The sequence below is a fragment of the Hyaena hyaena genome, unplaced genomic scaffold (genome assembly GCF_003009895.1).
Source record: "Hyaena hyaena isolate Hyena2069 unplaced genomic scaffold, ASM300989v1 scaffold_167, whole genome shotgun sequence".
NCBI lineage: Eukaryota > Metazoa > Chordata > Mammalia > Carnivora > Hyaenidae > Hyaena > Hyaena hyaena.
Window position 1 is genome coordinate 938057 of NW_024080798.1, and position 144179 is coordinate 1082235.

Consider the following 144179-nt stretch of genomic DNA (forward strand, 5'->3'; position numbering starts at 1 on the left):
CCCTTCCTCTCTCTGCCCCCACTCCCCCAGGGACTTTCTGGACGCAGAACAATCATTGTCCAAATTCAACTCACAGTTGTCCACTAAGAAAACAGTCTCTTTTTCTGCCAACTGAACTGTTTTAGATTTGCAACAGCAGACTGAAGGCCTGTCCTAGGGACTCGAGGAAGAAGAGTATCCAAAGAACACAGTTTTATTTGCTAGAAAACAAGTACCTTGTTCACTTAATCATAACAAAGTCAGGGATCTGAATCTTTCTACTCTTGATCTGAATACATTCACTTTGCCCCCCGCCTCTCAAAATAACTATGGACTCATAGCAATGGCTTAAAGAATTTTTGTTGTTGCTCTGGTCTTAACAAATCAAAAAGCTTAAGGTGTAGCCTGTTTTTGAGAAGTCTTGTGTATGAACTTGACATTGATGAAAGCCAGCGTTGTTAAAATTTTCAGAAAAGGGGTGATCTACCTGGAGCCTTGGGGAAGGCCACCAATGTACAAAGATCTTCCCTCTTACTTGCTTGCATGGTCTGAAATTCAACCTTTAGAGTTTATTTCTTTGGATCTTTAATGGTCTTATTTTCTAGAAGACCCATATCCAAATGCAGATACCACTAAGAAAGATACTCTTGAAGTTGTTGAAACCCTTGACAATTTTGGGAAAGGTGCATTTCCTTTGGCTTGAAAAGAGGGCATTGAAAAGGTGCCCCAAAAAAAAGCATCTTCTTCAGAGCTGTTTTGAAGTTTTATCCATGTGGATAAATTTCTTTCAAAAGAAAGAGGCTTTAGGTTCAGAAGGTCCTACTTATTAGCAATGTGGCCTTTGACAAATCTCTTAAACTTTCAAAGCCTCAGTTTTGCCATCCGTGAAATGGGGCAATAACATTTTATTAAGTATTTTTGTGGGGCTCACATGAGATAACTCATATCAAGTTACTAACACAGTGCTTAGAACATAGTAGGTGTTCAGTAAGTGGAAGACGGTGATGATGATCCCATCTGCTCCCTACAAACAGATGAATCAGGAAAAACATTTAAATGTGTACAGAGTAGGGAAAAATAAGGAAGAAGCAGATGGTCGGAACATTTCAATGGCAGCTGGTTCTCTGTTTCACTCATGCACTGCCTCTGCCTCTTGCTGGGAATAGGGAGGTTTTATAAAGGAACTGCCACTGCTTTCTGTAGAGCTGATCTGACTCAGAGAGAAGGAGACACAGGGGAAACCATAAATAGATGCAGCTGTCTGATTCCTCAGGTCCATCCCTGGGAGAATATTTACTTAGCTCCAAGGAAACAGTTTTATTTGGCAGATTATAGTTTTAAAGTTTTTTGCATCCGAATGCTAACATTTCCTCTCTCTCCAGCTAACTGCTTTGTTAACTGTAATAATGTGGCCTTGTAAATAACCTTTTCTGGGGCTACCAGCCTGCTTGAAATTTAAGTAGTCAGATGTAAGCCTACCTCACCCTACGGTGCCTCCTCGAGTGATGCGACAATAGTCTAGGAAGACACTCGAAAACAAAACAGAACAGGACTTAATGGATTGGGGGTCAGATTGAAGCGTGCAGGTTTTAGTTTGATGATGATCCTAAATATGCTCAGTAACTGAGTTTGCAATGGAAGAAAAATGGTATGGATAAAGGTTTAGTCCTCACGGAGAGGTCTTGAAAACCATTCTGCTAATTTTAAGTCATAGAAATCATTTCAAGGACACATTTTCTTTGTCTATCAACCTGATGGCCTGATTTTCTGGTGGTATGTTTCACATCCTAAAACTGAAACCCGTTTCATTGAACAAGTAACGCATACTTCCATGGGTCTGTGAAAGCATCTAGGGAGAAACAGGTGTAGAACTGAGCTCTGATGTTCACCAGTCTACCAGCTCTGCAGTTCCCAATGGGGCACTGGGGCTTTCTGAATTTCCTACCATTTTCAGATTGTCAAGTTCCAGTGCATAGGGACAATGCCCTTCTTTCAAGCTAAACACAGCACTTTGTCAATTAGACCCTGACACAACACTCTGGGGTTGCTACATCTCAAAGATTGTCTGAAAAGGGCTCTAGCAGTTTCAGATATAGAATGTGAGGCTGCACCATGGGTATCTTCATATCCATTTCCTCCTAGCCATCTCTGTGTGAATTTTAAGATCCACCTATAGGTTCCTCTCTGCTCCAATGCAATGAAGACATTCTTGGCTCCTTAGAGTCATTAAATCTTCCCAGACATGTTAGAAATCCCTTTAGACTCACCTAAGATTCCAAAGTATATGGATCTGCAGGGCTTCTATTGCCACATCTGTAACCCCTGGCGATGGCAATTCTGTATGCGCTCTCTAGACAAAGACCAGCAACTTTCTAGACAATAACCCCCACTTGGTCAGATGCTACTAAAGTGATTGCCGGTCTCCACCTTTCCTCCCAATGCTAGTAATGAAATTCAAAAAAACAAGTAAATGTTACATCTTAGAAAAGGTTGGAAGTTACTTAAAAACAGGGAGACTATTTTACTCTTATTATCCCAAATCCTTATTAACAGCACCTCCTTTACTCTTAAAAGGGTCACAATTTCAGTGATAAAACGTGATGACCATGTGTTTAGAAAAGTGACCATCAGGGAGATGACTTGAGAAATCATAATAGTCCCCCATATTAGCTAAGGCAAGGGCTTGGTTGTTATGAAAAAAAAAAAAAAAAGAAGCCTCCAAAATACAGTGGTTCAAAGAACAGAGAGACTTTTCTGCCCTCTAACAGTCCCGAGATGAATTGTGAGGATGACAGAGACTCTTCTCCAGAAGGATCCCTGAGGAACCAAAGTTCCTTGCCTATTGTTCCGCCATATCTTAGCGGGTTGAATTTGAATTCAAATCCAACTCTATATATTTGAATCTGAATTGTAGTGGGGGTTGGAGCTAAGGGTGGGGGAGAGAGTGCAAAGGAGAAGCACACCCAAAGATCAAAGGCCTAGGAGTAAAGGCAGCACACCTTACTTCTGCTCCCCTTTCTGCTGGCGAGAACCTAGTTAGTTACACAGCTTAGGGTCCTAGCCCAAGTTTCTTTGAAAGCAAAGCCCGGGGGCAAAAGCTTTTGTGTTATTTTATTAGCAAGTGCAATGCCAAAAAGCAGAAGTGAGGGAAGAAATGGGATGCAGCAAGGAAGGAGTAAAAACAAATATAACTGCATTACTCAGTTGGCCAATTCTTGCTATCAGGTGTGACTAGTTGTTCTCGTGGGACTATCTTTCGGGAGGCCGTGTGAACTGCTGGAGAGGAATTTATTCGCCGGTTTCTATCTCTTGCTAAATGGTTCAGAGGCATTAAATCCTGTGAAGTTTGAAGTTGCACATCGTTTCTTCCCTTCCTCCCTCCCCCCTCCCTCCCTTCCTTCCGTCCTTCCTTCCGTCCTTCCTTCCGTCCTTCCTTCCTTCCTTTCTTCCTTCCTTGCTTCCGTCCTTCCTTCCTTCCATCCACCCAACACAGTTCTACAGTGTACAGTTCTGTGAGTTTAGACCAATGGATACAGTTGTGTAACCACAAGCATAAAGATAAGCCCTAATCTGTCACCTCCAAAAGTTCCTTTTTACCCATTTGTAGCCAAACCCTCCTCTCACTTAATCCCTTTACAGTCACTGGTCTTTGTTCTGTCCTGCATTTCGCCTTTTGTAGAATGTAACGTAAATGGAATTGTACTTTGGATCGCCTAGGATTCTGGCTTCCTTCACTTAAAATAATGTATTTGATGTTCATCTATCTTGTTTCCTGCATCAACTTATTCCTTTCTATTGTTGAATAGTATTCCACAGTATGAATGCAGCATAATTTTATGATCCATTCATCAGTTGAAAGACATTTTGGCTTGCCTCCAGGTTTGGATCCTTATGAATAAAGATCCTACAATATTTATATATGTGTTTTTGTATGCACAAAGTTTCACTTCTCATGTAAACCCCACAACAATCTTTTGGGTTACACATTAACATCTCTATAAAACTGGGTCTCACAGGAATTAAGTAACTGACCAGGGTCACACAGCTAGTTGAGTGGTGGAAACTGGATTTGAACTCAGGTATCTCAAGCTCATGGTCTTTGATAAAAAGACACAAATTATTACATTACACATAAACCCATGTATAATAAATTATACAATAGAAAATAGGTGCCGATAAAATAAAAGGGAATATGAGAAAAGTGTGCCTGATCCTTTTCCCCCAACGTGATCATGGAAATCATAGGCCCCCAGGGTGGGCCTAAAACTCTGTGTCTTAACACATGAGCAGGTGATCTCAAAACAACCAAGATGGTACAAGGGCTAGAATGTCAAGCATCACAGAGGCAGGGATTGTTTCTTCTGCCTCTGAAGCACCTGGAACAGCATCTTGTATACAGTAGACACTCAATAAATAGTTCTCCCATGAACGATGGAATTTCAGGCAAAGGGCACAGCATGTGTAAGGGCTAGGTACCTGGCTTGCAGTGAATCTCTTTGACTAGTACATGGCCAGTCTTTCGTGTTCAAAGAGACATTTTCCAGCTGCTTCTTATTTACAAAGGTTTTAAAAAAAATTTTTTTTAACATTTATTCATTGTTGAGAGAGAAACAGAATGTGAGTGGGGGAGAGGCAGAGAGGGAGACACAGAATCTGAAGCAGGCTCCAGGCTCTGAGCTGTCAGCACAGACCCAGACGTGGGGCTCAAAGCCATGAACCATGAGATCATGACCTGAGCCGAAGTCAAGACGCCTAAGTGACTGAGCTGCCAGGTGCCCCAAGAGACATTTTCCAACTGCTTCTCATGGAAACCCTTGCAGAAATCTTGATATGATTTTTAAATTTCAGCTGTCCAATGGCCACGCCCTCTATCCTGAGCCCTGGGGTTCAAGAGTCCTTCTCTCTAACAATCCCCTTTTGACAAGCCTGGCTTTGGCCCCTTGTGGGCTGCCCCAAGGTGCAAACAAAAGGGAGATGTGAAACTTTGGAGGCAGGCTTCCACTGCGGTGTTCTGCCAACTCCTTTCGATGTCCTGGATTCTGTTCTTGGTCTCTAAGGCACCAGCTGAAGTTGTGGCCAAAGAAGGCTAAAGCTCATGGAGTGGTAGGTCCTAGGGGGGAGAAATTATTCAAAAAGCTCCCAAAAGAGTGTTAGGCAGCTGCACTGCATGTCAGAAAGGCAGAGGGAGAGACTGCTCCCATTTTTCTACAGAAATTTTGAAAACACTATAAATCAAAAAAAAAAAGAGTATGAAATTATCTCGATGCCAACACTGAAAGAGTAGCAGTTAAAATATCAGAATACACACTTGTGCTTTCTAGAGTTACACAGAGGCACAGGAATGGAATGAGGCCGCGTCTGCGCTCTCACGTAACAGAAAAGCAGGAACATTTTGCATCAGCCTTAATTATCTGTCTACCAATTCATTTTAAATAGCTGCATTTTGGGGGCACCTGGCTGGCTCAGAAAGTTGAGCGTCTAACTCCTTGGTATAGGCTCAGGTCATGATCCCAGGGTCATGGGATCGAGCCCTACGTGGGTCTCTGTGTTGAGTGTGAAGATTGAGATTCTTGAGATTCTGTCTTGAGATTCTGACTCCCTCTTCCTCTGTCCATTCCCTGCTCATGTGCTCGCTCTCTCTCAAAACAATAAAAATAAAAATAAATAAATAGCTGCATTTTGCTCAAAATTTGATTTTACCAACTGTCAAGTTGCATTTTCGTTGAAAAATTTCTACTGATTTCATAAAATAAGGATTGTCAGGTGGTGCTAAAGAGAATGGGCGTGGATGGAGTGCGGTCTTCTGGGGCTTTCTGGCTGCATAATGTTAAAGGGGCTTATGTTGCCTCGTCAGTAAAATGAGGATGATAATGGTTCATACTTCACCAGTCTCTTTGCAAAGGAGCCAATGAAGTGATTGCTCTGAAAGCCTTGGGACGGAACCCCGAGGAAATGGCACCCCCGTGGGAAACCCTCCATACACATTAGCTATAATTATTAGTGTAAAAAACACAGACAATACAGAAAACCATAAAATTTAGAAATCGCCTGCAATCCTACCACCCAGAGAAAAATCAAAGTTAACTGTGTCATATTACACTTGTGCTTCTGTAACAGATATACCGCAGCCATCTTCTCCCGCCAAGTACTATTGCTCTGTAGTCTATATTATCCTTTCTAATCACTGCAGACCATTCCACTGATGCAAATGTACCCGGATGTATTCTTGATGGAGAAGAAAATAAAGTTCAGCCCAGCAGAACAGGAGCCCTCGCTTCTCTGCCTGGCCAAACCCTCACCGTACGCATTTCCTAATCACCGGCAAAGAAAAACCTCACCATAAACTCAACTCCGCAGTCAGGAAGGATCTGTGAACGGTGCCCCAATTTCCTAATCAGAGCTGACCTCTACTGTTCCAGGATATCACCCTTCGCTGGCACACTCTGCTACTGGTTTTCAAAAGAATGAAGAGAAGTGGTCAAATCCCACCCACCTCCGCTGCTTCAGAATTCCTGCTGACTCAGCAAGCACGGGACTCCCTGAAAGTGCTGGGGGTTTTGGCCACAGCAGGCACTCAGGTCCCCCTAAGATTCAGAGCCTCCTGGAGGCCTGCCCAGGGTGGGGGGAGCCACTTGTTCACATTGCATCCCAGACCAAACAGCTGGGGAAATGGTGACCCCTTTCTTTCCCCACTGCTGCCTTAAAAACAAATTTGACTACCTCACACAAGGAAGAGATTTCTTTTCTCACTTTGTTCTGCTCTCTCCTCCTTTGTATCTTCCCTTCTGCGTTTTCCCCTTTTCCCCTTCCCTCCCTTCCTTTTTTCTTCCCTGCTTACCCCTTCCTTCCTTCTTTTTACCTTCCAACTTCCATTTGTTGGGGAAAGTTTAACAAAGTGATACATTCTTTATTTTCAGAGCCAGAAGGATTTTTTTGTTTCTTTTTGGCCAGAGATTTATTTGCAACTGAAAGAACTAATGAAATAAATGGGCCAAAGTCCTCTTTGTTATTCAGGCAAAAAGTCCATGGAAAGTACAGAAAGGGCTGAACTTCATGGTGACCTCAGCAAATATAGTTTTGGGAAAAGAGGACTGGTGTTTGGTTTCTACTCATGTGCGCCTGTGTCTCTGGTACTCTGTCCCAGCCCCGCCAGGGGGAGTGTCCACTGCTAAATCAGAGGGAAGGAAAGAGTGGTGAAGACAGGGGAGGGGGTCCAAATCCCCAGCTGTATGTCATCTCCCAATCTGACAACTGTTAGTTCTGTGCTACCTTGCGAATCACTGATCGACATAGTGCAGGAGACAAAGACCTGCACAAACGCCTGCAATTAAAACCCTCATTTCAATCTCTGTTTAGTTTCTAGGAAGACAATATGAAATAAAAGGTAAAAGCACAATATGCAACTCTGCTATTTATATACTGTGTGTCTTCAAGCATATGACAGCCTTTCCAAGCCAATGGCACCCATGGACAAGGCTGTGTGTGTAAAGGCTTATTAGCACAGTGCTTTCCCTGCTAATTTGTAGCCATTGGTGATTAATATGACTGATTCAGTTAGCTGTGAATCCAACTCATCAAATTATCATGTAGTCCACACTTTACATAAGAAGCACACACCTGTTTATGAAATACTCTTGCTGGAACTGAAGTGCACAATGTCTGTAATTTTTCATTGGTCTACCAAAAAGAAAGTCTTAAAAGAGGAAATAAAGTTAGGCCAGCATGACCTGGACCTCGGCAAGCTCCCTGCTTCCTGCGGCTGAGCTCTCTTTCCGAACGTTCGTAAAGGGTGTGTTTAATAATCGAGTTCTGAATGCTTCAGCCATTGCCTTCTAGCTTTTAGAACCCACATTTTTCTCATTTTTGAAAACGGGAATAACATATTCCTGTCTCCAATTCCCTGGCCTTGCTCCCAGTCTCTGATTTCTCTAAGATTGCTGACAGTGGCTTTGTAATCACATCTGCAAACCCTTTCTATATTCTAGAATTTAATCCAACTTGAACTCATTAAGTGTCTAGTTCCCTTTTTATTATCTCTTGTGCTATCTCAGGCTTCAGTTTCTCTTTAAAAGCATGTTGCTTTAAATATTACGTATTATATGTGTTCATGGCTGAGGATTCCACAAATACGGTTAAGCAAAATGATGAGGCCAGAAATTGTCATTAATCCTAGCACTCAAAGATAATAATGGTGCTTCCAGATTTGCTATAATACCTTTTCTATGTTTCTTTGTAGAAATAGATACACATGCTGCTGGGCGAATAAAGCATGAAGGTTTCCCCAAACAATTCTCTTTTCTACAACCTTATTTTTAATGGTAGCATAGGGCTTCAGGGTAGTTAATATGAAATAATCATTTGAGCATCATTTCAGCTACTTTTTATGTTACCAATGCTACAGTCATGACCTTGGTAAAAGGAGGAGGTGCTCACTAAATAGTTGCTGATGTCCCTAAGTAAGGAGGCTCCAGAGACATAAGGATGCAGACTTTGGAGTCAGAGACACTGTGTCCTAAAGCTTACTGTCCCCATGCTATATGGCTGGCCTCAGGCCAATCCCCAGGTTCATCGGGGACTCAGTTTTCCTTCAGAGAACTCTCTCCTACTGGGGGGGGGGGGGGGGGGGGGGGGGGGTGTGACAGACAGTGGCTCCTGGAAGGAGACCTTGTGAAGGTTAAATATGACCTTGAATATAACACTTGTACCATAGTGCTTGGTTCTTAAGGAATATCCAGAAAGACTAGCTATTGTCGTTATTATTATTTTTGCTATATGATTCTGTATGGTTGAAGGTCTACATGCTTTGAAAGCAAAGATGTTGTTAGAAGTCAGTGATTGTCTTGATTTAAGAAATTTTACATTTTGAACTCCATGCAAAGTACATGGAATTCAATAGTGCCCTATAAATACTACCCACACAAGCATTCATGTTAAAACACTCATTTCATGTGGACAGTCACTTGATGGGATATATACGTTCCTAAAAAGTATCACGCGATGCGAGTAATCTGAAATATACCACAGGGTTCATGGGAAATGGGGTTATAGCAGTGGTTCTCTTCACTCACAAAATATCAAAACCTCCTACGATTTTACCCCTCTCCCGAGGGGACAATGCAAATGTCTACAAACATTTTTGGTTGTCACACTGGTGGGCGGTGGTAAAGAGAAGGTGGGAGGGAAAAGCCAGGGATGTTGTGAAACATCCTGCGGTGCACAGAACACTCCCCACGGTACAGAATTACCTAGGCCAAAATACCAATAGTGCCAAGGTTGAGAAACCCTGGATTAGAGACACAACACTCAAAAATTCACCCAGGACTCAATAAAGAAAAAAAGGCTAGCAATCTAATAAAAACAGTCACATCGCTTCCCCATATTCAGTGGTTAAGAAATGCATAAGTACTGCGGCACTTGGGTGGCTCAGTTGGTTAAGCATCCGACTCTGAGTCGGTTCAGGTCATGATCTCACAGTTTCGGGAATTAGAGCCCCACACCGGGCTCCCTTCTGACAGTGCAGAGCCAACTTGGGATTCTCTGTCTCAATCTCTCTCTGCCCCTCCCCCACTCATGCTGTCTCTGTCTCTCTCAAACTAAATAAATAATAAACTTTAAAAATGCATAAATACTGCAGTAAACATTGCATGTTGCCTTGAAAAAGACCTGGCATTTGCCTCTGGAAATCGGCATTGGAAGGGTTGCTCCCTGTGGGCTATTGTGAAGTGGGTGAAGCAAGGTTATGTACACTGGGACAGAAAGTTGTAGCACCAGATGTACACGTTGTGGCTCATAACACCCAGGATGACCTGAGGTGGATGCTGATGGGGGTGGGGGGGGAGGCGGGTATGTGTATTTCCCCACAGCCCAGTTCAACAAGAGGCAGTTTTCCGCCTCCGCCTACTCTTTCTTAGAGGATGAAATCAAGTATAAGCAAACATGAAATTCAGTTATGTCCAAATTGTTCCTTAATATATCCGTGGAATTGGAACAAATCCATGTTTTCGAAACAGATTTTAGAACAGAACTGACTATAAATACATAATTACACCGAATTGACGTAACTAAAACTACATCTCACAGCAAGAATGATCCTCGAAAGTGTGACAGACTTCATTATCAAAAAGACTTTTAACCTCTAGAAATTACCAAATAGAAGCATTCCAGAGAAGCAACTAAGACCTTGGTTAAATAAAATTCTTTCACACACTGTTGTATATAGCCAAAGACTTTTCCATGACTTGGCAGGTGGCCTGTGCTATTTATAACAAAGCCTACTTTAAATCCTGTACAATGCCAAAATATTTAAGGGTGAAATTATATAAGTGGGATTTCTTTGCTTCAAAATAATCCTGGTGGGAAGAGTGAGTAGTAGGGCTAAGAGGAGAAATTATTGGCCATGAGTTTACAAATGAGATTAGGAGATGGGACGTGGGGCTTGGTTATAATATTCTCCCTACTTTGAATAATAAAAAGAAAGAGAACAATAGTTAATTCAGAAAACTGTATGCAGTGCATTTGCAATCAGGTTCATCTAACTATTGACCGTAAAATGGTGTTACCGCTGTTTTTGGGGCCCCTATGTGTAGCTATTGAACTGAAACATCATGTTAAAAAATTGGACGTATGGAAGGTATTTAAAACATGCTTTGTCCTCACAGTTCCCAAAGGACTGGCTCTTCTAAGGAGAGCATGATGAGTAGTCAAATCAGGTGTCAAAAGGAGAAAATTAACACTCACGTCAAGGTCAGTGACCAGGGCCAGCTACTCAGAGTGTTGTTTCACAATCTGAGAATAGTAAAAGCATGAACAGTGGAAGTGAGATTGACCATGGGAATCCAGACTGAGCAAGGGAGGGTACCGTGGCAGTTAAGAGCTTGGGTGGGCCTCACAGCCTGACCTCACTGGCCCACATTAATCCAATCACTTTGAGAAGTTTTGTTGCCCTTCAAGTTTATGAAAGCTGGATTCTTGTTATAATGAAAAAAAAAAAAGATCAAGTTTTAAAGAAACAACAACAGAGATGGCCTGAGACCGTAAAGGCACAACAGAATCGACTTGCTAAAGCTCCTAAGCAATTTTGGGGTACTCTTTGGAGCATGTGATGAAAGCCAAAACTAATCTGCCCAGAAAAACGCCCATATGAACTCACAGCAACATTTGCATGCAGTGCTTGGAGAGTCACAGGCCCCTTAACATTCCTTCAGGGCGCTGGGTTAAGAACCTGGATTAGGGGCCGGTGCCAACCGTTGGTCTAGAAGCCAGAGGGTGAAGACAAGTTAAATATGTTCCTGTCACTGCAGCTGTTCCTCCTGACCTAGTTCTCTCGCCAGAACCATTTCCTCCACTCTCCCAGCTCTACCGCCTTCTTCAAAGTCCCTCACTTTCTGGACGCCTTCCTCAACCTGTGCTATCTACAGAATTTCTCCTCTGAACTCAGGACAGAACTTATCAGTTCTGCTGTTTTGGTCTTTCATCATATGCTCTCTTTGGATGTTTGTCTCTGATGTGTGTGTGTGTGTGTGTGTGTGTGTGTGACCTATATAAGCAGATTTCAAGCAACACCATGCATCACACTTCCTGGTATATCCTCCCAGAACCAATCATGTAGAAAACTAACAAATAACCAGATGCCGTATATGGCTTGGAAGTCGGCACTCACAAAATACTTGTTGGACAAATGAATATCTTACTCCTTTCCTCGCTCCTTTCTTAAATACTTTATACTTAGCACCATTTGCTTCTTCTGTCTAGAGCACCACTTCCTCACAAGTCTCTAGCAAACCCCCATTTATGATTTGAATCTCAGTTCAGAATCTTCAGGGAAGTCCTCTGCCCCTACTTACCCCCTTTCTGCCCAGCTCCATGGCATCATCTCTGGAAGATCTCTGTCATCTTCCTGCATGCAGCACCGCATATGGCAACAATTCCCCATGGGTGGTCTCCCTGCTGCGGGGAACATGTGAGGGGCACTGCCTATGTGGTACGTGGAGGGACACATTTACTTGCTTATGCATTTATTTTAATGTAACTAATACATCCGACCCACGATTTCACAGGGTATATTGATGAGAGTGAGGTAAGTAAAGAGGAGAGACAAAAAGAGATAGAGAGAGAGAGTTTTAATGAAATGTAGTGAGCAAGTGACAACCCTATAGCTATAGTTTTATGGCAAAATTTGAGAAGGTGAGGTGTGTTTATTCAATGTTTTTGAGCACCGGGCTGGCATGGAAAAAGCAGATATATCATAACATCCTGTCTCGGCATCCATCTCTCTTCCCAGGAGGTGGCCCCAGGAGGGCAGGGACGGAACCCAAGCCAGGTCTACACCGTCCAGAGCTGGGGCTCAGGGGTTTTTTGGCTGAATCAGGTCATAGAGAACTGAATTTAAAAACTCTGTCATAGCATCAGCTTTGCTCTCCTCTAAGCAGTATTTTGTCTGCTCCCTGGAACCGAGGGAAGTCACAATGATAGTACAAAACATCACAGCTCTTTCCTTCCGACACATCCCCAAGTAGTCCAGCCAGACCACTGTAGAAGCCCATCCTATTAACAGCCCACCAGATGCCTTCGTTTGCTTTGACCTTCTTCCTGGGTCTTCTAGGCAGCCTCAAGGCCTAGCTAGGCTTGTGCAAAGAGCTTTCTTTGACCTCACAATTAACCAAGGACTCTTGGAGTCTCTTCACCACGAGGACTGGTTTTACCCACCCAGGCATTTGCTAACTCCATGGAACAATTCTCATTTGCTCAGTCATCGTGAGTTACTGAAAGAGAGGAAATGCAAAACACAAACGCTGTACCAAGGGAAAACGTAGTCAAGTGGCACCTGCCAGAAAAGCCTGGGGGGTGGGAATGGAGTGGGGAGGCTTCCGCAAGCTCCTCCCCGGGGGGGGGGGGGCTGCTGCAACTTCCAAGCTGAAGGTCTTTGTGTAAGAGGTGAGGGGTGCGGTGGACCCAGAGACTTGTGGCTGGCTGGCGAACAAAGGAAGGAAAAGGGAAAGGCAAGGGTGCTTCCACTTTTCAAGGTAACATAGCTGAACGAATCCAAGATTGAATTGGCTGTAATCACTGGTGATTTATTTTCAGAGTATCACAAAGGGCTTCTTTCCCCCCCAGTTTCCGCTGTAGGGATTTCCCAGGCTAAGAGGGCAGCCCAGTTTGAGTCACCGGGTTGAAGAAACCTAGAAACGATAACGTGAAACAGATCAACTACACCCGTAAAGGACTGTTAACCCTGTGGCCACAAGAATTCTTTCAACACTAATTTCTCTGTAATCAAATCTGGATTTTTATAAGCCTATTTACTTCGGGATGCCAGCTCTCTTTCTTTGCTCTGTTTCTTCCCCCTCTGGGTGGTCAGAGGTCCACCTAGAAAAAACTGACAAGTTGAAATTATCACCAGTAATGTTGGCTACTCATTACCAGGTATCATAAGGAGCAGCTTTCCTTCTTTTGGGGGTGTGGTCGGGTGTCTATAATAGAGAGATTTCACAGGAGCTCAATATCAGCTCACGTCTGTTCGACTGAAAATAAGTTACCATTATTGAGTGCTTAGTGCATTCTAGACACTTAACATGCATTATATCCTTGATTTCTCACAAGAATCCCATCAGAAAGGTCATATTTCATTATTGAACTGTCAAGAAAAGCCAATATCTAGAAAAGCTAAATAAACAATTGGTCCACCATCACCTAGCGAGAAAGTGGCAGAGCCAAGATAGGAACCTCAGCTTTCACCTGTTCCAAATTTTATGTCTTCCCACTCCCCTGACTGCCCTTCTAGAAACTCTATAAAGACACAACTTAACAAAAGCAAAATAGAAAGTGATTTAGTACAGCAGTCAAATAAAATAATTCATCATGAATATATATATCTCTTGCTAGGAAATAATTCAACAACCTCACTCCGTGCATGGATACGTGCCAGTCAGCCCCCAGATCCCCTGGGGCATGTGCCTTAATGTGCCCTAAGCATCCCCCAGCCTGATACCTTCCAACCACACACTGCCATCACATATTTATTTTGTTAATGGGTGGGAAGAGGGGAAGTGGCCATTTATGGGGCATACATTTGTTTTTAAGCTACTCAATTCCTGGCATTTGCGAACACCACAAGGCCGGCGTTCAGCAACTGCTCATTTCCATGAGGATTCCAGGTTCCGAAAAGAATGTTTCAGCATGACTAGGGACTCTCGTCGTTTCTACTTCTAGGAGTATCTTCTCTCACTATGAACTCATTGAACAACCAGAGTCAGTATAGGTGGAGAGAGAGCAAAAGAGCAGACATCTCTGTAAGGAGCAGAAGATGAGAGAGACTAAGGGAAAGGCCAGTCTTCACGGCCAGCGGTCACAACTCCCTGCCACACCCAAACCTGGTCGCCATGACGTGCCATCTTAGGTATTCATGCCATGCCATTGCTTTTGTTTCTGAGCACGGTTTTCAGTGCTTAGTGGTAATCCATAGGGTATCGTCTGCCCACAAACAGCCTCCTTGTTCATGGACTGTCTGAAATCCATTGCTCACGCTAGCAGGGACCAAAAGCAAGTATCAGGGCTTCACAGTTCCTAACTGATGCAGAGTTCCAGGAGCCGAGGCAGGCCTGTGCTATCTCCTCACAAGTCCCAGTCACATCTGTCAGGGTTGCTCTATTGGAAAGATCTCTGCCTAGAAACGTTTAACTGTCCACTGTGCAATGTGCTACCATACAGGAACTTCCAGTCCACTTATCCCCAGGCCAAATATCGGGGTAACGACTGCCCTTTGGTGCTGCTGTCCAGCCCCTCTGAGGCCCGCTCTCACACTCGGCAGCATTCTTGTAGGCTGCTGGAAAAAAACTGGAGCTGGACAGGCTTATAAAAAATGAGGAATGTGCCTCCTCCTTAAAGAACCCATCACCTCAGCATACTCTCCCCGGGAGGTTTGCATTCTTTGGAGCCCCCAACTTTCCATGTATAATCCAGGCCCATAGCTTCCGCTGGAGTTGAACTGAATTGAGATAGGAAGGGCACACACTGTTATGATTCCCACTTGCAGATGGTGAAACCAAGATCAATAGGTTAAACTCATCTGCCTGGTGTTATAAACCTAATTGAATACATAAGCACCAGGTGAAATTCAAGCATTAAATAAGGAATGTTTTCATGGTCATCAGAGATATACTTTTGGGGGGTGGATAAAAGTGAATGCTTCATACCTAATGCATTAGAAGCAGCAAATGAAAAGGGGTGGGGTAAAAAAAGGGGGTGTGAAGGAGCTGTGGTAAGGCCCTTGGAGTCATGAACTGTTAATGGCCAAGGAAGTGAAAGCTGTTTTTGCCACAGGTGGTTGAATATGAGCTTTTAAGGGTGTGCGGTCACCCCGTCAACTGACTATGGGGAACTCAGAGGAAAAATACTTAAATTTCTCTTTGTCTCGGTTTCCTCACTTTTGTGTACCTCACAAAGTACAAATAATACCACCTACCTCACAAGGCTGTTGAGTGAATTAGGTAATCTAGATCAAGGTTTCTCAACAGTGGCATTATTGTCATTTGGGGCAGGAAAATCCTCTGCTGGGGATGGCAGTGAGGCTGTCCTGTGCAATGTGGCGCGTTTAGCGGCATCCCTGGACACCTACTAGATGCGAGTACTGTATCCCTCATCCTCAGCCATGACAATAAGAAACATCTCCAGACATTGCCAGATGTCCCCGGGGAGGCAAAACTGCCCCTAGTTAAGAACCACAGATCTAGTGGTGCCTGGGTGGCTTGGTCCATTGAGTATCAACTTCAGCTGAGGTCATGATCTCGAGGTTTATGAGTTGTAGCCCCACGTTGGGCTCTGTGCTGACAGCTCAAACCCGGGAGCACGCAATGGATTCTGTGTCTCCCTCTCTCTGCTTCTCCCCTGCTTGCACTCTGTCTCTCTCTCTATCAAAAATAAATAAACATTAAAAAAAAAAAAAAGAACCACTGATCTAGGTAAAGTGTAGGCAAACATTTAATAAATCTTATTATGAATGTCCACTCTCCTACCTACTTTTTCTTCCTGAGATGTCTTTTCTGTGACCCCTTCCAGACATCTCCAGGTCTTCTGTCCCAGTATTTGCATTTAAAACCATCTCTGGGGGAAGGGATGTGATAAATGCATTTACTTTGGGAGTGTTTTCATTCCAATCTGGGTATAGCAAACTGAGCCAAGGACACACGTCAGATGAGTTAAGTGTAAGCACCAGTGACCTGAGTGAGACCAGTATTTCAGGGAAGTTTCCTTCCTGACTTCCCAGAAGACAGTTTATGCAAATGGTTATATATGCTACCCACTATAAGATACGAATTAAAGGTTCCCACGTGGTTCTGTGGAACTCCAGTTCTAAGTGGATGGGAATAAACCTCATAATTAGAAAGTTCTGTAGTAAATGAATTTAAGAAATTCTGGGTAGATCAAAATTAAACAGATCTCTTTACTTCTCAGGCCTTCGTGGGGTCTTTAGCTTGCCACTAGGCATCATAATTACTCATGAAGAGGTATGTCTTGTAGGTTTTTATGAACTTATTTTTATACGGCACCGATTTTTGCAGGCCACGAGTAAGCCAACTCTAGTTTTGGGTCAAATCTGGCCTACTGGCTATTTTTATAAATAAAATTTTATTGGAATATAGCCAACCTCATTCATTTACATATCGTCTATGACTGCTTTCTTTTTTTAAAAAAAATTTTTTTTTGAGAGAGAGAGAGAGAGAGAGACAGCATGAGCAAGGGAGGGCCAGAGAGAGAGGGAGACACAGAATCTGAAACAGGCTCCAGGCTCTGAGCTGGCTGTCAGCACACAGCCCGATGTGGGGCCCAAACCCACAAACTTTGAGATCATTACCTGAGCTGAAGTCGGACGCTCAACTGACTGAGCCACACAGGTGCCCCATGACTATTTTCATACTACGATGGCAATTTAGTAGTGACAGGGACTGTGCAGCATACAAAGCCTGAATTCTTCACTATCCTGCTTTCAAATGAAGAAGTTAGTCGACCTCTATTACAGGCTGAATGGTCTGTGAAAAACACTGCTTTGAAGAACCTCAGTGTTAGAAAGGGCTTAAAAGGTTACCCCTGCTTGTGGCAGTGTGACTTCAGTGACCAGTTCCCTCAACATCATTTGGGGAGCTTGTTAAGAATCCAGATTCTGGGGATCCTGTGTCTAGGGACAAAGTCCAGGAACTGAATTTCAGTCAAATCACCCACCAACTCTTAGGCACAACTGAATGTCCTTGACCTAATCTGATTGCCAGTTGAGTAACAGAATCTCTCCTCAAGCGTCCTTGACCTTCTTCCTACCTGTAAGGGTGGGGAACTCACTACTTTCCCAAAAGCCCATTCTGTTCTTAGGTTGGGATAATGATCAGAAAGTTCTATATGCTGAACATAACTATGTCAGAAATTTTACCTACTGGCTTTCATTTCTCTCCATTCCCACTTTAACTGTGGAATGCATGTAAGCAGGAAGGCAAAGGGCAAAGTTACCCACAAAACCTACATTTATAACTCCCTAGATCTAGTATTCCCCAGGAAGCCTTCTCTGCTGCTCCACATCCTGCCCTGTTCAATGTGCTCAAAATGCATTGGGGGTTCCTCTGAGCAATTTCCACATGTCTGAGATTCAGTATTGTAGTGAAAGGTCCAGATATCTGACCAAGTCAAATAAACCTGAGGCCATAGCCCAGCCTATAGCTCCATAGTTATGGGTCCTTGGGCAACTGACTTTGCCTTAGGTCTTCATTTTCTTCTCTGTAAAAAGGATATGATTATAGCACCTACCTGGGGATGGTTTTGAGGCTTTCATATCACAGGTACAGGGCTTAGCTCATAACTGGTTTACAGTAAGTGCTCAATGTCAACAAGGAGGGGATGAGGCTGATAGATCCCTAAGTGGGCCCTGAACTTCTCTAGGGAAGGAACCATGTATAACTTATCATCCTCTGAATGGAAGAATCTATCATATAATAAAGAAGAAAAGACTGAGGAGGGCAGATAAAACAGTGGTCAAGAGCAATGGGAATGGAAGATGATCCGCCTAGTTTCAAATCTCTTTACCACCTGTTGCTTCATGTGTGGTCTGGAGAAAAGAACTTGCTTTCTCTATGTTCTAGTTCACTCCTGAGTAAAAGCGCTACCTACAGTGGTTGTGAATATTAAATAAGATAATGCAGGCAAAGGACTTAGCACAAAACAAAAGTTCAGTAGGGGCTATAATTATTATTGTTAACACTATTGTTATTAATAGTGTTCCCTTAGCATGCACCAGAGGTGGCTTAGATAAGAGGCTTGCCTAGAAAACATGTCTTTGCTCATGAAGAAGTTGTATCCCCTTTTTTTTTTTTTTCTTACTTCTTATCCTTAGATCCCTTGGGAAATACACAGCCAGGGAGACAGCTTAAATTTGGAAAGAGGCAAACAGAGGCCCAGGCAAATCTATCCTAGAATTATATACATAGTAAATCCTGTGGCCACACTAGACTGTGCATAGGTTAACATTTCCCTCAGTGCCATAAACCAGACTCCCTTCTCCTCCCCAAGTGTTTGTAACATGTTAGGTGCAGATTTAACTAAACTCCTAAACAAGGAAATGACAGTACCCAAAGGAGATGGAGGAATGTCTTGTGTCCAAACCAAATAAAAGAGAAACCATAAATACCAGGGCTCTGAGACATCAACATTTATACTCAGAAGGTTCTTCTTTCTGCTAAACCTGACTCTTTCATCCCCCAGAGCCTTGCCCTTGTGTACCTCCCTCTGAGTTGAGGCTAATGGCCAAACATGAGCACCTGGTGCTTTTATCACACCTGCTTTTAAAGAGGTCAACAAAGTTGAATATTGAATGTCCTACTGTCTACTTTACGAGCTGGACATTGTGTTAGGCTCTGGGGCAAAAGACAGACACACACAATTCTTGCCTTTCTGGAGCTCATAGTCCAGTCAAGGATATAGACGTTAACCAAAGAATTTATGGTTTGCACAGTGATGAAAGCAGAAGGAATAGGGAAAAGGCCCTGTGGTAGGTTGGAAGAAGGCATACCAGAGGAACGAAAAGGGGCCTGCTTGATTATAAGAGCAAACAGCATGGTAGAACAAATATGGTCTTTCTGTGCCAAAAAGAAGCCACTGAAATATCATAAGCAGTAGATTGATGGAATTTGCATTTCAGAAAGATCAGAAGAGTACTAGATTGAAGAGACCTGTTAGGAAGCTATTACAGGTAGCCTGGCAAGAGATGGGTGCTGACATGGATCAGTGCTGATAGGCAGCAAAGGGGAAGAGAGGTGGATGATGGACCCAAGAGATGGAACTGAAATGAGGAAACAACACTTTAGATCCCAAGCTAGGAAAAATAATCCCAAGCTCCATTCTCCTGAAAAAAAGTAATAATATGGGGATTTATAAGCCTTCAAAGATAGAAAAGGAAAGGTGATTCAGTCTTACTGGGCAATACTAATGATATTTACAAATCCATTCTGCTCCATTAAAAACTTAGCTTAAAAACTTTGTACATGCTTTTGATAAGGGTGCCAAGATCATTCAATGGGGAAACAACAGTCTTTACAATGAATGGTGCTAGGAAAACTGGATACCTACATGCAAGAGAAGGAAAATGCAGCCTTACATAATATCAAATACAAGCATTAACTCAAAATAGATCAAAGGCCCAAATAGAAGACCTCAAACTATAAACTCTTAGAAGAAAACACAAGGCAAAAATCTTCACAACACCAGATTTGGCAATGATTCCTTAGATATGGCACCAAAGAAACAGCCATAAAGACAGACAAATCTGACTTAGAGAAAATTAGGTAACTGTGTGTCAAAAGATACTATCAAGAGAATAAAAGAGCGATCCATAGAATCAGAGAAAATATTGCCAAATCATATACTTGATAGAAGATTAATATGCAAAATGTGTAGAGAACTCCTAAAAGTCAACAACAAAAGTGATTCAAAAACGGGCCAAGGACTTGAATAGACACTTCTCCAAAGATTTACAAATGGCCAACAAGTACATGAACAGATGTTCAATATCACTAATCGTTAGAGAAGTACAAATTGAGACCCCAGTGAGATGCCACCTCACACCCATCAGGAAGGCCGTCTACCAAAACATCAGAAAATAATGTGTAGGTGACAACAGAGGAGTTGGAACACTTGTGCCCTTTTGGTAGGAATGTAAATGCAGCTACTGTGAAGCCTCAAAAAATTAAAAGTGATCCTCCACATGATCCACCAATTCTACTTCTGGTTATATCTCCAAAAGAATCGAAAGCGGTGATTTGACGACGTATTTGTACCTCCATGTTCATAGCACCATTATTCATAAGAGCTGAAAATGTGGAATCAAGTCAGTGTCCACTGACAGATGAGTAGATAAACAAAATGTGGTTTATCTATACAACTGAATATTATTTAGCCCAAAGAATGAAGGAAATTCAGTACAGGTTACAACATGGAGACAAGTTGGGGACATTATTCTAAATGGAATATACTATTCACAAAAAGACAAATACTGTGTGATTCCACTTATAAGAGGTACTTCGAGTTGTCAAAGTCATAGAAACAAGAAAGTAGAAAGGTGGTTGCTAAGGGCTTGAGGAGAAAAGGAGATAGGGTGTTACTATTCAATGAGTACAGTTTCAGTTTCATAAAATGAGCAGAGTTCTAGAGATGGGTAGTGGTGATGGCAGCACAATATTGTGAATGTATTTAATACCAAGGAACTTTGTACTTCAACATAGACTAAATGGTAAATTTTATGTTAAACAAAAAATGGGGGGGTCAGGAACTGGCACAAACTCAAAGATTCACTGTGAAGGGCACAAAATGCAGCTTCACTCTGTATGCTCTGGTTAACTGGAATATGTATTTCCATAATCAAAATTCCAAGTTAGAAATAAAACTATTTGTAGCAATATAGATTGCTTTACACTAGCATCAGAGTTAGAAGAGAGTGGGTTCAAATCCCAGCTCAGTCACTTCCTGGCATTTGACTAGTAGTACCTTCATCCTGACCCTCAGTTTTCTTAGAAATGATGAACCCTGCCTTATAGGGCTATTAGGAGGCTGGAAGGATATGAGATAAGGATTAAATGTTGATCATGTGTACATACTGCCTGCTCCTGAGCCAGTTCTATATACATGTTAGCTCTTATCTCCATCAATGACACACTGCCCAGAAGGAACAGACACACAGGAAGAATGAAGGGTGATTTCTTTGAAGATGGGAAAGTCGTACCATGTCTCCAGCCCCAGCAGAAGAGACGATCACCTTCACCAGGGGGCTGGTGGATTTAGAATCACAGGAGTAGAGAAACCTCTTAGAAGTCAAAGGATAAGGCAGTGTTTGAAACTTTTTCAGATCACAAAGGAATACATTATAGGCTATGAACCAGTTACACACTCTGCTGTTTTCCATTTGATCTGATTGCATTTCATTAAACAAAAAAAAATCTGGTCACGACTCAACCAAAGTGATTATTTTTTTTGGACCCTGGGGTCATGACTCACAGTTTGAAAAACACCTGGTTAGGGAATTCACAATACGTGTCCTTCCAGGAAGGCTTCCTGGAACACCCTTGCCCTGTGGAGGCTTTCCCACACTTGAATTTCCTTGGCTTCAGTGATTCTGAGCTATGCCTCACCACTTATTCATAATGCTTCTCTTGCCTCCCTAGATAGATTCCCTGTTGGTGTGGCCTTCCAAATCTACCCTCCTAGTCTCCTTCATTACCTCATATCCAGGAGACCTAATTTAAAAAGCTGGGACAATTTAATATACATTGAAGGTAGTGGAGGTAGCGGCAGATGGCCAGGAAACTAGCATCTACTCCTGTTAACCTGCTCTGGCCAAGCACTGGCTCTGTGCCTTGCACTGTGAAAAATTTAGGAAGAGGATGGGTTTCTTCCAGATTCCCAAAGCCCTTGAGGCTGGGCACGGGCTCAGATTGTGGGAACGGAGCACACCAGCTTCAGTGTAAAGCCTCCAAAGTCTCCAGAACAGCGACACCTGGCACAATGAGACCTTTGCCCCGTGCAGAAGCAGCTTCCTTAGCGATAAACAGAGCGAGACTCCACCGCCTAAGGGCAGGGATGGTGCAGATGGCCTTGCCGGGCCTCAGCTTTGTGAAATAACCATTTGCACTGGAAGTTCACCCTCATGTGAGAAATGCAGAGAGAACAGCAACTCTGTGCAGGTGCTTAATTCCAGCAGGCTGGAAAAAGGAAATGTTCTTATTTCTGCTTGACTGTTTAGCCTTGGAATAGAAGTTCAAGACTGAAGGGCGGAGAAACCATCCCGGCACTGAGCTGAGAGCAGCCTCACTAGCTGGAGAACAGCGTGCTTGTCGAAGAGGCAGACAGCAGTGGGTTTCCAATTTGCCTCCCCCACTTCCAAACTGTTTGACAATGAAGATATATATATATATGTATATATATATATATATATATATTTTTTTTTTACCTCTCTGAGCTTATCTTTCCACACTGTAAAATGGACCAATAACCATATCTATAGATTAGTGTTGTCAGGAGCATTAAATGAGATTAATATACATAAAACCCACAATATAGTCCCAGGCACACTCTAAGTCTATACTAAATGTGACCCAGAGTTATTATTTTTAACACTCAATACAGCATAATTGAGGGGAAAAAGGCAGTCACCTGAAACAGCTCTTCCTCCTTTAAGCCAAAATGACATATTTTCCTAGTGAGAAAATGTGGATGTTGGGCCCTGAATGCTCCTGGAAAAGCAAGAGATTTTATCTCAGGAGCCTCTGTGTGATGCTAATGTACAAACATGACTTTGCTGATGATCACCTGTTAGCGCTGCAGAAATTGTCATTTGGCTCCTGGGCCTGCAGCTTTGTATAAGGATACCTCTGGCGTCAGCCACCTGTCCCGTGGGGGGACCTCCCAGGCTCAGAAGACTGGAGCCAGCCTCCAAACTTTCCAGGAGCAGGTTTTAGTAGATACTCTTTGGAGGCTTTGTGTCTGCCATCCCCACTCCTCTGGTTTTCCACACCTTCCCGAAGCCCTCCACTCCCCCAACCCCCCACTCTGGGATGCACAACTCTCGCCTGCTACCTCAACCCCCAAGGGTTTCGTCCTTCATGAAACGGTCCCTGAGGACTCCAGCCTCTATCAGCCTTTCTCTATAGCAATGCTGTCTCACAAAAAAAGAACGTGAGTCAGAAACATAAGTTTACATTTTTTAGGAGTAACATTAAAGACATTTTAAAAAAATAAGGTGCAACTGACTTTAAGAATATAGTTTGAAGTCTGCTGTGTGTTTGACATTTACTGCATATTTCAATTTGGACTAGCCACCTTTCCTGTGCTTAGTAGTCACGTGTAACTAGGAGATTCTGAAGACTTAATGGTCCCCTCAAAAACAAAAATAGTTCATTAATATTTTTTAATATGATTACATATTGAAATGATAATATTTTGGATATAATGGGCTAGATAAAATATATTGCTTCCATTGGACACCCTTGGCTCCTTTTTAAAAGATTTTTCTAAGTTTATGTAGTTTTGAGAGCGAGCACAAGTGGGATAGGGGCAGAGAGAGAGAGAGGGAGACACAGAATCAGAAGCAGGCTCGAGGCTCTGAGCTGTCAGCACAGAGCCCAACACAGGGCTTGAAGTCTCCAACTGTGAGACTGTCTAGCCCAAGCTGGATACTTAATGGACTGAGCCCCCCACATGCCCCCAACTCCCTGGCCTTTAAGGGCCACTTCCTGTTCCTTTTACTAGAAAGCAAAGGCTTTCCCCCACCTCCTTCTACCATGCACTTCCCATACCTGGGTCTGCCTCCACGCCCCACAAGCAGATGGAGAGAAAGAAAAAATGTACAGTAGTTCACCACCAACTCTTCAAACTGTAGTTCCTCTGGTCAGAGAGAAGTTTGGGGAGCCTGCCTAAACTGCTGCTGTCGCTACTGACCAGGATTACAGCTGACATGGCTGGAGGAGAAGAGGAAGGAAAAAACAAAAGACAAGACACAGATTGCCTCCACTCTCTCTGTTCCTTAGGGTCCCCTTTATGCTCCTAGGACTAGAAGCAGGGTCTCTTCTTGGGGGTTCTTTTTCCTTATAATCCTGCTGTTTCAGGATTCCTGTTGTCCTTGAGCCCAGACCAGAAGATGTGGGAGTAAAAACGTAGGAGATTCATGGTCTCAATTTTACTTAGAGTTCTGGCTTCTTTTTCCAATCCACCTGCTACCACTTACTTTTCAGAGTCCTCGGATAGAAGTTGTGTGCATTTTGTCTAGGGTTTTTGCCTGCATTCCGTGGGAAAAATAAGACAGAGTGTGTTTATGTCATTTTAACCAGAGCCAGAATCCTCAAGAAACATGTTTTTCAGTGTATTGTATTGCATTCAGTGTCTATGACACTTGATCATACACAAATGGTATCGATAGAAACTTAGATTGGATTAATTAGGATACCATATTCTAGACCATGCCAAGTATCCATTATATTCACACACTCAGAATGGAACAGAACTGAGCATTAAGAGCAAACACAAAGGGATTTCAACACTTGTCCCTGAGTCAGGAATGAATGAAGGATAATGGTTGACTTTTTCCTTTGTGAAAAGTTTAAACATCTTTTACTCCCCCCATTATTGACTGTGTCACATATGTGTTTAATTAGGGAATATATATTACCTCCATGTTTTCAAACCACATTTTTGTAAACATCTGACTTGATAAGGTAGCTGTTTTATTTATTTGGAATCTCTGATCATCACTCATAGTAACCTTAAACTTCCTTTTATGGTAGACAATAGAGTTTGAAACTAAGTAATTAAGCATGTATTGCCGAGAAGAACTACATCCATTTATATGGATCAACTAATTTCCAAACGTATTGTCCGCTTAACCAAAAAGGAAGTGATCCACACCTCTAAAAATCATTAGAGGGCCAGTGACTACTTTGGACACATTATGTACTCACATACACAGAGCTGATAATGCACTGATAAGTTGAACTAAATTCCAGAAAATGTTGTGAAATAATTGGGTGGTTAAGAACATCACAAACCGCCAGAGTTATTGGAAATGATATTGTGGATATTTGCATAGCAATATGTACTGCACAAAATGTTTTTATCAAGTTGGTTATTCATTCTTATAGCCATCATTTATTAAGTGCCTATGACGTGTCATCAGTTTACTGAACATTTTCATATTCATAATTTGTGAGTAACGCCAGGTGTGCTCTGGTTAAACCAAACCTTACACATAAAAGTCTGAATTGATAGAACAGGTATAGAAAGAAGTATACGAAGGTAAGTTATTGAGTTCTTAAAACAACAAACTTCAAATTCTTTCCATTTACAAGCATTAAAGTTACACACAGGGATGCTTGGGTGGTTCAGTCAGTTAAGTGTCCGACTTCGGCCCAGGTCATGATCTTGCAGTCTATGTGCTGACAGCTCAGAGCCTGGAGCCTGTTTCAGATTCTGTGTCTCCCTTTGCCCTGCTCCTCCTCCCGCTCATGCTCTCTCTCTCCCTCTCTCTCTTTCTCTCTTTCAAAAAATAAACATTAAAAAAATTTTTTAAAGCTACATATATTTTGGGGGACTAGAGATTTGCTAATAAGTACAAGGGTCAAAAGCTAGGGGCTTTGGAATCATAAGCACCTAGATCCAGGTCCTTAAAATTATTTTAAACCTTGACTGTGTCATCTGTGACTTTTGTTAGATAACAGTACTTACGTCAAAGGATTGTGGTCAAGAATGTATGATATAATGCGGCTCAAGTTCATAGTGCAAACACATGGTAAACTCCCAATAGCTGATTAACTACTATATAAACTATGAAGTTTATTTGCATGACATATAAAGTGAATTATCAATGGTTTATATATATATATATATATATACTTCAAATATATGAATTTGTCCTATTACCTATAATGCTTAAGAAGAATGATAATGTAGAATAAGCTTAATAGGGAATATGCTGGTATCAAATATTAGAATTTTCCTGTTTTCAAAACTCCTGTAACTAAATGATATAATTTTATTTATTTATTTATTTATTTATTTAAAAATTTTTTAAACTCTTTTATTTACTATTGAGAGACAGACGGAGCATGATCATGCGAGGGGCAGAGAGAGAGGGGGAGACACAGAATCTGAAACAGGCTCCAGGCTCTGAGCTGTTAGCACAGAGCCCAACGTGGGGCTTGAACTCATAAAATGCGAGATCATGACCTGACCAAAGTCGGATGCTTAACCGACTGAGCCACCCAGGCACCCCTAAATGATATCAATTTAATACTTACTTTATTTTCTTGGGCTATTTTACCTTTCTCACTTACTAAGCTACCATGATGCATGTTTGAGAATCTACAGAACCCATATGAGACATCATCCTCCCTCTCACAGAGTTTACCTGCTAAAAAGACAAGAGGTACTTGAAAAGGTGACCTTTTGGAATGAGGATTATTTGTGATGCTAAACTTTGTGCCAGAAAGAAGGCAAGTTCACTCACCCTTCTCTTTATGTTTCCCTCACTGGTTGGTGGCTTTAATAAGATAAGAATACTTAAATGGTTATTTTCTTGTGCTTTCAAGTGGGGGATGAGTCTTTCATTGGAGTGAGCAGAATGCAGAGCAGAGATGTCTTCCCACTGAGATAGTCTGGGAAGTCCAGAATCATTTTAACAGTAACATCATTTGTTAAGTACCTACTGAGGCCTAGGCTCTTCGCTAGATGATTTCACATTTAATCCACACAATAAGGATGTATTATTACCTCCGTTCCACTTCTATGATCAGTAAGGCTTAAAGATGCTTAGTAACATGCATAAAGTCAAGGAAGCAAAGCCCAGTGTAAACCCAGGAGTGTCTGGTGTGTGTGTGTGTGTGTGTGTGTGTGTGTGTGTGTGTGTTTGATATCAATCCTTAGCTCAACTCAAGAATGTTAATGCCATAAAATGCACATGTCTGTTCCTCTTGGATACCTTCCCTGTTATCCTTTCTTCAATGGGCATGATTCTAATGATTAATGTGTGGCACTCAGACCATAGTCGGCTCACTTCCATCTGTGTCAGACGTTGCTTAATTAATTGTAGTGCTTTTGTCCACAGAAACTGGACTTCGCTTCAGAATCCTTCTGAACACAGCATCCCAAAGCAGTCAGTCTCAACCAACTGACCATAATTAACACTAAAAATCTATTTGATGTGTCCCCTATGACACCCTGCTAATGACTTTACTAACAGCACATATAAGACAATTGCTTCCTTTTTAGTTTTACTCATAAGACCTTCAGTGACAGGGTCATTCATCTTCCCAAATCTACACAGTCACGTGTACAGTCTACCACATAACACAATAGGCATCAAGTAGAGGTTTTGTTGGATTTAATGTAAGTAAATACTTTCTGTTTAAATCTACAGGGCTACCAAAATGCTAAACATATGTTATTGGCTAATCATTAGAATCGCTAACATTTATCAAGAATTTACTATTTGCCAAAGATGGAAGTAGTTCACATATATTAATTTTTTTAAATGGTGTTTAAACAAGGATTCCATGAGATAATTAAATCAGCCCCGTTTTATAAATAGTGATACTGAAAGTCCGAGGGCTTAAATGATTTGTACAAGGTCACAGGACAAAATCCACGTGTTCTGACCCCCAAACCATTCTCTCAACCACTCCACTGGTTACAGCAAAAAGCCCATAGAAGATGTAATATTCCATCATATGGTGTATTTATATAACTGTATTACTGCCCATTACTGGCTTTCTAGAACTCTGCCAGGTAGTCCCTGAGCTTTATTTCAACACTTTGCCAGAAAATCAAGCATTTTCCACTGCTCCTCTTTGGGTTCCTCCTGGTTAAACAACAACAACAAACCCCTGAAACTTGAGAATTAACTGATAGGAAATAGATTAAGGTCCCGGAGAAGTCTCTCTCTCTCTCCTTTTCCAGTTCCTTATTCCCAAAACCATTTTTGGGTCTACTCTGTGCCGGCCACAGCGGCAAGTGCCCTAGGGTACAAAGATGAGTAACACTTGCTTCCTGACGTGAGCAGACTCACAGTCTAGTACAGAAGCAGATGCATAACGGCAATGGACTGTTATTGAGAAAGGCAGGGAGTGTTTTGGGTGCATGAGGAAGAGACATTCCGCGTTGCCTGAGAATCTTGAATGGTGGCGAACAATCACCCAGGACGGAAGGGAAGGAAGGGCACACCGCAGAAACAGCATAGGCAATGTTGTGTTTTAGAGTCTAAATCCAGGCATTCTAGGGACATACCTGTCGATTTCAAGTCCCTGATAGATAACTCCTATCCCTCTCAACATGATTTGGGATCTTGTAACTAGAACTCCAGAGTTCCGGGCATTGGGGCTGCCCCTGTACATATGTTTCCTAAACCAACACATGGAAATATTCTTGTATTTATTTATTGTTTTAATGCAGTGGTTGATCATGGTTGTTGAAGGGGATCACGAGTTTTTGAGGATTTTAGTGCACCTTTTACATACTCTGAGGGTCCACCTTCTGAAATCAATGAATGCCTCATGGGCATGGTCTTTCAGAACTGAGACCTTCAAAATGAGGCATGTAAGTTCCCCAATTTCCTATGAAAGACATTATTCAAGTGTCCTCAAGTGACAGATGGTCTCATAATTTGCAAATACGTGCCCCTCACACTCTGAGGTCAGCTCTGTTTCACTTAAGAGCTTTCACTCACGCAAGTACCATCTGGAGCCCACGTCCTCTATCTTAGGCTTCAGATAAATCCTGATTTACCTCAGAAATATCTGCCAAGAGTCTGCTTGCTAGAAAAATTACCAGTTTCTCCTCTTTGAGGCATGCCTTTGCAGTGTACGCCACCTAGTAAGCGCTTAATAAATGTCCATTGGATACTCTTTAAAATAAGACAGGAGATACCTATTGAGACAAAGATTTGTAGAACCGAAGCTAAATCTTATTATTATTAAGTTTTTTGGTGTGTGTGGCGGGGGCGGGGGGGGTGGTATTCTGGCAAGATTAAATAATTTTCTTGTAGCTGGAGCATCCTAATCCAAATTAAAGCTGCATGTGCTACATCAACATCCTGAAGGAATAGTGCTGACGTTTCTTTGCCAAGCATCTTCTGAGTGAGCAGAATGTGTAAATCTGGGGCACATTTTGATCCGATGATGTTATATACATAGAAGAATGGATGACTGCTTGAGGATGAACTTTAAATCATGAAGGAATCATGTGCTCTTGTGTTCTTTGAAAAGCCCGAGGAATGCTTTTGTGGGGTCTACCCCATAGTATGCTGGTGGCACGTGTGTGGCTAACACCTGGTAGAGGGGAACCTGGGGGCTGGTGCTCGTGTTTTTTCTCTGAGGCAAAAACCAAGGTGCATATAAGATTTCATCAATAGTTCCAAGGGGTTATCCAAGCCTAGGCCTGGGTCCACTGTACTCTGGAACATGACTTAAGCATTCGAGCTAAACCAATAGAAAGGCAAGGAAGCTAATCTAGCTACTTTTTTTTTTTTGGTGCCAGTCATTAAACCTACAGAAGCTCTGAGCTCTGGCCAGCTTGCCAGGACTGGAAATGGACCACTCCTGTCGTTTCACACTGACTTCCGCCCGAGAGCAGGAAGGCATCCCTTTCCTCTCTAAAGTGGACACGGATGCAGCAGATTCAACTAGTTTTAACTCTTTCTCAAACTTGATTAACAGTTATTTAAGTCAATTCCTGGTAGGAGGTGGGTCCTGCGCACATAATTTTTTTTCTTCATAAAGAGGGAAGTGAGTAATTCCTAAGTTTTAGGGCAGGAAGAAAATCTGGAACTTTACCAAGTTTATTACACTTTAGGGGAACAATCATAAAAGGTTTTTAAAAATAAATTTATTTAGGAGATTACCCACAATTCCATTATCTAAAAATAATGTTTTCACCATTGCTATTTTTAAAAATCTAGTCTTCTAAATAATAAAACTATAAAAATGGGATGATGGCATCTAAAATTCGGCAGAATACATTTCATTGTTAAAAATCTTTTGATCATTTTCTGATAGGCTTGGTTCCTAAATATTTTCAAAAAGTTACCTTAACCCAGAGAATCCTCTTTGAGAAATGCTATATAGAATTAAACCAGGGGTGCCAGGGTGGCTCAGTCAGTAAAGTATCCGACTTTGCTTCAGGTCATGATCTCACGGTTCATGGGTTCGAGCCCTGCATTGGGCTCTGTGCTGACAGCTAGCTCAGAGCCTGGAGCCTGTTTCAGATTCTCTGTCTCTGTCTCTGTCTCTCTCTCTCTCTCTCTCTCAGAAATAAATAAAACATAAAAAAATTTATAAATAAATAAATAAATAAATAAATAAAAATAAACCATAAACTATCTCAAGTAAGTTAACAGAGAAGGCTCTAGTAAGAAAAAAAAACTGGGTTTGAATCCGAGTTCCCCCACTAACTAACCAAATTAGCATGAACAACGCATAAATAATGAAAGTCATAACCATTTAGTGACCACCTGCTATGTGACAGGCACTTTGTGAAGGGTCTTGCATGTGTTAATTGTACTTGATCCTAGAGCTCCATATGGCTGGTGCTATTAGTATTCCTACTTTGCAGATGAGGATATAGAGGCAAAGGAATGTTTCCTGCATAAGCTCACAAAACAAATCAACATGAACTTGATCTGGCCTGTGTCCACTCCACCAGACTGAGTTGCTGGTCCTCCTCCTCTGACTACTGGAGACCTGGTTCCCCCACCCCCACCTCCATCCCCACCCTGTTAGTTCCCCTAACACTGGGCTATTTCTCACTCCCAGCCTTAACACAGACTCTAACACTCATCCCTCCGCTTCACTCTTTATGTTTCCCCCCTACATGCCACTTGCTCCGGGAAGCCTTCCTGATACTTCGTTATATATTCTCTTCATTCATATGCACATGTTCATTAAGAACACATAGGGGGATTAATTCCTTTTGTAACTATGAGTTTATTTTCCATCTCCCCTGCTAGACTGATGCTCCAGGGTGCCCTCACATCTGTACTATTTACCCCCACAATGTGAATAAGTGACTCATTAGGGACTCGTCATTCTCAAGTCTTTAAAGGGCAATATGGTCAGTTCCCATTGGCTCATTTCTAAACCTGTGGCTTCAGCCCGACAAAAGGGAAGTACAAAAGATGAAAGAAACTGCACCGTAACTTGCAGGACTTTGGATGAGTAACCTGGAGGAGCAGGAGGTTTTGAAAGCTGTGTTCATTCTCTGTTCCCTGCAGAACAGAAGCTTGAATCTGTACACACCATTTGTGCCAAGAGAGCACATGAATGGCTATGGAGGAAGTGCATTTACACTGCTTTTTCAGCGACATGAAGCTTTAAGCCCACAGAACTGTCACCAAACAAAAATTTGATCACAGCCACCGAGCTTCTCCTACTGTGCTGAAAGAGGTCCTATAGAGGGTGTTATTCTAAGGCTCACTTTCTCCTGTAAGGGGCACCCCGGCCTCAGTTTCCATGGCCAAATAAATAAAGGAAATGCTGCATCAAAACTTGTCTTGAAAATTCACAATGCGCATTAGCATATTAGTCAGGCTGGGAAGTCCTGTGGAGAGAAAAAAAAAAAAAAAAACAACTAACTTTGTTCAGTTCCTAAGTTTATTTGGTCATGTTTAGTCATAGAATTCTGCCTCGGATTAGACTGTGCCAGAAACAGACCCTGACATAAGGGTTTAAGTGCAAGAAGATTTATTTGGGAGGTGAATGTGTCAAAAGCACCAGATGGGGAGAAAGGAAGTGAGACTGGAAGAGAAAGGAGGCTGGGTGCCTTCACCCAGGGTGCGTTAATGAGCAAATTTACCTATGTAGGCAACTCAAAGTCAGCCTTGCTCGGCACCCATGGGAGGAGCTCATTCCTCCCATGGGAGGATTTTATTGACCCACACTGCTCAGTCATACACTGAGTGCTGCTTTGGGGGCCACTAGCTTCCTGGCACTGCCAGCCTGCCCTGCATGGTAGCTAGAGAATGATTTCAGGTGAAGAGTAGCGGGTGTTTACAATAGAGGCCCAGTTGTCATGCACAGGAACTGTGAGTGCCGAGGGGAGGTGGGTGGGAAAATGTCTGCTGCACCAGTGTCCCTCTCTACGGTTTCCTTTTTCACACAGGACACCCATACTACACCTGGTGAAAGTAGTACTTAAGGACCAAAGTCTGGAAAACAAAATTCCAAAATTTGAAATCCAAGCAGTTCAATGAGTTCCCAGAAGCTATCCTTTAGCTGAACACATGGAGTCAATGCTATGCTATAGTTTGTAAAACCCCAAGGGAAATTCTTGTGAATGCCACCAAATACCAAATATATAAATCTCAAGGCTCAGCAGAAATAGCCTTGGAAAATCATAACTTATGGGATGCTACATCAAACAGCCTTCTAGGGATCCAAACTTAGAATCAGGTTCTAACCCAGGCTGTCTGTGAAAGAGAAAAACCATCTTTCCCACAGCCAAGGGCACAGGGGATGGTAGACTAATAGTGTCCTACCAATGTATGGTGACAGCAGGCTATATGCACAACAAGCTAGAGGTTGTCAGAGGTTGTCATATAGAGATATAGACAAAGCCGGAGAGCTCCAGGGAACCCCACTCTTAAGGAATGTCTTACATTCTAGCAAAGTCAGATAATACAATATCAACAAACCAATAGAGAAAATAACCATAGATGGTGGTAAAGACTATGAAGACAATAAAAAGGATAATGGGAGAAAGAGCAGCTGGGGTGAGAATTACTTTAGGCTGAGTGACCTGGAATGGCATTTTTGAGGAGGTAAAATATGACCTGACACCTCCTTACTTCAATGGAAGAGAAAGAAGGGGATTTCAGGAGGATGAAACAGCAAGTTCTAAGGCTCTGAGATGGGAATATGATTGGAGTATCTAAGGACTCAAAACAGGAGCCTGGAGTATCCAGAGTGAAGGGTAGAGTGCTAACAGTAAGTTTGACAAGGAAGGCTATAGTTGTAGTGTCCTGGGTAGAAATTTGGTGTATTTTTTTTCCATCCTTTTCATTGTTTCTAAGGAAAGAAAAAACCTCCAAAAGCATCAGGGAACATTTGCTGTGTACCAAATGATGCTCTCATGTTCTGATCCAATTCTATCACCAGGCAGCCATTTTTTTTTTTTTTTTTTTTTTTAGAGAGAGAGACAGCACAAGCTGGGGAGAGGGGCAGAGAGAGAAAGAGACAGAGGGAGAGAGAGAGAGAGAGAGAGAGGGAGAGAGAGAGAGAGAGAAAGAATCCCAAGCAGTATCCACACTCAGTGCAGAGCCCAAAGCAGGGCACAATCCTATGAGAGAGAGAGGGAGAGAGAGAGAGAGAAAGAATCCCAAGCAGTATCCACACTCAGTACAGAGCCCAAAGCAGGGCACAATCCTATGACCCTGGGATCATGAGCTCAGCCAAAATCAAGAGTCGAAATCAAGAGTCGCTCAACTGACTGAGCCACCCAGGTGCCCCCAGAGAGCCATCTTAATAATCTCATCTCATTCTTCAGCATCTCTCACCAAGATCTCAAATGGCCTCAGAGATTAAAACCAGACCCTCAACGCTGAATGCTGACCTGCTCTTCAAAGGTGTTAGGTCCCAGTCCCCAGAAAGCAATAAAGTAAAAAAACATGGCACAGTATTGCTAGGACTTACTTCTTGCTGGAAAGATGTCTGCTGAGTGGACACCATCTGAACTCACCGATGGCTTCAACCCAACCCTTGAAACATACCCCAGGGGTGTCCCTTCCAGACTGCCATTCACTGACTCTACAGGAAGGATCCCCAGTGGCGAAGCTACAAGACTCCCTCGGGCTGTCCCCGGAGGATACTATTGGACAGTCTGTCTCAGGTGTGCACTTAACCTTGTATGGCAAGAGAAGTTTGATTCTTCACTCTCTGGCAAAGCCAAGGTCAGGAGATGAAGGGAAAGAAGAGGCTAGGTATTGGCATTTGGGGACAGGGATGTCACAACAGATGGCTCTGTCATCCTGCAGAAGCCTGAACAACCCCCAATTTTATTTCACTGCCAGTTACTGGGTATCTGAGGTACACAGAGCAAGGCGCTCCTGCAGAAGTGAGTAAAGCATGGACCCTGCCCCCAAGGTGTTATCCTGTAAGAGAAAGAAACACTGGCCACTCTTGGTAATACCAAGCAGAATGAAATCAGGGTCAAAAGGGACATTCACATGGAGAACTTCAGGAGAGGCAGGGGAAGGGAAATTAATAAGCTCACTGGCTTGCTTTGGCTTGATGGCAGTTAACCGGACTGAGCAGGTGTGTGTAGGAACTTATGGCTCCTTTGTCACACTGCTGAGTCAGGCTTTTTTGGACTGAGGATGAGGCAACGCTATGGCAGGCAATGGAGTGCTATTGTCAAGAGACCCAGGGAAGTGAGCAGGAAGAAACTAGCTCATGAAGAGCTAAGACAACATCCCCTGTTCCTCATAACAACAGTCATTCTGAGATGTCTTCTCAGAAGAGGGTTCTCTCTCCTACCCTCACTACCTTTTGCTTCTGCTGTTCCCCCTACAACTGGGTCCTCACAAGATCTTCTTTTTAACAGGCCCCTAGACAGACAGTCTGTTGGGTGTGAAGATCAACTTTTACACTTAACCTTGGGCAGGGTGCTTCATCTCTGTGTGCCTCGGTTTCCTCATCTGTAACAGGTGGATATTAATAGCACCTATTTCAAAAAGATTTGTAAGGATTAAATGAATTGATGCACAGAGAAAGAATGGTGCTATCTCTGTTGTGAGGCTAAGGTGCTTATCTCTGGGTCCTTAACTGTGGCCAGACCACTGTCTTCTCGTGGACAAAAACGGCTATTTACCAGTTCGATTTACTTGGAAGGCATCTAGGGATATTAGAAGTATAAGGTTTGCCAGATGCTTAGAATCTCTCAGATTCCTTTCTTCTCTATCACAGTATGTTTCAAAACAAATTTTAAAACTTAAATGCTACCAGAAAATAATACAGGATCATTAAAAGCCAGTTAGGAAAAAAAGAGTCTAACTAAAAGCAGATGAAAACCAGAGTAGAGGACACATGATTTGGAGGGAATCACTCTCCTGACTGTACAGTAATGCTGCTAATTCCATGTGGTTTGCATGGAGCCGGCCTGGCTGCAGGCGTGGGCCCATCTACCAGGCAGACTCTGGCTTGGGACTTCTATTGGACCTACTGAATGAAGCTCTTTCCTTCCGGGACCCTTAAGAAATAAGATTGAACATGTCTGAAGATTGCGATGGTAAAGAATAGAAAAGAAAGCACACTCCAGCTTTCTGGTTGAATAGAAAGAAGGGTGGGAAATGGAAGATTTCCAATGACAGTTTGAGGACCTGCATCCAGTGGTGCCCCAAACTATAACGTCTATTTATTGGCCAAAAAGTTATATGAGCCAATATGTTTCTTTTATAAATTTTTTCACCTCCACTAGTTTTGGCTGAGATTCTGTTACTTGTCATTGAAGTCATTTTGACCAACCATCCAGAAATAATACACATTTTCACTTGTGTATATTTCCATCCAGTCTTTTTTTTTCCTTGCTCAATTTTTCTGCATGTTTGTTTTTTTTTTAATGAAAGTGGGTCTTAATCTACAAATTTAAATAGTTTTTTCCCACTTCCTGATCCTGTTACAAAATGTAGTGCCTTTGATTAGAATCTAAGTCTTTGGGGGAGAGGGCAGAAGAATTTCTGCTGCCCCCGCCCTCTCCCCTGTCACCCTTCTGCTCCCTGGAAGGTATTTCAGAGGGCAAGGGGCTATCCTGTGACATCCACAGACTGGCAGTTCCTTCCATGCTCAGTTCTATACCACTTGGCTGGAGACCATCAGCTTTGATAGAGACTTTGGCCTTAGGTCAGCTTGGACTCCTGCCTGGTCTTTCAAGGCACTTTCCTTTCAAAGCCTCCAAACCCAGCATTTTCCATAAACATCTTGCCGCCTTTTTTTTTTTTTTTTAAGTGGAGAGAAAAATTCAAGGGTGAGCATATTGTATATTAATGGTGGCCCAGAGACATGCAACATGGACAAGAGTTTCAGGAATCCACAAAGGGATGCCCAGAATGCATTTGACTGCCAAGCAACCATTTGGAGTATCATTAAAGATTGAAAATGCTGTTATCACATGGTAGGAATTATACCTGTGATGCCTAAAGAAAATCTGAGGTGAAGTAGCCTTAGCTTTATAATTAGCAGGATGAAATAATACAGGCTACAGAACATTTGCTAGCAATTATGGTGCTTGCTTGCTCTGCTTATAGCTCAAAAGTAACAGCCACGTTTGTTTTGCTAATCTCTCCTCTGGATTTGTGAATTATTTGTTTTTATTATCTTAAAGATAAACTGGAAAGAAAAATCCAATGCAGGGGGAATTTTTATAAGACAGAACACTCGAGTTGTCTTTGGATGTGGACGCCACACTTAATTTAATACAAACCAAAGCAGACCATGTTGGAAGCTCTAACGGAGGAATGTATTTATAATGAGGGAAGTGCCACGGATCAGAAAACAAACATGGGCTTCGAAACGGAGGTTGATGGTCATAACCGTGATTCCTTATTCTACTGGGTGATTCTGAACAAGTCAATCACCTTCCTGGATTCAGCCTGCCCTCCTCTGCCTAGTGACAGCAATCATACCCACTCTGCCCATCTCAGAGGCTATGAAGAAGAACACGGGAGACAGCATGCTTTAGAATATTAAGAGTTCTTTTGTAAATCCAAAACTATAACACTATTATAGTTTTCAGATAGTGTTCTCTAGCACTTGCAGAGGGCTCACACATCTAACAGATGGTGCTGTTATAATTCCTAGCCATCTTCCCCACCTTGTAGATCACAGATGTCAGTTACTTCAGGGAGTCAGGGATTTTAAGCTCAGTGTGCGCTGTGTGACCTTAGGCAAGTTAGTGATCTCTCTGGTCTTAGAAACATCCTGTCTGCAGTGGGGATAAAGAAACACATGCCTAAGGGTGCCTGCGTGGCTCAGTCGGTTACGTGTCTGACTTCAGGTCAGGTCATGATCTCGTGATTCAGGAGTACGAGTCCTGTATCCAGCTGTGTGCTGACAGCTTGGAGCCTGGAGCCTGCTTCGGATTCTGTGTCCCCTCTTTCTCTGCCCCTCCCCCACTCACACTTTGTCTCTTTCTCTTTCCCTCTCTATCTCTCTCTCTCTCAAAAATAAATAAACATTAAAGAAAAATTTAAAAAAGAAAAAAACACCTGCTAGTTACCTGAAACCTTTCTGGTAGATAGCAGGTACACATACCTAATTACAGTAGGCAGTAACACTCAAGAATTAGGGTCAAATACGTTGATAAATGGGTACAGCAAAATTATAATAACTTCACAATAGCTATCATTTTTTGACCACTTTCTCTGCCTTGAGTGCCATGCTAAAACCTTCACATGTATTACCTAAATAATGCTCATAGTACTTTTATGATGAAAGGACTGTCATTCTCAATTTATGCATGAGTAAACTGAGGCACACAGGGATGAATTATCTTACCCAAAACAACCCAGCTAATAAGTGGCCCAGCTGTGATATGGCACAGGAAGTCTGGCCTCAGAGCCTGCCCCTGTAACTTATATACTGCACTTGCCTCTCTAATTGCTAACATTTCCTGAACTATGTGAACATTGTTCTACCCTTCTTCTAAGTGGGTTACAATGATTAACTCCTAAGATTCTGAGAAAGCCTTGATTAGAGTTATTGTTGAGTTTTCAAAAAAATGATGCCCAGTTAAATTTGATTGTCCGATAAATGACAAATGTTTTTTTATTATAGGTATGTCCCAGGCAATATTTGGGATGTACTTATACTAAGAAAATACTGTTTATCTGAAATTAAAATTAAAAAACTGGGCATTCCATATTTTATCCTACCCTGGTGACATAGGTGGGAACTAATCTAGTTCCTTGTATTGAGCAGACTTCAGAAAATAGTAATTTCTACCATTATAGGTATTTTCAGGTTATTCTGACATCTGTTTAAATTGTTCCTCTAGCCAACTAAAATGAGAAACTATATGCATACTTAGAATAATAAATATGGCATATTAATAAAACCTTAAAATAATAGTGCCTCTGTAGCTCGTAAAAACTTTCCAAATGGAGTCTCATGACAATCCTGTTAATATGATGCCCACTTAATAATGAGAAAACTGAGTCTCAAAGACATTAAATAATTTGCCCAAGGGCACCCAAATAAAAAGTTAAAAAGAACATTACATTGTGGTCCCTAGGATTTGAGAGCCACGCTATTGCATCTCAGGTTTTATAATGATGAAAGTTGGTGGGAGTTTGGATTCTCCCCAACTTCCATTAATGGCAGGATACATCTAAAAACTCCAGGCACAGTCAGCTCTGTAAAACCAGTCAGCAGCAAAGAAAAGGCAGATGGAAAAAAAAATCTTTAAAATTCCTATTAAATGGTCCAAAAGATCATCTCACATACTTTTTCCTTACCCCTAGTGAGATTTCTATGGTGCCATAACCCTCAGTGATATGTCTGGAGAGTATCTATTTATCAAGAAGTTTTAATGTTCCAGATACTTTGATAAGAACTTTACTATCCCCTCAAATAACCAGGAGGTAAAATTCTCATTGCATATATGGGAAAACCAAGGTTCTGGAAATTGTCAGTTGCACAAGGTTTAGCTTCTGGCTGAAAAGGACAGGACAAAGCTGAGCCCACAACCCACTCTTACATTACTTCACAACCTATTCTTCTGACAGATACATGACACACCTGCTGCCATGATCTATCCCATGTCCACTGCAGACATTACTAGTTGACCACAGTGTTCTTTCTCTTTGAGCCTGAAAATGACCACAGAATCCTTCTATAAGCATTACTCTGGGCAGCCACTACTGGTCAGTGGTAGCAGACATTCAATGTTATGCCTGTTAGCTACCTCTGCAACACCTCCTGATGAAGACCTTCAGCTTAATGGCTACAGTGAAACAATAGTCAATTCTGCATGCTATGTGATGAATGCTACCTTAAGGAGACTGTTTGGTAACTTCCAGAAATGGAATTCGTCTGAGATGTGATGGTTCAGAGGATGCAGTCCAACTGCTACTTATAAAGAGAGAGGGGATACCATGTGAAGAGCCTGGGGCTCTCTGCCACCAAGCCAGTTGTGAAGCCACCATTTGCAAAGTCTTGATGCTGCTGTGATGGTCTGTTGCTTCCATGGGGGGGAGGGGGGAGACTACACTCCACTTCTGCCAACAAGGAGGTTTAAAACCCCACCTCCTCTCTGAGGAGTTAGGTTTCATTCTCAGACAGCATGTTCTCACAGGCTAATGGCTGGTTTGAAGCTGAGAGTGCCCTCGGATTGTGACACGGTATAGATTTAGGAGGGAAACAGGCCATTCCTCTGGCTTCCGAGTCTGGAAACCAAGCCAGTTGGTTCACCTCTTTGTGCCCCCAGTTCCTCCCAATATTCTCCCCACCCCCAGCCCACATATAATGATGGTTTTCTGCTTTCCCTTTCTTGGGGAAGGATTTAAGAGCTGTATGGACACACCCAATTCATTGTTAGTGAAAGTTCAGGAAGAGACCATGAACCCAGTTAAGAATGAGCAGAATCAAAATGAGAGTAGGAGGAAGGAAAAAGGGAACGTTGCCCTTTTATGATGCCTATTGGTAAGATACTATAACCTACAGATCTCACAATTAGGACCCCAAATTGTATTTAGGCCCCATCCTCCTCACCACCATCATTGCCAAAACCGACACAGAACACGTTTATCAGGGTCAAAATACACCTTCAGCTGAGGGAAAGGCTATGCAGAGTCTACAAATAAAGCAAAGACATAACAAGCTTGGAAAGGTGGTCCACGGGTGTGGGAAGTTGCAGGAGCACACAGGAGGGTAAAGGGAAACGAGTGAGGGTTTAGAGCAGACGGCCAGCGCAGGGAGGCAACAAGTTTGAAGGGAATGAGTACCATGCACCACCATGAAAGAATGAGAGAGACGGAGATTTGTAAACCCTGACATGGGGAGTGGCTGAGAGCTTAGACTCCAAAGCCCAGCTCTGAAGACCAAACACAGGCTCACTTCCTGCCAGCTCTGTGGCCTCAGACAACTCACCTATAATTTCTAAGACTCAATTTCCCCGTCTGGAAACAGGAACATAAAGAGCACTTGTCCCATGGTGCTGTTCTAAGAATGATAGTGAGATAATTTGTATAAAGTGCTTAGCACAAGTCTGGTGCCTACATAACTCAGCACGTGTAAGTTATCCCTACTATCTAAATATGTCCACAATATATTATTCAGATTTTTTAAATTTATAGGATACTATTTATTAAATTATCCCATTTATATAAAGTATTTCCTTTATACATATAGATTTGCTCACAAAAGAAAAAATAAAGCTTTGAAAGGTATGTACCAAACACTGTTAACCATGGGGACACAATGATTTCTTTTTCTGCTTTATATATTTCTGTACCTTTTGGCATTTATCTGTACTAGAAGCGTGTATTATTTTTATAAGAAACTACAGAGAAAGCTGTTAAAAATACAAAGCAAATGACTTCTGATCCTGAAGCTTGGGGTTTAATGTGAATTCTAAAAGAGACCAAGGTAGCTACCACAACCTTAACAAAGGAACAGATGTCCTCTGTCAAGGTAAGCCTTAGTCACGAGAAAGGACAAGCACTTGGCCAGAGTGGAAATGAAAAGGATGAAAGTGCTTAGTGATGCAAAATGGAACAAAATGTGCAGGCTGTGAGGCTACAACACAACACCTAGTAGTTTCCATGCCAACAGTCGATGTGACCCACCTTCCACCATTTTTAACGGAGAAAGATGCTTTGTGTCGTCTTCCATGAAGGTAAAGTTTATTCCTTTGCCCCTGGCTGTGTCTGGACTGCACGTGAGGTGGATCAAGTTTGAAAAAAATGGCAATGTATCTTGAAGAGAAATTTTAGAGCCTATCTGCCAAGTGAAGAAGGGTTTGTATGGTCACCTTTGACTGAAGTACTCTGAGAGTTTAAAACTAATTGTGGGGCACCTGGGTGACTCAGTCAGTTAAGCCTCCAACTTTGGCTTATGTCACAATCCTACGATTTGTGGGTTCAAGTCCTGCACTGGGCTCTGTGCTAACAGCTCAGAGCCTGGAGCCTGCTTCAGATTCTGTGTCTCCCTCTCTCTCTGCCCCTCCCCTGTTCCTGCTCTCTCTCTTTCAAAAATAAACATTAAAAAAATTGGGGGGGGCACCTAAGGGGCTCAGTTGGTTAGGTGTCTGACTTTGGCTCAGGTCATGATCTCGCGGCTTGCGAGTTCAAGCCCCACGTCAGGCTCTGTGCTGACAGCCAGGAACCTGGAGCCTGCTTTGGATTCTGTGTCTTTCTCTCTCTCACTGCCCTCCCCTGCTTGCGCGCTCTCTCTCTTTCTCTCTCAAAAACAAACTTAAAAATTAAAAAAAAAAATCTTTTTTGAAAACAATTGTGAAAATATAAAAGACAGGCCTGCTGATCGGATTGAGGGTTTTGGAACTAGCAATTAATCCAAGAAGCCAATTTTAATAGAGAGGTAATAAACATTTTATTGTATTACTCTAACTGCAATCTATATTCAAAGTGTGATTTTCTAACCAATATATCATGAGTAAAAATAACTTTCTTGCCTTTCTTTCTATCTTTTGGAGAAGATGTTGACAAGGCATGAGGCATCAGAAAACACCTCCAATGCACTTCAGATTCTGTCTGGGTCAGTGAAACCATAGGCTTTGGGTTCATAAGTAACTCTGGGATAGGAAGATCCTCTTCCCACGTGGCTCGTCCACACAGCTACAAGCTAGTACTGGCAGAGGCCTCAGTTCCTTTCCACACATGCCTTTTCACAGGGCTGCTCATGTGTCTTCTATGATGGTGGCCGGATTTGGCCAAATCAAGTTATCCGAGAGACTAAGGAAGGATCTGCAATGCCTTTTATGACCAACCCTCAATGTCATTAGCTACTAGCCTTGGAAGTTAGCTCAGGCCAGTCCTGATTCGATATGGGAGGCTAGTACGAAAAGGGGTAAATAGAAGGAGATGAGGAGTTTGGCAAGGGGGCATCCTTAAGAATGGCTTCCACAGACACCAATACATACTGAGAGTTTTTAGACCCTATCGGAAGCAATACTGAACAGAGATTGCAGAGGTTATCAAAGCCTGGATTAGGGGGTTGGAAGTTTTGAATAATCAAAAGATCCTACTGTGAGGCAGGAGATGAATGATGTGACCTCTAAAGTGTATGCGGGCTCTAGTTTGGACCCATTTCCTAGTTACTTGTAAGCTTGAGGCCCTCTGCCCTAGAATTAAATGGACAGCAATGAATGACTGGGTCCTTCAATAAAGAGTGTCAGACACAGTGCTAGGCCCTCTAGTTACCCCTAACAGTGCTGGTCCCAAGTATAAATACTTACCTGATTAATGAATTATCATTTTTCACAAGAAAAATTATAGGATGCCATGGGGAGCGAAATGAGCCAGGCACTGTCAAGAAAGTGATAGTAAACTCAGAAATGATGAGTAGGAGAGATCTAGAGGAGGGCGAGTGAGGAGGGAGTTGTAGGTGGAGGGAACAGCGTGTACAAAGGCCATGAGGTGGGACCATGATAAAGTACTATGAATCCTGCACTGTCTGGCCTACACTCAGGAAGTTACTGATAACTGTGATTCACTTGACTCACTGCTTGATTACTGGGAGGAAAATGTTCATTACTTAATACCAAATTATTGCTTCTTTCAGTTCTACATAAAGATATGTAAGCTGTGTTCCAGACACCCAAAGCATTAAGGCAAAGTTCTAAGACACATCTTAGGAGAAGATAACTGTGCTTATAGCTCGCAGAATAGAAAAAACAAAATATCTGAGTTAGAAAAGAAAATACAATGGGGAATTTAAGTGCTGAAGACTCTAGTTCTTTCCAATGCTTGAAATTAAGAATGAACAGCTCAAGAAATATTGTGAAGTGGGTATTTAACTCTCATGACCACTGGCATCACAGCTGTCATTTAACATAGGCAAATCACTATAAAGGGCTACGCAGCTATCTGTATGAATGATGAGCACCATCCCTTTTCTGGGCTCCAAAATACCCTCCGATATAAATATCGTTAGCGGAGAAAAGCATAACCATGTCATGGTCCCTTTAAGATCAAACTGGCAGTTGTTTAACTAGAAATTACTGACTGTTCCAGAAACGACATTCTATGTTCTGCAGTAAGAGGGAGAGCTTTTGTGTGTGTGTTTTCTTCCCTCCCGTTTGGTTACAACAATGAGTCACCATTACCTGCAAAGCTAGACATGTAGATTCGCTTCTGGTGCCAGAAAGGCAGGACGCTAGTTGGCTGGGATTTAAAATGGGAAGGGTAAAAATGTTTAATTTACCAGATTTAATTAAACATGAAAGCTTCCAGGAAGGAAAACATGTCCCCCAGCCCCCACTCCCCACTTTTAAAAATATCTCTACTGTTCTTCGTTCCAAAGAGGCTATAGGCATTACAGAGCTAATTTTTAATGATTTGTGTAAAGCATCAATTTGCCCCAAATTAGAAAAACTGTGTAATGAGAACAGGTACAGACAAAACTCCCAAGCTTTATCTGACAAAACCACACCTCTGAAGGAAACTTATTTAAACATATTTATATAAAGGCTGTCTCTTCTGCCTGCCTATTTGGCCTCCATGAGGTACAACGAAGGTGAGGTAGTGGAAACATAAGCTCATACGTTTCCTCAGAATATGATGATTATGTACAATGTACAGCGGGCCTGGGTTACCTCTTAAGACAATGTCTCTCCCGGCCCTTTTCCCCCAAACGAGGTCTTCTGGGCCAAGAAACCTGACTCTTATTTTCATAATGCTTCAGGCATGCATAGCAAAGAGCAGCTCTTTCTGCCCCTAAACTGGAGACGAGACTCCTGCAACTGAGCTGAAAAGTTGGAATTCCATCTCTGTCTTTGTGAAACTGAGCAGTCAGAAAGAAAACAAGAGTCAACCCATTCTACAGCTTTCCAAAAATAAAGAAAAGAGTGAATAGTGAATGTGGGCATACACTTTAAAAAATATCTCCTGTGAAACTAATATACATACAGATAAGTGTGAATTTCAAGATATCCATTGGGTTCTCTGGGCAGGGGTGGGTTGCCTTGTAACTAACTCCAAGATCTCTTCACTGTCTCTGTATTCACCTCTAATTATGTTTCAAGTCCTGAAGCCCAATTTTCTCAGTTTTAATGAAATGTAACCAAACATGACTCCCGTGACTAAGTGACAATGGAAGAGTATGTTTTTGGATACTGGTGGTGGTGGTGAAGGACAGTAAGCTGACAGCTTTATAACATAAAGCAGGAAAAAAGGGGTGTCTAACCCCAAATGAAGAGGAAGCATATTTTTTGAGTGTAAGAACTGAGTCTCTGTTTTACAAAAGAAGGAGACATTTTAACTGTAAGTGGGATTTTTTTTTTCAGCTTCTCTAAAGGGACTTTTCAGGAGCACTTGTTCAACAGGAAACATTACCTAGATGAGACTCTTCGTCTAACAGACCAGAACTGTTTTTAATTCCATTTTTTTGCACTGTTAGTACTCAACAAATGAGCAGCCATATTCCAACAGTGATAAGTCAAGTACATTTATTGCTCCAGGATCTCTGCATTCAGGATGGCTTTCTTGAACGTAGATTGTCATAATGGATAATTGTCATAATGGATAAAGGTAGACCCTCTTAAAGGGACATTTATGTCTGAGTCTCCTTATATATTTCCTTTATACCAGCCACAAAAAGATTTCTATTTTCATTTTACTTTTCTGTTAAATTTCTCTAATGTCTTTGATATTTAGTACCAGCTTCTTCATCTTAACTTTTACAGGAATTTTTATAATTGCTCAAATTCATTCACATAGAGAAGACAGGGGCATCCAGAAATACACTATGAACTTGTCATTTTGTCTGCTAAGCACACTGCCCTTCATCAAAAAAGAATCTCTTTTAAATTGGGAAATACCACTTCACCAGCTTTTGGTTCTAATGGGGGTTGCCAATTAGTTGAACCCACCAACCCGCTTCAGTGAGGAGCATGTGACCCAGCTGGACCAGTCATCATGCCCTCTCTGTGTGATTGGCCAGATAAATCCACATAGGATCAATGTCAGCCAGTAAGAGTGCTGTCTGGGGTTCACCTGTGGAGGCAACCCCACCGACTCTGATGAGGGTGCAACTGAGAAGAAGTGAGCCTGGGCCTGCGTCTGGGCCTCCGAGAAGGATGACTGAGGAAATGGAGCCAGTCAATACTGCGAAAGAAAGAGCCAAGAAAGGGAGGGAGTAGATTTTGAGTCCTATCTCTGTCATTGTTCATATAGCTGTTCCTTCAGATATGTGAGCGACCCATGATTCTTCCAACTAATCACTCTCTGTAACTCCTTTGGTAGTTCTGGTTGAGTTTCTGTAACTTCCAGATACCTGTAGGTTCTAATAGTTCTAACAGCGTCCAGAAGCATCTTGCACAGTGGTGTGCACAGAATAGGTACCTAAAGTATGTGGATAAATTAAAGGGCAGATTTTTAAAAACTGAACTGTAGAAAGGAGAAGAGAGATTTCTAAATTTGATAACTCTTTGAATTTTATTTTTATTATTGGCACTAAAAGTGGCATTGTGTCAGGTCTACTAACATTTCAGGTGTTACTGTGTGAAGTGATTAAAATAGACCAATGCAGTCCAATGGAAATACAACTTGAGCCACATATATCATTTTAAATCATCTAGTAGCCACAACTTAAAAAGAAACAGGTGAAATGAATAATAATATACTATTTTATTTAACCAAATATATAAAAATGTATAGTTTCATCATATAAGCAATATAAAATTATTAATGGGATATTTTAATATCCTTTTTTTGTTTGCACTAAGTTTTCAAAATCCAGTGTGTATTTTAAACTTAGAGTACATTTGTATTTGGACTAGCCACGCATCAAGTGCTCAATAGTCACACATGGCTTGTGGCTACTACAGAGGACAATTCCCTAGTTTTTATTCTTATTCTACCACTAACTAGTTCTATGACATTCAGAAACCTATCTTATTTATTGGAGCTTCAGTTTCCTCATCTGTAAGATGGGGATAATGATAATCATCCCTTCATCACAGGATGTATATGACAATAAGTATTTATGGCAGTGAGTAGGATGGATGAAATTCCTACCACAATAAGCTGTGTTCTCGCGGGGGACATGGACAACTTACTGTTATAAATACAGGTAAACAATATGTTTGCACGTATAGGTGGATTAGGAGGAACTTAATGAAGGACCATGGGGGAGAAGAAGGGGAAAAATAGTGGGGGAGAGGGAGGGAGGCAAACCATGAGAGACTCTTGAATGCTGAGAACAAACTTAGGGCTGATGGGGGTGGCAGAGAGGGGAAGGGGGGTGATGGGCATGGAGGAGGGCACTTGTATGGATGAGCACTGGGTGTTATGTGGAAACCAACTTGACAATAAACTAAGGAAACAAATAAATAAATAAATAAAGTTTTTAAAAAAGGGAAGAAAAAAAGAAAAATAAATAAAAGTTAATACAGGTAAACAGAATAATGTCAGATAGTGCCCAAAACAATCAACAGCTTACAGAGAAACCAAGTAACTCTTCAGGGGTTGGAGAGAAGGAGTGTGCTTAGAGAGAGTTATCAGAAGGGGCCTCTCCAGGAAGGGGATCAGTCACCTGAGAGGTCCACAGTGAAACGCAGCCAGCCCCATCCAAGGCAGGAGGCCAGGATCTGTGTTTCAGGAGCCCCCAAAGTGCCTTGCAGAAAGAAAACACAGAAACAGATCTCACGGAGAAGGCTCTGTACTGTAACCCATCTGCCTGCAGCCAGCACGGTCACGTTCTAAGTTTTGGTGGGATGAAATGCTGGCGACAGCCACCTAGGGTCTTGCCGACTTTTCTCAGGAAGCCCCTACATCTGTTCTGCCCACCGTGACAAAGAATGAAAGAGAGAAAACCCTATTGACAGAAGGGGGTTGTGGGCCTCAAGAGGAGGAAAAAAAAAATCGGAGCCAGGTAATTTCAGGCCACTCCGGGTTTGGAATAGGCCGGGACAGGTGCCATGGGGCAACCCCGACAGATCTTGCCCTTGAACGTGGAGTTTCAGGCCGGTGCTGAGCTTGTGAGGTCCTGCAGAGACCAACTCTCTGGGCGGCGCGACTCTCCCATTGCTGCGGCGGAGTGCCAAACTGTCCTGGCTCGGGGCTGGGCCCGCTGCCGGCTGCCTTGTTTTTATTCCCTCTGCCTGTTTCTCTTTGAAAGCAAATTGCTCCCCAGGCTGTTTATGACATGTCTGAGGCAGCTGGCCTGGTAGCCTCTGGAGTGTTTTGGGGTTTGCCCTACAGGTAAGAGAGCTTAAGAAGGCTAGCTGCTTCTCACATCAACACAGGCTCCAGAAAAGGGTCTGTGCCAAGAGTTTGCTCAGCACCTAACAGACCTCAATTCCTTTCATCCTCCTCAAACAACCCCAAGAGAGGTCTTACTACCCACATTTTGCAGTAGAGGAAACTGAGGCTCATAAAGGTTAAGTCATTTCCTCAAAACCACACAGCAATTAAGTTGTGACTACAAACTCTTTGATATTCCCCCTGTTCTGTGCTCAATGGGAACCGTTTAAGCTGGAGAGAGGGGAAGTGCCAGGCAGGTCAGGTGGTAATCTATGGGTCTTTCCTAAGTAAGAAACTCAAGCAAGGGAAGAACTTGAACTTGATTCTACTCAGTCTCTGACTTCACACACCCAGGTCACTGTGTGTAGATTTCTCATTTTGTTCTCAAGTTAGCTCCAAAGACAACAGACAATGCGTAGAAAAGATGCACTTTAAGGGCAGAGGGAGTGCATCCCTGAGAACGGAATCCAGAGAAGGGGAAGAAAGAATTTGGATCAGTACTGCAAAGCCAGATGTTGAATTCATTAATAGATGCCTTTCAGAGTGTTTTTAGAAGCAAAGGATCATTAGATTGAGACCAAAATTCAAATGAGAAATAGAAAGCAAAAACAGATTGCATTATTCATCTTCCAAAGGTCATACTTCCCACCTGCAGCAGTAATTGGAGTTTAAATTTGGTTGCATCATATGGGATCTATACATAGAGCCACAGAAGCCTTGATACCTACTCTATTCCATGCCATCCCCACTTACTCACACTGCTTCCTTGTCAGTTTCAGTGCTTTCTTTTTCCTTAACATACTTGGTTATCTTTGATCTCCCTGACTCTGACACTCTTGTTTCTTCCCCTCCTCACTACTGTGTCCTCTCTTGCCATCTGTGAGATCATATGTCCCATGGTTCTGTGTGCTGTATAACAGATTAGCTCAGAACTGAGTGGCTCAAAACAACGCACACTTCTTATTTCATGATTCCTGAGTCAGGAAGCCAGGCACAGCTTAACCGGGTACTTTCTTTCAGGGTCTCTCTCTCAGGCCACAAACATGGCACCAGATGGAGCCCAACTTCTCCCCATGAGGGTACAATCTGCTTCCAGACTCATTCAGTGACTGTTGGCAGGCAGAGTGCCCATGGGTAGCTGGATTGAGGGCTTCAGTGGGCATTGGTTGATCACTGGAGGCAGCCCTCAGTTCCTTGCTTGGTGAGCATCTCCACAGGGAGCTTCATCAGAGCAAGCAAGAGGGCAACAGCCAGAGGATGGAAAGCACAGTCTTTTGTAATCCAGTCATGGAAGTGACATCTCATTACTTTTGCTGTATATCTAGTTATTAGAAGGAGGTCACAGGAACTGTGAGTTCCTGACATAATGTTTTGAATGAATGAAGGACATAAGACATCCAAATACAAAGAACCCCTGTCAGCCTTGCAGATGACGTCAGGTAGCATTCATTACATACCTGTGACATGTCCAACAGTCTGCAAGGGGGTTCACAGGCCACAGCAGCAGCCCCTCCTGTACTGTTTACAGCACTGTGAGCAGACACAATTATTCCTGCTTTATGAATGAGGAAAATGAGGCTCAGGGAGGCAAGTTACTTGTCCGCCATCATGCAGATACGAAGCAGGCTGAATTGGGACATGATAATGACAACGACAGTTGCTGCTAACTAAGCCTTTACTATAAGCCAACCTTTCACCAGTACTTGATGTGAGTCCTCTTACTTAATGCCCCTAGCAACCCATTATATCGGCGACTATCTTTATCACTAAATTGGAGATGAAGAAACAGGCTCAGGAAATTTAAGAACGCCACCACCTCTGATTACACAGCCCGGAAGAGGCTGCACTGGAATTTACTTTTTTTTCAGTACATATTTTATTACGGTGATATTTTAACAGATAATTTCATTTCCTGATATGGAATGTATTAGTGAGTATGTTAAGACAACAGGCTGATAACAGTAGCCAAAGTTAGCCTTGTTCCCCCCTAAGAATAAATGCTGGTATAAATACTTAAGAAGCTCAAAATCATCACTTTAACAAAAATATATCTTTTTCTATTTGATAGAAAAATCAAATGAACTTAAAGCCAGACACCAGTATGCTATTCACTGGCATGTTATTCAAGAAAAGAAAAATCTATCAATGCACAAAAATAATGAACTGTTTTTATTTCTTGTATTTTTATTTCCTCTTGTCCTAAAAACAATTACTAAAATGTAATTCAGGATTTTATTTCTCCAGCCTCGCTTCTCACTTGCATTCTGAAATGTGATAGCATAGACATGAACTATTCAGAATATCATGACCTATTGTTTGTGGCTTTCTAGTGTTGTGCCATGCTTCTACCCAGGCCTGGGATTTGAACCCAGGACCGCCTGGTGCCCCAGCTCATGCTGTTATCACCACAAAAATCACCTACGCAGGCCACAGTACCAACCACAAAGCATGGGGAAAATTTGTCCCTCAAATACAAGATGTTTGAAAGCTATTGTGTGCTTGTGCAAGAAATGGCCACAAACTCTCTAGATTCCAAAATTAATTACACTAGGCTCCTCTGAGTCCTTGCTGGGTAACTCACTGGGAAGATTTCCCAAGCTTTCATGGAGTCCCATGGTTTTAAAAGCAGACTGATAATCAGAATCAGCTGGAAGGCCCATAAGATACATATTCCCAGGGGCCCTACAGACCCGTGGATCCAGAATCTCCAGGCTCAGGGATTAGGAATCTGATTCCAGAGGCCCATCAAGGATTCTGATGCCCAGCCGGATGGCAGCTGCCGATTTCCCCAAGCCCCTGTTCCCTAGAAGAAGGCCACCCCAAGAGGCTTCCAAGCCAGCCACCTCTTTCTTTATAAATTCTGAAGGAGGTTGCTTTCCTGCCAGCTGGTGATTAAGAATAAGCACGCTCTGGCTGAAGAAGAGGAGGAGGAGTTTCCATTTCTTAGGAGAGCTTTGTTATTGACCCACCCTGTCACATGTCAGGTCCTAGCACCTATTCCGTTTCATTTAACCCAAATGCATATTCTTTTCCAGGCAGAACTTATAAACTCCCTTTTCCAACATTAGAAATAAGATGATGATGATGACGATGATATTTACATGGGCATTTATGGGACGTTACTACGCACTTTACATATGGCATCTCTAATCTCAGCAACCCAACAGGGAATATTTTATTCTCCCCAATAGCCACATAAGGAAACTGAGGCTCAGAAAGGTTAATTAACTTGTCTAAATGTGTCCATCCAGCAAATGGCAGAACAGGATTTGAATCCGGGTCATTTGAACTGCAGAGCCCCAGTTGCTTCCCTTCCCCTCTAGCTGTGTCATCTTGGGTAGGTACTTAACCTATCAATGCCTTCATTTCTCCACCTGTGCAAAGAAGAAAGGGAAAGTACCTAACTCATAAGTTAGATTAAAAGACCTGATTCATGTAGCAATCATAGCATAGTAATATCAGGTATTACAGTAGTTGGTTTGTATACCAGGGTTTCTCAACCATGTCTTGGAATGCACACATCCTCCCTAAATAAAAAGTTGCAAATGATTTCAGCATGCTGCAAACTAGGTCTACTTCTTAGTGGTTCTCAATCCTTATTAGCATGTTAAAGACGCTGCAAAGTTCCACCTTGAAGAACCCAGTTTCACTCTATCTCTAGCTAGAAGATATATGTATTCCAATCACTGGCTCTCACCTAATTCTTTGGTCCCACCAAGAAGGGAAGAGGCCTTTCACGCCCGATTTAGAATGGAATTGTTTGGATAATCTTACCCTCCACCAGCACTTGGAAAAGGCCCTACTGGAAGAACATGCCATTAAGAAGTACTTGCTTTGATACTGGCTGCTAATCCCATGGCCCAGCTTGACATTGTCTATTAGCAACGTCCTGTCCTTTCCCCCTTTTCATTCTCGTGCCTCTAACAACACTTCCTTTTCTCCGGCTTCTCTTCAGCCTCTGGCTTTCACGGCCCCTTAAGCCTCGTTTACACAGGGAGAAGCAGGAGCGAAAGGCCCCGTGCACATATTTATGTTAATAGTACTGAGGGGAGGAACAGCCTGTTCTGGGGGCTGCTTTCCAACTGTCACATAAATCAGTCAGAAAAAAAAGTTACTGTTTTCACAAAGACACTGCCAGAGTGGAGTGGCAGGTCTTGGCAATGCATCGTCCCCCTGAATCTCGTCTTCTCAAGTGCCTTCAGGTCCCCCTCAGCTGTCAGGAAAGAGAGGATGAAGGATTTCATAGGTGTGGAGGATTTCCAAGTCAGAAGGGACGTCTGAGATCATCTAGTGCTAAATCACATGGAAACTTCTGGTAAATACCTGTGCCTGGGTCCTTTCCCCACAGACTCTGGTGCTGTTGTTTGGACATGAGGCACAGGCAAGATTTTTAAAGCTTTCCAGGTGACTCTAATGTACAATGAGGGCTTAAAGTACTGATATAGTGAAAGCCCCATGAAGAGAAGGCCAGACTTCCCTCAGATCACGCAGGGAGTTAGTGATACCGGCAGAGGCCTAACACCCACTCACACTTTCTTCCATGATGTTATGCCATCACTAAGCTCTGGTGTCGAGCTGCAGAAATGTTAGCTGGTGGTTTTATTAGAGCTGTGCAACCAAATCACTGGACGTGCTCCTTCATTTAAAAAAAATTTTTTAAGCTTATTTATTTTGAGAGAGCGAGAGAGCATGCATGCAATCATGAGCAGAGGAGAGGCAGAGAGAGAGAGAGAGAGAGAGAGAGAGAGAGAGAATCCCAAGCAGGCACCACACTGTTAGCACAGAGCCCGATGTGGGACTCAAACTCATGAACCTTGAGATCATGACCTGAGTGTAAATCAAGAATCAGATGCTTAACCAACTGAGCCACCCAAGTGCCCCAGGGGCTCTTTTAAACTCACTTTTACCCACCTTGTTCAACCTGAACCAACTGAATCAGATTCTCTTGGTGAAACCCCAGCACACAGATTTTGAAAAAGCCCTTGGTGGCAATTTTGACATGTACCCCAGTCCAAGAACTAGCCCGATGGAAAGATCACCCATTTGGGAGTTGGAAAAACTGGGGTTCATATCTCAGGTCTATGAAATATTAACACTTGTTCCTTGGACAAGTTATATGACCTCTTTCAGCCTCAGTTTCTTCATCTGCAAAATGGGACCACATAGCTACTTCCATTCTTCAGTTTTATAGTTCAAGGATCATTTCTTCTAGGATGTCACAAGTGAGACCACATAGCTACTTCCATTCTTCAGTTTTATAGTTCAAGGATCATTTCTTCTAGGATGTCACAAGTGAGCTCTCAGAGGAAGCCATTCACGCACCTTCCCAGGAAATGTTCTCTTAGAGAACACCCTGAACTTCTTCATTGTAACACTGAGCATAATTCATTGATCGAGTAGTATGAGGCTTAATACATGGTTTCTGAATGAGTGAATAAGCAATTAATAATGACTCAATGAATGTATAATGGATTATTCACTCTTTATCCCCACCACCAGAGATGAGCTAAGGAGTTTAGCTGTCTTGTTCACTGCTGCATCCACAGTGCCTGGTGTAAGGCTAGCATTCAACAAACTTTGGTTGAACAAATAAATGGCTGAACAAATGACTGATATATATGAAACACCTGGCACATTTCCACCATAAATGGAACATGTAATAAATGGTAGCTGTTACAACAATTATCTTCAGATAGGCCCAGTGTTTTACTCAAAGGCACACAATAGAGCTGAGACTTGAATTCAGTCCTCTGAACTTCCAGGTTCATTTTCAACCCATGATGTCAATCTGCCTTAAGGTTTTCCTACTGAGAGGAGGGAATCTAGGGAAAAGTGGCAGGCTATCTTTGCCCACTAGAATAAGCTGGAAACCCAACTGGTTCTTGCACACTCCCAGCCTCCACTGTGCAATTCTTGCACACACATACATTTGCAGACAGTGACTGTTGGCAGGGAGCACCTTGGTTCTCTCTTGAGAATGCTCTGGATCATAAACTCCTTAAGGGCAGTAACCATGGTTTTGGCTTTCACCACAAGATAGACCTTTGGGAATTCCACTGTTTGCTCATGACAGGTTTGTGGTGGCACCATTATGCTGATCCCAGCACCATATACATGGTGGGTCCAAATACTTGTGACGATTCCTGTGGTGCCTGAGTGACTCACTTGGTTGAGCTTCCATCTCTTGATTTCAGCTCAGGTCATGATCTTGCAGTCATGAGACCAAGCCCCTACATTGGGCTCCATGCTAAACATGGAACCTGCTTGGGATTCTCTTTCCCTCTCTCTCTCTGGCCCTTCCCTGGCTTGTGCACATACACGCTTTCTCCTTCTCTCTCTCACCCTCTCTTTCTCAAAATAAATAAATACATAAACATTAAAAAAAAAAACTACGTGTGATGATTTCTGATTTCCTCACTAGCCATCATGCTACCTGTGATTAGGGGGAAGCTGGTGAGTGGAGGGGCCCAAGTAAGAGATGAAATTCACATTATTGGCTGCATAAGCACATAGTGGAGAAGGGAGTTCAGAATAAGACTAGGGGTTGGTGTTTCTGAGAATGACTCTGGGTGATTCCTTGGCTTTCTGTCTATACTACATGGGACTCAAGAGCTTTTCGAATTTTCATTTTATTTTATTTTTTTTTAATTTTTTTATTTATTTCTAGGAGAGAGAGATAGAGACAGCATGAGCAGGGAGGGTCAGAGAGAGAGGGAGTCACAGACTCTGAAACAGGCTCCAGGCTCTGAGCTGGCAGTCAGCACAGAGCCCGACGCGGGGCTCAAACCCACGAACCATGAGATCATGACCTAAGTGAAAGTCGGACGCTTAACTGACTAAGCCACCCAGGTGCCCCATCAAATTTTCATTTTAATAACTCTCACTTAGTTAAAAGTTACTGTGCTCCAGATGTTATGCCAAGTACTTTATAGACAGAATATCATTTAATTCTACTGATTCTGAGGGGTTGAAATAATCATTGTCAGTATTTTATGGAGGAGAAAACTGAGGCTGAGAATAATTCACTAAAGGCTACAAACACCAGGATGAGCCAAGACCAGCACTGGAAACAGTCCTAAGTGATGGTTCCAAGACCATAATTCATTCATTAAATGTTTACTGAGCAGTACTATGTGCCATGTTGTTTTCTAGCTGCAAAGTATATATTACAAATGAAAGTCAAAGTCCTTGTGGGACTTGGGTTCTGTCTAGAGAAGACAAACCATAAATAATGAACCTAAACATTAATTATGTGATCTGTTAGAAAGTGATGGTGCTATGGGAAAAAAATAGGGTAGTGCAAAATGCTGGGGAGTAGGTTGGAGGTGAGTGTGGAGGACAGGATGGGGGTGCTATAGGTTTGCAGTTTTAAATAGGGTGATTGAGTGAAGCCTCAACGACAAAGCCACATTTGAGGAAAGAAGGAAAACTTCAAAAAGCTCTAAATTATATCATGTTCATTCTGTACCCACCCCCCATGCCCCTAAAATGAATGGATGGATGAATGAGTGAAGTACCACTGATTAGCACCTGCTAAGTCTCAGGTGCTGTGCTAAGTGCTTTTTCCACACCTTCTCATCAAGTCCTTACAAAGACCCTATAATAATGATATCATCTCTGTTTTTCTGATGAGAAAATTGAGACCTAGAAAGGATAAAATATACTGTTCAAAATTATTTAGTTAATGAGTGATGGGGCTGGGATTGCAACACAGCCCTCCAACTACAAAGCCCATGCTTTTCTGACTACCAGGATGCTGATGAAGAGTACGGGGTGGCTGGAGGCTGTGAGTATGGAGACACGGCACGGAGCCCACTTCTGACTTGAGAAAGCCATCCTACATCATGCCCCACAAGGGCATGGAGGCTGTGAACCTGGGTGCCCCCCGGTGAGCCAAGTGCACACAACTGTAGATAGCAGAACTGGCCTATGTTGTGCCCTACGTGGCACATCTCCCACATAGGTTCTCTTTTTTTCCTACCTGCTTTGAAATCTATTTCTTCAATAGTTAGAGCAGAGAGATGTAAAGAGCAGTTCTTGCCAAGTTATAGCATTTTCCAATATCAGAAAGCTTATGGTTCCTGGAAGCTTCCCAGAAGGCTGCTTTTTGATCGAGGACCCGTAGCACCCTGGGCACTGCAAGCCAGAGGCTAAGATCTTTCTAGGGTGCTTTAGAAGGAAGCTTTCATAAACTTGCTGAAGTCTTATTCTTGACCAGAGTGGCTCTCATGAAGGACCTCCTCCAAGTCTGGGGCCTCATTTCCATATACTATAATTTCTTTCTCAGGGTGGTTAGGAACTCCACTGTCTAAGAGGACTTTATTTGCAAAATGCAGGTCTACCCAGCCTACAATGTATTCTGTCTCCCTCCAACGTCATGGAGCTAGCAATCCAGTCATGCCAAATGACATCCATTTGGAAGCATGCAAGCAAAAGTGGTGGGTTGCCTGAGTGACTATGGTCATTCAGTAATGAACCTACTGAGGCAACGAGGCATGCATGTGAAGTGACTGGTATGTGAGTGCTTTGCACACTAGGAATGCCACAGAATATACTTCGGAGATAATAAGGAAGAGGAGAAGGATGCTAGAATTCTCTCGAGGAAGCCCATAGTTTCACAGCCTCTGTCTATCCTTTCACCCCAGGCCAATCCAAAAGTATAGATTCTGTCCTTTGCACCCACTGTATCTACATATATTGAATATTTATATACATAACAAGGACAACTAGTATTAACCTATTTTTATGTTTTGAAAGCATGGATTCATGGGCATTTATGTGCTTCATCTAAGTGCTAAAATAACCCTGTTAATGGGATGTCATGATTTAAATACCATTTTTTTACAAATGAAGAAAATGAGGCCATAGAAGTTCAATGACTTTCCAAGGTCAGAGCTGGTGAGTGATGGGAGTGTGATGTAGGGCACTCAGTCACATCCCCATGTTTCTTCCCCGACAAGGAAAGGCTGTTAGGTACCAGATTCATCTGTAGCATGAAGAGGATGATCATACTCTACTTGTCCTTCTCTTCTTCCTGTGTCTCTGCTTACACAGGGTCTCTATTCTTTTGTCCCTTCCTTTCCTGTCTCTCTCCCTCCACCTGTCTCCCTTCCTCCATCTCTTTTTCTATGTCTCAAATTGGATTTAAGTTCATACCAGGTTAAAATGAGCAGAAAAGCTCTATTACCAGGTGGTCTCACCTACAACATGCTCCTGTGACAGAGACTCCAAGAGGGACATTGTAATGAGACCTTAGTACATTACTCTGGAGCTCTGAGGTGGCCACATACCCTTATGCCTCTCAGGAGGCAAAATTCTCATTAGAAGCAACATCAATGATGGCATCCCGTAACAGTGTGGGCTCACACAGAAGAAGAGAAGATCTGGGTTACCTAGGGTCAAAGCCAAAGCCCTAGCCCCTCAGAGACCTTCTGGGTGACTCCTTTACATCATCACTCTTTGATGTATTTCTCTGTCCAACATGTGTCTCCCCACTTGACTGAGGTATGTAGGGCATAAGGAATATAAGAACTGAGTCTGCCTGGTTAACACAGCACAGTGTCAGGCACTGGGTAAGCAAGCCCTCAAAAATATATGGGGACTAAATAAATGAGTGAATAATGAAGGAATGATGCTATAACAATAGTTTAATAATCATTCTCTTCAGGACCACTTGCCTTTTGAAAGAAGATTCTAATTAAGATGCCTCTTAAGCCCATTAGAATTTTCACAGGGATGGAATTCCAAAGGGAAGGCCCATCTTAGAGTGAGTGTGATGAGGGATGCATCTTTCCAGCATTTCTCAAATGGTACTTAACAGATGCCTTCATATGAAAAATGTCTCATCACCAAAACTAAAAGTGGTTGGACCTCAATGAACAGGGACTTTGAGGAAGTGAAGGGGGAAAAAAGGCAGCTGGGTTTGACTTCATTCCACCCAGATATCCTTTCTGGGAGCCTCTGATTATTCTATCCTGAATCTGAAGGAAACGTGTAGAGGTCTTGAGTCACAACCTAGAAGGCCAAATTCTTATGGGACAATAAAAAATCTGAACCAAATGCTGGCCCTGCTGGGTCCGTGTGTTATTGGAATTAAGTCCCCCTTTTCATTTCATTCAAACTGAAGAAACTTTCTGGCAGGGTGTCAGGTTTCAAACAGAAATGTCATCCAAGGGCTCATGAGGCCAAGATCCACACAAACTTGAATCAATTTATGCTTTGGGTAAAACTTCATATGGAATTTAGTGGTCTGGTGGGTCCATTTGTTAAACATTCTTCATTTGCATGTCCTGGACTAAAACCTTGCAGGGAGCTCTGTATAAAATCAGCATCAGAGGCCAAAGTAACTTCTTTTCCCCAAAGTGAGGGTACACTGTAGATGAGTGTGAAGGGCATACTAGTGTGATTTTCTTCCCCGATATGAAAGGAGAAAAGAACTTGAACATGTTCTAAAGCTTGATTCAAATCTTGATCTAATACAGTCAAAATTAACCCTATTCCTAATAACAATAATAACCTTTACTGAATGTTTATTATATGCCAGCTTCTGTACTATGCACCTACCATTTATTGGTCCATTAATCCCTTTGGTGATTCTATGAAGTAATTTTACTACTTGCTCTATTTGATAGAAGATGAAAGAGAGGAACAGAGGCTCAGAATGTGCCCAGCTTGCCAGCCAGCAAAGATTAGGATTGAAATCTGGACAGTTTGTCTCGAGAACCTTCCCCCTTAATGTTGGTCAGGGACTGGCAGGGTAATGAATCCCGTAGGCAGAACTATAAATAAGATGCTTACTGCAGATTTAGTTAGAATCTCATACCCCATATGGCATTTTTAGAACCCCATTTTGGTGGCAGAGATAGGTAAGGCACACAGTAGAATTGGGTTTTTCTCTCAAGTTGCTAGTATCCAGAAAAAGCACTAGAGTAATTAACTGAAAAATCCAGTCTTTAAACACTTTTGCTTTGTACCAATTCATTAGACAGATCAGGATTCCCCCTTGTTCCCGGGGATGTTGAAGAAATGTTTAAATCACTTCTTTGCACTCTTAGCATTGGATGGAGATACAACCAGGGACTGCCTAGGGTCCCTGTAGCTATGAAGATCAGAGTGAAGAGCAACATGGCGATAAGGCGATGCCGTGACTGGGGACTGGCAGGTATCGTCCATCCACTAAATGACTCACAATTATACACTTTGAAGCAGGCTTGAATCAAACTTGAATCTCATCATCAAACATATGAAAAAATGCCCAGCTCCAGTGATATGGATGAAAATGCAAATTAAATTCTATTTTTCAAATATCATTTCAGCAAACATTTCTACATTTGATAATATCAGTTAGCAATGGTGAGCGGAACCAGGTCCTTTCTCCTGATAGAAGTGTGAATTGCAACAGCCATCTTGGAAAGCATTTTGGAAGTACTAAAAATGTATACCACCTGTGACCTAGCAATTCTCTTTTATCCATATTCATAAGAATGTTCATTACATTATCATCCATGGTATCAAAAAGTTAAAGATAGCAGAATGTAATGCATCCAAACCACAGAATGCTATACAGCTTATAGAAAGACAGATATTTATGTACTGACAATAAAAAATGCTTAAGACATACTGTTAATTTGGAAAAATCCAATGGCATGATACTATCCAATGATATTCTCTCTCTCTCTCTCTCTCACACACACACACACACACACACACACACACACACACACACACACACACTGTATAGGAGAACAGAATGGAAAAATACACACCAAGGTCAGAGACTAGATTACCGATGGGCCCCAGGAATAGAGAGCAGTCGTCTCAGGTACGGTCATCATTCATTCATTCAACAAGTATAATCTAGTGCCTTCTGTGTTCAGCACTGATGCCACTTTGTGATCAACAAAACACAAAAATTCTTGCAACAATGATACCTACATCCTGGCATTACTGTTTTGTTATGTTTATAGAACAAAAATGTACTTATATAATACTTGTGCAATTAAAAATGAGTAAAAACAAAAGCAAATTTAAAAGCACATTTTTTCTATTAACAAAATTTCAAGTAACTATTTTGGCTTTTGAGAGCCTTTTCAAACAGTTCCAACCATAAATGTGTATTCGTGACTGTCATGTGGCTAATGTAGTTCCTCAAATGGTCCCCCCTGGATGGCTAGCACAGATGGGCGCAGTGACAATCTTTCATGGCACAAGGTCACGCACAAAGTTGGTACAATCCTTCATTAACATTTTTGGGGGCATCATTAGACACAAAGTATGAGTAAAACCCAATCTGATTATACATATATTCACCAAAAGGTACGTACAGGATGGTCTTAGCACCACTATTCATAATAGCTGCAAACTGGAAACTAACTAAATGTCTATCAACAGTTGAGAAAATGAATAATATACTATAATCCACACAAAAAATATTATACAGAAATGAAAATGTATGCATTCTAACTGTATGGAATAATGAAGAAGAATCTTACCAATACAGTGTTGAATGAACAAATCCTAGTAGAAGAGTAACACACCACCTAATTCCATTTATTTATATGACACTCAACAGCAGGCAAAACAACACACCAGAAACCAGAAAACAGGATAGTGGTTATCCTTAGGAGGGAGTAGTAGCTAGGGCGCATTATAGAGACTAGGGTATGCTAGAGCTGTTCAACTTCTTGCTCTGGGTGCTGGTTATTTGGGTATGCATCATTTATGAAATATGTAAAGTTGAGTTGTACAGTTATAATCTGTGACTTTTTAATAAATATATTCTATGCCCATCAATAGTTGACAGAAAACAGGGGGCACCTGGGTGGCTCAGTCAGTTGACTGTCTGACTTCGGCTCAGGGTTCATGGGTCTGAGCCCCCCGTCAGGCTCTGTGCTGACAGCTCAGAGCCTGGAGGCTGCATCAGATTCTGTGTCTCCCTCTCTCTCTGCCCCTTCCCTGCTCATGCTCTATCTCTCTCAAAAATAAACATTAAAAAAGTCTTTAATAGTTTACAAAAAACAAAATTAAACCCTAAAATCCAACCTATTTCTTGAATCTCATCTTAGGCAAGTCACATGCCTTCTCAGGGCTTTAGTTTTAGCATCTATAAAATGGAAGAAAGATTTGCTAGCTGATCTGTAAAGGGCCTTCCAAATGCATAGTTCTGTGCATTACTTCTTCGATTCCTATACTCAATTTCTGAAGCAAAAGGAAAAAAAAGAGAGAGGGAAAGCAAGCCTTGGGTCATTTGCTGTTAGAATTTATAGAAGGTTTACCAAGTCACATGTATCCCATTTTCAAGGCATTTGTTGTAAATTAAAGACACAATTAATGAACAAGAGGGATTCTGTCTTCCAGGAAAATGCACGGAGCTCATTCTTTCCCAAAGTGCTCATGGGATAAGCGTGAGCCTGCCAAATAGTGCTTGTGCCAAGCCTCTTCCTATCATGCCAGTTCACCAAGTCTGCGATGGGGGAGTCAGCAGTTGCAGAGGTGGGGTCGTTCCTGGTAGGAAGGAGGCAGCTACTATGCTCACAACCTACCGCTGTTTGAATAGGCACTTCCTCTATGAGGGGAGTTGGTTCGTAATTTTCCTCTTACCGCTACTGGAAGTCCTTGAATGGCAACATCACAGCTTGTACCCATTCACAACAGGAAAGTGTGACATCCGCAGACACTCTTGGCACGAGAGGAGGAAAAGTCCGGTCCTGTGTGTCAGCTTCTATATTAGAACCAGGAAAGTAATTTCTCTAGTGTAGACCATGCTGTAATCTTCACACAAAATGTTGGGCACTAAGCAATGAGGCTTTTTCTAGTTGTAGCCAAGCCTCACTGACATTTGTAAGACAGGACCCCTAAGAGGGCAACAGGTTAAGTACTCAAACAGACACCCAATGTTAACTCTAACCCTAAGGAAAGGTGATTTGGAACCAGGGAACAGCTTCTAGTAGGTGCGCTCATTGTAGAGATGTTATCCTGTCTAGGAGGGCAGAGTCTCATATGAAGGGTGAGTCTCACAGGAATGCTGAAGTTAGCAATGAAAATAGGCAAGCACAAAATCTGACAGGGGGCTTAGGGCATCCAGATCAGCTCTTCTCAAATGGTCACAGATGAAGGACCAGTTTTGTTGTTTCATATAATTTTGTTTAATTATTTCTAATCATTATTTCATTATTATTATTTCATTATTTGTAACCTAATCTAATCAATACATTTTTAAGATAATAAAATGAATGGTTAAAAATGGAATAAGGAGACAGGTAGTATAGAAGCCCTAAATTCTGATTACTAGTTTCAACAGACATTATTCTGTCAAGTAGCTGGAAAGGTTCATAAATGCTTCTTCTTGATCTGGGTGCTGGTCAAATAAATGTGCTTTGTTTATGAGAATTGTTTGAGGTGCATGCAATGTCTCCACCTATTCACTGTTAATCCATGGATCTCTGAACCATGGCTCACTGGATGCTTTCTCACTCCTCCAAGAGCATTCCTCTTTGGGAATAAAGAGAATTTACACAACGTCTAAAGTAGGGGAAAGGGTATGATAATAGAGGCAACTCAAAAGGATGGAAGAACAGGTAAGAGAGTAAATATCTCTCACAAAGCAAGATTTTAATGATGAAGCAATTTTGGGTGATGATAGGAGAAACTTGTTGTCATAAAAGAGGACCAAAGAGCATCAGGAAACAACTCAGATTAATTCTGTAGAAGGATGCACAGAGATTTCTGCTCATTGTGTTGGATCAATCCAGGTGCTAATCAACAAATACATACCACGTGACACACTAAAGTTCTTGTCCAGGTCAATCCTGGGACACTGGGCAGGTCAAGCATCACTTCTGTCTGCTCATTTCCTACTCAAAGATTGCAGATGGAAAACCAATTTTTACAAAACCATTTTTCCTATTTCACCAAAGGCCAGATAGAGGAGCTCATGTCAATATCATCACAGGTAGTGATTCTTGAAAGCAAATTTAGAATGAGGGACAAATACCGCAAAATATTAGCAGGGTAAATTGTAAAACTATTTAAAGTCACAGGGATTATTTCTCACTGAAGCAAGCCAACACTTCTCATATAGTTTTGGTATTTTGGAAAAGAGACTTAAGTAGGTAAGACACAAGACTGAAATCCTACAGGCATTTTAATTTCTAGTCCGAGGCAGCTGTTGGGTGATATCACCCAGTGTGAGAACAGCCATGTGTGGAGGGAATTAGCAGATGAAAAGCAAGTAAACTCGATACAGGGTGTGCAAATGTGCTTTCTCCATCTCTTTCAATTCTCCTTATGGATAGGCACACCTAAAAGTGAAGTTACATATGTGGATCTTTATACAAAGCATAAAGGGCCTGAGACATGGATAACAGTGGAGGAAGATAAACATTTCATGATTCAGATCATGTTGCTGCCCCAATTCATAGTCTCTAAGGAAATAGCGATTCAACTCTCTCTATTCAACTCTCAGCTTCCTTCCAAGGAATAAAGAGTTTGCTATGAGCAAAGGAAGTGCCAAAAAAAAAAAAAAATGCCCGTTTGTGTCACACTAACAACTTTCTTAAAGCTGAATGTGGAGTTTGTAAACTCTTGGCTATCGCGAGTGCAGACGGCCTTGGGTTCTTCAGAAGGACTGTGGGAAATCTGAGAGGAGATCAAATTAGACACCCACTGATCAGAAAATGTTCTGACATCAGAGTTTTATTTGCGACAAGTGGCAGGGTTAACTCTTCTTTTTTTTTTTTTTAATGTTTTATATATTTCTAGGAGAGAGAGAGAGACACACATGTGAGCAGGGGAGGGTCAGAGAGAGAGGGAGTCACAGACTGAAACAGGCTCCAGGCTCTGAGCTGGCAGACAGCACAGATCCCGACGCGAGGCTCAAACCCACGAACCGCGATATCATGACCTAAGTGAAAGTCGGATGCTTAACCGACTAAGCCACCCAGGCGCCCCGCGAGGTTAACTCTTCTATGGCACCTGAGGTGAACTCAGAAAAATGGAATTCCTGAAACCACGTTTGGAAATGATTTCACTGGAGACAGAGAGAGACAGCAACTGCTGGAGGAAGGACAGCAAGCAAACCAAAGTGAGACTCTGTAATCCAGACGACCTGCGGGGACAAATGGAAAAAGAACAGTCTAACTTGCCTGCCTCAGACAAAACAACCTTCAAAGGCTACCTTCCTCCTAGTTGGTGGGGATACAGGCACTTAGAATAACTACCAGTGCATGATACATATTTAAAACTCTCCTTTCTGGGTTTATAATTTTCATAGAGGCAGCTTCCTGCAAACTCCAGTAATGAATGTAAGATGATGCTCCTTTGGGGGGTTGTAAAGACAATCTAAGAACAAGTCATTTCAGAGTAACAAACTTCGCAGCCGGAGATCATTTCCATTGCATGATGTTCTTAGCCTTGAAGCTTTCATTGTTGCACCCTTACCCGGGTGGGTCGTTATTTTACTTACCTCATCAGGGAAATCATTGTTTAAAAACTGAATATAAACGGTGAAATAGTTTTCTACTTATCTTTTCCAGGATAATAGCTTCCCGTCCCCATTTCCCGCCACAGAAGGGTTAGGCCCATGTGGGTGATGAATTGCTCCAAGACTCTGACAGTCCCAGAGAGAGGGATGAGAGTAAAAATAACTAGCTGATTACCAATAGGGAGCAAATTGGCCACTTGAGAATTCAGTGGCTAGAATGACAAATGAGAAAATGAAAATCCTCATCAAGAGACTAGACTTTCTGATTAGTCCAAGTGCTGATGACCACTTTTCATGCCTCTCCCTCCCTGCTGGGTGATGATTTACATCTGATTGGACATCATCTTGTATTTGGGGCAGTCATTTCTAAAAGGGTGTTTGGAAGACTTTGAAGTACTTAATTATAACCAGGAGACATTTGGGGGCTGAGCTGTGAAATAGAAGATGTTCTGTCTTTGGCTGTGGAATGTTCATTTATAGAAGGAGCCCATGTCTGGTTGGTTTGGTCTGGTTTTTCATTCCATCACCCCATAAGGCAGCCTTCCAAGGTTTTCTGGACTCTAGAAGAAAATGAAAATGGGAGTATTCTTGGCTAAGGGATCCACATGCAAGGCAGAGTCAAGAATTTCAATATGCGGATAGACTGGGCTTTCTGTTAATAGTCAACTACTAAAAATAGAAATACTTCGGGAATCCTTTGAAGAGAGGCCATTTCTACTAGCCCTGATTTGAACAAATTCATCAACTGAGGGAGGGTATCACAGAGTGAACCATAGACATGCTAGCTGTTCTCAAAAAGCTTCAATATATCAGGGGTGCTAAGTCATAGATGCAGAAGGAGATAAAACATGACCATCAACCATTAGCCCCCAGCTGGGTAGAGCCATATGAGCTATAGGAATTAAGAGGAAAAAGAAGGGGACTTGAAGTTAGGTAACAGAACAGGATTCACAGAGAAAAGTGATATGACCAGGCTTTGAAAAATGAGTAAAACTATAGTAAATTTCTAGGTGAGAACTGTTTGAATGACAAATGGTACTAGTGTTTGTTTGTCTTAATGATTTGGTATGGAGTGAACTAATGGTTTGTCTTGAGCAAAGGGGTCTAGAAAGGTGAGTCTGAACATAAGTTTCCCATGTATGCATAGGCAGGGAATTATGTTTGGTCTTAAGAGCCCTGAAGAACATTAAAGGTTCTGAGTAGAGTTAGAACTCTCTTAGAGTTCTGTTATCTTCATCTGATGAAAAGAAACCAAAACAATGATCTCTGGAACTTCACCAACAGGTATTATGATCAACAGATAAGACTGCAGTTTTGATTCTTCTTTGGTTTCCATACTAGTGCTGTGGAAGAGAAGAATGAGTGACACAGTGCCTAGTAAAGAAAAACTTAACAAATGCTGCTGATCAGATGAATGAAGCTAAAGTTATTTAGAATCTGAGTACTGCTATTTGGTTGAACAGTTGAGAAGCATCTGAGTTTACCTCTCAGCCTTCTCAAGAGGTAGCAGTGAATAATTTGGGGAAAAAAATCAAATTAGGACTTATGTGAACTTGGGCATCTAAGTTCCCTTCTTGGGACTGTATTTCCTCACATGAAAGGACAAGTTTTACGAATGGGTTTTAACTACAGAAAGTTTTTTGTGTGAATATTCTGGGAGAGAGATGTCATTCCCAGCTTATGTTGGAGGCTCAGACGAACTTATATCCGAAACAAGGCTAAGGACCAGTGGACTATGTTCCTTTTAAACTAAAAGAAGCTGTGATTCTGAGTTCCAGGAAGATTTACTTCCTGCAAGGACAAATGGAACATCTGACACCATAGCTTTGCCAATTTTATCATCTTGAATGAAGCTTGTTTCTCATTGGTTTGACCAAAATAAAGAGGAAAAGATTATATTCCTGTCAACCCAGCTTTAGATTCCCCAGCAATTTGAGTAGCATTAACGATCTTATCAGCCATGCTGGGGTATAAGCGATCATCAAAAGAGATGAATCATTGAAAGGTACTTGCTCCCATCAGAACATGACCCTGGCAATGTGTAACTTCTGACACAGTCCTTTTTTTTATAGAATTTTTTTCTCTACTTCCTTTTTTTTTTTTTTTTTTTTTTTTACAGTGGCTTGTCATAAGGTTATTGGAAAGAATAACTAGTTGATGATAGGGAAAAAAGCCATTGGGAAGATTATATACTTTTGCACTCAAGGCTATTGTTCAAAAACAATATGCAATAATATTTTTGTTGAATGGACACACTCAAAGTCACTCTGATTTGGGGACTTGTCCAGACAAATATGATGCTGACTAGCTGAAGCATGGGCAGTTAAAGAAAATGTTATTGTTCCCCAGAAGCTATCATCAGTGTAAAACACCAGAATGTAAAGCTACTTCTGGCAATTTATAATGAAGCAAGACTCTTATTAATGATTTTTGGCTTAATATATTAATGAATAGAGATCTGAGGGATAAAGGACTTACAATGTAATAAGGAAAACTCAAGAGATTAGGCTCTAATCAAAATAAACTGTGTATTCGGATGGATTTTTATAAACTCAACCCTTTTCCTTTATTTATACCAAAAAGAAATGCAATGTGAAAAGCTGATTGCTATCATTGAAAAAAAGAATGGATATTGTGTTTTAATATAATATTAATAAGCTGCAAATGCCAACTTATAAGAAGAAACTATATATAGGCAAGAATAGATATTCTTGGAGAGAAAATTTTCTGCCTATAAATGTTATGAAATTTATTTTCTCTTTTTTAATAGTAATTTTCAGATTTAATTGAGAACGTGATTAGAAAAAGCACTATTGGGGGGCGCCTGGGTGGCTTAGTTGGTTAAGCGTCCGACTTTCGCTTAGGTCATGATCTCGCAGTTTGTGGGTTCGAGCCCCGCGTTGGGCTCTGTGCTGACTGCCAGCTCAGAGCCTGGAGCCTGTTTCAGTCTGTGACTCCCTCTCTCTCTGACCCTCCCCTGCTCACACTGTCTCTCTCTCTCTCTCTCCTAGAAATAAATTAAAAAAAAAATTAAAAAAAAAAGAAAAAGCACTATTGGAAAAAAATCTGAAATAGTGATGTTTTGAACAATGACAATGACATTTATTATGATTACCTTTTCTTTCTATTCTTCCTCCCTCTCAATTTCTTCTACTCTAAAAATGATGTTCCTTACTATTCATTAGGCAATCTAGACTGAGGAGAGACAATTTCCTCTAAGAAAGTTTGTTAAGAACTTTTGTACTTTTGTTTACTTCACTAATAGAGTTCTCTGGATGATACTTTCCAAGAATGACTCAAGATCACTCTATTTGCCATCTTAACTATTCTAGACTTGTCCATATTTTAATATTTTATCCCTCTGTCATGAAAGCAGAAACTTCTACTCCACCAGTAATTTTCTTTCTTCCACTGACAGCAATAGTTTTTTATTATTAAAAGTGCCTAGCATCCAAATCTGTTTTCTATTGTGCATAGTTACTTATTTCCAGTTGCCCAGAAATGAACTTATGGGTTAACTCCAGCCTGGAGCAATGCCATAGGTTATAAGGAACAAAATGTTTAGCTCGATCTTCCATAGTATCAGCAATAGGAAGTGCCTGATAAAAACCTAAGTAGAACTGAAAAATGGCCCAAATCGCATTGGACTTTACGGTATAACCCCAGTGGGGGTCCTGTGGTTTTCCACAGGACCTAATCTACTCCCACATCATTGCTTACAAGTTCTGAGAAGAGTTGGCTCAGTGTGTGTGTATGGTGATATTGATTTGTTATTCTAAAAATTACTGTATATAATAGCTTTTTTAAAAAACATACTGACCTGATTCTGCTATGGTCGAATGTAGGGTAACACTAGGGACAGATTTTCAACATAGCAAACACCAAGGGGGAAAACAAGCAGACAAGTTACAAAGGATATAAACTAGGCTTATTTCTGCTGAGCTCTAATTGACTGCCCAAGGATGAGAGGATCTGACTGTGGATGATTTACTCAAATAAAAAAACACACAAGGGCATTTAGCCATTTAGTTTACGACATGTTTAAAAGCTAACAAGCACGTTAATTTTCTAGTAGTATGGAATCGCTGGCATTTTCACATCAAGACTATGACTGTACATTAGTTCTACAGTAGATGTTAATGAAACCTGTATTATGGTTAGAATCTCCACTTGAAACAAGTAATTTTGTGATGTTTCTTCTTCAGCATCTAAAATACAGCATGGTATTTTCACTGAACATCTTTCTATTTGTGGAGGTTAAGTTTGCGACGCAGAGGCATTACAATTCGAGTGTTTTATGGTGTCCTCAAGAGTTTAGGGAGAGTGACTGTGTTTTTTTTGATGGGCTCCTAAAATACACACTAAGCTGTAAAGGATTTTGTGCTCCTCATTCATTCTTTATGATTATATATCTCTTAGACTATGGTTTTCTTTATTTCAGAGCAGAGAAAACTAGGATTCATGAAAGTTAATCAGTTATCCACAATGACACAGCTAATATAAGTCAATCCAAATGAATTCCATTGATTTAATATGTTGAGAAATTTCTACTAGGATCCAAAACAGGCTGTACCCTGAGAGTCTACCTTGAAGGCTCTCAAAACAACTGAAGACTTAACTGAATACCAGAAAAGAAGGAAAAGTGAGACACTGCACCTATATTGTTGAGGGGTGTGTGTGTGTGTGTGTGTGTGTCTGTGTCTGTGTGTCTGTGTGTGTCTGTGTGTGTTTGTATGTGGTTTTTAGCTTCAGCTCTGTTAATGTTTCTCAGTCTTAGGGGTAGTCACTATTCATGCTTTCTTTTCCTTATTTGTTAAAATGAGGTGGACTAAAGAGTGAATGGATCAGTTCAAATCCATGCAATCTTAGGGCTGATGCTGAAGGATTCTAATGTGTGTGTTTACACCATAGTATGATATGTAAAAACCTGTAAAATACTGTAGCTTGAAGGTCTCCTTTTCAAGTTACTTGCCTTTTCTCCGATCTCTCAATTTGAGAACTCCCAATATTCTACCCCAAACTCTCAGTTCTCTAGCAGGGCATTTTCCTTGGGTGGTCTCACCCTTTCCTAGCTCTTGTTTTAAAGTCTATATTGTCTGATATTAGCATATCCACTTCACATCCTTATAGTTGCTATTTTCATGATATATCTTTTTACAAACTTGTATTTTCAAAAAATATATATAATATATATAATCTTTGAAACTAAGTATCTCCTGTAGACAGCATATAGTTGGATTTTTTTTTCTTAGGGGCCATGGAGGAGAGGGGAAAATGGGTAATGGGCATTGAGGAGGGCACTTGTTGGGATGAGCACTAGGTGTTGTATGTAAGTGATTAATCACGGGAATCTACTCCCAAAACCAAGAACACATTGTACACACTGTATGTTAGCCAACTTGACAATAAATTATAATAAAAATATAAAATAAAATACAATAATCTCTGCTTTTGGACTAAATTGTTTCATCATGCATATCACAGGATATTACTGATATGGCTGGATTCATATCTGCCCCCTTGGTTTTTTATTTTCTATGTCTCAAATTTCTTTGCTCCTCTGTTTCTCTTTTACTGTCTTCTTTTGTATTTAATGAATATTTCATTATATTAAAATATTTTCTTAGTGTTTACTCTAGAGCTCATAATATACATCTTAGCTTATCAAAATCTACTTCATATTTTTAGTAGCTTAATTCCAATGAATAATAGAAACTTTACTCCTATGAAGTGCTGTTCCCCCTCCCTTTTATAATATGATTTTTCTACACATCTGATATAAATATGCTACAAACCCAACAATGCATTGTAATAATCATTACTTTATGTAATCTTGTTTATTTTACAGCCCTGGGAGAAGAAGAGCAAGTACCTATTTATAGAATTTATTATATTGATCTCCTTTACCACTGCTGATTCACTTCATTTCTTCCTATGGGTTCAGTTATCATCTGGTATCATTTTCTTACCTCCCAAACAGCTGTAATCCCAACCACATCCTTTGTACTGTTGCTTTCAAATACATTCCATTTCTGTCCCTCAGTACAATTATATACACATTGTTTTATACACACATAAAAAAGTAATACACACATTTACTTTTCAAAATTGGTGAAGAGAAAAAAAGGGGGTAAATAATGCAATTACATTGTCTTTTTTGTTTTTTAAAACTGAGATGAAATTCACATAACATATAACTAACCACAGTAAATTATAGAATTCAGAAATGCTCAGTGCATTCACAATGTTGTGCAACCACTATCTTTTCTAGTTTGAAAACCTTCCGATGCCTCTAGAAGAATATTCCACATCCATGAAGTAATCACCTGCCATTTCCCCCTTCCCCCATTTCCTGGCAAACACCGATCTGCTTTCTGACTTCTATGGATCTATCTATGCTGGATATTTCATATAAAAGGAATCATACAATATGTTTCCAGCTTCTTTCCCTTAGCATAATGTTTTTGAGGTTCATCTATGTTGTAGCATTTATCAGTATTTCATTCATTTTTTATGACTAAGTAATCCTTCATTGTATGTATATACCACAATTTGTTTATCCACTCATCTACTGATGAACATTTAGGTTGTTTCCAGTTCCATCTGTTGGCTACAATGCAAAATGTTGCTACCAACTTTTATGTACAATTTTCCATGCAGGCATGTTTTTATTTCTCTTAGATATATACCCAGAAGTAAATTTCTATATCATGTAGTCATTCTGCTTTTACTTTTTGAAGAACTACCAAATTATATCCATACTGGCTGCAACATTTTATATTCCTACCAGCAGTATACAACTGTTCTTATTTCTCCGCATCTCTTGGTCTACACACACACACACACACACACACACACACACACTTTTTAGTAACCATCTTAATGAGTATGAGGTGTTATTTCATTGTGGTTTTACTTGCATTTCTCTAATGACAATGATACTGAACGTCATTTCATGTGCTTTTGGTCACTGGGATATCTTCTTAAAAGAAATAACTTATCAAGCCCTTGGCTTTTTTAAAAAAGTTGGGTTGTCTGTCCTTGTGTTTTGAGTTGTAAAAACACCTTATTTATTCTGAATAGTAAAGTGTCCCTTATCAAATATAGGATTTGCAAATATTTTCTACATTCTCTAGATCATCTTTTCACTTTCTTGATAATAGCTTTTGATGTATGAAAGTCTTTCATTTTTATGAAGTCAAATTTGTTTTTATTTCCTGCTCATGCTTTTGGGATCAAATCTGGGAATCCGCTGTCAAAATTAGATCATGAAAATTTACCCTTATGATTTATTCTATAATAGCTTTGTTATTTTAGTTCTTATATTTAGGTTGTTGATCATTTTTAGTTAATTTTTATAAATGGAGTGTGACACAGATCCAGCTTCATTCTTTCCCATATATATATTTAGCTGTCTCAGCACCATTTGTTGAAGAGACTGTTCTTATCCCATTAAATGATCCTGGTACTCTTGTTGAAAGTCAATTGGCTATAGATGTTTGGGTTTATTTCTGAATCCTCAATTTTTTCCTGTTGTTCTATATGTCTGTCCTTATGCCAGTATCACACTGTTTTGATTACTGTAGCTTTGTAATACGTTTTGAGAAGAGGAAATGTGACTCATCCATTGTTTTACTTTTTCAATATTGTTTAATCTATTTGGGGCTCCTTGCAATTCCATATGGATTTGAGGAATGTCTTCCCATTTCTGCAAAAATGCTACTGGAATTCTGATAGAGATTCATTAACTTTGCAGGCTGGTTTGGGGAATGTTGGCATCTTATCAACATTAAATCTCCTAATTCATGAACAGAGTTCTTTCCCATTAAATCAGATCTTTAAAAATTTCTTTCAGCAATGGTTTGTAATGGCCAATGTACAAGACTTTCACCTCCCTGGAGTACTCTTTTGGATGCTATTATAAATAGATTTTATTTTCTTTACAGATTGTTCATTTATGTACAGAAGCATAACTGATTTTGATTATGTACTCAGTAATTTTGCTGAACTTCTTTACTAGCTTTAGTATTTTTTGTATGTATGTATTCTATAGGCTTTTGCTATATAGAATCATTTCATGGGCAAATAGCAAAAGTTTTACTTCTTCCTTTTCAACTTAGAAGTCTTTTTTTTTTTTTTTTCTTGCCTAATTGCTTTGTCTAGGACTGCTGGTGCAATGTGCAACAGTAGTAGTGAAAGCCTGCATCCCTCCGTTGTTCCTAATCTAAAGAGGAAAGTTCTCAGTCTTTCACCATTGACTCTGAAGTAGCTGTGAATTTCTGGCAAACGCCCTCTATTGTGTTTTAAAAGTTCCATTATATTCTTAATTTATAAGAAATTTTTATCATGGGGTGCCTGGGTGGCTCAGTCAGAGCGTCTGACTTCGGCTCAGGTCATGATCTCACGGTTTGTGGGTTCGAGCCCTGCGTCGGGCTCTGTGCTGACAGCTAGCACAGAGCCTGGAGCCTGCTTCAGATTCTGTATCTCCCTCTCTCTCTGACCCTCTCCTGCTCACGCTGTCTCTCTCAGAAATAAACTTTAACAACAACAACAATAACAACAACAAAAAAGAAATTTTTATCATGAAAGGATGTTGAATTCGTCAAATGCTTTTTCTGAATCTACTCAAATGATTATGTTGTTTTATTCCAAAGTCTATCAATATAGCATATCACACCCATTGATTCTTTTATGTTAAAAAATATGTTTGTTACATTTGAATTCCTGGGATAAAATCCATTTGGACATGGTGTATAATCATTTTAGCCCACTGCTGTATGTGGTTTGTTGGCATTTTGTTGAGATTCTTTGCATGTATATTAAAAGGGATATTGGCTTATAGCTTCCTTTTCTTGTGGTATCTTTGTCTAGTTTTGTTATCAAAACAATGCTAATGTCATAAATTATGTTAGGTAGTATTCCTTCCTTTTCAAATTTTTGGAAGAGTTTAAGAAGGATTGGTGTTAGTTTTCGCTCTCTTTCTTTATTGGTAGTTTGGCTAGATGTTCTATTCATTTTTCATTTTTGGAAGTGGAGTATTGAAGTCTCCAAATATCACTGTGGAGACAGTGTCTATTTCTCCCCTCTATTTTGTCTATATTTGCTTTGCATATTTTGGGACTCTTGTTTAGTATGTTTATAATTGCTATATCTTTTGAATGAATTTATCCTTTTACTACTACATAATGTCTTTGTCTCTTGTAACAATTTTTCACTTATATCTACTTTGTCTGCTACAGTATAAAAACTCAGCTCTCTTTTGGTTAGTATTTGCATGGAATGTTTTTCCATTCTTTTACTTTCAACTTATTTGTGTATTTGGACCTAGAGTGAGTCTCCTGTAAACAGCATATATTTAAAACATTTTTATTTTTCTTTTTTTCATCATGATAAGTATACTCTTTAATCCTCACTCCCTATATCCCCCCCCCATCCCTCCACCCACCCCCCTCTGGTAATCATCAGTTTGTTCACTATAATTAAGAGTCTGTTTCTTGGTTTGTGTCTCTTTTTTTTCTCCCTTTGCTTGTTGTTTTTTTTTTTTTTTTTAATTCCACATATGAGTGAGATCATATGGTATTTGTCTTTCTCTGATTTATTTCTTCTGGCATTATATGCTCGAGCTCTATCTATCTCGTTGCAAATGGGAAAATTTCTTATGACTGAGTAACATTCAATTGTAAACCTATATATCACATCTTCTTTATCTATTCATGTATCAATGGACACTTGGGCTGCTCCCATAGTTTGGCTATTTTAAATAAAGCTGCAATAAACATAGGGTACACGTATAAAACATTTTTTAAAAATCCATTCTGTTAATCTCTGCCTTTTCATTGGTGAGTTTAATTGATTTACATTTAGAATTATTACTGATAATGAAGGACTTAGTTCTACCATTTTGCTATTTATTTTATATAGGTCTTACATTGTTTTTGTTCCTCGGGTCCTCTAATATCATCTTCACTTGTGCTTGATTTTTTTTCTAGCATACCATTTTTTTATTACTTCTTCATTCTCTTACCTGTATAATTCTTAGTTATTTTCTTAGTGGTTACTATGGGGATTACAGTCAAACCTTAAATATGTATCAATCTAGTCTGAATTGATACCAACTTGACTTCAATAGTATACATTAATTCTGGTTCTGTAGTCTTCCAACTCATTTTTATTATTATTGTTATAAATTATATCTTTATATATTCTGTGCCCATTAACATGGATTTACATTACTGTTTTATGCAGGTGTCTTTTAAATAATACAGGAAACAAAAAGAGAAGGAAAAGACTTCAAATGCAATAACACTAGTTTTTATGCAATTACCTTTACTGGGGTAGAACTGTACATCTAGATCTCTTTTTAGCATTCTTTTTTAGGGCAAATGTATGTCAACTCCCTTAGCTTTCATATCTTGGAATGTATTAATTTCTCTTTTGTTTCTAAAGGATAATTTTGTCAGACATACAATTCTTAGTTGACTTTTTTTTTTCTTTCACAATAAATATATCATCTCACTGCCTTCTGGCCTTCGTGGTTTCAGAGGAAACACTGGCTGATAATCTTATTAGGAATCACTTATATGTGATGGGCCACTTCTCTTGCTACTTTTATGATGTGTCTTTGCTTTTGACAGTTTGATTAGAATATTTTTTGGTGTGGATCTCTTTTAGTTTTTTCTCCTTAGAGTTGTATGAGATTCGTAGATGTGTAAATTGATGTACTTAAGCAAAATTTGGAGGCTTTCCATTATTATTTCTTTAAATATGTTTTCTACCCCTTTCTTACCCTTCTCCTTCTACTTGTTCTAGGACTTCCAGAAGGCATATGTTGGTCTTAGGCTGTGTTCATTTTTCTTTATTCTTTCTTCTTTCTGCTCCTCAGAATTGGTCATTTCAATTGTTTTTATCTTCACGTTTGTGGATTCTTTCTTCTGCCCGCTTAAATCTGGTGTTGAACTTTGTTAATTTTTCATTTCAACTTTTGTAAATTTTTTTGACATTTCTATTTAGTTACTTTTAGAAATTTCTGTCCAGGTATGTGGGTGGCTCAGTCAGCTGAATGGCTGACTCTTGATTTTGGTTTAGGTCCAGGGTTGTGGGATTAAGCCCGGCACTCATTGGGCTTTATGCTGAGTGTGAAGCCTGCTGGGATTCTCTCTCTCTCTCTCTCGCTCTCGCTCTCGCTCTCACTCACGCACACTTTGTCTCTCTCTCTCAAAAAAAAAAAATCTGTCTTCATTCATATTGCACTAATTGTGAATACATTTTTTTTCAAATTCCTTTAGGTCTTTGTCTATTGATTCCTTCAGCCCTCCACATATATTAACATAGCTAAAGTCTTGTCTGGTATGGCCAAGTTCTACGCTTTCTCAGAGGTATCTTATGTTGATTTGTTTCTGCTATGAACAGGCCACACATTTCTGATTCCTTGTATACTTTGTAATTTTTTGTTGAGAACTGGACATTTTTTTTTATGTCATAATTTGGTACCTCTAGGATTCACAGTCTCCTTTTTTCCCAGAGATTGCTGATGTTGCTTGTAGAGGGATATAGTCATCTGTTTGTTTAGTGACTTCTCTAAACTATTTTTGCAAGGACCATTTTTCCTGTCTTGTGTGATCACTCAATAAAGTCTCTATTCTGTTATCTCAGCAGTTGGCTAGTGGCCTGACAGAGAATTCCTTCAATGCATGGATCCAATAAAGAAAGAGAAATAAAAGGCATTCTATTCTTTTAATTACCCAATAAATGCTGCTCTGAAGCTGCTTCAGTCTACAAGGGCTGCAATAATAGCCAACTCCTGCACTGCTCACTCAGTAATCCGCAAGGCAAATCAACAGATATAACGTGGATCCTTAGAAACCCAGGTGCTTATTATACAACCTGGCAGTTTCAAGGCACACCAGAAACATGGGCTGCCATCCCCACAGCTACCTGATGCAAGGCCAGGAAATGAAGATGGCAGCTTCTCTGTGAAATGCAAAAATTCATTGACTAGCCTCTTACTTCAACAAGCATTCTTCTAGATACTGCCAGTTTTTCCAGACTCCAGATTTCCAAAGTAGTTGATTCTGGTTATAAATGCCTTCTCAAACATGTTTTTTGTTTTTTGTTTTTTGTTTTTTTCATTAGCGGCACAGCTTCCTGAAGTGTATGTGTGGTGGTTCAAATTATGGTCTGATGCTATGACTTTTTCAGCCCAAATAACTCTCATTAGCATTTCTTGTAAGGCAGGTCTGGTATTGACAAAACCTCACAGCTTTTGTTTATCTAAGAATATATTTACTTTGCTTTCATCTTTAAAAGGGTTTTGCTGATTCCTGTTTGATAGTTTTTTATCTCATCACTTTAGATATGCCATCCCATTGCCTTCTGGCTTATAGTGTTTGTAGTCAACAGTTAGTTATCTTGGGGCACCTGGGTGGCTCAGCTGGTTAAGCATCCAACTTCGGCTCAAGTCATTATTTCACAGTTTGTGAATTTGAGCCCCACATCAGGCTCTGTGGTGACATCTCAGAGCCTGGAGCCTGCTTCCAATTCTGTGTCGCCTTCCCTCTCTGCCCCTTCCCTGCTCACTAACTCTCTCTCTCTCTCAAAAAAAAAATACACATTAAAAATTTTTTTAAAGTTGGTTGTCTATCTTGATGGCATTTCCTTCTATTTGGTGAGTTATTTGTCAGTGCTTTCAAGATGTTCTCCTTGAAATTTACTATTATGTGTCTGAATATGGTCTATTTGTGATTTTCCTACTTATGAAGATTCTTGAATGTATAGATTTTTTCATTATATTTGGAAGGTTTTCAGTATTAGTTCTTTGAGTATTTTTTCTGCCTCTTCTCCCTCTTTCCTTGTATTATTTTCATTACATGTATGTATGTTGATGTGCTTAATGATGGCCTATATTATTTTTATGGTGTATTCATTTTTTTCATTTTTCTAATTTTTTGTCTTTTCAGATTGCATGATGTCTATAACCTATTTTCAAATTTCTGGAGCCATTTTTTTGTCTGACGAGAAAATCTACTTTTAAACTCTTCTAGTAAATTTTTAATTTATGTTATTTTATTTTTCAACTACATAATTTGTGTTTGGTTCATTTTTTATAATTCCTATCTCTTTATTGACCGTTTTTAATTCAAAGAGACACTGTTCTCACAGCTCTCTTTAATTCTTTAAACATGCACTTCTTTATCTCTTTGAGCACATTTATAATGGCTGTTTTAAAGTCTTTGTCTGCTAAGTTCAACACCTGAATTCCTTCAAAACAGTCACTAACACCTTCTTCATTTTATTTTGCATAGGTCACACTTTTCTGCTTGAGTACCTTGTAAATTTTTCTTGTTGAAAAGTAGACATTTTAGATGATATATTGCAGTGACTCTGGGCATTGATTCCATATCTACCTCTGCTCTCAGGGATTGGTATTATTCTTGTTTTCCAAGGCATTGATTTATTTATTTCATTACTTGACTAAACTAGTTCTGTGAAGTCCACCCAGTGTGCAGTCTCTGATATCCCTCTTATTTTTTGTCTTTGCCTTTTAGTCTGGTTATTTCGAGGTCATTAATTAATTGGCATAAGCCAGTTATGTGTTAAAGGTCATGCTTTATTCAATGCAATCCCAATCAAAATTGCACCAGCAGTCTTCTCAAAGCTAGAACAAACAATCCTAAAGTTTGTATCGAACCACAAAAGACCCTGAATAGCCAAAGTAATATTAAAGAACAAAACCAAAACTGGAAGCATCACAATCCCAGACATTTAGGCTCTACTACGAAGCTGTAATCATCAAGACAGTATTGTATTGGCACAAAAAACAGACACATAGACCAATGGAATAGAATAGAGAACCCAGAATTGGACCCACAAATCTATGGTCAGCAAAGCTTTGACAATGGAAAGCTTCCATCCAATGGAAAAAAGACAGTCTCTTTAGTAAATGATGTTGAGAGAGCTGGACAGCAACATGCAGAAGAATGAAACCATACCACTTTCTTACGCCATAAACAAAAATAAACTCAAAATGGATGAAAGACCTGAATGTAAGACAGGAAACCATCAAAATCCTAGAGGAGAAGGCAGGCAACAACCTCTTTGATCTCAGCAATAGTAATTTCTTGTTCGACACATCTACAAAGGCAAGGGAACTAAAAGTAAAGATGAACTATTGGGACTCCATCAAGATTAAAAGCTTCTCCACTGCAGAGGAAACAATCAACAAAACTAAAAGTAACTGACAGAATGGGAAAAGATACTTGCAAATGACATATCAGATAAAGGGTTGGTATCCAAAATTTATAAAGAACTTACCAAACTCAACACCCCCCCAAAAAAACACAAAAAATTCAGTGAAGAAATGGAAAGAAGACACTAATAGACACTTTTCCAAAGAAGACATCCAGATAGTAAACAGACATATCAAAAGATGCTCACTGTCACTCATTATCAGGGAAATACAAATCAAAACCACACTGAGATAACACCCCACACAGGTCAGAGTGCCTAAAATGAACAAATCAGGAAACTACAAATGCTAGCAAGAATGTGGAGAAGCAGGACCCTCCTGCACTGTTAGTGGGAATGCAAACTGGGACAGCCACTCTGGAAAATATTGTGGAGGTTCCTCAAAAAAATAAAAATAGAACTACCCTACAACTCAGCAATAGCACTGCTAGGAATTCACCCAAGGGATACAGGAGTGCTGATGCATAGTGGCACATGTACCACACTGTTTTTAGCAACACTTTTAACAATAGCCAAATTATGGAAAGAGCCTAAATGTCCATCAACTGATGAATGGATAAAGATGTTGTATATATTTACAATGGACTACTACTTGGCAGTGAGAAAGAATGAAATCATGCCATTTGCAGCAACATGGATGGAACTGGAAAGTATTATGCTCAGTGAAATAAGTCAGTCAGAGAAGTAGAGATATCGTATGTTTTCACTCATATGTGGATCTTCAGAAACTAAACAGAAGACCATGGAGTAATGGAAGGGGGGAAAAAAAAACCATGTACAGAGAGGCAGGGAGGCAAACCATAGGAGACAAATACAAAAACAAACTAAGGGTGGACAGGTGGGGAGGGAAAAAGAAAAAAAAAGGAGGGGTGATGGGCATTGAGGAGGACACTTGTTGGGAAGAGCACTGATGTTGTATGTATGCTAATTTGACAAAAAAAATATATTTTTAAAAAACGGTTGTGCTTAATCCTTGTTGGCAATTAGATTTTTGCCTTTACCAGTGGATATGTGGTAGCATTGAGGCTACTTCCACAGATGAAGTTGTTTACATTTTTGTACCCTGTTTATCCAGGGGCTATTTCTTTGCATTCACTCCTGAGTGTGGCCTTATACATACACACAGTTTTCCAGACTACCAAGGATATATGTGGTTTTATTTTTAGCCCATCTTCTTAGAAGTTGTTCCTGGGTTCGAGTATTGCTCAGTCAGTGTTTGGTTAGAGGTTATCCTTAAGCCCCTAGTGCAAGTGCTAGCTCTGTATTTTATTTTTCTGTGTGGAGCTTGGAAATATTTTCAAGTCTGCCGTATATCCTGTTCTGATTACTCTTGAGTAGATACCATTTATTACTTGTGTACTGTCTACTCAACCCCCAAGGTTGCTTATGTTGCCAGGAGGGCCCTTCTTGGTTGTCTATTTCTATGGGTTGTTTTGTTGTTGTTGTTGTCATTAATCTTCTGATTGCTTTATGTTTTGCTGATTGTTACCAATATCATGGAGTTATTAGCATCTTCATAATTACTCTCCATCAAGATCACTATTGTTCTCAACAACACTATAGACACAGAATTCACCATGCTTTGTTCCAAATAAGGTCACTATCCTCAGTCAGAAATGTAGTGGCCTGCCTCTCCACCCTGAAGTGAAGCTCTATACTGCTGGACAAGGTTCAGCATGGGGAGAGAGGGCCACTTTTCATGCAGTGACACCCCTGCTCTATGTCTATAATCAGGCAGTGAGGAGGGAATGGCGGCCCCTTATTATTCTTGGCTTGACTCTCCTAGCATGGGACTCCTACTCTACCTGATAACTGCTCAAGGATGACTAGAGTCCAATACTATTGGCCTGTCATATTTGGCATATAGCTTCTGTCCCACAAGTTGGGACTAGGTGGAAACTCCAGTCCACTGTGAATACAGCCTGTGAAACATGGGGTTTTGGGGAGACAATGTAAAATGCTGGGGGCCTACCATTTCAATGGTGGTTCCATAAGATATAGTTGGGAAGTGGGTATCATGGCTCAAATATTAATAGACTTTTACTGTTCTTACTGAGATTTAGTAAATTTATTTGACTGAATGTTTATCTATTTATTATATGCCCCTAAGACAATTCCTAGAGACGTTAAGGAGATTTATGTATTCATATTTTCTATACTTATATATATTTATAATTGTATTATATATCCCTATATCCATACATATACATATATAGAAGGGGGAGAGAGGGAGAGAGAGAGAGAGAATGTCTAGATGGATAAATTTTCTTCAGGTATATAGTTATTTTGTTGGGGGGAAAAGTTTACTGTGTCTGCACTCCCTCATTACAGAAATTGGTCTCCATTCTGCCACTTAAATATCATCTTTGAGCTAATGATGTGCCTATCTCAAATCCAGCCTTTCATAAGGACACCAGAGTACCAGAGTTCCATATTTATCAGACTGTTTGTCATCAAATAGTTTTATTTTTTTCTACCAAAAATGTTCTCTACACGTCTTCCTTATTTCAGTAAGTGAAACTTCCATTGTCCTGGTTAATCAAGTAAAAACTCTAAGCATCAGCCTGGATGCCTCCCTCTTACCAACTACATATAATCCTTTGGCAAGTCTCATTGGTTCTATCTGTCAAATATATCTAAAAACTGCTCACTTCTTTCCACTTCTATGCCTGCTATCTGAGTTTAAATCATCCCCCTCTCTCCGGATCTATTAGAATAGACTTCTAATGGACTCTGCCTTCATTCTTATGTCCCCTCACCTCCAATCCATATCTTGAATAGTTCCCAGAGTAATCATTTTACATATAAAATATATGTCCCCTACTGCACACTCTGCCCCACTGGCTTCAGCCCTCTTTTCCTCTCCTTCTAACCTCACCTGGAGCACCTCGCTTTCTGTTATAGTCACACTCCTCCTTCATGGTGTGCTTGCCTCTGTCTTGGTTTTCTCCTCCTCCTCCTTTTGCAAGACTGGCATTTCTTCTCTTTGTTTTCTTAAATGTTAATTCCTCTGAGAAGCTTTCTAGGTAGTTCCTTCTATTAGTCCCTCTTGGGTTGTCTCATTCATTTCCTTTGCAGTTCTTGGCATGCTTGGTAATTTTTTAAAATGATTTCTTGTCTGCTGCTCCCATGAGATGGTAAATTCCAGAACAGCATGAGCCACAGTTGTTTGGTTTGTTGCCCTGTAATAAATACCTACTATTGGGGTGCCTGGGTGGCTCAGTCGATTAAGCACATGACTCTTGATTTCGGCTCCGGTTTGGCTTGGTTTATGGTTCATGAGATTGAACTCTATGTGGGGCTCCACACTTACAGCATGGAGCCTGCTTGGGATTCTACCTTTCCCTCTCTCTCTGCCCTTCCCCCATTCTCACATGCTCTGTTTCTCTCAAAATAAATAAATAAACATTAAAAAAATATATATATATATATATATATATATATACTACAAGTATTAAGAGCTCTTGCTGCAAGCACAGAATATGTGCCAGGAGTGGTTCTAAGATACGTACACATATATACACACAGATACAAAATATACGTATACATATTCACACTCACATACATACACACATGTATATATATCCCTACACATGTACACACATATACAAACACACTCATTTAATCCTCACACCAATCCTATGAGATAACTTATTATTTTCACTCTACAGATGATTAAACAAAAGCACAGGCACGTTAGGGTGACTTGCCCAACATCACATAGTGAGGGAACAGTCTAACCAGAGTCTGTTCCACCTATTCTAGAGTCTATGCCCTTAAACATTTTAGCCCTTTCTCAGTGCAGTGCCAGGAACAAAGCAGGTGTTCAGTTAATATTTGTAGAATCAATGAACAAAGAGATGGACAGAATGATTTTCTCATCCCGTAGAGCACTGCTGTCTGACACAGCTTTCTGAGATGATGTAAATGTTCTACATCTGTGTTGTCTTTAACAGCAGTGAATACTTACATGTGGCAGCTGACCACTTAAAGTGTGGTTAGTGTGACTCAAGAACTAAATTTTTAATTTTATTTAACTCTAATTAGTCTAAATTCATTAGTCACATGTGACTACTGACTACCACATTAGACATTACAGTCTAAGATTTTATGAGGTGGTATCACTTTTGATGCATGGAGGTTTATATAGCCTTGATGAATTTAACTCCAGAACAGAAGACAAAATTCCCTTTTGCGTTTTTTTCCCTAGTGACTTCCACCCCCAGGTTTTCAAACATGCTTAATACTCCTCCTTTACTTCATTCCAACCCATAGAATCAAGCCTCCTCTGCATGTGAGGCTCCACCAAGGTCATTTTCCCCACCCCCTCAACAGTTCTCTAAAGTCCTTCAAAAGTATTTAACTAGTCAACAAACATCTAGAGCCTACTTGGATGGAGCACGGGCCCAGGTGTTGGGGAAGGGTGGAGGGAGACAGAGCCACAAAGACAACTAAACAAGTTCTGTATCTCATAGTGAGGGAGAGTTGGTTAGACTAGTTAACTAGCACATAGTAAGATCTCAATAAGGGATGTGGACTGTGTGGGAGGGTGGGGGCAGGCTGAATGTCTAGTTTTGCTGCTGTCAGTTCCAAATTGGGACTCTGCATTGTCTACTTGGCGGAAACTGCTGCATTATGACAATGATTCCACTTGCACTTCGACCACTAGAATAAATGGATGGATCCAGCTTTGCTTTCCAAAAAGAGCTTATAATGGACATGGGAAAGTCTTACTCCCATCTGGAAAGAAGCATCAGTAAGGAGGGAACTGCTATTATATTTCACCCTGCTGACTTGGGCTGATAGAAGATGGATCTAGTTGTCAGAGCATCACCCCATCTTTTACAAAAAAAGAAATAATCAAAGAAATAGTATATAAAAATTAGACTGAGACTCAAATATTAAAGAAGAAAAGGAAGAAGAAAAAATGTGCTGGACATTAATTGTCTAACTCATGGGCAATTACTACTCGTATTTCTAAACAATATCCAATAACTGGGGTAGGGAAAATGCATTTCTTCCCTCCCACCTTTTGCATACTTGGCATCTCACTTACATTTTACATAGGTTACAGTAAAAAGATGCTGCTTTGTTTGGATTTTGCTTTTTCTGTGGAATCCATTATAAAGCAATGTGCTTTTGTGTGTCAAAGAGCAGAAAGGCTCCACTTCCTCTTTTCAAAAGGATTTGGGCAGAAGTCAACTACTGTATTTATTCCATGCAGCTCTCCTTTTGATTACTAGATGTGTGCTGGTTGTAGATGCCACAGAAAAGCATTGAATGCTATCACCACAAAGGACTTTTTCTTAGGATGTGTCTTACAGTATCATGCTTCTGAAAGCAAAATTTTCAGTCAGTCATCTAAATGTCACTCTATAAATAGGAAGCATTTAAACACAAAGAAACATCCAGGTAATGCCTTACATGTTTTATTTTTCATCCACATTATCTGCTATCAGCGCATAGGTGGAGTGACCATGTTATTTGATTTTTTTTCCAAACTTCCTCAATCTTACTCTTTTCAAAGAAAAAAAAAGCAGTTCATTAAAAGCAAAATCAAATGAGACTTCACCATAATACCTAACACTTTTCTTATAAATTACATGACAGATAAGATTATCAAAAAACAAACAGAAAATACCTAGATAACTTGTCCCAGTCTACTCCAGACTAATGGAAATATCACCTAAGAAAATGACTCCCCACATCTGAGTTTATTTCCCAAAGTGTGTTCCTGAGAACACTGTACCACAGTGAAAACATTCCATGGTCAATACCTAAGTCTGTGTGGCCATGCAAAATGGCTGTGTTGGTGTCATGAATATTTTCACCAATATGCAAATACGCATGAAAAAATGGGGATGCATACTGTTCTTGTAAGCTCTGGAAAGTCCTAGCCGGCCTCTGGGATCTCACATAAGCCCCTTGCAAAAAATATTCACTCTGCCTACGACCAGCTGAAATCACAATCTGCTGGGGGCTATACTTACAGACTAGAGGACTGTGTCACGTGACAGAGCCCTCCATGAAGTGTGGGTGCAAGACCTCAAGAACCAAAGAGATTAGGTGACTGACATCCCAGGTTCTCCAGGTTCAAGGAAGGATTGTGGGCTGTGGAATCATTCTGGCTTGTCATACATCTGAAAACCACTAACTTTAACAATAAAAAGGCATTTCTACTTCCTTTCTGCAAACCTATGGTGTAGATTATAAAAGTGGCATTCAAAATGTCGGAACAAATACCTCTGAGGTATAATTCTTTCTGAGGGTTACTTCAAATCCTAATTTTCCCTACTGAGTAGGTTACCAGTAGTTTACATTTGCATGTGCCCATATAGAAAACATTACCCTGTTTGTTAAATACTTGCCAAAGTAAATCACCACATTGACCTAATAATGCATGCCTGGGAATTCAAAGAAATCTAAACATGCTAAAGATTCTGACAAGTTCTACAAAAAAGAAAACCTTGGCTAAAACCAAAAGATTTAACTTATTTGGCCTTGGATACATCAGGGTACATGCTTTTGAGGAAAATACTTAGGTGATCTTAAAAGGAACCTATTAAATGTTGTTCCTTTCCAAAGTGGATTCTTTTCTTTTTTCTTTTAAGTAGGCTCCACACCCAGCATGGAACCCAGTGTGGGGCTTGAAATCATGACCCTGAGATCAAAACCCGAGCTGAGATCAAGAGCTGGATGCTCAATTAACTGAGCCATCCAGGTGCCCTTCCAAAGTAGTTTCTAAATAGGAAGTTCTGTTAGATGCCATTCTAAGTTCAGTCAATTCTTTACATACAAAGAAATGGTCATTCTGTTGTGAGTGTAATGTGCAAGGATCCACCCTGGAGTCTCATATCCTCTCTTCCCTGTTCATGAAAGGATAGTTCCATTACAGGAAAAGATTTTTCACTACCACTTTCTTTGTGAGCTTTCCACCGTGGTTCTGTTTGGAGTGATAGCATCCATCTTGTCACAATGATGTAAAACAGGTGAATATGAATGCCAACAACGAAGAAGGTAGATACAGAAGGAAACTGAAGATACCGTGGAGCAACTAAACCAAGGTTGACAACCTCTGATTAGCTCACTAATTGTTTAAATTTCTATTATCTTTTTTGTTTGTCTGGTGACTAAATATATTCTTTTTTTTTAATAGTTTATTGTCAAGTTGGTCTACATATAACACCCAGTGCTCATCCATACAAGCGCCCTCCTCCATGCCCATCACCCCCTTCCTCTCCCCCCCCACCCCCATCAGTCCTCAGTTTGTTCTCAGCATTCAAGAGTCTCTCATGGTTGGCCTCCCTCCCTCTCCCCCACTAGTTTCCCCCCTTCTTCTCCCCCATGGTCCTCCGTTTAAGTTCCTCCTATACGTGCAAACATATGGTAGCTGTCCTTTTCTGCCTGACTTATTTCGCTCAGCATAACACCCTCGAGTTCCATCCATGTTGCTACACATGGCCAACTTTCATTCTTTCTCATTGCCATGTAGTATTCCATAGTATAGATAAACCACATCTTCTTGATCCATTAGTCAGTTGATGGACACTTAGGCTCTTTCCATGTTTTGGCTAAATATATTCTTAAGTAAGCATGTATTTTTGCAGAACCTCATCCCTTTGACTAAAAAACTGCCTTCCATTACCTACTGGGGAAGACGCAGTTCACTACCTGTCATGGGTAGCTCAGATCAAGCCCCCCAAGCACCTTGGCCCCTGCTCTACTTCAAAACTCAGCACACTGTCCTACAGTACTTATTTGCATACCTGTCGCTATGCTGCGTGCATCTTTGTGGCACTATGTCTTAACAAGGCACCCCAATGCCTAGCACAGAAACAGTCATGTGCAGTCCTTCTTGGAAAAGTTGTTGAATAAATAGATAATGTAGTATTCTGTCTTTCCTCAGTGACAGTCTCACTCTCCAAAAACTTTGTCCTTTTGAAGGTGAATTTAAAAATTAAGTATCTACCACCTAACATTTTGATAGTGCAATGTTAAGAAGGTAGCAGTGGCTTGACGGTGGGGCTGGATACTATTGTATGATAATTGAGGACTTCCAAGTAAAAAATGATGGAGTTCTAATAGGGTATCTTGCTCCTGACAGAGGCTGATGGGATCTGGTGTGCCGCAGTGTGCTGTGCTGTGGTGCAGCACAGAGGTCAAAGGCAAAGGCAATGGAGCCAAACTATCTGGACTCCACCCTCAGTTCTACCACTCACTTACTGACTGCCCTGAAGCAAGTGTCTTCTCCTTCTGAGACTTTGTTTCCTTATTCTAAAATGGGGTGCTATCTAACTCAGGAAGTTTGTAGGAGGATTAAATAAATTTAAAAATGGAAATACATAAAGTGCTTAACCTAAGACATGGTATTAGTCAATACACAATAGGTTTTAGTTACTGTTGTTTTCCACCTCAGGTACTATCTGGGGATTGCTTCTCAAAAATTCACAGAGCATCATACACATCTATTATCTACCACTTAGAAGGCATGCAATACATTTTTAGTGAAAAATTTAAAACCAGCTGGTAGCACACTTATTAGAATGGCTAAACCCCAGAACACTGACAACACCAAATGCCGACGAGGATGTGGAGCCACGGGAACTTGCGTATACTGCTGATGGGAATGAAAAATGGTACAGCCACTTTGGAAGATAGTTTTGAAGTTACTCAAAAAATGAAACATAATCTTACCATACAACCCAGAAACTGTACTCCTTGATATTTACCCAAAGGAACTCAAAATATATGGCTGCATAAAAACCTGCACATGGATGTTTACAGCAGCTTTATTCATAACTGCCCAAACGTGGAAGCAACCAAGATGTCCTTCAATAGGAGAATGGATAAACTACTACCACCAGACAATGGAATATTATTCAGTGCTAGAGAGAAATGAGCTATTAAGCCATAAAAAGCCATGGAGGATGCTTAAATGCATATTACTAAGTGAAAGAAGCTCACCTAAGGAGGCTACTCTTTGACATTCTGTAAAGAGCAAAGGAAACTATACAAATTTTAATGGTTGCCAGGGCAGGGGAGGAGCAGGGGTGGGATGAATAGGGAAGCACAGGGGACTTTTAGGGCAGTGACAATATTCTGTATAATGATAGGTATCTGTCATTGTACATTTGTCCAAACCCATGAAATGTACAACACCAAAGGTGAACCCTTAGGTAAACTATGGACGCTGGATGATAATGATGTAGCATTGTAGGCTCATTAATTATAACAACTGAAGCAGTCTGGTGGGATATATATATATGTTAATAATGGGAGAGTCGCACATGTTGGGGAGGGGGGGAAGGGCAAGGAATAGATAGCATATTTCTGTACTTTCCTCTCAATTTTGCTGTGAACCTAAAACTGTTCTAAAAACTATTTTTAAAAACCCAGCCGGTAGCCATGGATAATTTCTGAATAGCCAAAGTGATCGCAGTATGTCAGAGCTTGGGGTCTGGGGTCCAATGGCCTGAAGCTCCCTCATAGTCTAGCTATGTCACCAAGAGCAAGTTAGTTAACCCTTAAATGTACAATGGGTATAATAATAACACTTTCCCTGTAGGGTGTTTGGAGTACGAGTAAATGGGTTCTGCCTAGTATCTGACACTTTGCAGTCAATAAATCTTGATTCCTTCTAACAAACCCTATGGGAGGCTCTGACGTACTATGTTGAATGAAAGTGTACATTTTATTGAAATGTCCCTTTTCTGTTGTTGGAGGCCCTTTCTAAATCTATGACATTCAGCTATACATTGAGCGCCAGTCACTCTTGGAACTTTTTCACTATCTGCGTAACTGTGAAGCTTACCATGCTAAAAACATAACACACACCATGTCACTTCTCATTTAATAAAGCAAACTGCTACATGCAAGGGTAGTTATTCTCATTTGCAAATTCATATCTAATTAGCTCTCTAAAAGCAAATTGCAAAGACATTTATTGTGTTTACCTGTCCAGCATCCAGGCCCTCCTTTTTGAAATCAATGCCTCAGTTTCCTTTGAGGAGTCTTGTATTCTATGTAGTTCAGGTGCTGCTGATAACAGTCCCTTCACAGGTGGGTATGGGAGGGACATACGACCCAGGTACAGCCAGAGTGAATTTTCAGACCTTTCACTCAAACACTTTGGGAAGTAATTTTCTTTCTACATGGATGCCAAGCTGGTAGGACGTTAGTCCAGGGCTCCTGGTGTCACCCAAAGAGGGAGGCTTCTTGAACATAACACCAACATGAGAAACAAGAGTAAGGAGGTGAAAAGAGGTGGCTTTGCTGGGTCATTGTATGAGAATGTACATCCATCCAGCCATGAATCCTCTGGACTTCTCTTTTATAAGAGTCAGGGAATCCCCTTTTTGGCCTCAGCCAGTTTGAGTTAGTTTCTGTTATTTGAAACTGAAAAAAATGTCAGACTCATTACTAAGGCAAAGAAGAAGTCACATCTACTTATAATATATACTAACTACTTTTTCCTCCAAGTATTGTTGATATAACCTCTATATTTGTCTGTAGTGGCCATATTTTCCCAACCACTTCTGCACAAAATCAACATATCTGCTCAGACAAGTAGCATTTTACTCAGAGAACAGCAGAATGTCTGAATATCACAACTATTCTGAAAACCTGGGTCATGGGCAAAAAACACTTCCTGATAGTAATAATCACACAGTCCCATTCCCCTACTGAACTCTTGAGGCATGCATTTCAAACTTACATTCCCCTATTTAGTAATCAGGCTAAAAATATCTTTACAATGCTCCCTGTGTAAAGATTAAAACACATTGCTCAAAGCTGTTGCACCACATAACTGCAGCAAACTCTAAGCTAGTCAATCAATATTTGGACCCTGTGGAGAGAATCCCAGGCCAGAAACCCATCTTGCCATTTTGTCTGTTGGAAGTGACTCACCACAGTAACCTCATTCCTTGGTATCTTAGTAAGCACTTTATTATACAAGGGTGACCTACCTTATGCCATTGTCCTGAGAGGCTAATACAAACCCGGGTTTGTTCACTCCAGATCTATGGTCTATGCATTACACACAATCGTTTCAGAGATGATCCATTTCAAAATATTATGAATTGGCAGTTCACAAGGGATTCCTAATGCTGTGTCTTCTGGTATGACTTTTGCAATCATGACCTCACTTTTGTAATCCAGAGGCTATCGTTGGATTTAGCCCTTACTATGTACCAGGAATCATGTTAAACATTTTATATGCACCGACCAATTAAATGTTCCCAAAACCCCATGACATAGAATCTATTGATATTTTCAATCTACAAATGAGGAAACAGAACAGTTGAGCAAAATTGCCAAGATCACACATTTGTAAATGTTGAAGCCAAGGCTAAATTCTAAGCCATCTCTTCTACTTCCCAAAGTCCATGTTCTGAATGCCTACTGTATTCAGACTCTGATAAGAACTTTGGCATTTTGTCTGCAAACAGCAGTTTTCATTTTTAGAACTTGAAAATACTTAATAAGAGAATTTGAAAATACTTGATCAGGCACAAACACAGCACAAATAACCAACAGTAAGAGTGACTGAGCATCTTCTTTGGGCCAGGCACTGTGCTAGGCTTTAGGAATACAGCAGAAGACAAGAAAGACACAATTTCTGGCCTCAGGAAGCAGCACAGACAGAGAAGCACAGACAGAGAAGCGCAGACAGAGAAGCACTGATGACCTGTGGTCTCCTGGGGGAAGTTGAGGGTTGGGCGGTCTTCCACACTGGCATCTGTCCTGCTCTGCTGCCAGCTGGTGATGGGCACTTGAAAGAACTGTTTGCCCTCTGGGAGCTCAGTTTTCTACTCAATAAAAGAGTGATCTCCAAACCCTCCTCCATCCCTGGCATTTGGTGAGTCACATGCTCTCCTCCTGGGTTCCTAAAAAGTAAGATATGTAGGCAGACACATGCTACAGCATGGTTCTCAAACTTAGTGAACATCGTTAAAGTCTAAAGAAATTGTTAAAAACAAAGACTTCCAGACTCTCAGGTAGAGGGTTATAGGATGAAGTTCCAGAATGGGGACCCAAGATCTGCATTTTTAGTAAGTCTCCTGGGGGATGTTGATAGATGAACTGTGATTTGAAACAGCATTGGCAGCTCTTGGGAACTAATCAGAAATGAAGATCTTGGGTTCCACCCAAGACCCATTGAATAAGAGCCTGCATTTCACCAAGGTACCCAGGTCATGCTTGTGTATACTGAAATGACCCTAGAAAAGGGCCAACCAGATTAATCCTGACACCGTACTTAATCTCGATACCAAGGTAAACACAGCACACCCTTACCTAATTGTTGTTAGTTTAATTTCTCTATAATTGTTATTCCTAAGAGCATTAACTGCAAGTGTGTTTTTCAAGTTACTTTTGGCAGAGCCCTAGGTTTCAGTCCTCCAGAGCCATCTGGGGATAAGGACTGTGTGACGCAGCCTAGACTGAGTGGCCTCCAGGCTACAAAGTCTCTTTCAAACAGAACCACTCCACTTTGATCAGTTTTAGAATTGCAGTTTGATTTTCTTTGAAAACAGGGTTTTGTTGCTTTAAGTTTGTTCTCAACCAACACTGTGCTCCATAGTGCACATGCATCAGTGCCATTAGTACCTTCCCCATGATACCCAAGAGATGGGCTTAGGGAATGAACCTGGCTCCGTTTTCTCAAATGCTTCCCTAAGGGGCAGAAACATGACCTTCAAAATGTGAAAACCTGCTCCTGTTCCCAGGAGGACTATTAAGTTACTTTCCTCCCCTACTTTGACATGCAATGACCAAGAAAGACACTAATGTGGAAAATTCTGAATTCAGCTCACATACCATTGCTAGTTTATCTTCTAACAAAAGCTCTATGTATCTTCTCTTATAAACTAAAAGGTTCCCACCAGTAAATGGGAATTTGATCCTTAAGGTAAACATGAGCAGTCCAGATCTTTCTTTAGATCAAGTACTTTGGAGACATCTTTAGTGATTAGTATTGCTTGGTGACCCTAGAGCTAGACAGTCTCAGAATTCATTTAATAAAGAAGTTTTGGGGTGCCTGGGTGGCTCATGTGGTTGAGCATCAGACTCCTGATTTCGGCTCAGATCATGATCTCATGATTGTGAGATTGAGCCCCACTTTGGACTCGGTGCTGAGTGTGGAGCCTGCTTGCGATTCTTTCTCTCCCTCTCCCCCTCCCTCACTCATTCTCTCAAAATAAATAAATGTCTTAAAAAACAAGTCACAAAAGGAAAAAACTTCAGTTTTATTAATACCTAATGACTGGTTCTCAGCTGGGATACCCATAACAGTCATCTGGGGAACTTAGAAAAATCTTGATGCCTAGGCTATACCCAAAATATTATATCATAATTTCTGGGAGTAGGTCTCAAGTTTTAGTGGGTCCCTAGACACCTACAATGTGTATCTGAGGTTGAGAACCATTATCCAGTGTGTCAGATATGGAAGCACTAGAGACAGAATCCTGCAAGACACATGCTCAATGGCCCTCATTGAGGGCCCTTGGTCCCCCTCCTTCATATATAGATGACAGACCATTCATTAGTTCTTTCAGAAGTTATTTATTGAAAATCTACTAAGTACTCACTTGGAACTGGGAATTAGAAATTCAAAACTCCTGGTCTTGTGGAATTAATAGTACTACAAACAAATTTTTATTTTCTTTTTAATTATCAGCCTCAATAGGTGCTATAAAGAAGATAAACTCCCATGTTGGTATAGGAGGTAAACAGAGCCTCTCTGAGAAGGTACCACCTGGGTTCCGAGTTGAATTCTGAGAAGGACAGAGCTCAAGGAAGATCTAGAGATGAAGCTCTTCACAGAAGAAACGATAAGTATAAATGGACTCCCAATGGGAATGAACTTGGTAAACTGAAAGAGTAGATTAAAAAAGTCACGGTGACTAGAGCACAGTCAATGAAGAGTAAGTTAAAAGAAAGCTAATCAAATTGGTAGGCAAGTACCAGATGGTGTAGGTCTTTAAAGAAAACAGAAGAGATAATTTGATAAATAATCGATATTTTATTGATCGATGATTTATTTATCGATAAATTATTGATAATTTGATAAATTACCACTGATAAATACCTTTAACAGTGGGAAAATATCTACATAAAAGTTCCTATCAGTCTCATGAACAACAGCTAGAGTCTAACATAATGCTTTTGAATTTTATTTTACTTTTGTTTTTGGCAAGGGATGGGACAGGGTTGGTACTGTTCTCTGGGGACACATCAGAATTCTCATTCAAGTTGTATGACACATACTGTCCTTCTTCTCCACAGCTGAGATTCTATTACACTCTCTTAGGGGTGTGACCCTTACACAGAGTGAGGGGCTAAGAACAGGAGTAGGCCATGTCCAGTGATGTCAAATAACAATATGCACTCAGGATTTTTAGGTCTTTATCCTCAGTCCAGCTCATCCACCCTAAATTTCTACATTCTCTAAGTATAGGATGTTCCACAACATGTCAATCATATGACCCAAACTGCTTTCATCTTTATTCATAAAGAGACTGGTGTCTCCTATAATCTCCGTATCGGTTAGTATGAATAGATGGTGGTTGAGGCTAGACCATCTGATGATTCTTCACTCACAACTCTGTCACCAGTATACCTGAATGGGAGCTGGTCAGGTCTCTCTACTCCCCTGTGGTTAACCTGGCCTTCTTCACAGCATGGTGGTCTCAGATTTGTTGACTTCCTCTATGGTAGGTGGCTTCTCTCTGAATGAGCATTTCAAGAGACAGAATGTGGAAGCTGCCAGTCAATTAAGGCCTGAAGCTTGAGAATAGTTACAGCATTACCTCTTCAACATCCTCTTGCTCAAAGGCATTCAAAGGTAGAAGCCAAAGACTCACCTCCCAATAGGAGAAATTCTGATAAATTTCTGGCTGTGTTTTGTCCACCAGAATATATAAAGTGTATACACACAGCCAGTGTATATATCTGTGTGTACACACACACAGCATGTGGGTATAAAAATATATATCATTGGAAACACATATATATACATATATATATATATAAACCATGTATATTATACATATGTATTATATATAATTATACATAATAATTATATAGAGAGAGTGCATGGTACACTTTAAGCTAGAATTCTTCAAATACAGTCTACTATACTAGTAACTAAAGGCTAGCCCAATTACCTTATAGTGATGTCCTGTAATCTTTTCATAAACTTAATGGAAGATAGGATCAACAAATGTGGGGAGGAAATTGGAAGAATGACCAAAATAAGCACTAAGAAACATTAACTTCCCTGTCAGAGGCATGAGTCACTCTCCATTAGTTGGGCACCACAGGATTTAAGGAAGTTGCTGTCCTAATCCTTCTAATGCAACCAATGTGAGGTTGCCCAGAAGAGGAGGCAGTGAGGGAGATTCACCTCAATGCCCATGCAGGGTGTTCTGAATACTTTTGTGTAAAATGTAGCACCATCAGCAGGGAACAGGATATGACATGACAGTGAGTCACCTAGTGAAATCATGGCTGCTCAGGGTCAGATGCCTGTCATTCTGGGAGCACAATAAAATTGTTCCAATATCCCACCCCCTCCTCCAAGGAACCAGCAAAGAAATTTCATCTTAGAGCATACATGAGGAGAGGAGAGAACTTGGTGCCTCAACTATATTTTTTAAATTTTATTTTAAATTCAAGTATAGTCAACATACAATGTTGTATTGGTTTCAGGTGTACCATATAGTGATTCAACACTTCATACATCCTCAGTACTCACCACAACAAGTGTATTCCTTAATCCCCACTGCCTAGTTCACCACCTCCCCACCCACCTCCCCTCTGGTAACCATCATTTTGTTCTCTACAGTTAAAATGGCAGCCTTCTTGGTTTGTCTCTTTTTTTCCCCTTGCTCATTTGTTGTTGTTTTTATTTGTTTGTTTGTTTCCTAAATCCCACATATGAGTAAAATGATATGGTATTTGTCTTTCTCTAACTGACTTATTTTGCTTACTTATACCCCCTAGATTCATCCATTCAACTATTTTCATATAAGAGTATTTTTGGATTCTTTTTAAGGGCAAGGATACCTCTAATTTTTCTTGAACTATATTATAAGGGAAAAGTGAAAATTAGCCAGGCTAAACAAGTTACGTATTTGATTTGGGAAGAATTCATTATGACTTGGGTTTACCCCAAGTATGTAAGGCTAGAAGACATTAGAAAATCTAATTGATGTAATTCACCACATTATACTGTGGTAGCTGGTCTTAGAGATGGCCTCTTGGCATCATATCCTTGCATAGTCTTCTGGCACTGAATCTGGGCTGGCCTGTGACTTATTTTAACCAATGGAATGTGGCAGAACTGTGCTCTCTGCCAATTCCAGGAACATGCCTCAGGAAAGATGGGCAGCTCCTGCTGTGCACACCAGATCCCCATGGAAGAAGTCTGCTACCCAGCTGGAGAGAACTTCCAGAGGCCAGAGAGAGAGAGAAAGAGGCCCTAAGACTCTGTGGAGAAAGACTGGTCCAGCCATCCCAACAACTCAGCTGCACTGGGACTTAGAGCCATCTCTACTGAGATGCCAGACATTCAAAAAGCCAGGTAGGACACTCCAACATCCAAGCTGAGCTTCCATGTGATTCAAGCCCCAGATACCTTCTCACCATGACTTGTGCCTGAGAGCACTCAAGGAAGAGTGGCAGAACAGTCATCTTGCTAAGTCCTCTCATTCCACAGATGTGTAAGGACCAGTAAAATGGTGGTTCTTCTAATCTACTAAATACTAGTATGGCTTATGACATAACAGTTAACCAAAACATTAAAAGACAATATTCATATGATTTCAAAGGATGCAGAAATGCAAAAAGCATTTGAAAAAAATATTCTACACTCATTCATGATTAAAAAAAAAAAAGAGAGACAAGAAAGGAAAAAGAAAATCCTGAAGCAAACTAGGAATAAGAGGGACTTAACTTACTTAATCTGATAAAGAAGAGCCACAAGACCCCAGCAGTCATCTTACTTGAAGGTGTATTCCCACTCTGAGGTCAAGAAAAAGACAAAGTTACCCACTATTACTTCTAATCAGAATTATGGAGAAGGTTCCAGTCAGTACAGTGAGGCCAAAAAAAAAAAAAAAAAAAGTAAGAAAGAGAGACGTAAAGATGAAGAAGGAAGAAAAAAATATGTTCCTTAAAAACAGTATGATTTTATATATACAAACCCTCCCAAAACTACAGACATGTTACATATATTAATAAAATAAACATCTTTTCTAGATTTCAATGTAAAAAATCAACTCTATTCTCATATAGGAGAGAATAAACCATTAAACTTACAAAATAATATAGAAGGAGGTTTTCACAAATGCAGTATAGATAAGAATGCCTTAAAATACGAAGAACAATATGGAAAGAGCTATTTATTTCACCACAGTAAAAAGAAATACCATTAAGAGGGTGAAAATCTATATATTGGGGAAACACATAACCAACAAAGGGCTAAGTTCTCTAAAGAGAAAAAGAACTCTCCCCAAATACTAAGAAAACAATAGGCAATACAGCAGAAAAGGTTCTGCAAAAGACTCTAGTCTTTTGCTTTACAAGAGATGAAATTCAAACGATCGATAAATAAACATATGAAAAGGTGCTCAATCTTATTAATAATACAACATATGCAAATAAAAACCAAAATGAAATGCTATTGTGTACATCTACTGGATTGAGAAAAAAATTTTAAAGTCTGAAAATACCAAATGTTTGGAGAACAAAGAACTTCGGGAACTCTCATACACAGCTGGTAGGAATAATGTAATCACTTACTCGGGTATCTACTAGAGTTAAAGATACACTTATCCCATGACTCAGTGATTTCAGCTTTGGGTGTGTACCTTAGAGAAGGGTGCGCATGCGCAGTAGGATGATTGCGGACTACAGTAGATCAAACCTGGGATATCCACCCTGGGTACAATGGATAAATTACAGTACATGCACACATGGTATGCCATGCAGCAATGTAAAGGGGCACACTGCACGAATAAATCTTGTAAGCATATATTGAGCCAAAGAAGTCACATATAAAACCATGATTTCATTTCTATAAAAAATCAGGAACATACACTTTGGGGTATTCTTTCATATTAGGTAAAACTAAGAAGAAGAGAAAGATATCATAATGGTGATATCTCCCTCAGGAGAGTCTGAGGGAGTTGTGATAGAGAGAGGCTCATGGGCTGTGGAAATGATCTTTTTCTGGCTCAGCATAGTAATTATATCAGTGTTCTTTTTTTTCTTTCCTTTTTTATTGTTGTAAAACAAATGTAACAGCAAATTTACCATTGGGTCATTTTTAAGTCCTATAGCATTAAGTACATTCATACTGTCATTCAATCATCGATGTCCATTTTTACCATTATTCAATGACCCGTAAAAATGTTTTATGCAATTTTCTGTGTGTTTATTTTGTCTCACAAGAAAAGAAGCAGAATCAGTACAAAGTCAGGGGTGTGTGTAAAGACTTAGTTACAGAATTATTAACCACAGCCCTTTTCATAATAAGAAACAATCTGAAACATTCAGTCGCTACTTTGAATTGCATGAAGGGGTGGATCAAGCATCGACATACACAGACCCGTGGAAAGGATTTCAGGCAGCCTCCAGAAATGATATCACAGAAGAATATGCCATGGCATGAAAGACAATTCAGGTGTACAGTGAGGTGGAAGAGATGTTTATAATACATTACGCACAGATGTTCTAGTATTTTAAAATAAACTACAAATATTTATGGAAGAAAAACGACTAGGAGAAATACATTATAATATTAACTGTGATTCTCTTTGAATAGTGGTTTTGAGTGACTTTTATTTTCATTGTTTTGCTCATTTGTATAGTTGCGATTTTGAGCAATGAATAGGGATTACTTTTTAAGGGAATAAAGGAGCCAATATACTCTACTGGGAAATAATAACGAAAGAAAGAGACTAGAGATCTCCAAATGGGAATATGGAACCTGGAATTAGCTTCTAGGTGTATCTGGAGAGCATGTGGAATCCTATCAGCTCTCATCAGTCCACTGGAATATAACTTTTCCTTGTCAGTTACCGCTTTCCTACCTGATTACTTTTTCCCAGAGTCCTATTTCTAACAGTGAAGTGAAATTCTGGCTGTCTGCTCTGGGAAAAAGTAGGGCAGTGGAGGTAGGGGGATCCTCTGAGAACAGCCAGCTCCTAATTGAAAGGAAGTGAAAATCCTCCAAACATTTGCAGGCACAGTTGATGGATGCATCCCTCAGTTTTCCTCCATCTGGTCTGCGGCCTCTTACAGAAACCAAGAAAGAAAAATGAGGTGTACCTGACACCGGGAGTGAAGGGAGTCATCTGGATGATAGAGGACCAGCTCCCCAGAAAGTGCCTGGAGTGAGGGAGGCAGTGGAACCGAGAGGCACCAGGCACAGTGCTCCTATCTGACTTCCTGCTGGGGAAGCGGACACCAAACAATGGGCCAGTGGAGAGGACGCCTCAGTGCACAAACAGGCTTCACAGCCAGGCTGGTCACCCTGCGCATACCTGCTAGCTCATCAGAATGGAATTCCCAACCAGTAAGCTGTGGCTGAACACTCCCCGCCTCCCCACACACCCCCTGGCTGGTGATCCCCTACTGGGGCCTTACAACATCAAGGTATAAAACAGGAGAATTCACAGATTACTTCATGGCAGGTAAAGACAGTCAGAAAGCACTAAGTGGAAAAATATTAATAATCCATTATACATGTGTGTTGCATGCAGCGACTATAATTCGCATTATACTTGTCTGTAATATGACAAGCCATGACACACAAAGGACTGGAAACTATTGAACTACTATAGGTTGTCCTCATGTTATGTAGAGTCTGAAGGAAGAGAAGGGCTGGGGGGCACAGAGGGACTTATGGGTAAGGAACTATTTTTTTAAAAAATATATTGTTTTTAGGTTTATTTTGAGAGAAACAGAGACAGCGCAAGGGGGGGAGGGGCAGAGAGGGAGAGAGAGAGAAAATCGCAAGCAGACTCTGCAATGCCAGCCCAGAGCTCCATGGGAGGCTGGAACTCACAACACCATGAGGTCATGACCTGAGCCAACATCAAGAATCAGATGCTTAACCAAGTGAACCACCCAGGTACCCCAACAGACTATTTTTTAATTCATCTAGTTCTTGTTAATAGGTGTGCTATAAAACAGGGGTCAAATGAATTTGGGAAAAGTTAAATAAAACAGACATGGTTTCAGGAATTCCTAAGGTCTTTAATTGATCAAAATGCACGTGACTCTCTAAAAATACAATATTGTAGACTTTTTGTGCAGAACTTTTTTGACCATAGAATATCACTGAAGGGATTTACCTTGGAAATTGCTTTAGTCAAGTAATCCTTTCCTTGTTGCTTTTTCTGTGTAGGAGAGCGACAATATGCTATTCTTTCTCTCACGAACTTCAATGGACGTGTGGTATCTCCACACAGCGTCTCAGTGCTTTCCTATCTGATGATATGGTTGTCTCCACACTGGCTTTTCCTTATATTTATGGCAAGTGATAAACCTAATAAAGCTCAAACTACTAACCAGTATCAAGGGCTTTCATCAACCAGACCAAGTCCAGAGCCTTTGCAAAATGACCTCCCAGAACTCAGAGGTACTCTATTACTGACGCTGTTCATAATTTGCCAGAGAGTACACTCTGTCTTTGTTTTTAGTGTATTTTCTTTCCCGAAAGAAAGAAAACAAATGGGCTCAAAGAAATGAATACAGAAATGTATCAAAATACCTTAAAAATTGCATCTCCAGAACTGTGCCAATAAATGATGAATGCATAATTTATCGAGGTATGCTTACATCCTTGTCACACCGGTCATTCTAGATGGCACTCTTGATTTCCTTTGACAATAATGGAACATAAATACTCAGAGAAATTGGCCAATAGAGGGAGACGAGTTAAGTTGTAATGAGGACTAAATTGATTAAGAACATGGCTAGGAGTTATGTGGCCTTCTTCACCTTTCCGAAGCTTCCAGGTAGACTTTTATTCTGCAGTAAGGAAAACTTCAGCCTTATGAGCAAAATTCAAATGAAGTCTATATGCCAAAAGAAATAGAACTTAGTATTTATTCTCCGTTCCTGCTTCCACTTGGAAGGTGCCTTTTCCCCTAAGAACATGTTTAGAAGGATATAAAAGTGGCTTTCTATTTTTAGCCAGAAGCAGAAAATGAAAGACAATGGAGAAAAAATATTATCTCAGCTTTTCCAGGCTTGAAATAATGTGTGATTTTTGCCATTTTTCCAACTTCTGAGAACAAGTCTGGTAGAATGCTTAATTCATTCACCTCGTGAATCACCTTTCTTTTGTGGGAATATTAATGCCAAGCTAAAATTTCTCCATATAAGCAAAGAAGAAAAAATTAAATGCAGCAAAGCTGTGAGTAGATTGGTAAACACAATCATTCTGTCTCTACTTCATTAATTCTCCCTGCACCCTTTGGAGGTCCTGTGAACTACAGCAGTGCATCATTTAAACGGTACCTTCAGGTGTTTCACTGAGACATAATTAAAATTGATGTTGTCATCTGCTGTTCTCTTGTGCAATTTGTCTAACTCCTTGCAGAAGGCAAAACAAAGCTCTGTGTTATGATTTGGTCTTTTTTCAAGGAACTGCCTAAGATTTTCTTGATGTGCTCTAGAAAACCAGCCAACTGAAAGAGAACTGATGGATTCTTGCAGATTTCCTTAGCACTATATCCACGTGGTCCATTTGGAAGGAAAGTGCCATGACAAGAAAGTTAGTATCCCCAAGACATTCCATTCTCTAATTGAAAAGCACTAGTGAATTTTTTTTTTTAAATCTTCTTTACATTTATTACCTCCCAACAAAGACATGCATCAGGCTCATAGTATGAACCTCCTGCTAGAAATAAGGCTCTAATAGCCCCCAAGATCCATCCCTTAGTGGTGGAGCCTCTCATCCAGCAGGAAGGCAGACATGAAACTCGTAATTAACAATAACACGTAATGAACACATCAAGAGGAAGTAACTGGTGATGTGGATTTAACCTACAGGTCAGGAAGGTCACCCTCCCTGAGGAAGTGGGTTCAAGAAATCTCCCAAAGGATGCTGAGTGGAGATGGGGCTTAAGAAAGGAGCAAGCTAAGGGAGAGATAGGGGCTCAAGACCACTGGAAATAAAAGAGCTAGGCACTTGCTTTCTGTCTTTCATATATGGTCCAAGTTTCACCTTTAGTTACACAGAGACTAAAATTACATTCTCCTCTGACAACATCATTAATAAGATTCTATTTTCTACTCTTTTCATTTCTTTTGTGTTTCTTTAGAACATAATGATTTAATGAGAACTACTATTTGTTGAACATTCCTCTTGGGCGTAGCCCAATGAATCCTCACAAAACCTTTTATCCACAGTTGAGGGAAACTGGGATTCAGAAGGTTATCCAGCCAGGCAATTACCGAACTAGAATTCAAAGTCAGATCTGAGAATAGAGATGTTCAACTATAAGATTTTAACCCAGTTTACTGGGGTTTCCTTAGGTTCAGATCTACCAACTATTTCATCAAAATGGTAGGGGTGGTGATGGGGAAAGGAGGTGTTAAAAAGATTCCCAGGACTCATTCGGCTGTTTTGATCCTGGATCTCTGAGGACGCGGTCTGTGAATTTGCATTTTAACAAGTTCCCCAGGTGCTTCCCTTGCATTCGAGAATCACTGAACTTCATCTCACTTCCCCAGTGAGAGAGAAGAGGGTGGGCTGGAAAGGGAGGGAGGGAGACGGAGGGAGAGAGACCACTGCTGATGTACTTCACTATACTCCTGTCTGTGTTCTTAGAATGCCTTTGTTGCGCCTGTTTGGTGAAATGCTGCAAGGCAGAATGGCCATGATTTTCAAACTGCAAATCAGCCTCACGCACTGGCAAGAAGTCTAGGCAAGGCACAGAGAGCTGCGTATTCAGGCTTCAGCCAAGCTGTGAAAAGTAAGGCTTTTTCAGAGGAAGTGAGATAAGACGAAAACTTACAAAAACAAACATCCTGAGGCTGGTGTTCAAAAGGCCACTGGCAAAATCTATAGTCTAATGTGAAGTGAGCTAAACAAACACATTACTGGGCCATCCAGGAAACGTGAAGCAGATGCCTGGAAGTGGGATGTGTGTTTTCAACCTGGGTAGAAATTTCCTGGGGAGTGATGATATGGAATCAGACACAAAGTTCAGATAAAAACAACAAGGGGGATTTGCAACAGGCAGTGTGTCCAGGATGGACAGGAGGTGCTGCTGTCAAGTGGTTCAGAGCAAGTTCAGGGTAGGTGGGGGGGATCGGGGCTCCAGTCCCACTTAAAGTCACACACCCTAGTTTTCTCCTAGCCGTGGCATTACCTAACAGCAACTAGTTCAGGAAGGAGTGGTGGTAGAGACCCTGTGGCCCCAGCTAAAGCTTTAGAGCTTTTGATCCTGCAAAGATTATGGTGCTGCCTACCCCGCTGTGTTATGTATTTTCAAATAAAAACAATACCAATTCAAAATATGAACAAAGGTAGTTCAGCAACAGTCCAAGTTTTCCTCTGAGGCTCATTCAATGCTTTTTGAGAAATACAAAAATAGCAATTGCTCGCATAAAAAAAAAAGTTTTTGTGTGCTTTGCTGGTGACTGACGCAAAAGCTCGCTCTGGTGAGACAGCGCTCGTAAAGTGCTTTCAAACTCCTCAGAACAAATGAGGTACTCACTCAGTGGTAGCTATTAGTATTTTTAAGAATAGCAACATATCAGGCACCTGGGTGGCTCAGTGGGTTAAGTATCTGACTTTGGCTCAGGTCATGATCTCACGATTCATGGTTTTGAGCCCCGCATCGGGCTCTGTGCTGACAGCTCAGAGCCTGGAGCCTGCTTTAGATTCTGTGTCTCCCTCTCTCTCTGCTCCTCCCCTACTCATTCTCTCATTCTCTCTCTCTCACTCTTTCTCTCAAAAATAAATAAACACTAAAAAAATAGTATCAACACATTTACTGCAGGCTCCTTCCCTAGCTAAGGCTCTCCTTTCTGTGGATGTGGCTCTCTTACTATGGTACTATTTGGCATTGTTTGAACCCGCTCTGCAGAAATGAGGATGGTGCTCGTGTTTGACCCCCTTGTCAGGAGCAGAGTCCAGTTCTCTGGCATGGTTTCCCACTGAGCCCTTTCTCTCTTAGACTTTCCCTGTCCTATCATGACATTTAATTAGTTATTTTTTTTTGCTTGCTTTTAATTAAAGAAACACTATTTATGCTCATCCTGGAACAATTCACTGAATGCCATCTACCTCTTGACATTTGTTTAAAAACCAACATTTTATTTTGAGAATTTTTATAGCATGAATATTTGATGACAGCCCTCTCCAAGCACAAGCTCCTTCCTCTCCTTCCAGAAGGTAATAGCAGTCAAGTCAACCTTTAAATTCATGTGATTCCACCGCACTGAAATTTCAACTCCATTTTGGATTTACATTATCAGTAACAACTGGGAAATTTATAGTATATTTTAAGGTAACCACACATATTTTTGTTATGCCTTGGAATATTGCACATATTTCCTCAAAAAAGTCTTTTTCTTGGGAAGTAATGTCTTCTGCCACCAGCAATGTTTAAACATTGCAGTTGTCATGGTAATGCCTAATTATTATCACAAGTAAACTATTCCAGATCTAGATTTGGGTACAGGCAAGATATACTCCAGGGGACAAAAATGATGACAAAAACTCTTAACCACTATTTCCTTTGTTAAAAAATTGCATTCGGGTCACTTAATTCTACCCATGACATCAAGGATGCCTATTTTTATGAAAAGCTGGTTTTATACAGCAGGAAAATTGGCCCTTTCGTTATGATGCCTAATGATTCATGGTTGTTAGGGAACTCTCTCACAGAACAAAGCAGATTGGATTTGTTGGTAGAGTTTGCATTCCACAGCATCTCTTAGGGTCTCTATGGGGTCAGGGATTTAAGTCTTAGAAATTGTGCTTGGGCTCCAAGTTGTCCAGTTCCATTTTCTGGAGTTTCTGAGGGCAATTGTAAAACTGGTAAAGAGGCAACAATGTGAGTTGATGCAAGACACCACTGCCCATCAAAGGACCCAGAGGCACCCCGTTCTTAGCACTGAGACAGAGATGCTCACAGAGAAGGGAATGAAGCATGGGCAAGAGAGAAAGATGGCTATAATAGGGGTGATCAAAATCATGTAAAATGGCTTAAACTTTTAAAAATTACTTAGGCACACTCTCTAAGTGGAACAGCCAAGTTTTTCTAGCCCCCAAAGCATCTCACTGAGGGCTGGAAGAGAATTCTCTCCTATATATACTTGTTCTTCTCATTTGGGTTCCTGATTCTTTCATTTAGATCTGTGCAGAAGAGCCAGGTTTTGGTAATTGTGCAGGAGATCATGTTTTAACAAACTTCTTCTGCACACTTAGTATACCTAGAATGATAAATACTCAATTTCCTGAGTTCTACAAAGTCTATCCATCAAGTTAATACCAGGGTGCAGGAAGAACACTGTATGGATATAATAAGTTACATCCCCAGTCGAGAAATTTTAAAATACGAGGGGGAAAAAAAGAGAGTTTATCTTAGAATAGGGTGCTTGTGGGATATTCGAGAACACAGTAATATTTAAGAATATGGCTTTAAATCAGACTGACCTAGGTGTAAATCCTGGCTGTGCCATGGATGAGTGCACTTGAACAAGTTATTTAACCTCCCTATGCTTCAGACTTCTCAACTTTAAATCGGAATGAGGGGCAGTATTTCATCATTTTTTGAAGAGGCTGAAAATACTGTTGGTAAAGCATCAATATCACCATCATCACTGTCATCCTCCCAAGGTCTGGGGCAGAGACTCAAAATGTGATGGTTGTCAACACACAGGCACCAGGTGAGGGAGTAAGCAGAGGGAGTAAGAATTTGGCACTTGCCATCTGGGTTTCAATCTCAGCTATGCAACTTCCCAGCTGCATGACCTTAGGCTGACTTGACCTTGCGCGGCTTTAATTTTCTCGATGGTAAATAGGAACAACCCTAGCACTGATCTCTAAGAGTTAATGTAAGGCTTAAACTAATGACTGTACATAACAGGACCAGCCCAATGCCTGGTACATGGTAATCAATAATTAGTAGCAATTTTTCCTTTACTATTATACTGTATTTATTTTAAACATCTTTTCTACTGTGGTAAAATACGCCATAACAAAGGTTGCTGTCTTAACCATCTTTAAGTGTAAAGCTCAGTGGCATTAACTGCACCAGTGAGTAGTGTGCAGCCACCACTGCCATCCACCTCCAGAACGCTTTCATTTACTCCAAACCAAAATCCCTTACTCATTAAGCAATCTCTCCCTATCATTTCTCCCCCAGCCCCTGGGCACCACTCTTCCCGTTTGCCATCTCTACAGATTTGACTTCTCTAAGTATCTCAATAAGTGAAATCCCATAGCATCTGGCCTTTTCTGACTGGCTTTTTTCACCTAGCATAATGTTTTCAATGTTGTTCTGTGTTATCGCATCTATCAGAACTGCCTTTCTCTGTAAGGCGAATGAGAGTCCATTGTGTGTATATATCACATTCTGTTTATCCACTCATGTCCATCCATTGGTGGACATCCGGGTTGCTTCCCTCTTTGGGTTACTGAGAACAGGGCTTCTGTGATCACTGGTGCATACGATGCTTATTAAAATACAGCATCAGGGAATTCACGCCAGAAGCCACTGGAAAAGGAGAAAACCTAAGGAGCTCCAACATAAAGGACGGGCAAAGGGAGACTTACTTCTTTAGGAAAGTCCTTTGAAGGGTTTTAGGTAGAGACAGGGTTTGGTGTCATTCATGAGGTGTTTGCAGAACATGTCAAGAGTCTGATTTAGGGTGGTGGCATTGTACACGGGCAAGAGCAAACAAACAGGTGTGCTGAGGAAATCTCAAGGAAAGAGATCATACCAGCACAAAGAGCCATAATCAAAACTTCACAGCCTCTTCAAGAAGGATTTGCTGTCAAGTGCTTGTAATATGCTTGGATCTGCTAAGTCCATTACATCACAGCTTTAATCCTCTCCGCTGCCCCAGAGAGGACCATCCCATCTAGTGGGTGAGGAAATCCACTAGTGTGTCACTGCTGCCATTTCAGAGAGTAAGTTAGTTTCGGCCTGCTGCGGAAACCAGGGTTCAAAAGCCACAGGCTCTGTGCCCGTCCTGAACAAGGCAAGAACTCATTTCACATTCAGCAAGGACTCTTTTGAATCCTCATGTCCACCTTGATTGTCTTTTGGCACTGTCTTTAAGATATTTCCAGAATCAAAAGAGGTCCTTTAAAGTGTCTAATGGGTTTGGCACATTTATATTCATGTTTTTTTGGCTTGCCAAGGAGATCCAAACAACAGGTGAGCCTGTGATATCCCTGAACTTTTCTTCACTAAATGTTCAAGGTATGGTCTATGGAACACAGCATGTTAAAGCCTTGCAAAGAACAGATTAGAGGCCAGGAATTTTCCTTGATCAAAACCCCATTCTGTTTCAGGTTCTATAAAAAAAGACCGCTCAAGTAAGAATGACACTTCCAGTATCTACTGCTGCTACCCAAAAATGTACATTTTTGTGGCACAATTGTGGCATACCATGCAATTTACCACTTCCACAGCGGTCCCTAAACTTCCATTTTCCTCCCAGGTAAGTTCACTCATGCCCTATGGAAGAGACATGAACAGCCCACACCCTGAATGTTTCCTTCTAGAAATACTTGACATTTGACAGATTTGTTGGTGACTCCTCAATAATTAAAGTGTCATAATAAATTGAAAAGCAATTTCAAGAGATTCAACATGCAAAAATAATTCCCTTTCTATAAAATGGTTATGATGCCAGCCATAACTCTCAAATAGGACTTAAGTGATAAACACAGTGATATATATAAATTTGTTTTGGACACTACAACATAACATATATGTAAGCGATTATTATTTTTCTTATCACCAACTGACCTGTTTTACAGGTGATATTACAAACTTGAAAGTCCTTTGCATCAGAAAGCTACTGATGTACCATGTGAAAATCTCAATTAAATTTAATCTTTAGCTTTTTCTCTTAGCAAGCTTAAAAACCTAGGAAATTGGCATATGTGATTCTGGGTTAAAAGGGATGATCAAGACCCAGCTTCCTTATCCTCAGCACTGTCACTATATACATTTTGGTCCAGATAATACTTTATTGTGGGGGCTGTCTTCTGCATCACTGGGTATTTTGCGGTATCCCTGGCCTCTGCATCTAGCTCTGAGCCATGACAATCAAAAAGTGTCTATACACTGCAAATGCCCCCTGGGAGGCAAAACTGCCCCAGATTGAGAACCACTCCTGTAGATAATAGAGTTGGAAAAGCTGCTATAGCAGCCTGGATGATGGAAAGTTCCATATAATTGTAGTTTGTTCAGTGTTGTTTCTTCTTTATGGGGCACACACATTTTAATCCTTCTCCTTCACAAATTTGAGAAGTTGAACTGAAAGTTCTGTGGTGTGGCACTGAATTATTGGCTGACTGTTGAGGCTTCTAGGGGATTAGTCTTACTTGGGTAAATTAGCATTTGGATTATATGAACATGGAGACCCAAAAATGAACAAAAGTAAAAGTAAATGAGATACGTCAAGCAAGTGAGACAGGCGCAAAGGGAGAGGAAGAGAGAGAATCTTAAATAGGCGCCATGACCAGCTTGGAGCCAGACACCAGGCTCAGACCCACAAACCGTGAGATCATGATCTGAGACGAAATCAAGAGTCAGATGTTTGACCAAGTGAGCTAGCCAGGCTTTATATTTATATTTACAAAGCCCCAATTGGGCTTTATATTTTGATGTAAAAAACAAAACAAAACAAAAAAGACAGATGGCCAACACTGCCCACACACAGCTCAGCCTAACACACACACACACACACACAATCTCTAAAGCTCCTGTGTTCTTGTCTTCTAGGTGAAACAAGAAAATTTTCCAGCAAATCAGTCTGCTGAATAGCAATTTCTTTTTTTCCTTTTCTTTTCTGAACAGAAAACTTCACCAAATTCTCAGCCTCTGAGGAGAACTTTATCAAAGTTACTTGTTGTTGCTCTCTGTTAAGTAAGATATAAAAATCCTTAGAGCTTATCAATTTCAGGGAAGTCTAAAATATAAAATATGTGTCATACTTGACACTTCAGTTACACCTTTCCCTGAAAGGCCACCAAGGACTCTATAGTTTAATTAAGACTTCAAATTTAGAGAGGGCAACAAAGACATAGATAAAGTGATTCATGCAAGGTCATACGGATGGAAAATGACAGACTAAAAAGTGAACACCAGAGGGATTTTAAAATTTCTTTTCCTGAGTTATTTTTCATCTCTCTCTCCTAACTTCTACCTTCTTTTATTTTTCATTCTGCCTCCCTTATCTTATTACTGATGATCTGTCGGCACAGTGCTTGGCTCATAATAGATCCTAAGCAATACCTATCACTTAATCAAAGAAAGACTCAAACCACAGATACCAAGGGAAACAAATTAAAGCAACTTCCTACTGAAGAGACTATTTGCTTTAGAAGAATATGGCATTGTGACGCTTTAAAAGTAAAAGTGCTGATCAATAGCATTTTAAATTTTTGGCCACAGATCTCAAATGGCCATTCAGTAGTGCCTAGCAATCCTACTGCTTAGGACATCCAATTCCCTTTCTCCAAACCAATGACTTCATGAAAAACCACCAAAGACATTTTTGGTGGACAATGAAATACTAAAATAAAAACAAATGTATAGGTAAGACATTGGCTCAGCACAGCTTTAAAAATGTCTGCTTTTGATGAAGCCTTTCCACAAGCAGTGGAACACTCAAAGGCCAGTCAAAACTCTCAACTGGAGCTTATAAAATTGACAGCTGTGGAGCCTCCACATGCTGCTATTTGAAAACAGTTATCATGCCTCCCCTTCTTTTAAGGTATTCTGTGAGCACACACACAGGAGAAAAAAAACACCTCATTTTTGCTGGTAATTCACTGCCTTCTCTATTCAACCTCATGTCAAGGAAATGGAAAAGAGACCAAAGCCAAGTACACCTTCTAATATCCTTGCCCGAGCTCCCTACACGGCAACCACATGCACCACACATCACATGTAGACACTTGCAGAACCCTAGAAATTCAGTTATTTTGCACATGACTATAATCACGGATATAGCTACTTCGGGTACTTGCAGACTCTGGCAATTGACAGTTTCAAGCTGTAGTAATGGCCTTGCGGTTTCCCTAATTGTATTTCCCCTGAGAAGGCTTAATGGAATTCATGCAACACAATCAAACTTACACAAACACTTCACATGCATGTCAGCTTTGATGGAGGTCCAGCCAATGGCAAGAGAACAGATAAATAGATATATCTCACTCTTATTCCTCTGCTCTGCTGCACTTGAACTATTAGCATTGCCCACTATCTAAATTCTTTTCTTCCACTGTATGCGTTTGCCAACCTATCTCCCCCAGATAGAGTGTGAACATCGCAGCTGGACTGATAATTCTAAAATGTAAATTGGACCATGTCACCTCCCTGTTTAAAACTCTCCAGAGCGATCTCAGTGTCTGAGACCCAGTGGCCACTGCTTGAGCCAGCCTCCCACTGTCCCAGTATGCTCTTGCCACAGCCTCCAATCAGCCCAAAGTTTCCCCAGTCTCGGAGTCTTTGTGTGAGCAGCCCCCCAGCCTGAGACACTTTGCCCAGTCTCATTCCGCACGTGTCTCTATCAGACAGTTCTCCTTCAGCCACATTTCCCCGGCAGACTTTGTCTACATAGGTCTCTCCCTTCATCCTTTATCGGAGTACCCCAGTAACGTTCTTTATAGCCACGGTCTCAGTTTGCAAATACTTGTTTATGAATAGTTATGCTTATTTCCTTATCTCTTCCCTCAAAGACTATAAGAAATTGTGTCTATTCCATTCTTTGCTGTAGAGCAAGTTTGCCACTGTAGCAGACATGAAGCAAACATAATAGAAGTTGCTTAAATGAGCAAACATATATCATTACACAAATGGATAACAGCTTTGAAGAAACACATTTGCCTGAGAAGAAACCAGATTTAAGCCTTCTGTCCAATGATCACACGTACCCATTTAACCTTCTTTTTCTTTGTGCTCTGTCTGCCTGTACTTTTACCCAGTTTGGGATTTACAGGAACTCAGGGTTTTCCAACATGGTGTGGCCTGAGGAGACACCAAATGAGGCCAGTGCTTATTTTCCATTCCCAGATTTTTGACTCCTGTATATTTTAAGGGAAATATAACTTTGATTCATTTATAGTTGGTAAAAACTATTTCACCTAATTGTCTTCATTTTTTTTTCTAAATCAAAACCTTCTTTTGCTGACACAGGAAGTTGTATTTTGTCAAGACTAGATGAACTTGAACCCAGAGAGGTTTGAATTCTACTGCAACCTCAAAAACCACAAAAATGGAAGAAATTTAGGAAGTCAAATATGTTCTTGTGCCTCATCGATAGGGCCTAACATTTTGTTCATCTTGGGAAGATTTATGTGTTGCCCTACCCATCGTGTCTTGGTATAGACATGAGACACAATGTGGGGACTGAGACTTCAGAAGACAGTTTTCTTTTTTTTGGCTTTTTGGGTTTCTGATGGAACCTTTGCAAACAGCTGGTCCAAATTCCATCCTGTCCCAGACCCACATAGACCTCCTCTGCGTTGTATTCAGTTTGAGGACAAAGGAAGTTCAGGGAGGAGCACCGAGCAAGATGTGATTTGGCCAAGCGATTACAGCTGCTTTGCAACAGCTACTCAGAAGACAGATTTTACTGGGATTTTTTAAACCTTTAAATGACTTATGGAACTGTATGCTTTTATACTTTTTTTCCTCCAAAGCTGAGAGACAGGGCTTACCCCTTCTGTGTGATGTTCTACCCATTAAAACAAACCCTCCACGGTCACAAGCATACCTCATCATGACCCCGTTAATCCCCACATACACAAAGACTACCACAGTCCTTAACTTCTCTCGGTGAGTAAGAAGGAATTAAATACCATGTGACACCTCCGACTTTGATGAGAGTTGTATGTAAACAGAGTGCAAGAGGAAAGAGTTCTAGTCCCGAGTCTAGAGTCATATAGCCTTTTGCCTGTGAAATATATCACCTTGACCTCAGTTTCCTCAGCTGAAAAACAGGGCTAAAGAAGAGAAACTTCCACATCGGAGTATTACTGTGAGACTCAAGCAAGTGAATGCAGATAAAATGCTTAGCACAGGTTCTGTGCTAAGTATATATTATATAGTCAACAAATAGAAGTAAGTACCATCATTGCTTTTTCTTTTTCTTTCTTTCTGAATGAAGAATAGTTAACAGCAAAGCTGTCTGAGTTAGAATCTGGGCAATTGATAAGGGTTGATAAAATGGAGAGGATAAAATGGGTGATGGGCACTGAGGAGGGCACTTGTTAGGATGAGCACTGGGTGTTATATGGAAACCAACTTGACAATAAACTATATTTTAAAAAAAGAATCTGGGCGGTTGAGAGGGCTCATGGAGGAGCTCTGCACACACGGGTATACATCAGTCTTGGCATACACAGTTCAAATTCCTTCTATGGCAAAATGGTGGTAACTTCACGGCATGAATGTCAGGGACTACTTTCAGGGAGACTAAACCGTAAGTGTCAAGTGTCTACAACTTTTTAAATTTTTTTTAATGTTCATTTATTCATTTTGAGAGAGAGGGCTAGAGCGTGAGTAGGGGAGGGGCAGAGAAAGAGAGAGACAGAGAATCTCAAGCAGGCTTCACACCATCAGTTTGGAGCCCAATGTGGGGTTCGAACTCATGAACTATGAGATCATGACCTGAGGTGAAATCAAGAGTCAGACGCTTAACTGAGGCACCCAGGTGCCTTGGGTGTCTACTATTTTTTTAAATTTTACGTCTTGGAACTTGAGATATAAAACCAACTAAAATTCAACTACAAATGATAATATGTGGTGGTCAAAAGGGAAATTCCATGTTTGAAAGATCAGAGACAGATATTCCAATGCACTACTAATGAAAATAGAAAATGGTATAACCGTTTAGGAAAACAGTGTGAAAATACTTGTTGAACATTAAAGCTTATGCATCATTTCAAGACCTACAAAGTCCACTTCACTGTGTTTAACACCAGAGAAACACACCCAAGAAGAAAGGCGTGGTGTGCAAGAGTGAGAGAAACCAGAAACAACTGAAAGGTCCTTTCCCTTTTACATAAGAAAAGCTAATTAATTTTAGCTAATAATAATTTTAGCTAATAATGCTAAATATTTCAACAGATTCACAATTTGATGTGCGATTTATGGGCAGCCTACATGGTAATTCCGTTACCCGACCTTATTTCATATGTGGCTCTGCCATTCTCTGGGCCCTCGGAAACTTCTGATAAATCATTTGTATTCTGCTAGCACACAAGGCATCTGAAAGGGCAGCAAAGACTTTATGACATTTGAATAGATAGAGCCTGTGTCACAGATCACTTCTTTCCACAATTCAGTGGTCAGAATGCAGTAACCGAAGCCGAATCTATTCATGATATGGTCCAGATACAGGTTCAGAAAGAATGGGAACCAGGTTTTTGATGAACAACTATTCAGTTTCTGATGCATATACTACAAGGGTATTAAAAGAATAAGGCTGATCTACATTTACTAGCAAAGGAGCCTTCTAAGACATGCCACTGAGTGCAAAAGTAAGCAAGAGCATGTCCCAGAACAGGTTCCCTGGAAGCAGACGTTTCTTTTTTTTTTTTAATATTTTTATTTATTTCTAGGAGAGAGAAAGAGAGACAGCGTGAGCAGGGGAGGGTCAGAGAGAGAGAGAAACAAAAACAGAAACAGGCTCCAGGCTCTGAGCTGGCAGTCAGCACAGAGCCCGACACGGGGCTCGAACCCACGAACCGCGAGATCATGACCTAAGCGAAAGTCGGATGCTTAACCAACTAAGCCACCCAGGCGCCCCGAAGCAGACATTTCTAAGATGACATTTACTGCTCAGGATACTTAACTAAGGAATATTCATGCTATCACTATCTGAGAAGCAGGATTGTCAGAGGAGAAAGTTGAGCTACAATGCAGGCCCAACGGCAGCTTCACTCACTCCACAGAGTTCTGAACCTAGAAAGTTCATTCTGAATTGTCCCAAAATGGGCGAACACTTATAGTCTTGCAGTGAACCTGCATAAGAATTTGCACAGTGGTATCAAATGAAGCTGGATCAGTTATTGAATGTTGGCTGAATCTGAAAGGGTTGAGGTGGAGGAGCTTCTGGGCAAATGAGTCAGTCTCTGAAGGGCTTGACAGCTGAAGCCGGTCTGCTAACAACATTCCACACTGAGGCAAGGTGTCCTTCATTGAAGAGCTATGTGGACAATGCAGTGTCTACCACACAGCTAAACAATCGAAATGTCTACCATTATTGTGAAACAGAACTAAAGGACATGATTACTTTCTCTGACTAAATGTCTGCATGCATACATAAAACCACATAAAACCATTTGGATAGATAAAAAGCTGGATGCTTTTTATAATAACAAACAAGCCTCAGGTTTGTTGTGCTCCCTTTGAAAAAAGGAGGCAGGTCTGAGATGGAGGGCAAAAGTCAAAGAAAACTTCTTATCTGCAATGTTAATATTTTTAAACAGAGAAAATGAATTGACACATTCATTATGTAATGAAGATTTCATTAAATGGAATTTGAGATGTATTTCTTGAACAAATATAGTGATCCAAACAATATTCTATAGAAGTAGGACTTTCCATTTCTAAAGCATCGGATTAAAGCAGCTCTTATTATTCAAGGTTGATGGACTTTCCTTCTCTCTTCTTCCTCCCACAGGTTTATGGTCATTTCATTGCTCATTCTATCTCCATCAAAGGGTGATCAGGGTTGGGGGGCCTGGGTGTGGGGAGGAGAGGAAGGAAACTACAATCAGCAATTTCCATTACTTGCTAGCAACTCTGGTGAATAGGTTTAGTGGGGGAAATGCTGAAAATCAGTTATTTGGATTATCGGAGCCTGTCAACCATCCATGTTACACCCTCTTCCCATTAGTGCAGACTCATGAGAATTGGCCATAATTGCATTTGCAGTGATGGCAACTGAAACAAGATTGTTTTTAATAACTAAGTGGTTCTGACTGAAGTATTTTTTTTTCTCTTTCAAATAGCATGTCCTAATAAGGCCTTTTGAGTAAAAAGATATAGCCCACTGTATTCTCACCTGTTACATATCTACCAGTCTTTCAGGAAAAGATAGCTAATCTAGATAGAATAAGACTTTTTTTCTTTTTTTTGCTTTAATCTGGTAAGAGAATAGCTTATTTGGGATGCCTAGGAGCAGAAAGGCATAATATAATCAATAAAAGGACATGAGGGTCGCCTGAGTGGCTCAGCTAGTTAAGCATCCCACTCTTGATTTTGGCTCAGAGAATGAATTCATGATTCAAGCCCCATGTTGGACACTGTGCTGAGAGTGTGGAGCCTGCTTGGGATTCTCTCTTTCTCCCTCTCTCTGCCCCTCCCCTGCTCATGCACTCTCTCTCAGTTTGTTTCTTTGTTTGTTTGTTTATTGAGACAGAGAGAAAGAGTGAAAGCGAGCAGAGGAGGGGCAGAGAGAGAAGGAGAGTGAGAGAATCCCAACCAGGTTCTGCCCTATCAGCAAAGAGCCCATCTCGGGACTCTAACTCACCAACCATTCAATCATGCCCTGAGCCAAAATCAGGAGTCAGAAGCTTAACCAACTGAGTCACCCAGGCACCCCTCAATAAATACCTTGAATAAATACTTGCTGAATGCAAGATAATTAAATATTTTCATAATGCCAGTGTTATAACTCTACCTTTAAAATCTCTGTGTTATGACTGTTCATACACTGGGTTTTAACCAAACTATTGCCAAGATGAAAAGTTTTCTCTTGAAATTACAGTGCTGTGTTGGAAAAAGCTTAGAATAAAATTCAGAAGAGTAAGATTCTGCTTCAGACCACCACTTATTTCATTTAATGATTTTTGATAAAGGGTTAATATCCAAAATCTATAAGGAACTCACCAAACTCCACGCCCGAAAAACAAACAACCCAGTGAAGAAATGGGCAGAAGATATGAACAAACACTTCTCCAAAGAGGACATCCAGATGGCCAACAGACACATGAAACGATGCTCAGCATCCCTCCTCATCAGGGAAATACAAATCAAAACCACACTGAGATACCACCTCACGCCAGTCAGAGTGGCTAAAATGAGCAAATCAGAGAACTCTAGATGCTGGAGAGGATGTGGAGAAACGGGCACCCTCCTACACTGTGGGTGGGAATATAAACTGGTACAGCCCCTCTGGAAAACAGTGTGGAGGTTCCTCAGGAAACTGACAATAGAACTCCCCTATGAGCCAGCAATAGCACTGCTAGGAATTTGCCCAAGGGATACAGAAATGCTGATGCATAGAAGCACATGGACCCCAATGTTCATAGCAGCACTCTCCACAATAGCTAAAACATGGAAAGAGCCTATGTGTCCATCAACGGACGAATGGATCCAGAAGATATGGTTTATCTAGACCATGGAATACTACATGGCAATGAGAAACAATGAAATCTGGCCATGTGTAGCAACATGGATGGACCTTGAGGGTGTTATGCTGAGTGAAATAAGTCAGGCAGAGAAGGACAAATATCATAGGTTTGCATGTATAGGAGGATTAGGAGGAACTTAACGGAGGACCAAGGGGGAGAAGAATCGGGGAAATGGTGGGGTAAAGGGAGAGAGGCAAACCATGAGAGACTCTTGAATGCTGACAAAAACTGAGGACTGATGGATGTGGGGGGGAAGGGGGGGAAGCACATGGAGGAGGACACTTGTGGGGATGAGCACTGGGTGTTATGTGGAAACTAATTTGACAATAAACTATTTGTAAAAAAAAATAAATAAAATAAAAAATTTAAAAAAATGATTTTTGAGACAAATCTCATAGACTCAGTGTCAGTTCAGCTATAAAATGAATATACCAGGAAAAAATTCTATGTTTAATGTTTTATACATATTTTTTTTGTATTTATGATTTTACCCAGACACTGATGTTAACAAGCTATTGAAGGGTTTCATTGGTATCAAACAGAACTGAACCTTGATCTAACCTAAGATTGACTATTTGGTGTTAGGTAAGCTAAATGGCCTCTTTGAAGATTCTATGCCTACGTCTTAATTTTAAAATGAGTTCATATATATATATGGTTCATTTATCACCAGATTGCTGTGAAGGTCCAAAGAGAAAAAGCATATAAAGAGCACTGTGCAAAGCTGGGATGCAACAAGTCCATAATAAAAGGGAGTTATCTTCAAGTTTCAGCTATCCCTTTAAAAAGACTCACTCTGCTTTTCTCTTTTTCCAAGGAAAAACACACATTGTAAAATAAGCATTCTTCAAAGACAACCTGAAGATGTCTGGGAATTCCAAAGCCTGAAAATTCCATGAGTTCATAGAAGCTTTCACTAATTCCACAGATTTAAAGACAAAAGGGAGAGAGTCAACTGTGTGCCCAAACTCATTTCTGATGATTTCTTCCATCCTACCCTTTCTGCCTCTCTGGGGGTGGCTGTGCCTGTAAAAAACATTGAAGTTGTCAGGAACAGAGTCTGCTTTCAAGACTGGAATGTCAGTGTAGAGTCTCCTTTTCCTCAGACCAGAAGAGGTTTGGTTTGGGAAGAGTTTCCAGGTCTGAAAGGAGACAGAGCAGGGATATGGGAACTGATAAACCGCACAAACACCTTGAAAGAGTGATATATCAAGAGAGACTAAAATAGGACAAGAAGAAGATCATGACACAAGATGAGATAAGAAACCAGGAGACCCTGTCTAAAAGCTCTAATGTGTGTTGCAACCTGAGGCTGACCATATCCCACAAAATTCCACATTACACAATTGCAATGGGTAATGGGTGCTCTCTAAGGAGAGGTTTTCCCTTTTATGGCTAAAGTAAAAGGCATGAGAAGTAGCCCCATTAGAAAGTACAAAGTGTCACCATGTGAGTTTGTATATCTCAGGTGAGTTAGAATAAGATGATTATATAACTGGATTCATTTTTCATAAAGCAAAATCTTATTTCTAGTGGTGTTGAGAGACATGGTGGGGACAGGTATTAGAAGGTCCAGGTACTGTCTTTTATTGTAAATAGACCATTATATAATATACAGTTGGACAGAGAGCCAAAGAAAGGGGTTCTATTCCTCACTAGAATGTAAGCTCCAAGCAGTCTTGTCTGTTTGCTCACTGCTGTATTCCCAGCTCCTAGAACATGCTCAGCCCTTGATGATTCTCTGTTGAATTAATTAATCAGCTATGAGGCCTTGAAAAGGAACCAGTACATCTGTGAAATGAGGGAGGAGGTTTAGATATTCTCTAAGACCATCCTAGTTTTAAACTTTATGGTTGTATCAGAAACTACAAATGAAAAAATGGTCTTTATATTTTTTATCTCTATTAGCTATGTTATTTCTTCATCCAAAGCCTGTGGGACCAATTTTAGCATGGCTAGGTATAGAAAAATACCCCCGGTGGGGTATAACATACCAAAGACATGCTTCATTTTAAAGCGTTATCTGTTTTTTTAATATGTATTAGAAAAACACAATTATTTTTCAACTCCATTTATGATAATGTTGTAAAGTTTACTTTTCATATAAAGTTACAGGCAAGTCAACTTAATGAAAATATTTTAAGTAAATTATAAGGCAAGTAAATTGTAAGGCAGCAAAACTCACAAAAGGTGGAACACAATTAACTCCTGTATGGGAAAGTTACCTCCATCAGTACTTAGAGCATAGATCTCAAAACCTGATTTCCACTAGTGCTCTCAAAGGAATGAATCCCATCTAAGGTAACCTTTAACACTACAGCCCTATTTATAGTAAAGTAACTACCTTAATTGTACTTTTAAAAATATACCTGTTCAGGGCACCTGGGTAGCTCAGTGGGTTAAGTGTACAACTTTGGCTCAGGTCATGATCTTGCTGTTCTTGAGTTCAAGCCCTTCGACGGGCTTTGTGCTAACAGCTCAGAGCCTGGAGCCTGCTTTCCATTCTGTCTCCCTCCCTCTCTCTGGCCCTCCCCTACTCACTCTCTGTCTCTCTCTTTCAAAAATAAATAAAACATTAAAAAAATTAAAATATATAGCTGTTTTTCTGGCCACAATGGATTAACAGCTTCTGAAGAAGCCACCTACCATAAACAATTAGAAAACTGAAAAAAATATATGTATAACCACTGTTTTCAGACAGTAGACTACAGACAGCACAAGACTATGACCACTGAGAAAAAGAAAACAGATGAGGTAAGGACGTATAGATTTTTTTTTTTTTTAACTTAGAGATACTTTCCAGATTGCTGCTCAGGGAAAGAAAGCCCAGGTAGAATATAGGCCCTCACTAACTGGAGCAGACAGAGTTCAAAGACTGAGCAAGCTGAAGTGGCTGGAATTTGTGGGGCAAAGTACTAGAAAGGAAAGAGAGATTTAGGAAAGAAATTTAAAAAATATGTACAAGGGTGCCTTTGAGACTTTGGCTGATTATCAAGCTATACAGAGCAATACTCCACAAGGTAAAGAATGGGGGAAAGAACAATAATTTAACTTAATGGTTACCTTGTCTCCCACTGGGCTTAACCATCTTCAATCTCCAGCCAGCCAGAGAGGAGAAACATCACTGAATCCATTAAGCATTTAGTAGAGACCCTAGAATGGCCATGCCTCGGTAATGATACAAAATTATCCCTAGAATAAAGACTACTCCATACCTTCCCTAACACGTCTTAAAAACAAGTCTCAAAAAGATTAAAGTGGTCCATACATAATTTAAATGACTACCCGAACAAAGAACAACACTCTTTCAAGGAACATCATAAAATCCGGACATTCAACAATACAACATTAAGACTACACCACATCTAATCTAAAAGTACCAGACATGCAAAGGATTAGGAAAAAAAAAAAAAAAAAAAAATTTTTACCATTAAAAAAAAGAAAAATTAGGCAACAAAAATAGGCCCACAAATGACAGAGAATATGTAATCAGCATATAAAACTTTAAAATAGCTATCCTAAATAGTTTATTGATTTAAAAAAAAAAACGAATACAGTAAGAGGAATGAAAACTGTTAAAAAGAAAAAAAAGAACCAGTGAAACTTCTAAAACAGAAAAATATAATATTTAAAGTGAAAATTTCACTAGGTGTAATAGCAGTTTGATTTTGCAGAGGTAAACGTCAGCAAACTTGAACAAAGAAAGGATAATCTTTTCAAAAACAGGTACTGTAACAATCCCATGTCTGTATTGCAAAGTATCAACTTTGAACCCAACTTCCTACCACATACAAAAATAAACTAGAGACAGATCCCAGAACTGAATGTAAAATCTAAAACTGTACAAAGTTATGACCTTGTGTAGGCAAAGATTTCTTAGGATATAAAAAGTACTAACCATTTGAAGAATTGATAAACTAGATTTCATCAAAAGTAAAAATTTTGCTACTGATAGAATGACCATTAAAAAAGATGTCAAGTCAAAAACTGAAAGAAAATATTCATAAGACTGATCTCTACCCATAATATAAAAAGAACTGTCACAACTCAATAATAAAAATACAACCTTATTTTAAACATGGGCAAAAGAACATGTATTACACAAATGAAAAAATATATATAAGTGGCCAATAAACACTGAAAGATATTTCAAATCATAGTCACCACATAAATGTAATTTTAAACCACTGTTTGCCCACTAAAATGGTTAAAATGAAAAAAAAAAAAGAGAAACATTACTAATATTGGCAAGAATGCAGATCTGGAATTGTCACCCATTCATGGTGGGAGTGTAAATGGTGTAAATATCTTAGAACACACTTTGGTAGTTTCTAGTAAAGTTAAATATAAACTTCCCTATAACCCATCAGGTCATCTCTTCTGTATGAACCTAAAAAATAAAAAGTATGTGTGCACGGTCTGCTCATCTATTATGTAAGTGTATGTTGATACATACAATATGAATCTCAAAAATATTTTGCTGAGTGAAGGCAGCCAAACACAAAAAGAATATATTCCACATGATTCCATTTTTATAGACAGATAAGTCCAGTCTACACTGATAGTAATGTAATGGCAGCTAAGGTTGGGTTGGGAAGTGTTGGAAATTTTCTGTTTCTTGACTCAGGTGATGGTTACATGTATTTATGCATATATCAAAATTCATTGCACTACACATTTTAAATGGGTACAGTCATTTTGTAGCATGTAAATTATACATTAATGAACTAGAGAATATGTTTATTTATTATTCATGGGGCAAGGTTATTTTAGGTTTCTGCCTATATGTCTTTTGTATCATTTATCTTTTTTCTATTTCTTTTATTTCAGATTTATGTTCTCTGATGTCTCTCCTTTCCGACTCTTGATAAGTTTAAGCCCCTTCCCCGACCATGTTGCATGACCAACATAATAAGTGAGAACTGTTGTCAAGTCTACAAATGCTTTCAGTTGTACAAAAGGAAAACTTCGCAGACTCTATCCAATCAGGCAACACACCCATGTAAGGCTGGTGGTAAACCAATTGAGACCCACAGATCTATAATCTATAATCTTTCTAGCTCATATTGATGCCTCAATGCTTAAGTTCATTGTTCTTCATGAAGATCTTTAGCAACTTTACTTTGTTTCTTCTTCTAAATACAACAAACTAAGGATGTTATCCCAAGTTTATGTTCCTGAATGCCATGCACTGGTGAAAGGAGGCAGAAAGAAGCTTGAAGACTCAGCATGCTTTTCATGCTCTCTTTGGACCAAAGATAATACAGACTGTGGGTGTCGTTGCCAAAAACATGAGATTTTTGGTTTCAGCTGATGATTCAGAAGCTGAAAGTATCAACTGGGTAATAGTATCCTGGAACAATTCAGTCTAATAGTCTCCGTGGAGTGATGGACACAATGAAGGTCAACAACACTGAACAGCCAAAAACAAAAGTACATTGTCAGCTAGTAACAACAAGAGAATCTTAACAAATGTAATTTATAGCATCAATGTTGATGAAGTTAGTAACCTTTAGCAAGGAGACACACAATCAATAAATAGCTTCCTGAGAGTTTGCAGCTGTAGAAATTTAAGTGGGAATTGACCAGGAAGTCGGGTGTAAGAGGTGCTAGCAGAATATTTAAACCAGGTGAAAAAAAAATTAAGGTTAATTATAAATAAGCGACCAAAAATGTCGTATTAGAATAATGATTTCTTCAACTTCCTAGAAAAACTAGATGAATATTCACTAAATTTAAAAAAAGGCAATTTTGAGAATTAAACATTGATGCATTTATGGAAAGGACTTTGGGTATTTAAACTGTGGCTTTGAAATTGCAGAAGGGGAAAATATATTTTTAGAATTTAGTGCATGCATTTCTGTTTATCAGAGTACCATCTATTTCTCTGCTTAGATTTTATGGTGTCACTGCTAAGATCCTTATCATACAGCTTATTCAACTGGACCGTGGTATATTGATGTACAGAGTTAAACAACATTATAGATAAGTGATAAGTTCTCAGGGAAGAAGAACATTAAAGCTCTTTTCTAACACAATGAGTTAACACCCTGGGGAATGAATAGCTGTTAAATAAAACAGGGAGGCCATATTGCTCAGTGAATTCAGTGAGATCTAATGGGAATTTCAGAGTAAATTTATTTTAAGATGTGTAGGCAGCTTAATAATTCCAAGTGCTTTTTCTATTCTAAAGCAAATCACCCCACCACATCTTTTCATTTAACACTAATCAATTTGCTTAATGGATTAGGAAGGGAAAGGATGTACCCGAAGTAAAATGATCCTTCTTATCTTTAAAATTTTCATTTAAAACTCCTTTCACAGTCTCTTACAAATCTATATTAGTGGTGCTGTCACAACCTAAGTACATCTTTTGGCTTCAGGAATTGTGGGGGTGTTCCGGATACTCACTTTTTATAGTAGCACAACAGCTCTGCAAACAAGCAAAGCATTCATCCAAAATAGAAGAGGACCGCAGACAACGGGATCAGATAGCTAGAAGTAACTTCCATTCTTAGTGCAACAGAATAAGAGATGTCTCTAACCTCAAACATTCCATATTCTTGTTTCAAAATGTTTACTTTAAAAATAATAGTAAGTAAACCCTAACTTTTTACAACTTTTGCTATTATCCCCTACTTAAGTATATGAGCTGGATGTCAGACAGTGAATGGTATCCTGTGGATTTTAAAAACTAGTGACTATCTTAACTTAGACTCAAGGGCCAAGAACAAATGGACCTGCTTCTATGGATCATTAGTAACATTCCATAGAAGACATCCTTACTTTTCACTGCCTAATTCAGAAACCACAAATAAAACACAGTATTCAAACTAAATGAAATTAAGAATAATTTTTATGAAAGGGGATGAAATTTTTAACAGTAACATTTCTGACTTGGAAAGATTTGATTGGGGTTTGAACGCTCTGTTGCGCACACTAGCATTTTTTGTGAGACCAACTCTATTATTAGCTTCTTACATCAGTGCCAGTAATGTAACAACCACAACTACAAAGTTCTTTTCCTCTGTTCACTAAGTTCTCTATGGTTACTCACTGAATTCTCTGAATAATCTTACGTATTAGTTATCCTCTCCACTTTACGACTGAAGAAACTGAAGCACAAAGAACACTTAACTTGCTCAAGATCGCAGAGCTTGGGAAGACCTGAAACGGGTTCGAGCTTTGCACAAAATGGCCTCCTTAACTGTACAAGGAACACAACAAGACTGGGTCCATGAAAAACCACATGTAGATGTCCTTTAGCTAAAAATACCAGCCAAGTCGAATGAAACAGCAAACAGTCAGTGATGGTCAGCTAAGGTCAGTATCTTTTTTATGCCCAAATGTAGAACTGAAGAGATTTCTCTTATAGTTGGTCTACATGAATTTGTGTTAGAGAAGGAACGAATTCCGAAAGCAGGGCAAGATAGCTTCTGAAATATAAGAAAGAAATTTCAGGGGAGCCTGGGTGGCTTAGTTGGTTAAGCGTCCGACTTTCGCTTAGGTCATGATCTCGTGGTTCGTGGGTTCGAGCCCCGCGTCGGGCTCTGTGCTGACTGCCAGCTCAGAGCCTGGAGCCTGTTTCAGTCTGTGACCCCCTCTCTCTCTGACCCTCCCCTGCTCATGCTGTCTCTCTCTCTGTCTCCTAGAAATGAATAAAACATTTAAAAAAAAGAAAGAAAGAAAGAAATTTCAGAATCACTTCCTGGTGGTACATTCTATGGCTAAAAAGTGATCTTCATCAGAAAACAATTTTTAAAAAATCACCAACAGTTTAAATATGGAATGCTGAATGGATTTTTCAGTCTTTTGTTATGGAATGAAGTACAGTGAATGTTTGCTAAGCAGACGCTGAGAATGGCATTTTACATGTAGCATGGCACATCGGGTTAAGAATTATGTCCTTTTTACAGATTTGGAAACTGAGGCACAAAACATGCTACAGGTCACACAGCTCTCCTGGGTGGTAATGTTGGGATTCATCTCCTAGTCTGTCTGTCTACAGAAATGCTCATTCTTGTCTACAGCCACACCACCCTGAACACGCCTGATCTCCTCTGATCTCGGAAGCTAAGCAGGGTCGGGCCTGGTTAGTACTTGGATGGCAGAAATGCTCATTCTTTCCACTCTCCTGCACTGTGAATCTCATCACAGAAGCCCTAAGTACAAATAAGAACAGAGATCATCGTCAAAGATGAGTTTCAATTGTCAACTTGTCTATTGAGACAGAGAGTTTGGCTTTGGAAAAGAAAATGACCGGTTAGTCTGTCACCCTATTTCAACTTCTTCTCTTTCAGCTTATACGGGAGATGGTTTCCTTGAAATTTTAATGTCTGCAAACAAATGTGATCTGGTGATATCAGATTAGCTGTATTTTCCGCACAAACAAGGGGTAGGAGGAGTGGGAAAATAACCTGACCTTCTTCTTGAGATTGGAAATGCTTAAAGGCCTATGTGAAAAGCCCTCCGGGGAAAATATTCACTATTTTTCACCAGTTCAGCTCAGTCTCTGTTGCCTAATCATTTTCTTATCGCCAAATATTACATATTTACACAGGTGCTTCTCTGATTTAATTGTTTGGAAGCAACACGATGTGACTCAGCTTTGGTGATGCAGTCCAGCTGGGGTCTGACAGGTAAATAATTACCACTAATCAAAGCCTAAATGAATTCAGGTTCTTCAAAGTCAGATGAGGGGGACGGGGGTAGGGGTTATAAATGAACTGTTAGCAGTATCAGGAGAAATAAGAGCTGAGCAGTCCAGACTTGGCCGAAAACAACAAAGAGAAGAATTAGCAAAAGTAAGACCTCGACCGCCACGTGTATTATAGCGCAGAGACCGCTGGCTGGGGTCCTGGGATTCCCCATTCGGGCACAGTAAGCCTGGGGTTAGTCGGAGCCTCTGTAAAACTGAGTTAGGTGAGGAGCCACGTCCTTTTCAATCTTACAGGCTGTAATCTCATGATTTCATGATGCACTAATTCACATTTCTTGACACAAAGAGGAAAAACATTTCTCTCTCTGGCTGCTGTATCAACAAATGCTGTTTAAGATAAAAATTAAGAAGGAACACGTTTGCTCCTTGACAACAAACCCTATGTGCAGAGTGCTTAGTAAGTGAACAGACTTAGGTGGAAGGCTAGCCACCCTCTTAAGCGGCCGGCGGAGGTTTCCATGGAGTTATTATAAAGGAGATCTGCCCCAAGGCCCAAGCCTCTATATGATGTATTCACAGGCTCTGAGGACATTTGTTTCAAAGTCAGCCTGTACTCGCTATAGAGAGGCTTGCAGCCATGTTTGCCGGTCATTTTTCAGGCTCCTGGTAATGAACAAAACAGGTCTGATAATTTTCAATAAAAGACTCAGGAAATGTGTGGTGCAGCTTTCAAGCAGTTGACACAGAAATCTGGTTCAATCAGTGTTGAGAGCCATGCCTGAAGAAGCCTTCTGTGTTTGGGGACCCGCCAGGGTAGCTGTATCAGCCACAACAAGGCCATATTTTGACTGGTTTTCATCAATTTGACTCCGGTGGTTTTTTCTTTCTTTCTTTCTTTCTTTTTTTTTTTTTTTTTTCTTTTTCTGCCTCTTGTAAAAGCATTTGGCTTCGAAGCACAAAGAATTTTTTAGTTGTAACTCCAACCAAGTACTCTCTTATTGTCTCTCATAAAATGTGGGCTGGAGGATTTACCTCATGGTTTGACTCCTGACTAGAAGTAAGCAAGAGTCTAACACCAAGGGAAAATATTAAATGATCACTTGTGATTCTCTTTATTCTTTTCTTCAGTCTGAAATTGTGGTGAATATACCTTTGCCCTTAGCAGAATTCCCCCCACAGCTATGAATGTAGGGATCTGGAAGGAAAATATGCTCTCTTGTCAGAATGAGCACCCCAAACATCACAACCCCCAAGAAAAATACTGACATCTTAAGGAAATGGTTCTGACTGAGGTCTTCCAACATGTGATACTATGTGCTGACTCAGGGAAAACTTAAGGCAACATGCTGAAAACATTTACAGGCCTGGAAAATAACTGGTTTAATAATTCAAGATGCTTTTAAGTTGCAAAAAGAATACTTAAAAACAAATAAACCTCCCTTTCCAAAAGCTATGTTGTAGACTCAGCCACTCCCGAAATGAGAAATCAAATGCAAATTCAGCCTCCTCAACAATGGACAAAGGACCTCCACACCCCATACCCCTAATCGACAAATGAAAATATCTGTTTCAGGACTTCAACACAGTTAGATGAAAAGTGAAATATTTAATCAATCCCTCAGATGTATTTTCATCGGAGTGTCCTCTATCCCAGTGCTTCCAAAGGGATTTTCCAAGTGTTCCATATTCCCGGATGATTTTAGGAGGTTTGTTCTTTGTTTGATTTTGCATTGCTACACAGCCGGTACTGGGATGTAGACCAAAGTTTTCTGAATAATCCTTTGCCTGGGGGGACTATCCATGCATTGTAGGGTGTTTTAGAGCATTCTTAGTCACTTCTCACTAGATTTCCAGTTGCACTCCCCTGTTGTGACAAATAAAAAATCTCCAGATACTGTTAAATAACTTCTGAGGGAGCAAAGTTGCCACTAGTTAAGAACACACTTCACTTACTTTTATTAATTCAATCCCAAATATACTCGATAAAGTAGGTGCTATTCTTATCCTCCTCTTTCATCATCATTTACAAATAATGAGAACAGAGCAGAGAGGGCATTAAGTGAGCTGTTCAATTTCATTCTAGTAAGTGGAAGGAAGGAAGGAAGGAAGGAAGGAAGGAAGGAAGGAAGGAAGGAAGGAAGGAAGGGAGAAAAAGACTTCAACCAGGCGTGCCTGGTGGTTCAGGTGGTTAGGGCTCAGACTCTTGGTTTTGACTCAGATCATGATCTCGCTCTTCGTGGGTTCGAGCTCCACATCAGGCTCTGCACTGTCACATTCTGGATTGAGATTCTGTCTCCTCTCTCTTCCCCTTCCCTGCTCACTTTCTATCTCTCTCTCTCAAAAAAATAAACCAACATTTAAAAAAAAGACTTCAACTAGATCTGCAAATGTTATACGTTTTAAAAACTGTTTATTTAATTTGGAGAGAGAAGGACTACAAGCAGGGAGGGGCAGAGAGAGCAGGGGAATGGGGGATCCTAAGTGGGTTCCATGCTGACAGCAGAGAACCCTACACGGGGCTCAAACTCATGAACTGTGAGATGATGACCTGAGCTGAAGGCAGATGCTTAACTAACTGAGCCACCCAGGTGCCCCTCAAAGGTTGTACTTTCTATCCTACCACTGTGAATATCCAGAATCAGAGGTGAGCACTACGGTAGGTGCTTTCTCTGTAGTCTAAGATTTCTAATGATACAGAAATAAATGAACACATTCTTAAAAGTGTTGCTAAGATGTCACTTTATGCAAATATCCTCCCAACTCAAAGATGCTCAGTGGAAGGTGGGGACTGACCGACCCACTGGGCACACCTGGCTGTGGGTAACTGAGACATATTTCATTGTTGCCATTTGCTTGACCCTTGCTGTTTCAGCTCCCTGGATGGATAGCTAAGTCGAGAGCCTGTCAGATTCACCATGAAGCAGACCACCATAACGCTACTGCTTAGCAAAAACTACACTGGGGTAATGGAAAGAGAATGGAATTTGAGGGTTGGACACACCTAGGCGTTTCTGCTCACTAACTCTGTGAATTGGGGGAAACTGATTAACTTCCTTTAGCGTCTGATTCCTTATCTGAAAATAAAAAGGACAATCATAGCTTCTGCCTTCTGTTGTAAGGACAAGTTAATATATGCAAAGCCCATGACATAGAACTTGGTAGGGAACAGGCACTCAGTAGAGGGACATGAAAATAGTTATTGAGCTTTTACCATATACCAAGTATTGCGCCTAGGGCTTTACATAAATTATTCAGTTTCATTCATGAGGATCGTTACCAGCTTGTTATATTAGGCAGGCACCCCTTCTCGGGTCTGTTTACTTATCTGTTATCTGTCTCCTGCACTTACAGAAGAGCAAGGAGAGTATCTGTTTCAGTTACTGTTGTAAAGCAGTGCCTCATACCTCCATCAATGTTTGTTGAATTAATAAATGAAAGAGCCCATTTCTTCTTAATGAAAGAAGACCGATACACCTGGGAACAATCTTAGACTCTCTTCTATGAAGCACTCTTGATTTTTTCATGGCAGCATTTCTGGGATTCATTCATTTCTCCTCTTTCCTGCAGCCACTGTCCTGCTGCTGACCCTCAATGCCATGAGTCTGGACTACCTGCGTCACATCATCATCTTCCATTGGTTTCTGGTCTCTTCTCACGCCCTCCCCTGCTCTGCACGGTTGCCACAGAAACCTTCTTCACACACCCCCATCACCAAATCATGACCAGTCACTCAAAACCAAAGCCTCGCATGATCGGTCCCAGCCTGCCCTACCCCATCTCACCTTCTATCATTTACAAGCATTATCATTATTCCAGGCAGACCATTATCTGCTTGAACGTTCTGCTTTGGGAACCTGGTGATCATCCTGTTATTTATTCAGTGTATAGTTTGCTGAGTGCCTCTACTCTACCCGGCACTATGCACTATGTGTGCTACTACCACACAAAACACGATTACTGTCCTTGGGAGCCTCAAATACAGTTAAGGAGGAAAGCACCAAAACAGTTGTGAAGCACAACTATCAGTCAATTTGAAAAGGGTACAAGATGCCAAGTAGGAACCTGGAAGTGTCTGTCACCCACACTTGAGAACTCAGAGAAATGTTTCCAGTTGGGGGGGGAGGGGCCATTTTCACGTGGAAATAGTTATTGAGCTTTTACGTATACCAAGTATTTTGCCAAGGGCTTTACATAAATTATTCAGTTTCATTCATGAGGTTCGTTATCAGCTTGTTATATTAAGCAGACACCCCTTCTGGGGTCTGTTTACTTATCTGTTAATTTGCTATGAAGACCCATTTGAGGAGCTTGTTAAAATCACAGCAACCCACACCTCATCCTCTGAAATGTAAGTAAGGTAGGTATAAGGTGGAAACATTTAAAAATAAAAGTGCCCCAAGTGAATCTCATGCACTGGTTTTCAGATCGAACATTTGAGAAAATCTGACAGAAAGACGAGTCCCTTCATTTAAATAGAAACAGAAAAGAGGCCTGGAGATGACCACTCTTTCAGGAACTAGACCCTTATACAGTTAATCAAAAAAAGCCCCAAGTACCCAATTCTAACTTTAGGGTATAGAAGCCAAATTAGAATAGATCACCTTGGGGTACCTGCATGGCTTAGTAGGTTGAGCATCCAAATCTTGATTTCTGGCTCAGATCATGATCCCAGGGTCATGGGATCAAGCCCCACATCCAGTTCTGTGCTGAGCATGGAGCCTACTTAAGATTCTCTCTCTCCCTGCCCCTTTCCCATGCTCACAGGCACGCTCTCTCTCTTTCAAAAATAAAGTACAATGATTTTTAAAAGATCATCTCATTGGAATTGAAATGGAGAGAATGAATATCACCCCTCACTGATTTTATGCTGGGTGCCCTGTCCTGTGCCAGAGGCCTGTAACTGTCACAACCAGGTGGCACCTTCACTAGTTTCCAACATTAAGAGGCTGTGGCATTTGCAAGTGAGGAGGAAGTATCACAAATGGTGACAGGCTTTCGTTATCTCTTCTAGCTTCCCATTACCTGGAGAGAATCTTTCACCATGTATTGAACATATACGCCCTTTGCTTTAGTGTTGCTTCCCCAACACTTTTTCATTTTAACGAAAACAATTATTTCATCAATATACTACCATAATACATAATTGAAAATATGCCAGTCTTTGAGGATGGGCTCAAGAAAATCAATTTTCCCATCTCTTCCTTGTCTTCCAGATATGTCATGAAGTAGGTAAGAACAAACTAAAATGCATTAAAGAATTCATCCATGGAAATCTTTGCAGGAAATAATCCATCAACCACTGAGAAAGTTAGTCAGGCTCTTAAAACCATGGTGAGTCTCTGCATGCAAAACTGCAATTAATGTCAAATTAGAACAAGCCTAACATGCGGTACTCTCAAAGAAAGAAATGAACATAAGGACAGTTTGATTTCAAAGGCTAAGCGTGGGTCAGAATTAAGTACCGAGATACGTGTTCAGATATTAACAACGGCTCCTTGTTATCACCATGAAAATGTGCTTGGCATTGAGGAAGATGACATGGTAGCATGAAGAAAGTGAATGCTCAAAGCTTTAAAACAACATTTGCCTTGAATTTTAGTTTTAAGAATTTTAGTTTAACCCTTAAACTAAAGCATAAACTAGAGGATACATTTCACTATGTGTCCTTCTCTCGCAAGGTTGGTTTTCAGAGAGAACTTATTCATTAATGTCCAGTACCAATTACACTGACTATGTAACTCCCCTGAAAAGAAGAAGAGGAAGAAAGCTCCGATCTTGGATGACGAGGTAACCTAGGGGAGAAAAATGAGTTTCAGAGACAGATGTGAATTTAAATTCTTGCTCTGCTACTCTCCAGCTATAGGTCTTTGGCAAGTTGCAAAACTTCTCAGAGCTTATGTCATGCCTTCTCATTTGTAATGCAAACAATAACCAGTACTTTAAAGAAATGCCATGAAAATGAAGGTAACATGTGAGATATGCCTAGGACGCAGCTTGGTAAAAGAATTCGCCACAGACTGTAACCCTTGCTACTGAGCAGCATTCACATGAATTGGTTTCTCTGAGGGACGTCACTGACACCACCTTCCAGTCAACATAGAGTTCTGTAAACAAGTGAGTTTCTGAACCTGCAGAGCTGTGCACTGTCCTGTAGATGCCCTCACGACTCAGCCAAAATTAGGCTGCCATTTTCAACAATCTCCACTATGTCCCAAAGCTTTCCTTATAGTTTAGTGCCTGGCACTGTGATACACAGAAATTTTCTACGTTACTGCCAAAAACTCCATGAAACCATGTTCTGAAATCCTTGTATATCACAGAGATGGTACTTATTAAATAACAACTTTATTTTCCTTTTCTTTATGACTCTAGGGCAGAAATAACCAGTCTTGAAATGACATCATCCACTCATCTACAAATATCTACAGCATACAAGGTGTTATGTGGTAGGGATGCAAAATTGCTCACAGTTGGATGGGGAGGCAGATAAGGAAAGGGACTGAAAAGTCAATGATAGCTAGCCAAGGAAGATGACACAGGAAAGGTACATTTGGCAAAGGGGATAAACGCAAGGCTTGGAAGTGACAGAACAAGGTGAATCCCATCCAGGAAAGATTTTTGGTAGGCCTGGAATGGGGGTGTCCCAAAGTATTGAGTCCTACATCACCTCATGTTGGTCAAATGTTTGGTGTCAATTAGACTACTGTAAATTTCCTCTAGATTCCTGATTTGTAGAATACCCACTGAGAATAAAAAGGGCTTTGAGCCAAACAAACCCAAGCAAAATTTCCAATTTCACAACTGGGTGTCTACACAAACTTGGGCAGGTCACATGCCATCCTTGAGCCTCAACTTCAGTATCTATGAATGGAAGAATAATGTCTACTTTGTTGAGTAGATGTGACCATTAAATGTAGTGATAATTTGGTTAAAGCACCTAATGGACGCCCAGACATGTGGCAGGCACTCAATAAACTTCAACCACTAGCCATAACTGACAGCTGAAATCTGTACATTTCCAACTGGCAAACAATGATAAAGTACCTGTGATAAAAATAAAATCAGGTATGTCATATTTAGATTTTTCTGTTTTGGAGACCCAAACCTTTCATTAATAATAATAATTATACAACTGTAATACTACTATTGAGTACTTACTCAGGGCCAGGCATCATGGGAAGCATTCTGTTAAATTCTTAAATTTTACAACAATCCTATGAGGTCATTGGTATTTCATGAAACACCACTCCAATTTTCTACAAAAGAAAAAAGTTTATGAACTCAAATATAGTTTGACATTTTGGATAAAACAAAGTTAAATAGGTTGGTTTCCTTCTCGGAGCTTCTCAGAGACTTTTAATCTGACAATATGCATTATCAAATCTAAGAGAGAAGAAGAAAGTCTAAAGGGTTTCCAAACATATTGACCATTAAATCCCTTTTTGGTTGGATATGTATTAAAATACTTTTAAAACACACTTTGTGAATGCTTCAGAAAAGAATTAACAGCTCCATTTTAGCCCCAGAACAAACTGGGGCTCAGAGAAGTAACCTGTCTCAGGTCACACACCTAGCAAACAGGATTTGAAACCGGGTCTTTCTAATTTCAAAACCCGTGCTTCTGGCCACAGGACAATTATTTTCACATTGTCTCAATTCTTAGAAACTGTTACGGCTACAAAAACAGACCTCGGCACTAAGCTCTGACAATTCTAGATAGAATACCCTCCTAAACAAAACCAAAGAAAACCTTAGCATATCAAGTTAGGAATGTGGGGATAGCAATGACCCCCTGTGCTGGGAAAAAGCAAAAAGACAAGAAAGACCCCAGGACCCATTCTCTCCTGGAAAGCTGCTAAGCCCTGGACACAAAGCTCAGCTAGACACCCACCTTATTGCCTCTGGTTGTGCCCCCGGCTGTTTCCCCCAAATCTCAGAGCTCAGGCGCTAACTCCATGGCCCAATCCTTCTCCATACCTCTCACTATTTTCCTGGTGCTTCCTGACAGCTCACACCTGCCTGTTCTCTCAGCAAGGCAAATGCAGCCCACCGCTGAGCATATTGCTAAAGTAAATAACTCACTTAACCCAAACCTAATAATCCTTCTGCAAAACTCAGAGAATATGAAAAAGAATTACCCCATCCAGTTCCCTCGGCATTATGGGAACAGGCGGGCCTTTCATTTACTCCAGCAGTCCATATGTTTGAAGGTCAAACAACACCTGGATATTTCTTTGAAATAAACTAATTGAGCCTGGATGATTTAGAGTGAGTCTTGCTGAAAGGCTCACTGGATCACCAATGGTAAGGCAAGACCTGCTTTTGAAAAACGCTGGATCCTCCAACCCCAGCTTTGTCAAAGGCAATGAATATTTGATGCTGTGCAAAGATTAAGACCTGGACCAAAGTGAGAAAAGAGAAAGAGAAAGGATTGCTTTCAGACTGCTATGAAAAGGAGTCTTGGCCCCAGGTGTTCAGGGTGGTAAAGAAATCAGCGCCAGCCAAAGAAAAATCAGGCAGAGAGCCTAAAAAGGAATAGTTCTCAACCACTAAGTGTGCATATAAAGCACCTGGGAAACACGTTAACAATACAGGCTTCCTGGCCAGCCTTTCCCTTTTGTTCCTCTGATAGCTGCTTTTCACGGAAACCCTGTTTATAAGAACGAAGAATGACACAGAATTAACACATACAGAGACCAGTTTGATTCAGAGTGGGAGAAAAATATCGACTTCACTAACTGGTTTTGCAGCATGTGCCACCATGTACTCCAACTGGTTGATTTGCTCTGTACACAAGCAGCTTCAGCCCATGAGCCAAAGGTGAGCTTAGAGCAGAACACTCCTCCCAGCTTAGGCTTGGCCTCCTAGGTTCTAATACATAATGTAGAACCTTTTAATTCTTCATAGCATCTACTGGCACCGTGGTGAATGGTTTTCCCACTGGAATGTCAACTCTATAAGGACCACGCCCATCTTGAGCACAACTGCAGCCCCAGAACCTAGTACGTGTGGGTACATATGGGCGCTGCCTAATTATTTCCTAATAAGTGAATGAACCAGGGTACAGGCTAACAAGGATTTCCTAGAACAAATATATTGACAGATAAATAATTTTTGAGGAAAAATAAGTGAGATCTTGAACAGACATTGATTTTATCTTTTAATTTAAAAATGTTCACTCTTGGGGCGCCTGGGTGGCTGAGTCGGTTAAGCGTCCGGCTTTTGCTTAGGTCATGATCTAGCGTTCGTGGGTTCGAGCCCCACGTCGGGCTCTGTGCTGACTGCCAGCTCAGAGCCTGGAGCCTATTTCAGAGTCTGTATCTCCCTCTCTCTCTGACCCTCCCCTGCTCACGCTGTCTCTCTCTCTCTCCTAGAAATAAATAAAACATTTAAAAAAAATTAAAAATGTTCACTCTTGTTATGAAAGACTGTTCGGTTTTCATCACACTCAATCTTAAAATTAAGGGAGATTTTGGAAACTGGAATAATGGTAATTAACAGTGTAGTTATAATTATAACGAGGATCAGAGCTAACATTTATCAAGGACTTGTATGCCTGGCTCTGTCCCAGGTTTTATACATGTAGTACTTTACTCCATCATCTCAGAGAACCTATGAGGTATGTATCTCATAGGATGAAGGCACTGGAGGCTAACCATGAGAACTCCAGTCTGTCTGTGCTCTCAAATCGTTTACAAAAACTGTAAGGGAACATTCATCTGAGCCTGGGCTCTATCCTAGTACCAGACATTGCAAACAGTAACAAGCAAAACCAGATACCATCCTAATTCTTTTGGAGTTTATAGTCCTGTGGGGGAGACAGATGTTAATCTATAACCAGAAAAATGAGAAAATAAATACAACTATTTTAAGTGTTATGCAGAAGCATTATATGGTATTAGGAGGAATTAGTCATCATCAGCTTTCTTAAGCTAAGACCTGAAAGAAAGATAGACACTAACCAGGGAAGAAGGAGAGGAAGAAGCTTTTAGAAAGATAAAAGAGCAGTGTAAAAGTCCTGTGGTAGAAACACGGTGCTATATGAGGGAATGGGGGGAAAAAAAGCTATAAAAGACTGGAATAATAAGAGCAAGAGTCCAGATATAGCCAGAAAGGAAAGTGGGCTCTAAAGCAGGGGTTTTTCAAACTTCAGTATACATATCATAACCATCTGGAGGACTTGCTAAAACACAGTGTGCTGGATCCCATCTCCAGAGTTTCTGATACAGTAGATCTGGGAGGGGACCCAAGACTTTGAATTTGAAAACACACACTTGACTGATGCTAATGCATTCTTAGACAATATTTTGAGAACCACTGCCTTAGACTATACAGCAGCTGTTAGGCCAGGGGATGGGTTTCTGATTATGTCCTAAGAATGGAAAATTATTGAAGGATTATAAGCATGGAGGTCACATAACCCAATTTATATCTGTGGAGGAAAAATAACTCTAGCATCAGGGTGAAGAAAATACTGCAGGGAGGCCGGAGTGGATGCAGGCAGACCAATCAGAATGTATGTGGTGGCAGTTTAAAAAAGAGATACTTGTGGCTTAGACTGGGGTGATGGCAGTGGAGACAGAAGCTGTTGAATTCAAGAGAGATTTAAGAGGATGAAATCAGTAGGAAGTGGTGATGAATACGAGGGTAAAGGGAGAGAATAGTTCCCTGGCTTCTACTTGAGAAACTAGACAGTGCTGCTGTTCACTGACAGAGGCCCTGGATGAGGACCAGGCCTGGAGGAGAAGATCATGAGCTCAGCCTTGGACTTACTGAGTGTGAGGTCCCTTTGAGGCTTTCAAAAGATGGCAAGCAGACAGTTAATATATGGGTCTGGAGTTAAGTGGTGAGATCAAGACTGGAGATAAAAATTGTGAGTCATCTGAGACTATGTGTGATATGAAACTATGGGGGTGGATGAAATCACCAGGGAGGGAAATTAGAATAGAAAGAGTAGAGGGTATAGGACCTCCAGCATTTACCTTCTGGGTAGACGGTGAGCCAACACGTGAAAGAGACAAGGAGTAATAGGAAAAAGCTCAGAAAGAATTGAGCCTTGAAGCCAAGGGAAGGAAGGCGACAGTAGGCAATCATGTAAGTGCTACTGAGAATTCAACTAAACTGAAGACTGAGGAATGTCTATTAGATTTAGGAAGGTAGAGGTAACCGTGATTAGAGCTAACTCGGTGAAGGGAGAGAGAAGAGATGGGGAGCAGGCTAGAGTTGAAACAGGGGGAGAGGGTGTCTCATCCCCAGCCTTTATTTGGTATTATTTTCAATCTCCTCTCTTTCCATTTACAGTTCAAATTCATTATTTCCCCTTCCTATTCACTGTCAGATGAATCAAGAGTTCACACTTTCCATTTTTACCTCTCATTTACTCTTCCTACCACGTCAGTTTGACTTCTGATCCCATTACATTTTTATTGAATACCACAGTCATTTTGTATTTGTTGTCTCAATGTACAAAATAGTTGCAAAATGTTACCAACTCCATATAAGAAATTCCCTGTCTCCTAGTTTTCATTAAAGGAGATCTCAAGAGTACAAAATTCTAGGTCCTGGTCTTATTTCTCTCATTGGCCAATCACCTTTGGAGAATAGACAATCCAGGAGAGATATACTAATCAAGCCAGTGGAAGGTAAAGAAAATGTAAACTTAAAGATCATAGAAGTCCATTAACTTACGTGAAGAGTCTGTCTGAATATCTATGGAGGGAAGAAAAATTTTGGCTGGCCCAAATCATTCCTTGCTCAACAGCAAACTTAAAGAGTTTGGGATTTAGAGCAAGTTGCATAAGGCAGCTCGGCTCTGCAGCTTACCAGCTGTGTAACTTTGCACAAGGTGCTCAACCTCTCTTAGATTCATTTTTTATTCATGGATAAAATAAACATAAAAATGGATACCTCAAAATCTAACTCCCATTAAGCAATAAGTGCATTTTAAGAGTGACTGCAGTGGGACAAGCAAATACAAAGAAGAAGAATGAAATGCAAGTTGACAAGATGGCATTGGTTTCCAAGTTACTCTTAAATCCCAAATATTTAGGTTGTTCTATCCTAGCCCCTTGAAAGAACTTTTAAATCCATTACACTTTTAAGCCCATTCACTAATGATTGTGTCTTCTCTGATCAATATTGTACTCTTCTCAAAGGGGGCTTGTTGAAGTTGCTTTTTAAAATTAAAAAAATAAAAATAAAAAAATTTAAATACTCCCAAGTTTTTATTGTTCAGCTTCTATTCAAATAAAAACTAGTAATGAGATGAGTTATAAAACAAGGAGAATATATATTATGTGAACTGGATGGTTTTGTTTAAGGTTAGGCAGATAAAACAAATATTAGAAAAAACAACAAAGTATGGCCTAGTATATTTCCCTAGGTAAAAAGAACCAGAATAGACACTGAAAATGTGTACCATTCATTCATTCAACTAATCAGTCCTGAACAATTACTTAGTAATAGGCCCTAGGCTAGGATCAAACCAAAAGAATCAGACTTTGTTATTGTTTTCAAACTCCCATCCTGCCAGCTACAGCATTGACTCACTGTTTACAGTAGAGTCAACAGATTGGATGCCAAAGAGAAGAAATGTGATTTATGCATAGATTTTCTGCAGTTTGGTACAGGGAGACCATAAAATTACTGCATGGAGAATTTCACATCAAGTTCATTATCTAACTAGTGCCAAGTTAACAGCAACAGAAATGTCATTCAGAAAAATGTCTCCATCCTGCACCATCACCAATGAACTCATGAGAATAATAGTAGTAAGGTTAACGATGATGATGTAAACCTTTACCTTTAGTGTTTAAAAGCAGTGTATAAGGGAGCCTGAGTGGCTCAGTCAGTTAAGAGTCTGATCTGGGTTTTGGCTCAGATCATGACCTCATGGTTTTGTGAGTTCAAGCCCCGCATCAGGCTCTGTGCTGGCAGAGAGCCTGGTTGGGATCCTCTCTCTTTCCCTCTCCGTGCCCCTCCCTCATTTGCACTGATCTGTTTCTCTCAAAAATAATAAATAAAAGCAGTGTACATGCACCAATTTGTGTTATCTCTTTTACCCTGGTAAAAAAATTTCATCAAAAAGACACTGTTATCATCCCCATTTTATAGACAAAGAAATTAAAGCTAGCATCAATTAAGAAATTTGTCCAAGGTCATGAAGTTTAAGTGGCAGATCTGAGACCTAATCATGTACTCTATGGTATAACTCCCCTTTGAAAATTAACTTACTTTGGGGTCCAAAATTTAAAAACTAATCCTGGATTTAACAAATTCTACATCTATGTACCCTGTCCACTTACTCTTTGCAGGTCATAATGACCCCTACAAATCAAGTGTGAAGCTCCCTTTTCTCTCCCTAGTATTTTTTTTTAGTTGCTCTGCAAAGCAGCATGGGTACCCAGCTCATTTTTCATCTTCCAAAACTAGTCTTGCCTATCGCCTCTCCAAGCAGGGGAGCCCCATCTAATTGGCCCTCAAGAGCTTTCTGCAAATTAATCATTCTGAATCCTGAAGCTCAGCAAAAACTTTCTCACTCTACCCTGAGTGCAACAACTATTTCTGGCTCCAAAAGAATGTTTTCACTCACTGCCACAAGGGCCTGTGAGAATAGCCAAGAGGAAATGGCAGGACTGTTCTTAACTGTGAGGTCATCTCGTGCGGTGGCCCAGAGACCTAAGGAAAAAGAATATTCTTTCCTTGGGGTAAGATTGTCTAGCTATAAACTTGTTGTTTTATTGTACCCATTGTTATTTCAAGGACAGGCTCATCTCCCTAAGGAGCTTTATTTGCCGTTCACGAGTCATTTGGAATTTTCACTGAGATACAGCCCTAGTTAGCTACGCACTGGATTCCTGCACTAGTTGGAGGTTACCTCTTTAAGAAAAGATCTAATCATTTCATGCCTAGGGCCTATATGCTTGGTGAAGTTCTGAACACCAGTAAAAAGCACAAAGATCCTACTTTCTGCTCAGCATAGGTTGTAGTGTCTTTATGCCAAAGATATTCCTGGCTTAAATGTGAATAAACTTTTCAAAGCATTTATTATATGTCACCCTCAATGCTAAAAAGTCATATATGCTATAGCTTTTATATTCCTCATAAGAACTCTCAGACATGAGAATTCCTATTTTCATTTTACTGCTGAGAACATGGTTAAGTAACTTGCCCAAAATGGTGGTAATGTCTGAAGTTGGGTGATGGGTACATGACAGTTCACTGTACTGTTTTCTCTAATTTTATTTATAATATTTTTCATAATAGAATGTTATCATTGCTCTTACATTCACTTTCCAAAGCCTGTAGTTTCAAATCCAAATCTATTAAGCCTGCAAAGTCCAAGCTCTTAAATATAACCATACTGTTGACTATTGCCCAGCTGAAAATGTTAGCTAATGTTCACTTGATGCCAAAACAACTTCCTAGAAAACCAAAACCCGAATCAAAGCAAGTTAGTCCATTTCATGTATCCAGCAGCAGGCAGTCATCCTAAAATGACTCTCTGACAGAAATTCCTGGGTGTATCACATTACAAAAAGCATTTCCTAGGTGAAAATGACTTGAGTGTTTTTCTCAGACCAATCAAAACCTCATGCTCACCATGGATCAGCTTTATTCATTTATTGATTTTATTTTGCTTTCCATTTGTGGTATAAGGAGCCCCTTCTTAGCAGGTATAGCAAGTCCAAGAATGGCAAACATGGCATCTGGCTGCAATCCCAGCATAAAATGAGCACTGCATTTGCTGTTTTCTGGTTATTTATCCCTCATAATAGAAACTCATCTCAAATAATGATTGAGGGATCTCTGGGACTGAGTCTAGATGATTCTTTTATTAAACATCTAACAGCAATACACAACTCATGTTTCCATAACCAATCATTATTGACTTTATGACTTCATTCTTTTGTTTCTTAAACTGACATGAAAACATATTTGTTTTCTAAGTAAATGCAGTGAGTTTATTTTCTCGTGGTAGACTTTTATAAGCCTCTGTGATGCATTCTGCCATCCTCGGATATTGAGAAATTAGGCCTAGGATTTACTCTGGCACCAATTCTCTAACAACGTTTATGAACAACTTCTAGCCCCAACTGTTAGAGACTTTACTCCTTCCTATTTCATTATGTCTTTGAGGAAACAAGATTCCTCCCTCTTGCCAAAGTTAGGTTTAAGTGATCCTCAGATGTGCCTGAGGAATAGTTTCTGGAGAAGCATGAAGTTCTGGGAAGCATCAGCCATCTGTCAGGCAGTGGGGGGAAGCATTATTTAGTTTGTAAAAAGAAGAAAAAGAAACTCCATTGTGCTTAAGAACATAAACTGTTTTGGCCGGGGGCGGGGCAGGGTATTGGGTTCTGTTACTTACCTATCACTAAAATGGCTTATGAGATAAATCTCTCAGGGGAGTCCCCTCTGATGCTATGGTTTCTGAACATGAGGAAAACATTTTGATCCACTGAAAATGCTGAAAAAGAAGTCATACTAAAAGCTGTTTTCTGGTTAAGTCTGTTATTGCATAAATATCTGTGTCTAAGTCATTTAAACATTGCAAAAATATCAAAAGGCCTATCTACCTCTTGTTAAAATAGATGACTAAAAACTGACATATCTGAGCAAACTTTATTTTGGCACTAGGAAGGTAAGATCAAAAGGTGATCAAAGATTCACTCCCATTCCATGCCCATCTCAGCCCTGAACCCCACTCCCAGAGAATTTATCCTGTGTAATTCTCAGGTTTGATGTCTTAATCTAGTAGTTTTTATGCTTTTCAAATTCTACATTCCCTTTCTATGATAAATACTTGGTAACATAGCCAATGTACACATACAATTAGAAAAATACTAACATGATCATCTCACTACAATATAGAAAAGAAATAAGAACACTAATTTAAATGGACTAATAAGAAAATAACACATTTTAAAATATAAGCACTCAGACACAATTACAATGAAGACACCTACTAATGTTTCACCTACTTTCATTTATTCATCTTGGATTTAAAAAAAGTTACAGTACTCACAGAACGTGTCTATTCATTCCCTTTTTGTCACAGACTAAAAGTCTGGAGTTCTCCCTTGTCCAGCAAGAGAATGGATGCAGAATTGAATACGAGAGACACTAATGTCCTGGAGGAGACAAGAGCCCCGAGCAGGTGTTTTGTCTCCGTATTTATTGAGGTCACAAGTTATTACCCACGTGATGAACGTGAAGAAAACAAGATCTTACACAGGTGAATGTGGAGAAAACAATCAGATAGTGATCATTAACTTGAGCATGTAAGAAGCAAAGGGTCTGAGGGGCAAGTGGAGTTTGTGATTAAAGTACAATAGTATATTGGCTTCAGATGGAAAGTAATTTTACTCATGATTTCATTACAATATCTTGCTACCTAGCCTCAGGTGCTTTCGCCTCTTGGTGGCAGCTTTCCACCCTAAGTGGATTTTTAATCCATTTATGTAAGTAGAACCTATTTCCCCACATCTTTCCATCAAACATTTTGAAATGAGAACTAAATATGAACATTCATATACACATGCATGGAATTCCCATGAGTGTGACAGCTACAAACTCAAATTTTCACAGGTAGGATTGTTACTGGTGATATGATTTTCTGAAATGGTGAACAATGCTTAGAAAAACTCTGAAGGTAATTCAACTAAAACCTACTCTCTGTAGTTACAATCCCAGAAAATGTAATAATATTTATCTATCTAACATCTATCATCTACCCAAGATAATCATATGTAGGTTTTTCAACCCAAGGAATGTCCAGCAGGATATCTGAAAGTCATACAAGACTCAAGTACATTTTCGGGGCGCCTGGGTGGCTTAGTTGGTTAAGCGACCAACTTTCGCTTAGGTCATGATCTCGCGGTTCGTGGGTTCGAGGCCCGCGTCGGGCTCTGTGCTGACTGCCAGCTCAGAGCCTGGGCCCTATTTCAGAGTCTGTATCTCCCTCTCTCTCTGACCCTCCCCTGCTCACGTTATCTCTCTCTCTTTCTCCTAGAAATAAATAAAAATATTTAAAAAAAAAAAGACTCAAGTACATTTTCTGTCTTGTGTATCCTTCGCACTCATTACAGGACACCTAGTACCCCTAGACACCACCCACTAAATACCAATAGCATCTCCCCAGTTGTGACTATCTAAATCATCCATACAGATTTACAAAAAGCCTCCTGGTGGTTGTGCTCCCTTTGAGTACCAATGTCTAATGAAAATATCAATGCTTTCCTGCACAATTTGTACTGTGTTTCCTACAAGATATGACCTATTCTTACCCTTTTCCTAAATATAAGCTTCATTCCTTTTAGAGCTCAGTAAATCCATTCCCTCATGTTAGACCAGGCTTGCCACTAACACCTCTAACCGACCAGATCTCTCCTGCTTCATAATTCCTGTTACATGGATTATTTTGAGGGTACACATCAATTAGTAATTATCTGCTGGCCCATGCTGATATTTGAAAGCTTCACATGAGGGTGTCTTATCCCTCTAAATTAACTGTAAATTCCTTACAAGCAGTCTTTTCAGTATTTCTATTAACACAGTTCTGTAGAGGCACTTGTGGACTGAGGTTGAGTTAATAAAGCTAAAAAGTCCTGGACAAGTAGATTTTATACCTTTTGGATTTGTGAAAATGTAAACTTGGAACAATCTAGACTATCACTCAAACTTCCAAGTATTCCACCTGGATGTCATTCCCACAGTACAAAGTCCACCGGCTTCCTCTTCCCAGTGCCTGGCATTCTTACTCATTTTGAACTTATTTCTATAGTTCTCAAAAACCAATCTATCTGCTTTCTCACAGTTAGTGAATATCACCTGTGTCAGAAATCAACCAAAGATACATGTTAAAAAAAAAACTAAAACAGACAAAACAAAAAACCAATATTGGGTGATATTGCCTGGAATCTATGCTTTGAGAAACACTGCTTTATAATAAAAGCTAATTCCTTCATCATGAAACCATTCGTCCATGAGTGTAAACAGGGCTTTTATATTAAATAGAAATCCAGTCAAAATGGTAAAGTGGCCTCTAAGTCCAACTTAAAAATATTACAGACCATAAATCTCCTGAGAGCCGAGGTCAATGAGTGGAATCATTTTGGCAGTTGACTTTTGGCGATACTGTCTACTTTATTTAATGGTTTCAGCATTTGGCTTTTGTTCATTATTTCATCAATGCTCTACCTATGTGGTGCATCATTTTGCTAGTCAAAATCTATATTTCATTCCCTAATGTACTCAAATACATGCAATTGAAAAAATAATAAATTCATGTCAAAAGTCCTTCAGGAGACAAGTTCCCAGGAGGAAAAAAGTCAAGAATGGGTAATACCCTGCAATGCATTCTTCTGCTGAATTGTAGACTCCAAGGAAGGCAATGACTGTCTCTCCTCTTTATTCCTATCTGCACTTTCCATGCTTGAGCCTGACCCATATTGGACAATTGATAAAAATGAATGAATGAAACATTCACATAAAAATATATTGACTGGAGCACCTGGGTGGCTCAGTTGATTAACCATCTGACTCTTGATTTCAACTCAGGTCGTGATCTCATGGTTATGGAATCCAGCCCCATGTCGGGCTCTGGGCTGACAATGTAGAGCTTGCTTGGGTTTCTGTCTCTTCCTCTCTCTCTCTCTCTCTCTTTCAAAAATAAGTAAACTTAAACAAAGTAAAATAAAAATATATTGACTGAAGAATATATATTGACTAGAGCATTCAAAATTAATGATAAGTGATAATTCATTCATTTGATAAATATTTGTACATTTCCTACTGTGCAGATTTAGCACAGTAGGATCATACCCCTGGTTATAAGAAGCTAAATTTCCTAATAATCATAACAGCTACAGTTATGGAGTATTTAATCTCTGCCAGGCATTGTGTTGAATGTTTCACAGACATCATTTCATTTAATCCTTACAGCAACCCCAAGGAGAGAGGTACTAGTTTTGCATTTGGGGAAATGAGACAACTAAAACTTAGAAAAGTAAAGCATCTTTCCACTTATAAGCAGAAGAAGCAGAATTCCAGGCCAGCTCCATCTGCCTCCAAAGTCTCTACTCTGAATCACGCCAAGCCTCTGTTCTGTGTTGGGGGAATAGGAGATGTGGATACAATAAAAGACTATGATCAGAGAGCTGGAGGTCACAGGGACAAACAAGATGAGTGTCAAGGAACTAACAAAAGGCATACTTGATGGTTCAGAGCCAGAAGAGGGGATGGAAAGTGGCAACTGAGGTGTGGGGGCTGAGGTCACCCTTGGAAGAGAATGGAGGATGTCAAATAAGAGAAGTTATTCTGGGGCTAGATGCCAATTAGGAGGCAACACTATGTCCCCCAACACACAGGTGGGGTGGAAACCCCTAGAAAGGAAACAGAGTGTGTGACTCAGGAGCTTGTAAGCGATTCAGCTGGAAGCAAACAACAGGAGACTCCACACAGATGCCTGCTCTGATGCCTCATGAGTTTCCTGCAAGCATCTCATGCACCTCGCACAAACAGATCGCCTGTTTCATCCAGCTCAGCCAACCAAACCCTGTGAGTCATGCCCTGGCCCCTCACATCTGTTCTTAGCTGATTGTTTGCAGCTCCCCAAAAGGAGGGCAGATGAAAGATGAAATTACCTATTTGGGTTGCATTGCAGACTGGATCAACTGTAATCACTGATAGAGAAACCTCTATCAGGCTCAGTTTGGAGGGTCACCAAGAAATGGATTATAGCTACAGAGAGTTGATGTGACCCATCAGTACCATGAGCAGGTACAGCTGGACCTGAGCCATGGCTCAAGGTGAACATTCACCTTGTGGTCCTTGTCCCTTCCCTGAGTCTAGAGAGCCACTGATGCTATTTCTTCTCCCTGCTTCCTCCCTGTGAAGGTGGGGACTTCAGTCTCCATCCTCAGTGCTATTTGTTTGAGGAAAAGGAGTAGGAGACTCAATGCATTTACCAGGAGGGAGTAGGAGCGTGCCCCTGTCAAGCTCTGTGCAACAAGGTACATCCCTCACCCACCAGGAAGCTATGCACACCCTCTAGTAAAACTCTCTAAATCAAATTTAACACAAAATGAAATGCTTAGAGAAAAGATACCACACCCATATGTGTGGTATCTAGGCACAATACTAGATATTTTATATGGAATCATCTTGTGTAATTAGGATCACACCAACCCCATGAGGGTGGCACTATGTGCCCTTTACAGATGAGAGAACTGAAGCAGAGCAGGCATAAATACATACAGTTCTGCTATAATAGTTATTTGTTCCAACATAACTGCTATTTTAGGTAACAATTTGAACCTAATGTGAATTTGTGATTTTTGTGTTTGCTCATGCTTATTTGTCACTGCAACACACACTGGGCATATGGAGTAACTGCACTTGGCTGAACTGGGCTCCACAGAAATACACAAAACACATATTTGCACATCCACCATCCACCTTCAGGTCACCAACGGTATTAAGAGCCACACCATCCCTGTCAGCTGCTACAACTTTCTGTCCCATTTCAGATAACCCAGCTTCCACCCACTTTATAAATGCACACACGTTGCAACACTTTCAACTGCCATTTCTGCAAGCAAATTTGAGATCTTTTTCAAGGCTATGTGCAGTATTTATTGTCATATTTATATATTTCCCAGCTATCTAACAAGTGTAAAGTATCATTTAGACTCCGAAATAC